This window comes from Myotis lucifugus, unplaced genomic scaffold (assembly GCF_000147115.1).
Source record: "Myotis lucifugus unplaced genomic scaffold, Myoluc2.0 scaffold_5, whole genome shotgun sequence".
NCBI lineage: Eukaryota > Metazoa > Chordata > Mammalia > Chiroptera > Vespertilionidae > Myotis > Myotis lucifugus.
In genome coordinates this window covers 14,255,816-14,399,994 of record NW_005871053.1, presented here as the reverse complement: position 1 = coordinate 14,399,994, position 144,179 = coordinate 14,255,816, and the positions used below count along the sequence as shown (strand labels likewise).

At 35.8% G+C, this 144,179-nt stretch overlaps 1 protein-coding gene across 2 annotated transcripts; it reads right to left on the bottom strand.

The window, feature by feature from the left end:
- Window positions 1-23,350: 23,350 nt before the first annotated feature.
- On the bottom strand, window positions 23,351-93,113 carry SCN9A (sodium voltage-gated channel alpha subunit 9). 2 transcript variants are annotated; one of them, XM_014445751.2, is made up of 26 exons: window positions 92,856-93,113; window positions 90,810-90,928; window positions 90,141-90,230; window positions 89,434-89,562; window positions 87,130-87,221; window positions 85,949-86,152; window positions 84,053-84,116; window positions 82,276-82,417; window positions 80,057-80,263; window positions 78,246-78,530; window positions 75,839-76,210; window positions 73,130-73,259; window positions 71,684-71,922; window positions 69,469-69,642; window positions 68,292-68,648; window positions 66,728-67,204; window positions 51,491-51,605; window positions 45,114-45,268; window positions 41,362-41,535; window positions 38,228-38,350; window positions 34,070-34,351; window positions 33,356-33,409; window positions 31,925-32,062; window positions 30,582-30,686; window positions 29,358-29,628; window positions 23,351-27,852 (listed from the first exon to the last, which is right to left on the bottom strand). In XM_014445751.2, the coding sequence occupies exons 1-26, from the start codon at window positions 93,111-93,113 to the stop codon at window positions 26,660-26,662; spliced, it is 5,949 nt and encodes a 1,982-aa protein (XP_014301237.1). In that variant the 3' UTR covers window positions 23,351-26,659. The 2 variants fall into 2 exon arrangements, with proteins under 2 accessions (XP_014301237.1, XP_023601085.1); XM_023745317.1 differs by having other exon boundaries at window positions 26,660-27,852; window positions 75,872-76,210.
- Between the last annotated feature and the right edge of the window lie 51,066 nt (window positions 93,114-144,179).

Sequence of the window (144,179 nt, the reverse complement as noted above, 5' to 3'; positions counted from 1 at the left end):
GGTGCTGGCAGCGTCTGCAGAGTGTGCGAGTCGTCGTGGGGTGGCAGACATGGCCCTGGTGGCAGGCTAGGCCTAGGGGACCCTACACGCGCATGATTTAATTGTGCGCTGGGCCTCTAGTATATATATAAAAGCCTAAGCGACCATTATGACTGAACAACCGGAATGACCGGAACGACCAGTTGACCAGTCACTATGACACTCACTGACCACCAGGGGGCAGGTGCTCAATGCAGGAGCATCTGCCATTTGGTCTATTGCATATTAGCATTTTATATATATAGAGAGCATTGTGACTTCTGGAAGTTGCTTAATTTCCTTAGCCTTTGCTGTCATCTGTTAAATGGGGATGATAATTTGAAATTATAAGATAATGAGATAATGTGTTTGAAACATCAAAGTTATTTTAAAACTATCACTCTTCTTCTCTCCTTCTTAATCCAGTTCAAAGTTAAGGGTAGGAATATAATTAATGAGTCATGAAAAAGAAAAATCAAGACCTCATGGTTTTATCCTAGGCCTTCTGCTTTTCTCACTTTCTACACCTTGCTGAGCAACCTTGATCTCTCTTGGCCACAGTACCATGTTTATATTGATGGCCCACTTATTTTTATTTTTGTTCAAATCACTTTCGTGTGATCTAGACCCTTATATGCTTTTTAGTAATTCCCACATACATGCCACTGTAACTCACTTTAACTCTACATTTCCAAAACTGAATTTAGCCTCTCCCTCCTACTACTAAAAACAATACAATAACAATCAAATAATTGGTTTATCTTGCTTTGTTCCCTGTCAAGTGTGTCTAAGCTAGAAATTTGGGTTACAACTTACACTCTTCTCTCTCTAACTTTTTCAAACCCAAACACCAAGTCCTGTTCCTTCTACTTCCTAAGTATCTTTTAGATCCATCTACAACTCTCCATTCTTACTGTCACTATCCTACTTCAGGCTACCATCCTCTGGTGCCTGAAATGTTTTAACCAACTTTCAACTGGTCTCGCTGCTTCTAGTCATGTTTCTCTCAAATCCGTTCCTCATATTGCAGGATCTTTCTAAACATATATATCAGATTGTGTCTCACCCATGCTTAAAATCCATGATTACTATTATTCTAAGATGATTTACATGACATATCCTTAACATGCTTTATTTATAATGGGGGTACACCCCCTGAACCCACTGAGGACTCAAGCATTGGTTGTAGTGTTGCAGCCAACAGCTCTCAATTATGTCCCTCTGTGGGACATTCTCTCAGCTGAAGAGAATCTATTACACAAGGTCACATCCTTCCCAAGGCTGTCTGCATCCAATGACAGCTCCATTCAGAGGTATGAAATTCCAGCCTCCTTAGTCCAAAGTAAAAGTTGGCTTCAAACTCAAGTTTAGAAAGGATTTTTTGTTTGTTAATCCTCTCCTGAGGATATTTTTTCCATTGATTTTTAGAGAGAATGGAAGGGAAAGGGCAGGGGAGAGAGAAACATCAATATGAGGGAGACACATGGATTGGTTGCCTCCCACACATGGGATCAAACCTGCAACCCAGGTATGCACCCTTGGGCGGGAATTGAACCCTCGACCCTTTGTTGTGAGGGCCTACACTCTAACCACTGAGCATACCAGCCAGGGCTAGAAAGAATTTTAAATGAGATTATGAAGATCAAAGTAAAAACATGCAAATCACTAGTTAAATACTGACCATGAAACTTAGCATGTGAATGGTAAACTAGAAAGTAATTAGGCAATTCTTTGCTCTCTGGGGAGCATGTAAACTTCCATGCTGGATGCCTGGCTACTTTCAGGCTGGCTGGACACTTGCTGTTGTTATTGGAAACTTATCAAGTGGCTCAGGTTTAGCTCTGGCAGGTGGGATCTGGGGGAAAAGATAACATGGCTAAAATTTTCAATCTCAAAGGGCTTCTCTAACCTTTGCCATGACACAGTGTATCCTTGTCCCTAAAAGGAAAAGGAAATTGTTTTAAGAATCATTTATTGGAGAAAACAGATTGTTTACAGATTTTTAAGAATACATATGCGTATGTTTATGCATATATTTCAAATTTTAAAGCAATTTTATGCTTAGAGATTAAACATCTCTTAAAATTCCTTTCATACATGGCTAGTTGTAGAAAGGAAAGGGAAGATATGAACCCATCTTCCTACTGAATCATTGGAATGCCATAAAAGTAAAACTTCCTCATTTTATTTTATAGTTCCTTTAACCCAAGCAGTAAAATAAACTCACATGTATTAGAACACTCCTCAGTAAGAGAGTAACAGGTATAAATATAATTTTAGAAATCAAGCTCAAATATTTAACCATGGGTTAAAGAATTCTCATCAGTTTAGCAATGCCTGTTCTCTCACTGAAATTCCATATTTGCCCATGAAATCAGACCATGGGACTGATGGTCTTCTTGTTCCTCGTGTTTATCAAAAATAATCAAGCAGCTACTCACTGGTTCTTGACTCTCTTCTACATACTAAAAAAATAAGATGTTGATTTTTCTTGTCTCCACTTCTTTATGTTCAGTCAACCTCTTTTTTTCTGTCTAGTTTTATTATATTCACTAGTAACATAAAGTATCTTGTTCAGTGCTGAACAGCCTGTGTAACCAGAATCATTCTTTAAAGTGCGTTCATACTGAGATTAGCTCTCTTCACTCAAAAAGAATCTTATTTTCTCAATAATTTTTTTCTGTTTTAGGGAAGACATGAGAGTTTGGGGTCCACTGCTGAGAATACAGAAATTAGAGTCTTCTTACAGAGTAAGCTGTGCAATTACTATTCTTTAAGATAATAGAAGCAGTCAAAAGTAACACAAAGACTAGAAATACATACTGTAGATAAATTATTAGTTTTTAAACTCCATACATTCAATTATAGTTTATTTGCTTTCAGGCTTAAGGTATTATTCTTTATCCAAAGTAAAATTGGTTAATAAATGTTGTGTAGACTTATGAGTATATTCAGATACTGAATGAATAAAAAAGCATTTCTAAGACCTTTGTGTTTGTTTGGTGATGCCTGAGGAGTAAGTGGGCAGCTTACCTCACCCACTGCAGGTGTTCTTGAATACAATTCTATGCAGCCTAGATTCTACTTGGGTACTAGGGATCCATGTCAGGTATAGCATCGCTCTATTTTGTTAATTTGTCCCTTTTCCCTTTCACTGTGCAATAATTATCTTTCACACACAGAGCTTCAATTCAGCGTTAACCAGTTGGAATCTTTGCAAACATGACCTGAAGGGGGTATCTGAGTAGACAGTGGTTCTCAACCTTGGCTGCACATTAGAATCACCTGGGAATCTTTTTAAAATCCTGATTTCTGGGCCTCATCCAATCAGGATTTAAAAGATTCCCAGGTGATTCTAATGTGTAGCCAAGGTTGAGAACCACTGGAGTAGAAAGTGAGATCTGAATCCTGTACGTATCCTCACCTGGAACTCCGCCCACTCCCTGCCCCTAATTGACCTCATTGTGCTTCCTGTCCCAAAGCTTGTACTCATGCTCCCGGGCCAAGTCTGCCCAAGGTTAAAGCCTCTGGTCGGTATTCCAATTTTAAATAACCTCTTTGCCCCATGCTCATTCCACCTGCTTTATTTTCTAAACTGATTTAAAAATTCATTTACCAGAATGAACCTTGATCTATGAAGCCTCACGGTTACATTTATTGGACTATAATGTACATCAGTCCTCCCAGCTGTTCTTTATTTGGGAGTCTACTTTCCATTATTCTTTTGGTAAGAAAACCAGGATTCACTTTGGGCAGGATTTATAGACCTAATTTTTGTGCATTAAGGTGTCTTGGTCTCAGCTGGTCGAGAGAAAGAACAAATGCCTCAGGTCAAGTCAACTGGATTCTCTCTCGCTCTCTCTCTCTCTCTCTCTCTCCCTCCCTCCCTCCCTCTCTCTAAGAATGTCCTCAGGTGAGAATTAAAAAAATAAAATAAAGGGAGATATAATAAAGCTGCATATCTTCATACTGAAGGAAGATATGATTTCATAACTTAATAAGGTTATATTAGACACAACCACAGAAAATCAAGCAAATGTAAGTCTTAAATAAAAATAAAACCACAATACCAAAGAGGTCCTGAGGCAATCACAGGAGTCATTGCCAAATGAGGAACAGAGACAAGTGCTGTGACGTCAGAGGAAGCTGGGACTCATATGTTGATGTGACTTAAGGAAGCTTCACAGAGGCCTAGAATGGATTGTATTGACCTGGGCCATGAGGAATGTGTCCAGTAGAGCAATATTGTTCATTCAAGGATATCCCCCAAATCTGCAAAGCATGCCTGCAAGACAGAACAGCTGTGGAGCAAACATAATGATAATATTCTTGAACCGATCTCTGGCACACTGTTACCTACTCCTTTTCCATCTTCCTATTCAACTCTCACATTAGCTTTCTGACTTTCTGTTTGCTCAGATGGTCTGACTTGGAAACTCACTTGATCAAATCTCAGAGCTCTTGATTCTCCCACTTTACTTGCAGGTTGAAAATTGCTTTCTTCTTCCAGTATTGATTCTGGAGCGTCCTCTTGGTAATGCCCTTCTTCCAGTTGGCTCCTCTCCTGATGTAAACGGCCCTTTGAGCATCACCTCCTGGGCACACGCCAAGCTTCTCTCCTTTAGTCCCCAAGGTTGTACTCAAGTAACGGGTGGCGGCAGGGGGGCGGGGGGGGGGGGGGAGACTTGGAGAGACTGAGGGAAAGAGATTCCAGAGTGATAAAGTGCAGGCAAAATAGCACGAGGCCAAGGGCAGATGCAGAAAAGTGTCTGATATCTTCAGGGGAGCAGCTCTGCTCAATTGGGGTGACAGGATTAAATGGGGGAACAGTGAAGGATTAAAATGATAAAGCAAGTTGGAGTTGCTAAGAGGGATAGCACCAGAATAATCAGTGTGGATTTTATCCTGTAGGTACTGGGAGCACAGTGATTGTTTTTAAGCAGCACCATCTATATCAGGGGTCCTCAAACTTTTTAAACAGGGGGCCAGTTCACTGTCCCTCAGACCGTTGGAGGGCCGGACTATAGTTAAAAACAAACAAACTATGAACAAATTCCTATGCACACTGAACATATCTTATTTTGAAGTAAAGAAACAAAACGGGAACAAATACAATATTTGTATTTGTACTGGGAACACACTGATTGTTTTTAAGCAGCACCATCTATATGAACATTGACTGGATTTTAGAAAGATGAATTTGTGAAGGTTCTGACTAATGGATTGAAAACAGGAAACTCTTGCTACAACCTAGCTATGAAAAGATGGTGTCCTTGGCTAGATAGTGACAGCAGATATGAAAACAAGGGACTGATGAAAAAAACATAATATTTTCCTCTGACCCCAAGTGGTTTTATTATGCTGGGCTTATGCATACTAAATTACCAATAATTATTCTGTAGATTTCAGAGCAAGCCATAATAAGAAAAAAATTATTCTTACTATTTTATTCAAATTAGGGTTATCAAAAACAGTCTGATCTTCAAAAATGTTCTACTTGTGATGTGCTGACATAGAGTAATTAGTACTGTCACCAAATTGGTGGCAGTAGGAGACCCCAGCCTTCATCCACCCACAAAGAGAAACAATTAGACAGTCATTCGCAAACAAACACAGCTCTGGGAGAGCTCAGGATTCCACTTAAGAAACTTGAGTAATACTATGGAAGAACAAAATCTGAGAAAACAAAAAGGGAAGGCAGAATAGCTTAGTTTGGTCTGTGTGTTCCCACCCATCAGGCTGTCACAGCCCAGCATCTGAGAGGTAACTCTCAGTTAGAAAGAGTTCTCCTCCCCAGGAAAGGAGAGTGGCAGGAGATACCAGCTTCTCCAGCCTTTTGGGCCACTGCAGGGAGGACCTGCTTTGGTTTAACAGAGGAGACCAGAGAAGCTGAGACATAGAGATGCTAGAAACAAGGAAGAGGAATGGGAGCTCCCAACATCAGCTCCCAACAGGAGCCACACCTCACACCAGTGAGAATGACTGTTATCAAAGAGAGAAGAAAAGCCCTGGCTGGTATGACTCAGCTGAGCGTCATCCTCTGCAGGGAAAGGTCGCTGGTTCTATTCCCAATCAGGGCACATATCCGGGTTGCAGGTTCGATCCCTGGTTGCGATGCGTATGGAAAGCAACCAATAGCAATGTTTATTGACTATCTATTGAATTAACTACTCTACCAAAAAGTCATTGGTGATCATTACTTTTCCTGGTACACTTCATATCAGAGAACGTAAGAGTTTGTGAAAATACTGTGTCCACTGGAAGTTCAAAAAGGCTCAGTGATTATTTTAATATTTGGAGCAATCCATATCCTATTTCTATATATTTTTTAGTTCTTTACCATACTTTTGGGGTAATTTTATTGTCCTTTCATCTTAATAAACTATTTAAAATATCTTCATATGTAAGAGATTAAGTTTTTCCACTGCCATTTTTATAGCAAAAAATATTAGTAAAGGTTTCATACTTCTTGAAAATATGTTGCAGAGAACAAAGTATGGTATTTCTTTCTAACATTTTTTCCCCAGCTAACTGCTCAATCCCAAGAGACATATAGACTCAACATGCCTTGGTGTAATATTCTTTTAGACTCATTATGTCTTGGTTTGAATACTATCTTTTATTGTGGCCCAGAACCCTTGAATGCATACGAAAGTAAATCACAATTTCTATAAATAAACATAAAGAGTAAAATTGAAATTTCTATTTAAGTATGTCATTGTCTCCCTATTTCAAGAAAAGGTTTCTTTCCTGTTAATAAAAAGCAAAACAATAAAACTCAAACTGGATTTATAAAGTACTAAACTAGCTGAATATATCAATATTCAGTTATATTACACCAGTAAGTTATATTTGCTAAGGTTCAAATAGACATTGCAATGTAGTTTTAAAATTTCACTGTATGGCATGAACTAGAGAATAAGGGCAAATTGTGGTATGTTTGCCAGAGGAACATCAAATAGACTAGGGACAAGAGAATAAAATGTTTTCATGAGATTTATATCCAAACAGTAAGTGGGTTCACAGTCATTTTTTTCATTAAATACACATCTTTCCAATTCATTTAAAATAAATGTTTTCCAATAGGTCTTCACTCCTACTAAGCTGAGCCCACAAACCCCAAAGAGCTCATATACGTATTGGATCCAGATCTGCTATTGAGAATCTGTCTTTCTGCTAGACATTCCATCGGTAGGAACCAAACTTTGTTCACGGGTCATACCATAATTTATTTAAAGGGCCTGTATTTAAAGGGCCAGAAGGCATAGGGATAAAATCTCATTGTGATTATGGCCATAATTTCTCTTTGTGATTATAGCCTGAATTTCTTCCAAATTAGAATGGAAAGTTAGGTACCGAGGATGACACATCAAGTCTGCATGAAGTCTCAGGGGGAGCAGCAGGGATCTGAGTGCCAGGGAAGATCTACCCAGAGAAAGAATGGGGAGCAATGACAAAGGAAACTAGAGGGAACGTGACAAATACAGCCACATTTGCCTCTTCATGGCAGCATTACAGAGATAGGGGTCAATTCAAAATAAAAAAGTAAAATTCTCAGGGAAAAAATCAGTCAAATTTGTGGAACTATTGTGAATAAAAATTCACTTTAATTTTTTTCTGACTCAGACAAGATTATTTGTGGACTGAATTTTGGAGCCTGAAAAACTCGTTCTTTCATTGACCAGAAGATGGAGCCATTAGATAAGGAATTTTTAAAACTTGCAGGCCAAAAGGAACTATGATTTCTTGCTTTACTATATTATCATTTAAAAACATTTATGGAATGAGCAGTCTGAGTGTCATCTTGTTTTTAACAGTAGAAAGTAGGTAATGTGTTTTAACCTCACATATGCGCAGAAGTAATATGTTAGGCAATTAGCACTTAGTTAAGCAAGTGTATACATAGAAAATGCATAGCTTCTGTCCTCAATATGTGGATTCTATAAGGATACACATCTGAAAGGTAGAACAAGATGTTACATATTTATACTGCAGAATTATAAGCCATTGGTTACCTTGGACCAAGGGAAATTTCAATAAGCAGGTAGCATTTGAGCTGCTACTCTTTAACATTCCTATTTGGGATTTTTATATAGCAGATTTTTCTGGGAGAATATATTTAAACTAGGACTGAACTAATTTTTTGATCCATTATATACCATCTATGAGCACCACTGTCATCATATACATTAATAATAATTCTTCTCAGGAGAACTAAGATGGTGCCGTAGGTAAACACCTGTACTCACCGCCTCCCACAACCACATCAAAATTACAACTAAAATACAGAACAACCATCATCCAGAACCACCGGAAAGCTGGCTGAATGGAAGTCCTACAACTAGAGAAGTAAAGAAGAAAGCACACTGAGACTGGTAGGAGGTACAGAGGTGCGGAATGGGCTGGTCTGGCACCCACATGTGCTGCTTTTTTAATCAGGAGGGAGTTCATCTCTGCGGAGGCCACATGAAGGAGCAAGGGGGCCCAGCCCCACACCAGCCCCCGAGCCCAGGGCCCCGGAGCTGGGAAAAGAAGTCCCTATGGCAGTGGTTCTCAACCTTCTGGCCCTTTAAATACAGTTCCTCATGTTGTGACCCAACCATAAAATTATTTTCGTTGCTACTTCATAACTGTAATGTTGCTACTGTTATGAATTGTAATGTAAATATCTGATATGTAGGATGGTCTTAGGCGACCCCTGTGAAAGGGTCATTCGACCACCAAAGGGGTCGCGACCCACAGGTTGAGAACCACTGCCCTATGGGCAGTAAGAACTACAGGCTGTAAAAACCAGTGCGGATTGGAACTCAGTGACACACAGGCTACTGGAGACCCTGCTGTTCTTCTTAAAAGGCCAGCACCATGAACTGAACTTACAAGGTCCTGCTTCCTCTGAGCTCCAGCACCAGAGCGAGGCTCTGGGGGACATTATTTGTCTGGCATTAGGGTAGGAACTTGGGGTGGCTTTCTCCCAGACAGAGGGATCATTGTTCCTGTGCTGGGACCTCCCTGGTTGCAGGGCTGACTGGCAGCCATTTCTGTCTGCTCCGCCCTGGTGATTCCCTAAGACCCTGCCTCATCCAATTTACAACCCCACCCAAGCTTCCAGCAGCAGCTTTTGCATATGAATGGACTGTCCTTGAAAATCTCAAACAAGCTGCAACTGGGTCAGAGAGCTCCAAACCTATTAATAAAAGGCCCAAGACCCAGCACCAGCACCAGCCTGCCTTGCTTCATAGCTGGGCCTCCTCTGAGCACTTCCAAACCTGATACAAAGAGGAGGAATCTGAAGATCTCTCTGTAGCTCCTGCTGGGTGGCCCCAGACAGTGGCTGATTTTGCACCTCCCTGGAGACCCAAGAGCCAGTGTACCCAGTGGTCAGTGTCAGACCATACCAGATTACAACTCTTCACATCCATAAGCGACACACTCAAGGGGCAGACTCAGTGAGCACCAAAGCCCCACTGAAGCAAGTCCTGCTCCATAGGGGTGTCTCCTGCATAGCAGCTCTCCCACTGTAAGCACAGCTGGTCCTCACAGCAAAGTGGCCTGGAGATCAATTCTTCCTAGTGACACTAACAGCAATCAAGTCTCCACTACAACAAGACTGTGCTCACAGACAACAATGGGGTCCACCTAGAGTTCCCAGCTCAGGTGACTGGGGAGGCTGCGCCACTGGGCCCTATAGGACACCTACTATACAAGGTCACTCTACCAACTCAAGGAGACATAACAGATCTACCCAATACATAGAAACAAATAGTAACAGCCAAAATGCAGAGACAAAGAAGAATTTCACAAATGAAAGAAATGGAAGAAAGCAAACTACTGGATATAGAGTTCAAAACCACAGTTATAAGGTTACTCAAGAATCTTCTAGAAACCTCCAAGGAACTTAGTGAGACTTTTAAGGATCTTAGTGAGAATGCCAAAAAAAATGAAAAAGGACCAGTCAGAAATTAAGCATACACTGACTGAAATAAAGAATAATATATAGGGATTAAACAGTAGAGTAGAGGATTCTGAGGATCAAATCAATGATTTAAAATATGAGGAAGCAAAAAACACCCAACCAGAAGAGCAAAAAGAAATAAGAATCCAAAAAATATGAAGATAGTGTAAGGAGCCTCTGAGACAACTTCAAGCATACCAACATTTGAATTATGGGGGTTCCAGAAGAAAAGAGAGAGCAAGATATTGAAAACCTATTTGAAGAAATAATGATAGAAAACTTCCCCTACCTGGTGAAAGAAATAGACTTACAAGTCCAGGAAGTACAGAGAACCCCAAGCAAGAGGAACCCAAAGAGGACCACACCACACATCATAATTAAAATGCCAAGGGATAAAGACAAAGAGATAATCTTCAAAGCAGTAAGAGAAAAGCAGTTAGTTACCTATAAAGGAATGCCCATACAACTGTCAGCTGATTTCTCAATAGAAACTATGTAGGCCAGAAGGGAGTGGCAAGAGATATTCAAAGTGATGAATAGCAAGGACCTACAACCAAGATTACTCCACCCAGCAAAGCTATCATTCAGAATTGAAGGTCAGATAAAGAGCTTCACAGACAAGAAAAAGAGCTAAAAGAGTTCATCACCACCAAACTAGAATTATATGAAATGTTGAAGGGTATTCTTTAAGAAGAGAAAGAAGAAGAAAAAGATAAAAAAAAAAAACATGAACAACAGAATGGCAACAAATACATACCTATCAACAATTGAATCTAAAAATCAAAATAAACAAATAAGAAATCTAATGAACAGAATAAACTGGTGAATAAAATAGAATCAGAGGCATGGAAATAGAACAGACTGATGATCCTCAGAGAGAAGGGGATTGTGGGGCGGGGGGGAGGGTGAGAAGAGATTAAACAAAGATCTTATATGCATATATGCATGACCTATGGACACAGACAAGAGGGTGGCAAAGGCCTGGGGCAGGGCGGGAACTGGGTGGAGGAAGGCAATGGGGGGAAAACAGAGGGATAGTTATAATCTCAACAATAAAGATAAAAGAAAAAAATAATTCTTCTCTATAGCTCTTTAAACTTTTCCAAAAATTTTCCAAATTCTTTTACATACTGTTCACTATTATCTATACTTGCCCAGAACAGGGGACAGAGAAGTTACTGTCATATTCAACTAAGTAAGATCACACCTCAGTGAGTAGCAGAGACTGAGGCACACAGGAAAGCTTCCTGATTCACAGCTTAGGCACAGTCCATAGGCTCTCAGCTGGGACTCCAATTCCTACCATCAACACACACTTGAAACAAACTAGGAAAATGAGGGAATGAATGCTTTTCTGATGCATCAGTTTTGGGAGGGGTCACCAAGAATTGTGTGTAAAATATATAGCACCTGTAGATTCAAGTACAAAGCAATTTCCATTCGTTTTCAAACTTAGCTGCACCTTAGAATCACCTGGGGAGTTTCTAACACCCCACTAACCAGCCTGCACCCCAGACCAATTAAAGCAGAATCTCTAGGTTGAGACCCAGGCATTGATATTAAGGTGCCCACGTGACTGCAATGTGCAATCCAGTTTGAGAAGCAGGGGTCTGGGCCAGTGCTCTTCCAGCTGTGATATACATACAAACGGCTGGGCACCTGGAGCAGCCCTGCTCCAACTGTGGTCCCTGAATGAAGAGGCTCGGCGCCACGGGGGGACTTGCTGGAACTGCAGGTTTGGGCCCCACCCGCGCTACTAAACCAGAAACTGGGCGTGCAGCCCAGCCATCTGCGGTGATTCTGCTGCGTCCTAATACCTGGCATCACTGGGCTAGGTCGGGACCAGTCTCCCACTCCTTTTATCCCTGGCAGGTGGTGACTATCTAACAAAGGGATAAAACGTCACCACCTTATGAACAGTTTAATCCTGGGAACTGATCCTTTTTTTTTTTTTTTTTTTTTTTTTCTACAATTCAAAACAAATAGAGACATCCTATTTGACAGTGGCTCGCTTTTTTTCTTCAGTGCCTGTGTTTCTTGGTGTTTAGGATGTTCATGTTTAGAGGGAAGGGATTTTTAAAAGGCATGGCTCAGTGGTTGAGCATCAACCTATGAACCAGGAGGTTACTGTTTGATTCCCAATCAAGGCACATGCGCCTTGATTGTAGGCATGGTCCTCATCGGGGAGTGTGCAGGAGGCAGCCAATCAGTGATTGATGTTTCTCTCTCTCTCTTCTTCTCTGAAATCAATTAAAAAATATATATATATATAAATTTTTAAAAAGAGCTAGCAAAAACAACAACAAAGAAAACAACAAGAAAGAGTAGAGAAAGGTGTCCCAAGATTTGCTGGTGCACTACATTCTGATTAATATTCTTTTAGGATTCTCACTCCACCTGATTATACACTCCACATACACTGATGCTAGCAATACAATTCACATCATCTGCCACACATTCAGGATAGTCAGAAAACAGTCATGACCTTAAGAAGCAGCTTGACATTTAACCCAAGTTTTGTTATTTTGTTTGTTCCTGAGTTTGTGTGTGGTTTTTTTTTTGACTACCACTCCCTAAAGTAAACGAAAAATGTGGTCCCTGGAGTCAGAAGGATCTGGATTTGAACTCTGGTTTCACCCTTTTCATGGTGTGTGTCCTTGGGCAAGTTACCTAAGATTATTTCTTTATGGCTGACATATGTCTAATAAATCCATTTTATGGGCTGCTCTAAGATAGGAGAGACCGAGTAGAAAATGCTTCACACTGTTCTTGGCACACAATAGACATCAGGGGCACGCTGAAGCCAGCTTGGGCCAGCCGGAGAGGGCTGGCGGTGCCCACCTCCTGGCTACCCCACCTTCAGGGACCTCAGGTTGTGTGCTTGAAACTCGCTGTGGTGAGAGTATTTACACCACGGAAACTGACAAAAGGTACACACAAATAAGAGCGTTTTTCTACAGGAGAACCAGTTATTAAATATTTGCCAGCACACCGCTAATAGGTATTCCTTTGTGGTTATTTGTATCCTGACAGGTGTATTTTGGAGTAGTTTGCTTTTCTCTTATGAAGCAAACAACAATCGCCAAACAGTCCAAAGATAGGATATGAATGGAAAGATTCCCTTCCCTGCCTCCTCTCCCACTATATAGTCCCACAGCCTCTCTGTTAAAGTCACCCACCCGTGGGAAAGGTAACACTAAACTCAGCAGACACTGACCTTTTCGTGACATTGGTTCACCAGAGCTTTTCCTTTTCTAGCCCAGCTAGAAGTTCAGGGCTCCGAAGTCATCTATTTAACTAATACTGAGCATCTGTTGGAGGTCACGCCTTCTAGGGATAAAGATAGCTGAAATAAATGAGGTTGTACCTCATGGGGTTACATTGGTTAATTGAGAGGAGATAAGTAAACAAATAGATATAATCATAATGATATTAGATGGTAGTAAATGGTGAGATGAAAATAAAAGTTCAACATAGAGAATAACTAGAGCAGTGGGGTTGCTTTCAGAAGGCTGATTAGGGACGGCTTCTCCAAGGAGGAAACATTTGAGCTGAAATTTAAGAGGATGCAGCTGTATTCAGAATGAGGTGAAAAAGAGCTGAGTGAAGGCCCTGAGGCAAGGCTCTGAAGAACAGAGAGGAAGTCAGGGGAGCCCAAGTGCTGATTTTAGAAGGTGGTGTGACAGGGCATAGTAGAGTGAAGCAGGGGCCAGACTTTGTAAGACCCTTTGGAATGCTAACAAGTCTGCCTTTCAGGCTATGAGCAATGGAAAGTTCTGAAGAACCTCAAGAGGAATTGGGACAACAGGGAGAATGGCTTGATATGAATTAGTGTTTCCAAGAATCACTTTGCTCTGTGGAGAACAGACTGTAAGGAATCAAAAGTGGAGCTAAAATACCAGTTCAGTGGCCACTGCAACAATCTAGGCAAAAGACAATAGTAGTAAGGACTAGGGTGAAGGTGGTAGAGATGAAGAGAAATGGGCAGATTTGGGATAGATTTGATAGGTGGAAGCAATAGCACTTGTTGATGGATTATGTAAGGGAAGAAAACAAGAATGCTCTGAGATTTTTTTTTTTAATTTGAGAAACGGTAGATAGTATGTTTATCAGCTAATTTCTAGTCTGAGGTAAGTTGTGAAGAAAGAGTCTAAATAATGAGGAAGAGAAAAACTTTTAGATTTACTGCAGGTTGAAGAAAGGAGAGCTGTTCATATTGCATCCTTTATTTCAAGTCCTTCCTCCACAGTTAAAAGATTAATGCATTTATGATACATCCAAGATCTCAGAGAGCTCTGTGTTGTTAAGCAAAATGCAATTACAATGCAGTAGGATAATGACCCTTCAATTAGATCAAATAATTACTCTTGTAGAAGAGAATTAAAACATTATCTAAATTTATAAATTTAAGTCTCAGGCTTAATGAGTCTCTTTGAATAAATTTTTATTTTTTTCCATTTCCCTACAACTTTTAAAAAAGCTATTTCTATGTTTGCTCCATGGAGTTTTAGAAATGGATAAAGACATTATTTTGGAAGCCCAAATTTCATTAGAATAGCCTTAGTTTTCATGACTGTCAGACAAAGGTGCTGGACATTTCTGAACAGAAAATCATTTGTTGTCCATTTGGTACCTAGCAATGAGATGACCAGTTGCCCTGAAAAAAATCCTGATATAAAATGTCTGTTGGGTAAAATTTAATAAATATCTTTTTTAATGCAAGGCAGCAAACTAAAGGACATTCCCAAGAACCAAAAGCAGAGAAGCAGTGGGACAGAGTAATAAAGTGACTGCCACTGAACTATCTGAGCTCCCTGACTGTAGCCGTTCTGATGGTGGTCTGGTGGTGTTTCATTGCTGCTGTCTTCATTTGCAGTACTCTGATTAATCACTCAAAAAAAGGAAAAAGAGTGATATTCCAATGCATTGATAAAGTAGCATTTCTGTTTGCCATTTTATTGTTTCCTACAGGTCTTATGTCTCTCCCCTCCCCCCCATCCCTCCCTTACTTTTTTTGTGTAAAATAAATATTTTCTATTGTTCTATTTTAATTTCATTTCTCTTATTATATTTTTTAGTTATTTTCTTAGTGGTTGCCCTGGGGTTTCTTAGTGGTTGCAATCAACATTGCAACTTATAACAACCTAGTTTACTGAGGTATGATACATGTACAGTGCAGTGAGAAAATTATACAGCTCAAATATGCGTATTTGTACTCCCATAGAAATACCACCTCGGTTAAGATATAAAACATATCTGGTATCCTAAAAGTCTTCTTTATGCCCTCTAATTCAATAACACCCCACCCCAATGTTTCCATTCTTTGCATTTCTATTATCAGAAAAAAGATTTGCCTGTTATTAAGCTTCATAAATTAATTCATACAATATATAATATTTGGTGTTTAGTTTCTTTAGCTCATCATTATGTTGGTGAGATTCTCCATTATTTTGCATGTAACAGTAAGTTGTCTTGCTGTTCATAGTATTTTGTTGTATATCTGTACCACAATATTCATCCTTTCTAATTTTTATGGATTTTTGTGTTGTTTCCTATTTGAGGCTATTATAAATAAAGCATCTCTGAACACTCTTATAAATGTCTTTTGATGGCCATAAAACTCATTTTTGCAGATATATGCCTAGTATAGGATTTCTGGTTATAGAATATATATATATATATAAAAATATATATATATATATATATATATATGTGTGTGTACATATATGTGTATATAATATATGTTTTTAGCAGTAATAGATACTGACAAACATATTTACAATGTAATTGTACAAATTTATATTCTTACTAGCAATGTATGAGAAACTTTTTGCTCCATATCTTTGACAGCACTTGTTATTGTCAGTCTTCCTCAAATGCAGCCATTCTGATGGTGCTCAGATATTTCATTGCTGTTTTAATTTTCATTTCTTCTGATTAATAACAAAAAAGAGAAAAAGACTAACATTCCAAAACATTAATAAGGTAGTATTTGTTTGCCATTTTGTTTTTATTTTCTACCTCTTATGTCTTTTTTTCTCCCTCTATACTGCATTCTTTTGTATTAAATGGATATTTTCTAGTGTTCTATTTTAATTACCTTGTCATTTCTTTTCTTTTTCTTTTTTAGTGTTATTTTTTAGTGGTTGCCCTGCAGATTACAGTCAACATTTTAACTTTAAGAATCTAGTTTGGGTTAATACCAATTTAATTTCAATAGTACACAAAGCCTTTGCTCTTACACATCTCCTTTCTCTCCCTGTTCCTGTGCTCTTTTGTCATGCAAATTATATCCTTACACATTATGTGCCCATCAACACCGATGCAAAATTATTGATCTATGCAGTTGTTTTTCAAAACACATCAAAGAGCACTAGCTGGTTTGGCTCAGTGGATAGAGCGTCCTGGCATGTGCCCAGGTTCGATTCTGGTCAAGGGCACATGCCAGGAGTTGTGGGCTTGATCCCCAGTAGGGGGCATGCAGGAGGCTAGATCCTCAGTAGAGCGCCTGCAGGAGGCAGCCAATCGGTGATTGATGTTTCTATCTCTCACTCCCTCTCACTTCCTCTCTGAAATCAATAAAAAATATATTTTAAAAAAAACACATCAAAGAAAAAGAGAAATTACAAACAAAAATAATACATTTATATTGTCTCATTTACTGATTTGGTTTATTTATTGGTACTTTTTATTTCTTCATGTGAATTTGTGTTAGTGTCCTTCCATTTCAGCCTAAGAACTCTCTTTAGTAATTCTCGTAGGGCAGATATGCTCACAACAAATTCTTTTAGCTTTGTTTTTATAAGGATGTCCTAATTTCTCCTTCATTTTGAAGGTTAGTTTTCCTATAGAATTCTTGGTTCAATGTTTCAATACTTGGACTATGTTATCCCACTGCCTCTGTCCTTCATGGTTTCTAATAAGAAATCACTTATTAATCTTACTGAGGTCAGATTCGCCTTCTTCCCCAGGTTTGTCATTGTTGCTTTTGCTCGTGGCGGTGACTGCTGCTGCTTGTTTATTTGGTGACTTTCCTGGACTAAATCAGTAAAGTCTGTATACTTTGTTATGTGTGGACACTGAAGTCTCTAGGTTAATGGTCAGCTGACTGGAAAGGAATTTCTTTAGATGCCTCAGACCAGCGGTTCTCAACCTGTGGGTCACGACCCCTTTGGGGGTCCAATGACCCTTTCACAGGGGTCGCCTAAGACCATCGGAAAACACATATTGAATATATAATTACATATTGTTTTTGTGATTAATCACTATGCTTTAATTATGCTCAATTTGTAACAATGAAAATACATCCTGCATATCAGATATTTACATTACGATTCATAACAGTAGCAAAATTACAGTTATGAAGTAGCAACGAAAATAATTTTATGGTTGGGGGTCACCACAACATGAGAACTGTATTAAAGGGTCACGGCATTAGGAAGGTTGAGAACCACTGCCTTAGACCATTAAATCTCCCAGCCTTTGCTGAGCGCCTCTGTTGGCTTGAAGGGACATACCTTTAAGATGCAGGCAGTCAGTTTACAACTCTACCTTAGCTTTTACTCCTTGCATATGCAAGCCTCAAGGTCAGCCAGAGGTGAGAGCTCAGAACATATGCACAGCCCTGGGATGCTCATGGCTTGCAATGCTCACAGCCTTGTAAATGCATGTGGTTTGTAGATCCCCAGAAATATGTTGTATCTTTACAAAGTCCATTATGAACATTTCCGTCTCCAGCTTTTCCTTTAAAAGTATTTGATAATCTTGTTTACCCAGTATTGTCTCAGGCAGCTGCAATGTTAAATAATTGCAAACAACCCCAGGGAAAAAGCTGTTTGTACTGGCTGTGCTCTGAGTCAGGCCAGATAAAGACAGCTTTGCAAGCCGGTTGTCCAGGGAATTGACAAACAATTTTCTAGACACAGGAAGGTCTGAACCATTCTGACCCCTCTAGCGGCTTTGAGGCTGCAGGTTTTCACCGTTATTGCCGGACAGTTGATTTTCAAAGCTACTTTAAAGCTTACTGTTCTTGCTGAGATTCAGCCACTGGCTTTCTTGAACATATGTTCTTTTAGCTAATTTCCAGAGCTCTGAAAAAGTTGATTGTGACAATTTTGCCAGTGTTCTTATTCTTTTTGAGAAATAGATTATCAGAAGTTCTTACTCTGATATTTCCACTGATATCCTGAAAGCCTAATTTAAAACATAGGTTGAAAAAGCAAGCACATATTCCACAACAGGATATTCAATTTGAGTTGTTAAATTTCCATTCTTATAATATTTATCCTGCTAGGTACTGGAAAGGTAAGTTTTATGAGATGTGGTTAATAGTCCTATTAAGGCTTAACATACTTCTCATTGACTCATACAATGTGGCTTGTATTAAACAATTGACATTTCAGTGTTTAATTGTGTGACTACTCTGTAGCAATTTGTAATGCTGACCCTTTTCTCTTTCTTTTTAAAATTTTAAATTGATTTTGGAGAAAGGCAGAGAGAGAGAGAGAGAGAGAGAGAGAGAGAGAGAGAGAGAGAAAGAAACATCAATTTGTTGTTCCATTTATTTGTGCATTCATTGGTTGATTCTTGTTGTGCCCTGACCAGGGATCAAACCCACAACCTTGGCGTATTGGGGAGGACACTCTAAACCAGTGGTTCTCAACCTTCTGGCCCTTTAAATACAGTTCCTCATGTTGTGATCCAACCATAAAATTATTTTCGTTTTTACTTCATAACTGTAATGTTGCTACTGTTATGAATCGTAATGTAAATATCTGATATGCAGGATGGTCTTAGGCGACCCCTGTGAAAAGGTCGTTCGACCGTCAAAGGGGTTCCCACAGGTTGAGAACTGCTGCCCAACTGGGCTATAGCCAGCCCTTCTCTTTCTTAATATTCTGTCTACTCTCCCTCAAGCTCTGTTTCATGCTTCTACTTGCATGCATGCATGCATACACTGTGGTTGACTTAATCTGCGTTTGGATTCAACCACTCCTGGATATGTGTCTCTAACCCTGATGTCTTCATTGAACTTCAGACCTAATGCCAGTGGTCTTGATCCAGCATCTAGAAGGGTTCAGAAGTCTGGAGAAGGCGCTGTGCGTAAATTAAATAAGAGTCCAGAGACGAAACATAATTTTGGAAGGCATATTGGGGTGTCAGAGAAGACTTAGCTAAAGGAACTAAGTTCTCCTCTCTGAACCCCTTGCTTTTTATTAACACAATTTGTCCTAAGGCGAGGTAGATATACACTTCAAAGGCCAGAGTTTGTATACGAAGCATCGTCAGATTAGGGAATTGCCTACGGCTGTTCAGGTGTTTGGCCAGTAGGAGGCAATACCATGTAGATTGAAATGCCTTTAGCTGTCTGGCAGCAAGCAATCATTTATGCATCCTTTTCAGGTTGGGGGAAATGCCCTCCCTCAGCCATTCCCAGATGATTCAGCCCTGCTGACATGCTGGAACTGGCTTCCAGCACAGACCCTTTTTATTCCATTGCTTTAGGACTTCTTTACTTTGGCCCAGAGTACTTCATACTCAACCCATTTAAAAGGAACTCTTCCTCAGTGTTTATACTCATGTCCTGATAGGTTAGGCTCTTCTCCCTGATGTGTCCATGATAAATTATGGGAATATAGCATGATACTGTTATTCTTCCAGGAAACAGTAAATGCTCCATATCATTTTATTGAATTTATGACTGAATCCTTGATTGAGAGGTACTTCAGAAAATACATAATAAATTATTGCCCTTTAAAGTTCTTACCTTGTACTTATATACTTTGGAACTACTATAAGGAACTTCAGTCTCTTATAAAGACACTGAAGCTCAAGTTCACAGTCACATTTTGTCAGTAACAGAAAGATGAAAACTCATGATATTACCTAATATGATGCTACCGTGTATATGTTTGTATATTTACATTTATTGACAATTCTTAAAGGCATAAGATGATACTGCACTCTGAAAAACATTTAAGTGCTTTCAATGTCATGTCTAATTTGCCTTATTGATTCTATAAAGTGTAAGAGATTCATTTTGAAGGTTTTAGCTCCCAAGATGACAGAAACAGGGGAGAAAAAAAAAAGAGTTTTCTTACTCTCGGAGGAAATATCTGGACAGAAAGAAACGCTAGTATAGAAAAAAATGCCAAAGGCTGCCATTTTCAGCTGCCATATGATTCCTCAGCTTTGTCCAGATCAAACAGCTGTGCTTTTCTATACAAGCACGGGCTTCTTTAGACTAAGCCAGTGGTTCTCAACCTTCTGGCCCTTTAAATACAGTTCCTCATGTTGTGACCCAACCATAAAATTATTTTCGTTGCTTCTTCATAACTGTAATGTTGGTACTGTTATTAATCGTAATGTAAATATCTGATATGCAGGATGGTCTTGGGCGACCCCTGTGTAAAGGTCGTTTGACAGCCAAAGGGGTCTCGACCCACAGGTTGAGAACTGCTGGTCATGCCCTTCTAGCTCTAGGCACGAGACTTAGTGAATTTTAAATTTTTTGTCAAAGGAAAGTATTAAAATATGCTTGCCAGCAAACATGTGCTTCTGGCTTGTGGTCCTTCTTCAGGTTTCTGCTTAGAGTCACAAAGCTAAAGGAGATTGCTTCTCTTGTTCTCCCTGGCTCCCTTCCAGATCCCTTTCTGCCCACAGCCTGGCTCTAAGTGGTATTCTGGCTGTGGCTTGTAGGAGGCGGACCCATTTGTATCTAAAATAAATGAACGGTGTGTCCTTCCTTCGAGGTAAACATTTCTTTTCATTGCAAGAGTCAGGACAAAATTAGACGACTCTAAACCAGTTAGCAATCTTTGTTCTAAATTCAGGGTCAAAAATGAGATGATTAGAGTAAGATGAATATGTAAAGGGAAATAAATTAGGCAGGAAAATGAAGCAAGAAGTAATTCTTTTCCCACTTGTTTTCTGTCCATCCTCTCTTATCAGAGCTGATTCTATTGAGGGCACCAACATCAAGATGTGCTGAGTTTAGGGAGATTACAAGACAATTCTATCTTTACTAGTTTCTTAAAGGGAGTCAAATTGAATTTTGATATTTAAAAGTTTGGTAGTTGTGAGCTTCATGTTTTTAAAGAAAAAATATTTTCTGTAGAGCTTTAGTATATTTCGCATCCATAAAATTGTATTAAAATTACTTCTTAATTTCCATACTGAGTACATCAAGGATAATGATAATGTCCTAGATTCAAGCAGAAGGACAAGTTTTTACTTATTTATTTTTTAATTCTCACCAGAGGATATGTTTTTTAAAATTGATTTTAGAGAGAGAGAAAGGGAGAGAGAGCAAGAGAGAGAAAAACATGGATGAGAGAAATATCATTTGGTTGGCTCTTGTATGCGCCCTGACCAAGGATAAAACCCTCAACCTAGGTATGTGCCCTGATCAAGAATGAAACCCGCAACCTTTTGGTATATGGTACAACACTTAAACCAACTGAGCCACCCAGCCAGGGCACAAATTTTTATTTTAATTACCAATTTTAATATTTTCTCTTTAAATCTTTGGCCTGAACTGCCAAAGTGAAATGACTACTTTGAATCTGTCTTATGTAAAAAAAAAAATCAATCATTTATAGGCATGAGAAATAAAATAACTACTAAGAATAAAAAGTTAGCTTCTGTATGATTTTTTTTGCAAAACAGCTAATAAATTATTAAATTGAATGACTAGAGTACTTCCAGAACCATAAAAATGTGCAGTAAAATGATATGCACAAACTCGTCCTAAGTTATGACCAAAATTGTGAAGCTTTTAAGAGTGAAGCATCCTGATACTATCTTTCTATCATAAAATACAATAGTATAAAACATAGGTAATAGAACATATAATGAACATAATCTAATACATATAACATATGCATGACTCATAATGTATGAAGAATCAATATATTACTCTTTGATATTTATAATCATTCATATATTGTCATTTTTGTCTTCTCAAATAAGAGATATTTGGATTATTTAGCTAAATATGGAAAATACCGCCCCCCAATTTTTCATAGAATAAGCTAAACCTTTGTAAATATACATGTTTCTCAATTTTAACATGTTAAATTCACAAATATCAAAATTTATAAATTTTGAAATAGTTTGGTCTATATGTCACATCACTAAATGTTCATTATGTATCCAAAGGATGCATGAGACTCTTTGGGGCACCATATTTACACAAAGTCATATACAATAGAGCAGGGGTCCTCAAACTTTTTAAACAGGGGGCCAGTTCACTGTCCCTCAGACCGTTGGAGGGCTGGACTATAGTTTTTAAAAAAAACTATGAACAAATTCCTATGCACACTGCACATATCTTATTTTGAAGTAAAAAAACAAAACGGGAATAAATACAATATTTGTATTTGCATGTGGCCCGCGGGCCGTAGTCTGAGGACCCCTGCAAAAGAGGGAATGCTGTTATTATGTAACATTTAGGGAGACTGCATTGTGCTCCTACATGATAGAGAGGCAGCCTGAGCTCTTATATTTTTAGTGGCAAACTGACAGCCACACTAAGTGCCACTACTAATATAAACTCTTGACTCTGTGCTGTCAGATATTGTTCTAATGGCTTCTTGGGGATTTCTCCCTCTATACTTACGACCATATTATGACGTAGAACTATTACCCTCGTTTTATAGATGAGAAAGCTGAGGCATATGTTGGTTAAATAATGTATTCAGAAAACTCAGAGAGGCATGGCTTAACTGGGATCCAAATACAGTTCTGGTTCTGGGACTCAAGCCTTTCGCCATTATGTATGCCTTACTACCTCTCTGCCATTACACACACACACACACAAAATGCATACTCTCATTGTGTGGCTAAGTGTTTGTATATTTCACTTCCTGTCTCAATTTTTTTTCCTGTTGGCACAAACTCTGTTGTGGATTTTAGTGAATTGCTTTGGAACTCTATATTCTCTCTCTCTCTCTCTTGGTTAATCCTCACTGGAGGATATTTTTCCATTGATTTTTTTAAGAGAGAGTGAAAGGGAGGGGGAGACAGAGAGAAATATCAATATGAGAGAGACACATCGATTGGTTGCCACTTGCACACACCCTGACAAGGGCCTGGGACCCAGCCTGCAACAGAGGTACATGCCCTTGAGTGGAATCAAACCCGGGACCTTTCACTCCACAGGTTGAAGCTCTATCCACTGAGCCAAATGGCTAGGGTAGAGTTCTATATTCTTTATCCCCATCTTTCTTATCCTGGTAGACTTCTTATAGAGGACATCTGAAACTGTTCTTCTTTCATTTTTTTTAAAAAAACAATCGCTGCAACTTACTTAGAGATGCACTGAACTTATCTCCTTAAACGTTGTTCTCACAGAAACAGAAAATACATACAAACATTTTATTTTTCTGATGCCTTTTATTTATAGATTCTGTTACAGTGTGTCTCAAATATAACTACAATTTAATTGATGACAAACTCAAACTCAAATATGAGCATTCATAGATGTATAAAATTTGTAAAGACTTCTATGTAAACAGCATATTATATTCATGGCTATTCATTTATTTTTGTGAAGCAATTCTTGTTTTCTTCAAAAACATAACATAATAAACCAGAGCTATTTAAATAAATTGGTGGCCTCTATACATAGGTCCTAAACCCAGGCCAGTTACTTGGCCATACTAACTTAGCTGGCCCTCGTTTCATTACGTACTTTCATGAACATTTCTCCAAAATTTCTATTTAGAACTGCTTTATTTACATAAGCATTTTATTTTAACTCTTTGTAATAAAGCTATTAAAAATTCTATAAAATCGTGATGGACATTTTGGGTTGAGATTTAATAACCAGCATTTAAGAATCAGCCCACAAGTCACTTACGTCTTTTGTAAACGATGTAACAATCAAAAAGGTAAAATGAGATTCTCCCACTTTCATCCAAATTTATATGTATAGATTTGTGTTCAAATATGTTTGCTTCCATTTTATTCTCACTTAAATTTTACAGTATAACTGCCATTCTACATCATTAGGTGAAATGAGTTCAGTGATTGTGTAATTTTAATATTAGTATGACAATGCCTTGGGGGAGTGATATTTCATAATCAGAGCCAAACAGTAACCTACATGAAAAGTGTACTTTTTCTTCAAGTTTACACTGTACTGAATGATATCTTACTTTCAAATATTGTTGTTAATTGATAAAAAGTCAAAACTAGACATTCCTGGGAAAACATATATATGTATAAAAAAACAAGTATTTTATATTTTTAAAAAATTATAGTTCAGCATGAAATAGGAGAAAGAGCAACTTTATCATTTTTTGAAATGCTCAGAAGAAACTGTTGAGGAATCAGTTGCCAATATTTTTTCTTTTACATAAAAATCAAGACATGTAAAAACATTGAGAATAAATCCCACATAAACCTGCCCACCACACATCTTTTTATACTATAGTCTATAAATATGCAAAATGCAGTTACATTTATACGTGTTTAAAATAATAAGGGTAGACTTACTTCACATTTAAGGTGATATTAATTTATTAATTTAATGTATTACAAATCTTACAAATATAACATATTTTGTATGGTTCCCTAATTAAATTGTCAAAATGTATTTTTAATAGGCTTAGCAGGTATGTGATGCAATGCTCTACAGAATCTAGGAAAACACTGCATGGTATCTTTCATATTAAATTGAAAAGTGGCTCAAATTATCCAAGATGAATGATTGAACATAGATGTAAAGAATCTTTGGCCCTAGATTTAATTTCATATGTACCTTATGACAAATGTCTACAAGTGATAATCTCCATCATGGGCATTATAAAATACATCACAATTAAAAAATTTTCTAGATAGGAAGTTCTGTGGAAATGTCTGTTTCTATCTGACTTTCCCATATCTATGTTTCTTAGTCTTTCCTTTCTGTCTCTCATTCTCTACCCATACCTCTTCATCTCTATAGGTATGTTTAAAAATCCTTTATTTTTAACTAGCCATAACAACAAAATATATGTTTAAGTACTGATTACAGAAATATAATTCATGTTCCCTTTTAATTTAAGAAAGCATTAAGTATCTTCTAGAATGAAACTCGCACAAAATCTAAAAAAACTACTTTCTCCTTACATAACTCAATTTTTAAAACTGTAAAACTCGGTAGGAGAAAGACCTCATATTCCTGAAATGAAATGATGAAAAACTTCATCATGGCCATTGTTTTCAAGCCACTATTAACAAGAATTTCTTAAAAGCTAGATTTATAACCCTTGGTAAGAAGACACCAGCTAAAGTAAAATGAATTATGTGCTCAGTAAGTTATAAACTCAGGGTACTTTATTGATTGATGCATAATATACCTCATAGTCATGGAATTTTAAGTGCACAGTGACATCCTCCTCATTTTCAGATGAAAGATTAGCCGTCTAAAAGGATTGCTTGTACAAATTAGGAAAGTAAATTAAGTGACAAGAAAGCAAGTTGGCAAGAATCCCAGTCAAATGCTTTTTTGTTCATTCTAAAGACAATTTGGGGTTGAAAATTTGTCTTATATTATGACTTCAAAGTTTGCCACACACATTTAGGATGGTATAGAGGTGATGGAGTAAATACTGTGCTCCAGTCATGTACAATGGTATTAAATAGAGATCTGCATATCAGGAAGCACTTCACTGAAGGGAAATAACAATTTTGCTTAGTGCTAAAGAATGACTAAACAATAGTGCATGAGACAGCAGAAAAAAATGTGACAAGAGAGATGAAAAGTTGTGTCATTATTGGTATTTTTGGGCAGCACAGTGTAGTGTGAGATTATTATATAAGTAATAGTAAATAAAGCTTTCTTCCATTGCCTCTTTTTTCAATTATCTTCATTTTTTTCTTTCGAGGGATGTGATATGTAGTACTTGGAATAATTTTTCATGTTCTTTGGTTGTATGAACTAAGAAGGATGTAAAAAAGACAGGCTATAAAGCACAATACTCTAAAGGTAAATCTTAATTCTGGTTGTTACATGAGTCAAGATAAATGAAAAGTATTTGTTGAAATGAGTAGCCTACACATGTTTTTAATTCCATAGCATTTTATAGGTACATATAAATTGGTTCTGATGCAATATAGAATAAATTTAAGCACCTCAAAATATAGAATGACCTCTGTACATGGATAAAAGTGTTTTGTTCCCTAACACCAACATGTTTTAACTAAACACTCATTACTAATGTCCATTCCTTCTATCAGGGTATTTCATGGCAGAGCCAAGACAAAATACTTTTGTAGATGTCCAAATATAGATATGTGCGTGTGCTTGTGTGTGTGTGTGTGTGTGTGTGTGTGTGTGTGTGTGTGTGTATTTGCGTGGGAAATATGAATGTTTACAATCTTGTGAAAAGATGACAAGACAGGTGTGAACATTTCCTACATGGTCTTGTGATTTATTAAAAGCAAATAAAATTAAATTACCTTTGCCTGCTGTAATCAATAATCCCTATAGAGTTACCCTACAATTCTTACAGAATCATTTACCAGTGCAAAAATAGCCATTTGCTAATGCTGCCCACCTATCTTAAGGAATCAGAGCTAGTGACTGCACTGACTTTGAGAATATTTTGGTAAAAAGTTTTGGCATAGACCTCCTTAAAAGAGTCTTATTGACACAAATAAATCACCTTCACAGGCTGTAAACAGTGTATTAAATGTGAAGCTCTATTTTTTGCTTTCCTTGCCATCTTTTCCTTTGTCTTCCTTTTCTGTTTTGTCTTTTTCATATTTCTCTTTGTCTGGTTTTGTTACACTGTCATAGGGAGGTGGAGAGACGGTAGATGGGGTTGCATCTGGTTTTTCTGGACTTGAGTTCTCATTAACTTTATCAAAAACCGTATCTTCTTTACGGGGCAAATCATCATCTCTGTCTCCATCTTTTATGTATATACTTGATATATTTTTGACATTTTGCCTTAAGCGGTGACGTCTGTAAGCACGCTGAATGACAGTAGCAGACACATCCTCTTGTTTTCGTTTTAGTGTAGTTGTGATGGGTTCATAGGACACTTTAGAAGGATTTGCTGACATGAACCTTTCTTCCATCTGTGAACGAAGAGAGTCCATCCCTCCACCTTCACCCAAAACACGTTTTGTAAAAGCAAATAAGATGTCAAGACAATGAATCCGGTCACCATTGACCATGGGCAGATCCATGGCAATGAGCTGGACGTTGTTTGGTTTTGCTATGAGCAGAGGAGGATCCAGGGCAGCTGCAAAGTCAGAGAGTTTTCTATATTCTATAAACTGGGTAGCATCAGGATCAAACTTCTCCCAAACCTTGTAGAACATCTCAAAGTCATCTTCACTAAGAGGTTCAGTACTTTCTTCAGTAGCAACACTGAAGTTCTCCAGGATGACAGCGATGTACATGTTCACCACAACCAGAAAGGATATGATGATGTAGCTAACAAAATAGAATATCCCGACAGATGGGCTGCCACAGTCTCCCTTAACTGAGCTTCCAGGGTGATCTTTTTCAGGGTCACAGTCTGGGGGTCCACTATTAAGAATAGGTGCCAGCAACCCGTCCCAGCCAGCAGAGGTGGTGATCTGGAACAGGCAGATCATGCTGTTGCCAAAGGTTTCAAAGTTGAACATGTCATTAATTCCAGCTTCCTTTTTAACATAGGCAAAGCTGGACATTCCAAAGATGGCGTAGATGAACATGACCAGGAAGAGCAGGAGGCCGATGTTAAACAACGCAGGGAGGGACATCATCAGAGCAAAGAGCAGTGTGCGGATCCCCTTCGCCCCTTTGATCAGACGTAGGATTCGTCCAATCCTGGCAAGACGGATTACTCGGAACAGGGTAGGGGACACAAAATATTTTTCTATCAGGTCAGCCAGAAACATGCCTGATGAGGGGGGAAAGAATAAAAAGAAAATATTTACATTTCCATGCTATAGAAAATCTAGACTCTAAATAGCTTTATCTCCTAGCGTATCTCTTACAATTTCAGGACTGTCATTTTATTGAAAAAAATTTCATAGCAATTAGAATATTGAGCAATACCATATAAAGATGATTAGACTTACTACAGTAACATTTTCCCTCCTTCACTAAGTTTATGGGCATTGAAATTTTCCCCTCCACAATAATTTTCTTAATTATAAGAATAATGCCTACTATGTAGAAAATTCAAGCAATACAGTAAATGCTAAAAAGGAAATGTAAATCACCTGAAACATCACCAACCATAACTATTGTTAATATTTTGTTGAGTATCACTCCACAGTTTTCTATGCAAGCACACAAACATACATACACACATGAATGTAATCATGTTTCACATAAGCATTTTTTTTGGTAATCTATTTTAGTCACTTCATGTCATGAAAATATTTCCATACACATGACAAATAAGTAATTTCTTTTTCTTATTGTTTAAAGCATTACATATGTCTCCTTTTACTTCCATCGACCACTCCTCGGCCACTCCCACCCCCAGGACATGCCCCCACCTCCCCAGTGTCCATGACCATTGGTTATGCTTATATGCATCATACAAGTCCTTTGGTTGATCTCTTACCACCCCACCCCCTCTGCCTTCCCTCTGAGGTTTGACAGTCTGTTCGATGCTTCTCTTAAGTAATTTGTTATAGTTGTAAAATTCTTTGTCAAAATAACCACATAGTGAAGAATTTTATGTTGTTTCCAATTTATGATATCCTCAATCCGTTCCTAGAATTTATAATTCGAAAATAAATGCAATCCTAAAATACTGGGCAGGGCATGTACAGGTAATGAATGAGCAGAAGAATATAAAAATAGTGATGATAATGAAAAGGGAAGGAAGTATAAAATCATGTACTGACATTCATAGACATGACTGGGGTTGGCTGAGAAATGATCATGTTTTGTAGACTTGCCAAATATAAAGCCATAAGAAATGAAGATGATATTTCTTGAGACCTTAACTTTACTTTGACTTCAGGAAGGATTTTCATGAAGAGTCACCAATAATCTGGCTATTAACATTATCATTCATCGAAGGGCAGCTCTCATATATGCTAAAACTGGAAATGATTTCAGACTGCATTGGTCTTCTCAGATATACCTACATATAGAAGCAATTGCTACCATTGTGAAGGGTAATCTTGGAAATCAAATACTGGATCAAGTGGTATTATGTGCTCCCAAAAAATAGAAAACTTGAGGCTTTGAGGCCTGCAGTGAGAACTCAGAAATTCTGACACGAAGGCGTTGCTTTGTAAAGTTTTGTTTTTTTTTTAAGATTCCTTCATTCTTTCATTTAACTTACTCAAAAGTAAATTTATATTCAAGAATTCAGGACCTGTTCTGAGCATGTGTGAGTTTAGTTTCATTCAATATAAAAATTTGGTTAATAAATGGACTTACCTACAATGGAGATAATCACAATCACAAAATCAAAAATGTTCCATCCTACGGTGAAGTAGTAGTGTCTGAGGGAGATCAGTTTCAGCACACATTCTCCAGTGAAGAGGATAATGAAAACCACATTTATCCAATAGAGGACATTAGTCATGTATGGGCTTTGTCCCTCTTTTTCTACCATCATGGTTACCATGTTGAGGCAGATAAGAACCATAATGCTGATATCAAAAGCTTGGTTTGTTACTAGGTCAAATATACATCCTTGGAATTTGTTCTGCAAATAAACAAGAATAAAATGGAATATAGAGTAAACTTAGCAAGTAGTATCCACTAATCATTACATTAGTAAAAAATTTTAAAAAAATATATCAGTCTTCAAAACTTGCATAAATTATCCCTGGTCATAGGTTTGTGCTTTCTACAGGAAATATTATTAATGGGTTAAATCAAAGTCAGAGTAAATGAAACATTTTGTTGTTGTCTTTCAATATATCAGACTGGTAATTCAGTTAGCCTTGTATACTTACATTGACTGTTAAGTGTATCCACCCTAGTATGCTATATTCAATCTAAAGTACATTCATTTTCATATTCTATAGGCCACTGCAGGAATAAGTTGTGTAGCTATGATAAAGTAAATGCACATTTAATTATTTTCCATTTTTATAGAAAAAATAAAAAATAAGAAGGAATATAAAGATACAGTGCTTAACCCATTCAAATCTCAGCTCAGCCTCTAGAAACCGACTACCTAGGTTCAATTCTCAAACTCTAGCCCTCCCTAATTGTTTGGCCTCCTCTGAGCCTGTTTTGGACTCCATAAAATGAGATAATAATAATTTCTACCTCATAAGAGTTATTGTAAGAATTAAATGAGTTAAAATATGTAGAGTTCTTAGAACAGTGCCTAGCTCATAGTAAGAGCTACAGAATTATTACTGCTATTTGGAAACTAAAATATGGACTGGGAGATGTGGAGCTGGCTAACATAATAATAATAATAATAATAATATATTTGTTAAGCACTCAAAAAAAGATACAGTGCTTAAAATACATACTATATTAAATTTTATAAGGACTTTTGTTCCAAATAGCAATTTTGTTCCAATTTTTTTCAAAATTAATGCTAAAAATTTATGCTTAAGACAAAGTTGTATATTAAAGTTGAATTGAAAATAATTTGAAAATTTACATGCTAAAGATATATATATATAGTCTTTTTTTTACCCCTGGCCGAGGTATTGGCTTTTGTGGTTTCTTAGATCCCAACTTTTTCATTGCATTATAATATTTCTTCTGTTCTTCTGTCATAAAGATGTCTTGACCTCCAAGGTAAAAAAAAAAAAAAGAAATCTAGTTAAAATCAGAATCATTGTCTAAATTTTTCCTCAGATTATTAAGACAGGTTGAAAAATGTATTAATATAGAAATGAAATGCAGTTTATTATGTGCAATGTAGCTATACATAAAACCTGTCTTAAAGGATTACCTATGTGTAGACACATGACTCTCCATACTTAATATAATGTGCATATATAAAGTATATGTATTACATGTAATAATTATTTAGTTCTGAAATCCTTACTTAACTTGTAGGATCCTGGAGTTAAAGATGATCTGGTTATGGTTTCTCTTTAGTTTTTTGGGGTTAGGGAATATTCAGCTTTCTATTATATTGTATCTTAAAAGATTTATCAAATGCCTATATAATAACCAGACTCCCCTTTCTGTCTTAGAGTGTTCTAATTCACCTTTCCCCTCTAGTTGATATGCAGTCTTTATGTAATTTTAGTATTCATCTGATCTATTGACAGTAGGCATGAGAGAGAGCCTTCATACCAATGTCAAGAGAAGCCTAGATCCTTTATTGCATACTGATGGGGGCTGATTACCATAGCATATCAAGAATTTACCAAGAAAAGCTATGAAAACACTGGGAAGAGAATTTTGACTTAGAAGAAAAAGTCAAAGTGCAGATTTTATCTTTTTTTGATGATTCATACCCTAGTTGGCAACATAAGGAAGGATGGGAGAAAACTAAGGGGAGATTATAAAATGTTCCAATAGTTAAAACAGAAATCTCCCGCGGTGCCTCACTAGCCATATTCAATACATCTTCACTTCTAATACATGTATCACATCTTCTGCTATAATATAAACTTGAGCTCAGGAGCATATCTTATGTTGTTTTTCCTCAAGCACCAGCCCTAGACATACCACACAGAACAGTGGCTCAGAACGGAAGAAAGTAACATTTGTGAAATGCGTTTTCAATAAATAATTAGTGCATTACTTTTTCTTAATTATTCAATCCTCTACAGGGAACATCGAAAAAAACAGAATAGTTGTCATATTGTTTAAAAATAGTTCTGACTTAGAAGATTACTTTCTGTGCAGAGATAAATGAGATTAAATATATCTATAACTATACACTGGCCAATTGTTTAAAAAAAATGAAGTTCTAATGAAGATAATTACTAATTGATATAAAATTAAATTTCACACTATATTTTTTAGAAAAATAATTGTTCCTATTTTTCAGTGTAATGAAAGAAACTTAAAATACTTATCTTTTTTTTCTGTTGGTTGAAATTATCTATGATGACACCAATGAACAAGTTCAAAGTGAAGAATGACCCAAAGATGATAAAGATGACAAAATAAATATACATGTAGAGGTTGGATTCATATATGGGTTGCTTGTCAACCTACAAAATTAGAAGTAATTAACAAAAGTTAGTATGTTGACAATACATTCATCACTTTCCTTTTTCACATGGTTTCATAAGGTAATCCAAACAATGCTATTCTAGTGAATTAGCTTTTTCAGAAGCCATATTAGTGAGGTTCAACAAAATCATTCTTAAAAAATTTTCCAACATTAAGTATTTATTACATGCTCACTAAATACATGAATATAACCTTCAAATAATTACAAAGGGCTTAATCATATAGAGTACTTGTTCTCACATTGGTAGGACAATTTAGTAACAAAATGACCTAAAGTATGTTTTTTTATTTCCAGAAAAAAACTGTAGAAGAGATGATAGCATATTTACATAAATTTTGTTTTATTTTTGTTTTCATTTAACTACAGAAATGTCTTCACTGGATTTAGCTTTCTTAGTGTGGAAGTTATTTCATATAAACCAGCGGTTCTCAACGTGTGGGTCATGACCCCTTTGGCAGTCGAACGACCCTTTCACAGGGGTAGCCTAAGACCATCCTGTATATCAGATATTTATATTATGATTCATAACAGTAGCAACATTCAGTTATGAAGTAGCAACAAAAATAATTTTATGGTTGGGTCACAACATGAGGAACTGTATTTAAAGGGCCAGAAGGTTGAGAACCACTGAAAACGCTTCCATGGCACTTTAAAATACAAAATTGTCTTGGCTGGTGTTGCTCAATGGTTGGCACCATTTGCTTCTGGTCAGGGCACATGCCTGGGTTGCAGCTTGATCCCCAGTAGGGGACATGCAGGAGACACTGATCAATGATTCTCTGTCATCATTGATGTTTCTATCTCTCTCCCCTTCTCCTTTCCTCTCTCTGAAATGAATTAAAAAATTTTAAAAATATAAAAATAAAAACTATTCATAAAATACGTTATTTCATTTTTATTTTGATAAACTTTATTTACTGAGCACTTATTATTTCCAGGCTGTGCTAAGTGCTCTACTTGCATTTTCATGTTGGATCCTCATGAAGTAGGCACTGAATTATTTTTCTGTATATAATCAATAAACACACTCAGAGAGGGAATTTGTTCAGATTCAGTTGCACAGCTTGCATGATATGATAGAGCCAGAACTGGAGTCAAGGTCTGTCTCCAAATGCTGCATACCTAGTCACTAGGCTACTGTTAGGTGGAAGTTTTTTGGTTTGTGTGTACATACCAAGGACTCCTTGTTGCTACTGTTTGAAAATGGCTAAACTAAACTAAGGAGCTTTTTAAAATTGTAGATTTTATTTTAATGTTGACCAATACTTACATTAACAGAATCAACAGCTGCATACATAATATCCATCCATCCCTTAAATGTTGCCTGCAAATATAACATTTATAGAATCTGAATTTGAAGCTCATACTTTAAAGCAGCAACACATGAGTTTAGTCCATTTAATGTTACATGCATTAAGTCATATCAAATCACTAAGTTTTGTTGTATTTCAAAATACCAATTTAATATAAAGGTACTATGTCAAGAAAAAAAGGGACACATTCTGGGGTCATGTTCTAAATCTTAGTCCTACTCAGTTATTTCCAGGCTATTACAATTCCTGAAAATTTTGCACATGATTTCTATTTTTCTAGAGGTAGGGGAGAATTTTATAAAAAAGGCAGGAAACAATTTATCTCCATTTCTTAAAGATGCTCTGTGCTAATGAGAAGTCTTTCTCATTCCCATGTAGTCCAAAACTGTCAGTTCAGAAAAATGACTATTCATTTTGAAGCAATATTCAGATGGTGCAATGGCGAGGGGCCAAATGACACCAACAAGTCAATTATGGAGCAATAACTCTCAAGTACAAAAGAACTTATGATTTTTACTCATTTTTATAGGCAATTGTTCTAGTTGACACCAAGTCTCTTTTTAAAGTCACAAAGTACTTTATCTTTAACTTCTAGTTAGCAGATTATTTAAAATAATGACGTCTGTCAGGGTCCCTTACAATATCAAGCATTCATGAAAGGGGTCACTTACAACTTGAAGCAAAGACAGGTAACCAAGTCCAACATTATCAAAGTTCACCTTCAGGTTTTTCCATCGCACATTTTGACTAACATTCATCAGTGCTAAACACTCGGTTTTATTTTGGACTTTGCTTGTAGGAAACCGTAACCCATCTGTGGTGTTGACACACTCATAAAACTTGCCCGCAAACAAATTTACTCCCATGATGCTAAATATCAGCCAGAATATCAGACACACAAGTAGCACATTCATGATGGAAGGGATTGCACCTATGAGCGCATTCACGACCACCTGGTATTCAAAGAAAGAAAAGAATGATTAGGATTCATAAAACTGTTAAACGGGCAACATTAGTGAAACAAAATGCAGAATTAGAGAAATTAGAAAAGCCACCCTTAAATGTTTAAGACATCAAATCAAAGCAATCAACATATGTTAATTGAATGCCTACTATATGCTCAGCAGTATGCTAAGCAAGACAAAACAAGACAAGACGCCTGTGATAAACATCTTTACAAAAATACATGATGAACACACAGTGAAACTATCAGTAACAATACAAAACAAAATAACTAAGATGCCATGAAAGCTTAAATAAATGAAACGAGTAAATAAAAAATAATAAACCAAAACCTGATACATGTAAGATGAAGTCGTAAAATCTGCATACTCTAGAAAAAAAGAAATTTATAAACATAAATCATAAAAAAATAAATAAAATGTACAGTTAAACGTTTATAGTCCTAGAATTACCAGTGCTAAAATTCTCCCATATAGAAAAATTGCTGGTATGTATTAGCTGGAGTTAAGATTAAGAATCCTTGAGGGGTATGAACCCTCTAGATTTAATTGATTGTGCTAGTTGTGTGATATGTGAATTCAGTTAAGACCTTGGGACCTCTGTTTCCTTGTCTGCAAAACGAGAGCAATCTTTTCAAATTTATTATTCCGACTCTAAAAATACTTTCTGTAGGTCCTTGGCTAAATATAGATAGTGCTGGGCCTCAGTTAAAACAGAAAAGAAGTGTAATTTATCTTTAATACTTTTTTTTCCCTGCTTTTAAGCATTTCCATTGCTATTGATCACCAGTGCCTCTTGCCACTCCAATTTTCCTGCACGGCGACCATTGCAGCATTTATCACTCTCAGATTTTCTTAATTACCCGGTCCTTCAAAACCTACCTGTCTTCTGATACCTCAGCTCTAGTCCAAATTTGGGTGCAAATGTGTAAAAGACTAATTTGTTAAGCATTGTGTTCCCATTGTTTTTTTTTTTTTTTGCAATATATCAAGCAAGCTTTTAAGTCATCTTTAACTGGTGAAACATTAAGGGTCTCTGATTACCTTTGAGATTGTCTAGAGCAGGGGTTGGCAAACATTTTCTTAAGTAGTTTTAGGCTTTGAGGGTGATATGATCTTTATTGCCACTATTCAATTCTGCCACTGTAGTAAGAGTATACACAAATGAGCATGGCTGAAATCCAGTAACACTCCCTTTACAACTGTGGCTTTGGTATGTTGACCCCTGGTCCAGAACAATAGTTATTATCCTGGGGTCAATGGACCCATAGAGATTCTATGTGGGCATAAAATCCTATTAAAAACATTATGGGTTTGCTTTCTTTACGGAGAGATGATTCATAGTTTCATGAGATTCATACAGTATACAAAAGTTAGGAGGAACAGGCTAAGAGAATAAAGTTCAAAGTGGCCAACTCTTTTTCAAGCCTACTTTTTCATCCTCATTTCTTGCTAGCCTCCCCTCTGTGCTTATCAGCTAGGCCCGTGGTCGGCAAACTGCGGCTCCTTGGCCCCTTGAGTGTGGCTCTTCCTAAGCCTTAGGAGTACCCTAATTAAGTTAATAACAATGTACCTACCTATATAGTTTAAGTTTAAAAAATTTGGCTCTCAAAAAGAAATTTCAGTCGTTGTACTGTTGATATTTGGCTCTGTTGACTAATGAGTTTGCCGACCACTGAGCTAGGCACACTGATCCTTCTAGATGTTGCTCACATGTGCCTTGCACACGGGACTTCGTGCTTCTCTGCCATGTAGCATCTCTGCCTGGAATGCTGACCTGCTTGTGTCTTGCGGCCCCCTCTCTCAGTCATGGCCCAAGGTCACCTCCTGGCAAAGCTTTCCCAGATGTCCTCGGGCAGCTACACCCACCTCTATGTTCCTGTGGCACTGTATGATTACTATTTCATGGCAGATACCAAAGAAGAAATACTGTTCCCCTATCTGTCTCTCCATGACCATTGTCCCTACTCAGTCAAACCTCAAGATTATAAAATGCTGCAAATCATTATTTACTTTCTTTTTCAAAATGACACAGCATGAAGAAACATCTCCTTTTTAACATGCCTAATAAATGTGATGAAATAGACATGTTTTCCCTTCCAAATATATTAAACTATTCACTTGTATTATAGATTAGAGGCCCAATGCACGAAATTTGTGCAAGGGGCTTGGCCCCCGCCGCCGCTGCAGCCGCCTCTGCCTCGGCCCCTGCCCCTGTGACTTCATCCGGAAGGTTGTCCAAGAGGACGTCTGGAAGGACAATTGGTCTAATAGCATATTATGCTTTTATTATCATAGATAAAGAACAAAGCAAACAGGGTAAAATAATGGGCTGGGTTAATCACTGAGGGAAGTAAGTTTGTAGGGGAAAGTATGTTATTTGTTCATAAAACTCAGTATAACGTCTGCTCAAGTTCAGGGATTCATCTTAAGTTCTTGATAAATTGTAGCATTCTGCTAATGCTCAAAAAGGGAGGTAATGTCAATAAATTCAAAACCATATTTCAGTATAAAATGTAACTTGTAATTTTTCAATTCTCATGAGAAAAAGTACTTCGATTTTATTTATGAAATTTATTTTATAGAATCAGGACCTCTCATATACATGGATCCATCATACACTGGGTGCATTAAGCAGCAGAGGTGACAGTCATAGGGTAGCAGGAATAATAACGAAGATTTGCTAGGCTAAACCATCACTAATATTCACCAGAGGCTTCAGATTTCCGAGCCCTATCCCAGAGTTTCTGAACCAGTTGGGTCTGGGGTGGAGCCTGGGAATTTGTATTTCTAATCAGTTCTGATGACGCTGATAGCTGATCAGTAGAGCACATTTAGGGAAGCAGTGAGCTAGTCTGATCTGCATGTTAAATTGTTCAGAGACTATAGGAAGAGAGGAAGTCTGATACATAAGTATAACATAATAAGGATTATATGTATCTGAACTTAGGGAAAGGATGCCTAATTATGCCTGGTGGTGGGCAGACATGGCATATTTTTAATTGAGGCTTAAAGAATGGGTAGGTATTTATCTGCTACACTGATGAATGAGGGTTGATTCCCAGCCAAGAGAACAGAGGCATGAGGAAACAGGTATAAATCTAGAAAAGAAGAAAATGAGGAGAGCAACAACAGTATGGATATAGACTAAGTAGAGAAACTAAGGTCATTGTCCTCCATGTATTGTAGAAAGAACTTGCTGGTTTGTACAGCCCTTAAATTAGGTTGCTGGTAGTCATCATTTATCTCACCTTGTTTGCCTTTGCAAAATGAATTTCTTTTCTGGTGCTATGCAGCCTAGTGTAAATTATGGAAACTCTCAGAGCTTTACTTTTCTCAGATATAGTTTGGAGACAATTCTACTTTTATTGAAATATTTATTTTTAAGGATGTAATTAAAAGTATGGCCGATGCTACTTCACTTCCTTTTTTTTCTTATGCCCCCATACCTAAGGTAGTTCTTTACAAAATATTATTTGAGCACCTGATACAGGCAAGTCCTTGATGACTTATATATGAGAGATGTTTTCAGGACTAACAGTGTCCCCTTCACTTGATCTTCTAGCATAGGGAAGATTTCTATTTTAGAAGGGAAAGCTACTTATTTGGATCATTGCCTAATAATATTTGATTTATTCTTTGTTAAACATATGCACTAAACAATTGAGTGTATATGCACATGCACACACACTTATATACATAAGTAGTTCATATATATACATATACTTATATGCATGTGTAAATAGAAACAGCCTATAATTATTAATTTTAAAACATTAATTTTTTCACATTTTATACTCCATTTATAAAATAAGAATATTATAAAAGTGTAAACAAATTATGTTAGAAAGTTTAGTATTTTCTTACCCTCATTCCTTCAAATCTAGATAAAGCTCTTAGAGGTCTTAAAGCTCTAAGTGTCCGAAGGGATTTAATGGGGGTGAGGTCTGAGTAGTCAAGAGCATTTGCAACTAAAGTAACCAAAGAAACCTGCAAAACAAATTTTTATTAATTATTTAAATGAAATAATCATGAAAGATCACTAAGAGCAGCTCAACAAGAACAATATGATTTTATATATCAAGTTATCTAGTCATTGCCTAAAACAATGGGTAAGAGGAATGCTTTGCAGGGAAATAGGTAGAAAGGAAGGTTAACCAAAATAAAATGCAACAATAGAAAGAAAGTAAGTTATTTCTTATATCTGAAAAAAATCACATGTACCTTTCACACTTTGATAGTCCATGGTTATGTACTTTTGCATATTAATTTTGAACATTTAATGAGAGCAGCTATAAAAATTTCAATTGAAATAAAACCCAGGACATAACAAAGTGTATGATTCTAAAGCTAATTCATAAGAGCATATGGAATTAACTCAACTACATCTAAACTTTAATATAAACCTTATATAAAAGCAATATAACAGCTGAAAATTATTGAGAAAACTACAGTATAGTCTATAACTGAGAATATACTAGTATATATGCATTAACATCCATTTACCTAACTATGCATATATATATATATATATATATATATATATATATATATATATAGTGTATGTATATATATATACACACACTATATATGTTCATACTTATGAATAATGTTCAATTAAGTTTCAAATAATAAAAAAGCCTGCAGAAATCAAACAAGTCCATTCTCTGAATATCAAATCAGATCAGTGGTTCAGGAACCTGAATATGCACCAGAATCATCTGGAGGGCTCGTTACAACAGTATGCTGGGTCCCAACACCAGAGTGTCTGATTCAGTAGATATTAGGTGGGTTCTGAGAATTGTATCCCTAATAAGTTCCCACCTATATGTGCAATGATGTTGGTTCAAGAATCACACTTTGAGAAAAACTAGACTAGATAAGTTGCTCCATCTTTGAGAAATTAAAAAAAATCTCAGCTCCTCCCTCAAATCTACATCCCTAGTTTTCATCTCTACCAGCAAGAATATTGTGTGCAACTTTGCTCTCCGTGTTACATTATAGAAACATTCCATATCAAATATATGTGTAATATGTTATATAATTATAGATAAATGCTTATTTACTGTTTTTTCAAAATATTAAATAGTATTTCAAATCGAAGCTACATACCTCCCCAAGGTCTGCTTATTACATTACCCTTCATATCACCACTTCATATTTTCAAATACAAAAAGTAATTTGTCATTATAGATATATTTCTTTCTTAATTTAAAAGAAACTCAATTCTACTTGTAAACTTTTATTTCCTAAGTGGAGTGATAAAATAACATGTTTATAGTAACATTTTAAAGGTTTTTGAATATCTTAAATATTTTAAAATAACTTTTAAAAGAACCATCATAGTTACAGGTTAAGAGAAAAGAAATAACCTAAATTTCTTTTATCATTTTTTCTTATTTTGGTTAGCCTTTCTTTAAAACTATTATATTACAAAAGCATCCTAAGCAGTAACTAGGTAACATATACATAAAAGGCGAATATAAAAACAAACAATATGAAGTCATTAATATAAGGCATCAAAAACTAGAAAGCCCAAGAGCGCATATGAAGTGCTATGTATACCTTGGGAAAAAATTTTTTTGCATATCACCTATATAGAAAATAAAAAAGTTGTTATCACTTTAATATTTAATACATTGAGCTGTTAGAGTTTAACAGTTGAGAAACTGAACTTTAGAGTAGATATAATTAGTTTTGGCTTAATTTTGCAGTCAGATTTTGTTGTTTATAGTCATGCTTACATATAATTTTGATATCTATGAATAATGTTGCAATGATTTACCCTTTCTGAAAAGTTTCATAATGCGAACTCTTAGTTAAATGTTAGAGTACTTGTTGGTACTCTAAAAATTTACATGTTGTCTTCTAATTCCAGACATCAGATGGGAAAAAAATCTCTAAAAACTATGACTTATTATAGAATCTTTCTTTCCTAACAACAAAGACTAGATTTTGGAAAATCTAGGAGAATTAATATAAGAATGAAGAAATAATTCATTCTGAGAAAAATAAAATTAGGAGTTTGAAGTCATAGCTTAATTTAAGGAAGCCTTTTAAAAATAATATAGAATATCATATAACAATTACATTATTTTATATAATTAAATTATATCAAGAAAATATAAACTAAAATAATTAGAGTACACTAAATAAGAATGACTTGACAATAATGGGTTGTACCATTTAATTTCTATGTGAGATGCTTTGATCTCACAAGCTGTTTTAGGATCTGTTTCCTGACTATTTCAAGATGATGACTAAAAAATATTTTTGCTTTGTTAAAAATAATACCTAAACTGAAGCATTTTGATGTATTTTCTTTCATCCAAGTACTCAACAGTTCTCTGAATTTGTTATTTGAAATTACTAACGCCAATTTCTCTGCTCCACCACCACTCTAGAGATGAATGGTAAGTTGGGTGTTTGAACGGGGATAAGAGCTGTGACTAATTTTGGTTTTCCCAATCATTGTCATTAAGATACATACTTTGAAATTCCACACCCTCTTCGCTCTAACATGGAGTTATTTGCTTTAGTACTAACTACCGTTTTTATATAACTTTTAGCTAACAAAGACAACTTGATGCACCCATCACCTTATCTTCTAACTTTATATAGTAAAAAAATCAGTATTTTATCTTTTTAACCTGTGTTTCTGCCCTTTTCCATTCCCACCCCTTACTTTCCAATTGTTCATTCTGTTCATATTACCAACAGGAATGATATCCAAATCACATCTTCTCTGATTGCAAAAAACACATGCAAGAGGAAATTATGTTATAATGGTAGAGAAAAGAATTTACATTTGTTGAAAAGTTTCTCTTCTATTATTCCTCACAGATATCTACTGGCTATATTAATATTTCTAAAAGCATAAACCTATAGACAGAAAATACAAAAAGCTAACCAAAATTATAATATACAACATTAGTGAAGGCTTAGCAGAACACTTAATCATCACACAAAATCCTCTTTGAAATTTCATTCAAAGTACCTACATCGACAATTAAGAAATCCAGCCAACACCAGGCATTGGTGAAATACGTTTTATAACCATATGCTACCCATTTTAGAAGCATTTCCAGAATGAAGACATAAGTGAATATCTTGTCAGCATAGTCCAGGATAGTCTTAATGGTCTTTTTCTTTTCAATATATATATCTTCAAAAGCCTGTGGAAATAATATTCAAATTTCTATTCATTTCCAACTAAAAGCTTATGATTCATAATAAAAACGGGAAATAAAAATTTTGATGAAGAAAACTACTGAAATATAATACTATTATGAGCCAACTGAGTTTCTTCTGGTTTACAGCTACGGTGTGACACCAGTTCTAGACTTCTCACCATCAGTGCATGCCACTAGTCACCAGAGGTCATGAGAAGAGAAAGGGGTCACAAAGGAATGAAATTATTTCGAATATTCTGAAAAGAACCAGATCTCTGGCACTTGCAAGGACTTCCACTTTATCTGATTCCTCTTTTATCCCTCTTCAAATTGGATAAGACATGATAATTTCAGACCTGTTTCCAGGGTCAGCCACTCTGCTATATCTTTCTCACCCTGCACTCTCCTACACCAGTAGGATTTGGAGCCCCTCCTTCAGGTCTTACATGCTTATGCATCCCCAGGAACACAGCAGGAAGTGCAGAAGGGCTTGCTAAATGACCATGTGCAGGAGCTTAGGATGACTAAAGAACATAGAGGTTGATTTATTCTTTGAATTTTGCACAATATTTTATCATTCATTAAAAGCTTCAGTTCTATGAATCACTCCTATATTCATTCCCTGAATGTGGCACCCTTAACACTCTCCCAGTAACAAACCACAGCCACAAGTTCCTTGGGAAATAATTTGAATAAACTTAAAGAGCTGAGCTCACTGAAGACATTGAAAATGATTGCTGACCCAAACAGGTCTGTAGTAAGAATTTTCTATTTCAAGTTTAAACAATATTTACCATGGTGAAGAAAATTAAAGCAAAAGGGCCTGTACCCTTAGTGATTAACATAATGCTATCTGTCTATAAGCCTGGCCTTGTGCCATTCTTATTCTTCTTATTCCAAATTCCCCTATCAATAGCCTAAAAATGATCCCAAGCACTTTGTGCAAACTGTTGGTATGAATATTGAAGGAAACAGAGAAGTTGGGACAGAGAGAATGGGCAGATTACTAAGATGCTAAAAGAAGGTTCCAGCAGCTGGCAGAGGTTCATGAAAGTCAGTGGAATTAAAGTGCAGGGGAGACTTCCAGCCCTCGGGACTTCAAGTTCTGGAGGAATCAGGCCAGCTACTCAGACAGAAACTATGGCGGAAGATAGGGAAGGGGCTTGGTCACGAAGAAGAGTGGTGTTCCTGGGCCTGGGGTGCAGAGCAGGACCAGTAGATGCTGAAAGCCAAATACTCTGCCTGAGCACACCTTGCTTGGCAAGTCCCAGAGCCTGAAATGGGGCTCCTAGCTTCTAGGACTAATTTTGTGGATGTGAGAGCAAGGGGACAAGCAGGGCATTATATGAGCTCTATCTGTCTTGGGGTGTGGGCTTTACTATTACTCATTTCAGTTACCACTTACTCACCTATCTGGTATGCACCCCCCTTCCCGAGGAGCCACAGCATAGTAAAATGTAGAGTGGCTTTGACTTTGACCTTAGTTAAGTTATGACTCTGTCATTTACTAGCTCTGAGACATTAAGCAACTGTTAACACTATGTAACTAGCTTCTTCATTGGTAAAATAAGCAAAATCCGCTGAAACCGGTTTGGCTCAGTGGATAGAGCATCAGCCTGCAAACTGAGGGGTCCCAGGTTCAATTCCGGTCGGGGGCATGTACCTTGGTTGCGGGCATATCCCCAGTAGGAGATGTGCAGGAGGCAGCTGATCGATGTTCCTCTCTCATCGATGTTTCTAGCTCTCTGTCTCTCTCCTTTCCTCTCTGTAAAAAAATCAATAAAATATATTTAAAAAAAAAGCAAAATCCATAATCTCACAGGATTGCTGAAAATTAAAGGAGAACACCTATATAAAGTTCTTGAAATACAACAAATATGTACTAAATTAGAGCTATTACTTTTTATTTATTTTATAGACAAGTATTTTTAAAATCTAGCTCAATTGGCAAATTCCCTGAGCACATACACCAGCTTCTTGAAATACCTTTTCCTTCTCTTCTTCCTATGATTCATTTGAATTTTAGTTTTGAGAGTGTCCCCCCACCCCCCCAAAATGGTATCTTCCTTTTTAGACATTTTGAACAAGGCATTACTCTAAGCTTTTCTATAATTTTTTGGTAATCTCCTTTCTGAGTCTAGTTATATTATGTGACTCAGCATGGGATAAACTTCCTTAGTCATTAGGAATACAAGATAATGTAGACACTGTCAAGACTCCTACTTGCATTTCACCTGGTAAGTGAAGTAGCAATTTCGTACTCATCTCCTGTTTTTGAGAGAGGAGAATTGTTAGGAGAGGCACTTTACTGTCCCCCCTGAACGTCCCTGCGTGTTTTTGTTGGGTGTGCCAAGAATGCAAGGCTGGATTACTCTTGATCTAGGCCATTTCTCAGGATTGTTTTTACAACAAGCAAACTTGAGAGATGAGATGGTGTTACCCTCGAGGACAAAGAGCCAGGTTGCTTACTGCTTGTTATAAGAGGATGGGTTCCCTAAGCCCAGTGCTTGTCAGCTGTGATGCTAACCCACTGTGTGTGCCATGTACACTTAGCTCCATGCTATGGCCCCATGGGAGTTGGGGACAATGGGGACCAACACAAACATGTTGAAGTTCGTGATGCCTTTTATGCCGTGAGTAATCAAGTCCTTTGTCTCTGACTCGGAAGTCTCACATCTTCCGCCAGCACACACAAAATAGTAACAGGTTAACTTCTTGTAAGAGTAAAATCAAATCCCAGATCCATGAAGACTGTCTATGAGGCAATTTATAAAGTTCTTGCAAATTCTGCTTTCAGTACAATGGAATTTCCAGTGGAATCTCCAGCTGGAACTATGCTTCTAACGGCTCATGTCTGTTAGTCAGCAGGGAAGAAAAACAAATTAAGAAAAGGCTCAGGGAGCTCTTAACTCCCAGATTCCCTTCAACTCTCACTGAAGGTGCTTGGTATACGTAAAAGACTGAGAAACTTGTCCATTGTCACCCTAAAACTGCAGTTTATTTTCCCTTAGAATAGTACCCAGGATGCTTCATAAGCTGACACTGCCTATCTTTGTCACAGCATTGCTGGCCACCACTTCCATCTCTGTATTTGCCCTTCTTCCCTTAACACTTCCTAAGTATGCCAACTTTTAATTTCCTGTATATCTGATGCTGTTTTATGCTTCCTTCCAATTTACTATATTCCCCCACTGGAAAATTACTATTAATCTTTCTAGCTAGATCTTGCAAAACATCATCTACTTTTCTGAAATCCCAAACAGACAATGGTTCTTGCTACAGGCTTTATCAGTACATTCTTCACTTATAAACTTTCATTACTGGTACCCCTTTCTTCCCCAATTGCTCTCCAAGTTCCTTATCTTACCTGGGTCTTACCCATTTTTGCATTCAGGGCAGCAACAATAATGTCCTGCATGTAGAAGTGCTCAGTGAGTATTTACTGACCTGAACTAAAATTCTACCCTTGTACTAATCATAGGGATTAATGGTTAGGTAAAACAACTTGCTCCGGTATTTTTATCTTCCAATTCATTAAGTACTGACAATCAGTTTATTGCTTTGGGTGTCAGATTACTTACCAGAGCGCCACTGCTGAGCAGGATCATGAGAACAATAAAGCTTTCAAACCAGTTGTGTTCAACTATCCTAAAGCATGTTTTCCTGATATTCCACCAGATTTTTCCTTTTCCTGAGTCTATGCTAACGTCACAGCATGGGAACCTCCGTATGCAACCTGGTAAGAAAGATATGCATTAAAATGGCTAAAATACATGATTTAATGCAAATGTTTCCTTAAGAGAGTCCCTCAACCAAATAATTTCTAACACATACCCGCAGCTTCAAATAGATTCAACCTTCTCTCATCTCCTAATTCTCATGGTGTTTTCTTAATACTTGTCAGTTATTTCTAACTTGGGATATATTCCTGTCTTCTGTATTTCCCTGAATGCAGCCATTATAAAAAATTAAAATGTATAGCACTGGCAAGTTTTCTCAGTGGTTAGAGCATTGGTCCATGGGCCAAAGGGTCACAGGTTCCAATCCTGGTCAAGGGCACATACTTGGGTTGGGGGTTCTCTCTTGGCCTTGGTTGGGGCTTGTAATCAATAGATTTTTCTCTTTCACATCTCTCTCTCTCTCTCTCTCTCTCTCTCTCTCTCTCTCTCTCTCTCTCCCTCTCTGCCCCTCACACTTTACTAGTAATTTCCAGCTTTATAGAAATGTAGCAAGCAATGTTTCCCCCCCAAGTCTCTGGTATTTTTGCCATCATGTATATTTTATGTGTTTCTGCCCTTTCTCTCCGGAAGTTTCTAAGTTCCAATAAGGCTAAACCTGTGTCTGTTTTGCCCTTTCTTTCTGCTTACAATACTTACTCTAGTCCAGTGATGGCGCACCTTTTAAGCTTGGCATGTCAGCATTTTGAAAAACCCTAACTTAACTCTGGTGCCATGTCACATATAGAAATTTTTTGATATTTGCAACCATAGTAAAACAAAGACTTATATTTTTAATATTTATTTTATATATTTAAATGCCATTTAACAAAGAAAAACCAACAAAAAAATGAGTTCGCGTGTCACCTCTGACACACGTGTCATAGGTTTGCCATCACTGCGTCCTATACATAGCTTAATATGCTGTGCATAGTTGCCTGAAAAGACACAGTCCCTCCAAAAGAGTTCTAAAATCACCTAAGAATTTCATGATCTAAAGGTCATATCTCTGTGAATTCTAGAATTTACACAAAAACTGGATTTAAAAAACAATAGGGTAAATGGAAAATATACACCTGACTTCACTTATCCAATGTTAATTACAGTTAACATGACCTCAGATCTGAAAGAATTTACCTTTATTGTATTTAAAATAATTACCTTATATCTCAAATACATTAGTAAAGAGAAATTAGTAGGACCAAAAATTGACTCCCAGATATCTTTTTCAGGGCAAAAGAAAACACTAGAAAGATTGGAAAACTTTAGGATGAAATTTGTTTTTATATTAACTTAATGCTTGAGACTTTAGAAATTATCTTATACTTAAAAAAAAGTTCTCATTCAGAACAGAATCTTCTTAACCAAAGGGTTAAGAAGCTTTTACCAACTGGGATTTATTTTGGCAGTCTTAAAGTTGAAGAAAAATATTTTTCTTGATTGAGGCAAGAAAAGGTACTATGCATTCTAACTAGACAGGTAAGACAATTTTTTATCTGGGATGAAGCTTCATAAATATTGTCCTCAGGATTTATCACATCTCAGAGCGTTTCTCTAATTTTGAGGCAGGAGTGATCGACTACTTGTCTGGCTTTTATGGAAAGGCATTTCCCAAGAGATTTCCAACCTAGATGGTGAGCAACATTATCACACCTTCTTTTTTTAAGGACTATTAATTAAATGTGAAGATAACAGAGAACCTCTCAAACATTTTAATAGATCCCTGTGGGCAAACAATATTTCTTTTGGGTGGTTTCATTAATTTGCTGTTGTGATCCATTACATAAAGTTTAAACTTGTTTCATCATGTTAAAGCAATGCTCTCAAATGATAAAGAAACCATTGACCTCTTCCAAGACAGATTACCCATTAATAAAAACATAGTAGCATGCACCTCTTAAAAATGTCTAAATCCTCTAAAATAAGTGTTTTGTCCACATTTTCTTTATAATAAAAGGTACAAAGGTATTGGTTACTGTGTCACTAAAGTCAGAAGTAGTTATTTGTTATTTTATAGAGAGTTGGTATGCAAAGAACATTTTGGGGGGGAAATTGAATTGGTTCCTCCTACCAAATTAACAGGAAATACATTATTTTAAGAACTAATGTGTATCTATCTCACATGCTGGTACAATTTACTAAATGTATAATCCAATTAAAGTATAATATAAAAGCAAGCAAAATCAAAGAGTCATGCCAGGTTCATAATTATAGTTTGGCAAGACAAGTAGAATTAAGGATAGTGAGGAGCAGATCTAGGGAAGGAGCCTGAAGTCTTGAATTACAGAGCTAATGAAACAGAATAAAGAAGGTGAAGAAGAGGAACAAGATGTGAAATAATAAAATGATAGTCATTAAGTTGGAAAGGATCAATGGATGTGAGACAATGAACAAAAAAATCAATTTAGTATTCATTTTCACTGATTTAACTCTCACATTTTCTTCGATTTTTCTGCTACCTTTCAGGTAACAAAAATCTCTGGAGGCCAAATGCTGCTCTAAATGGGCACTGGTTCTGGCTCAGCTTCTGTAGACTAACCATGAACTGGTTAAGAGTCATTTCCAACGTAAGTGAACGAGTTCCTGATTTCCCATCCTGACAAGCCCACTCATTTTGAAGTCATTATTTCCATTTTCTGCGGCCCCAAACTTTGACTCATTTTTGACTCTTCTCTTTATTTCACAGCCTACATCAGCCTATCAGCAAAGTCCTTTAGCTTTAACTTCAAAATATTGTCAGAATCTCATACTCTCACCACCTCCAATCCTAACACACTAGTGTAAACTCCCATCAACTCTCATCTGCATTACTGCAGGAACATCCAAGAAGTTGTCCAACTTCTGCCTTTACTATCCACTCATTCACTCTCATGGTGGCGTGTTGTGGGACTTTGAAATGAGATGCTTACAATGTACTTCACAGCGCTTATGATCTGGCCTCTACTACTGACTTCAACTGATCTGGTCCCCTGACTTCAACTTTTCCATTCTTCACATCTCTCAATTTGTTTTATTAATATACACTAGCCCTTTTATTTCCTCAAATGTCATGCCTATTCTCATTTCAGGGCATGTGCCTTCATTACTCTGCCTAAAATATTCTTCCTTCATATATTTGCATGGCCCAATTCAATTTTTTCCAGGTCTCTGATCAAATGTTACCTTTTTAAAAGACCTTCTCTGACCACTTTATTTATATCATAGTTGGTCCCTACCCTTCCCCTTTTCTTTTTACTTCTCTGTAGTATAGCAAGTCCAATGAGTTTAAAGTCTCTAGTTGAGAGAGCATAGCTGCTCACAGTGATGCAACTGAGAGATCTGAGCCCCTCAGTAAATTTCTTGTCTTTAAATATATATCTATTCATTTGTTTGAATTTTTATTCAGGTAGAGCATACATATAGTATAGTACACAAACTTTAAATATATATAGATATACTCAACTAGGAGTCACCTAGGTCACAATGTAATATTTCCAGTGCCCACAAAGGGCTCTCATGCCCTTTCAAAATCTGTACCCCATAAAGGTAACCACTAATCCGAGTTCTATCTCTGTGTATTGATTGTGCCTATTCTTCTCTCCCCCCCAGCTTTATCCTATATAATAAAAGCCTAAAATGCTAAGTGTCCAACTGTTTGACCATTTGACCAGTCGCTATGATGCTCACTGACCATCAGGAGGCAGATGCTTTGACCAGTAGGTGAGCCTGCTGCTGGGGTCCAGCTGATCAGGACTGAGCAGGAAGGGCCAGACATGCCCTGGAGCCCTTGGGAGGTCCCTCCCCTGCCCTGATCGATCGTGCACCACTGGGGTCCCTCGGCTGGTCAGCACCTTCTCGCAATCCGGGACCCCTCAGGGGATGTCGGAGAACCGGTTTCAGCCTGATCCCTGCAGGCCAGGCCAAGGGACCCCACCGGTGCACAAATCTGTGCACTGGGCCTCTAGTTGAAGTATAATTGACAATTAAAAACTGTACATGTTTAAAGTGTACAACTTAATGATTTAAGTATACATTGTAAAATAATCACCACAATCAAGCCAATTAACATACTCATCACCTCATATAGTTACCAATTTCTTCTTTTTTTCTGTGATAAGATCCTTTAAGATCTACCTTCTTATCAAATCTCAAGTATAAGATACAGTATTGTTATTGTTAACTATAATCACATTGTCATACATTAGCATGTATTCATATTGCATAACTCAAACTTTAGCCCTTAGCAAATTTTCAATGGTCAAGGCCAGAGTTCATTTGAAAATATCTGTTATATACTAGACTCAAATTAGCAGTTATGAATACTTTTAAAGTAATCACATAAGTATTCTCATTGGTGATTTGTGGGATTAAAATAACCTTTGTAAAATTTGATTTCAGTAAGACTGCACCTACAGTTTGAAATAACTCAGCATTAAACACTTTCTGTAGAGGGTTTGAATTTTTCTAAGACTTTTTTTTTCTAATTTGAAGCCTTAATTTAGTTGACAAGCCCACTTCTTTCTAGTAATCCTAAAATTTTAAATCAGTCATTCATATAATGGGTGAAAATAATCTTGGTAGCATCCGTACAAATTTAACTTTACATGGTGCTAAATCAATTTATTAAAAAGCAAGCAATCTATGTTAAAATTCTTAAAAAGAAAGCTCTACTTTCTTTTTAAGAAGTGTTTTACTTATAGTATAACAAAAACACAAAATTTCTATTAATTGGATGCCATCATTTGCTTTTCTCATGAAATGAGATTTGGCTTATATTCAAATAAAATTCATGCACCCATGGTAGTTAAAAACAAAAGGAAAGGAGGAGAAGGAAGATAGGTACTATGCTAATTAATTTAGGTGTTATCTCATGTAATTTCCTTAACATCCCTATGATGTGGATGTAGTTGTTCTACCCACTTTACAGATGAGGTATCTGAGGCATAAGATTTTAAAATGTGCTCCTGTTTTCACAGGGAGTTAGCAGTAGGCCAATTAGAACTCATATTTATTAGGCTTCAAATCTTGTGCTCTACTACAATCCTACTCTAAGTTTGTGTGTTTATTTAGATGACACAATATCGACTTAGAAAATACCACATACTTTTCTAGGTCAAGCTCAAATTTATTACTTTGAATAAAATCCCTGAAAAATTGCAGGAGTAGTAAGAAATGCAGTTAGGCAAAAAAAGTGAAAAGGGTTGAAAGGGGATACTGTTAGAACAGAATAGATGGAGGCCAAAAAGGGGCTTCACATGCCAGGTTAAGGACTTCAGGTTTTACCTTATAAACCAATAGTTCTCAAATTTTAGTGTGCATCAATCGGAATACACCAGAGAACCGGGTACTATCCTTAGAATTTCCGATCAACTTGTGGCAAGAAAGAAAGAGATCAAGACTGACTCAAAGTCTTTAGCTTGAGAGGCAGGATAGACTATGATGTCGCTGAATGAGATGAAGACCGAAGAAAATAGATTATATGTGGAGAACCCACTAAAGTTTGTTTAAATGTATTAAACCTGAGATGTTTAAAGGCAACACAGGTAATGGGCAGGTGTAGGCAGACCAGAATTCAAGAGTCAGGGCAGGAGTAAAAATAATGAAAGAAGAGTATACAACACAGAAATGGCTGTTCAAGCTATAACCATGGATGAAACCCACAGGGCTAGAGAATAACAAGATAACAAAGCAACAAAATGTGGAGACATTATTATTTAAGGCACGTGCATTAAACCAGTTACTAAAAAAAATGAGGGAAGAAACTCGGAACTCTTGGAAATATAAAAGAAGAATACAGGTACAGTGTGGCCTCTGAAACAAAAGGAAGGAAGAATGTGAAGACAGACTGGTTAGCAGCACCAAACGGTTTACAGAGTTATGAGTAGCTTTAACTTTTGATGAAGTTTTTCCCACCCAGAACAATAGTACCATCTATCCCATTAAATTGTATTCTAGTGGTTCCATGGAGCTGGGAACATGAATTAAGGATCTAAAATTAAAAAGTATAAACATCCCACTGTAAGGAGAGTGCTTTACAGTATAACACACTGTCACTGTAAATTATTGTTAGTAGAGTATCATAAGGATGCAAAAAGAAGCTCAGAAAGCTCCAATGACTTGTCCTTGATCGTAGAGCCATGACTGACTCAGCATGGAATTGAATAGTCTGCCTTTTAATAACAACCCCAGGTCAATTTAGGATTAAAATAAAACCCAAAACACTAATAAATGAATGCTAGCCAAGGTCTTGATTTTCCTCTTACCATCTGTAAAACATGCCTCTGGCTCATCTGATTTCACAGGCTCAGCCTCGGCCTCTTCTTCTGGTAGAGGGTTATCAATTGTGCTGCACTCAGAGGAACTTGACCGGTTCAGTTTCTAGAAAGAAATTTACCACCCACCAGAGAATTCATTTAGAGTTCATTCAAATCTTGCACTTAAGCCATATTTACTAATCAGAGCCATGCAAACTGCTATGAAAAAAATATTAATAATATGATGGCCATAAAAAAAACAAACACACAGAATTCAAGTAACCTTACAATGCATTTATGTTTGATCTATCTACACATCCTGTGAAAAATAATTTTTATTATTTTTATTATGCTAACAAGTATTTAGACATAATTAGCATAAGGTAATATCTTCATGGAAACTATAGCATTTGAAAAGTATTGGCCACATTTTTATTGTGTTTAATGGGAATTTTTTTATACTAATAATTATTATTTTAGGACAATCAAGATCCTAATACAATATCATACAAGTGCCAAATTGCTGACACCTGATAATTGAAAGGTCAGATCTGACAGTTGGCAGAAAAAAATTGATATTTAAAATTGATAAAAGGAAAGAAGTTAATGTAAAATAAAATTCAAACATATTTCCTCAGATTAGAATATGTATCAGGATGATATAGATAGAAGCCTTTCATCGAGACAAGAAAAGTCAAATATTATATTGGAATCAAGACACTAACGACGACCATAGTAATTATCTCATCCAACACCACACATTTTAGTATAAAATTTCAGAGTGTAGTGCTGAAATTTTATAGTATAATATAGTAGAAAAGATCATAAAGTATCATTTAAAATGTCAAGAGGTAGTGGCTACTAAAGTGAGCACCACATGCAAACTCTGAAACAAAGATTTAATGAAATTAAACATGGCAGACTAACACATGAGAGGAATGGATTCATTGTCATTATGATCATATAACTGATCATAACACAAGCAAGTTTTTCCCACCCAGAACTTTATGATCAGACATGATGTTTACACATATACACATACACAGAAATTTTAGAAAAAAAATACATACAGCAATTGTTGCAAAACTCTGTCAATTTTTCCTAATACTGTTTTATAAGGGGTAGAGCAGCACATCAATGGAAGAGTTCATTTTCATTCTCATTTGCTAAATAACATGTGAATATTGAAAAACTACTCATTATTATAGCATATATGTCTCATATTAAGATTACGGCTTTACTTTGTTTAGACTCATTAAAAAATTCAAGTGCTAAAAATGAGGAGATATTCATTTCAGTTGATTAATTCTTTAATCTATTAATTTGCATTAATATCACAGGTCCAATCTAAAATATTAATTTTTAGAGATTGACTTGGAAGCTAAGTGTTCTTTATGGGTACCACATTAAATTCTCAGTGCTATTATTATCATCATTCAGTATTCAACATCAGTGAAAAAGGCATTGATAAAGTATTGTATATAATGAATGATGTAAGCAAAGTTCTTTTTATAATGGGAGTAAAGAATTGTGAATACTCTGTTAAATTAATACTTGAAATCTATGTTGGAATAGAGGCATTATTTCTATCAGGCCAAAAAGTTATAATAATATCAGTTATGAAGAGTATCAGAATAAAATTTCACTTAAAAGCAGGTTCTTTAAACTGATTGAATTCGTCTAAAATTACTGTAAAATAAAGGACATAGAAATTAATTATGACTAAATATTCTGTAAGACTTAAGGTTATAAAACATACACTACCCCAGGAAACAATGGGAAAACTTATAATTACTAATATGTCCTATTGTGCCAATTATCACAAAAACACACACCATTTTTACTATATCTAAAAGACTACTAGTACAGTTATTTGATGTCCTCAGTTCTTGACCTCTCAGCTGCATGTGACAAAGTCCTTCAACCCTGAAAAAGAATTAGTATCTTGGATTTTGAGGCAAAGCTGTGGGAGGAATTGATGATGGGAAGAATACAAAGCCCCTCCCTGCTATTAGCCAAAATATTGATAACTAGGAAATCATTATAATGTTTTTTTTTTCTCAGCTGGTAACAACTTTTTATTTATTATTATTTTTTTAATTTCTATTTATTGTTGAAAGCAATACATATGTCCCCTTTTTTACCCATTGACCCCTCCATCCTATGTCCCTCCTCCCAGACCCTCACCACACTGTCTTTTCCCATGAGTTATGCATACATGCATATAAGTTGTTTGGTTAACGACTTTTAAATAAAAAAATGATTCTAATTTGCAGAATTCTGACTTAGACTAAATCAATGAAAACATTTTCAACTTCAATATTTTATTTTCTCACTGTTTAAAAGATCATCAACAAAGAAGACTTATGCCAAGTTAATTTATAAGCAAAAGTAACGGTTAAGATGATTTTATGGGGTGTATATTGTCATTGAAACCTTTTTCCCCCATAGTTTTTATGGCAATTTTCTTGTAAATTAAATTCAGAGTTTAGCTCATATTTTATATCATAAATGACAGTTATTCAATGTTATTCCTCACTGGAACAGAAATTATCAAAATATTGAATATGAGCTACAAATAATTTATATGACAAGGCAAATTATCATGGCTTTTTGAACTTATTTTAGAATGTTTTTAAAAAGTCAGTGTTTTTCTGGGAATGCATTAAGTATTTACACAGTAATTATGCACATATATATATGTATATATATATATATAATACTTGTGTACATGCCCTAGCAATATAGGACAGTTTAGTTCTAATCTTTTCAGCCTTTAAATTCAATACTTATGAAAGCACAAGTTTCTTTAAAGTGTCCAAAAAGGATGACTTTAAATAGGCTAACATGTATAATAGTTTTCTCTTGAAGGAAAGTTCATTTAATTCTCATAGCATGCATTGTTAGATTAATTATTGAATCTTCTTTTATTCTTGTTTAGTGCACAGAGAAGATCATGTCAATAATTTGTATAATTTTATGTAATTAATTAAATAATTATGTTCATACCTATAAACTCAATCATTGGTTATTTAGCTCCCTTTCTTATAATTTTGGAATGGAAGAATGATTATACTATATTAAAAGCAGTGAAATAAATATAGTATGAAATGTTCCACTTTGATATTATAAATAGGCCATTTTGAAATCTTTATGTATATTTTATTTATTTTTTTGCTAATTCTCACCTGAGTATATTTTTTCCATTGACTTTTTTAGAGAAAGAATGGAAAGGAGGAGAGACAGAGAGAGAAACATTGATGCAAAAGAGACACATTGACTGGCTGCCTTCTGCACACACCCTAACCAGGGTGGGGGATCCAGCCTACAACTGAGGTACGTGCCCTTAACTGGAATTGAACACATGACCCTTCAGTCTGAAGGCCGACGCTCTAACCATTGAGCACTGGCTAGGGTTATATATTTTATTTTTAATAAAAAGTGAAATATACTTTTTTATTACTTCTTTGCTTGTAAACAAAAATATTTTTTTATCTTTCTTAGTCTCCATATAAATCAAAGTATGTGTAAACATAGGACCACAGAGGCAGACACTAGCATAAGGAATAGGAAGTATGCCATAGTAGTATTCTTGCCTTTTTACTGAATAATGATAATGAATGAAGGTACTTTCTAAAATGTCATTCTCCACATTTAACCTATATACTTGAATTAAAAATTTTAAATGTATGACAGTATATAGTAAAAAATACCTCCCACAGACACACACTTGCCTGATTCTATTCCCTTGAGGTGAACTACTATACATTGTGTGTGTGGAGGGGGTAGGGGGGAAGTAGGTTTACAGTTGTTACTATGGAAAATAATACAACAATAAATAATAATACAAGATTAAACTCTTTCACATACTCATAACTGTAAACCTACTTTGCCCCACCCTGGGGCACATCTTTTCATATTCTTCAATGTGCATCCATCAGACAATGAAGTAGTTTGGAAACGTTCCTAATCTTCATTATACACTTAAGTAGCTATCCAAGCAGCCCCTTTCAATGTCTGAAAATATGATCAAGTTAAAAACTTTATTATTTTTCATGATTCTCCTTTTGACTGCCTTGCAGGTGTATTTTCTACAACACTGCATATGAGTGGAGACTGTTAAATATAGGTGTCATAGGAGAAATTTCCCTAAACTGGTCACTAGAAATTTATTATTCACACTTCCTGAGAGAGGCAATCACATTGGAAGACTATTTCTTGTTAGTCTGGATATAATGCTAGTTGGTTATTTCTTGTTTTGAGAGGTATGAAGTAGAATTCGCTAATAAACTGATAATCTGGCCCTTAAAAGCAGAAAACCATCAAACTTATAGCAGCACTGAAGAAAACAAAACTCAACAACCGCCTATTCAAAGAGAATGGCTGGCAAAAATCCCAAAGAAGTTACATTTAAAGTATATACTATATGACTGAAAATAAAAACAAACAGGCAAACACAGCAAAGTTTGCTCATATGAGAAGGTTGAACTGGTTATAGATCTCTCAGCCAGATCATACAGTACTGTCTTGAAGCTTCTTTCTGGTGGAAAGGAAAGCAGCATTCACCAATGAGGTCTTGCAATTTAAAGCAACAACAACAGTATTCAAGAGCCCTGTGCACTAACACAGAAATTTGCAGAGAATAGATATCTAAGTAGCTGGAATACAGTGGATCAAATCAGAAAGAATGTCTTAAAAACTTCAGAAGCAAACCTTTAAACAGTTCTACTGAGGCCTGCTAGAAAATTGCAACAAATGGGTAAATAAGGACTGGAACAGAGGCAAGCACGATGGCAAACACGAAGTAAAGACTCACCTCATTAAATATTATTTATACTTCTAAAAAGACCAGAATGACAAACAAAAAAAAACTACCTATACATTTGAATGACTAATGCTATCTCTACAACTACTCAGAATGAGGAAGGACAAGGAAAGAAAAATTCCAATAAATGAAACAATTACCAGTTTTTCAAATATGTGAATTTCTAATATTGAAAGTACAATATAAAGTGAAAACTGGCACCGATAAAACATATCTTTCCTAACCTTTATATAGGCAGCTTCTTCCAAAAGAAAAGTAATATATTTTAAGTCATTCTCTATAACTGAAATATCCAGAGAATGACCATTTGCTGGCATGTACCTCATGTTTTCTAAGAGTACTTTGGTAAAAAGAAAATAGTAATACTAATTTAGGAATTAAACACACCCATTTATTTTTGGAAACAGTTTTCTCAAAAACTGTGTTTTACCTGTATGTGTATGTATGTGTGTATATATATATAGTATTCTCTATGTGTGCATATGTTTTAGGTTCCAGGGAGGAGGTTTACTATATTATGAAATAAAATTGTTTTCTAAGAGACTATTGCCTCTAAATCCAATCAATTTGAAATAGAAAAATATGTATTTTACTTAGGGGCACCTTTAAAATTAACTTCAAGTAAACTTGAACAATAATATATATATTTTTTAAATTAGAAACTGGTAGCATTATTATCCCTAGAGAGTATCCATTTCAGGATAAAATTCTGCTTTCATCATTGCCAATGGAAAATAATAATACAAAGATCCCAACAATAACAGAGGAATTCAAAATATGAAGTGGATTATAAAAAAAGGGCAAAGATCCCCCTTTTAACATAGATTCCCGCCCCCCAACCAAAGGAACTATTAGAGTTCTGTAATCCAAGAATATACACTAAAAGTAAAAGAAAAGATTATATTTTATTTTATACTTGTTAAAATATTAGATAAGACAATTCATCATAATCTGTTTCTAATTTTAGGAAAAAATGTTTTATATCTTATTGACAGATTTAGTGTTCACTTCATAATATGCTCTAGTTAAACCTCTTCTTGAGGTTACTCTGCACATCTCCTTATGCAATAAATACATAATCAGAAACTTATTCCCATCAATGGTTAGTATTGCTTCTGGAATCAAATTAAGCATTTCAAGCACTTATCACTCATTTGTTCATATGCAGGGCCGAGTAAATTATTGATGCATTTTGCATATGATCAAATAATAACCAAATGTTAATTACTGAATGGATTAAAGAAATAGAAATCTAGTTACCACTGTGCTTAAGATCATTTCAAATACACTGAGTTTGGCCTGGAGGCTGGTACTTTGGCTCTGCCCCAGCTTTTAGATGTGTATTTAGAAAGCAGCTCATCTGAATGATGAGACATTTCCTCGTCTGTAAATACAGGTCTAGCATTAGAATGCTCCTTTCCTGTTCTGAGATTTTATGTTTATGTCTAAAATATTTCTCCCACAAAAACAGTTTCTTCATAGAGTTTTAATTTACTGAATTTAAATGTGACATTTTTTCCAGCTTTACAGAGTTATACTTGACATATACCATGGTGTAAGTTTAAGGTGTATATGTGATGATTTGTCACTTGTATATATTGTGAAATGATTATCACAATAATGTTAGTTAACACATCCTTCACCTCAGTTACCATTTTGCTGTTGTTGTTACGGTGAGCACAGTACAACTTTCCTCTCACACAATAATGTGACAATTTCATGTGATGTATATCTATACTAGTCCATGTATAGTTTAAATTAGCAGGGGAAATTGATGAGGCTTTCAGATGAAATGTTGCTTCAATGGCCTCTGTTACATTCTATATCTTCCAACTTTTATAATCCATCCAATAGACATCTATAGATCATGCACTTGAAATTACCTAAGGACATGAGAGATCAAGAAAGTCATCAAGAGCATAACAAAAAGATGATGGAATTGCCCCAATGACATGCTGTGATGTCAATTCCTCCAAGAGTACGTATATGTTTCTACTTTCTTGCAATGAGTCAGGCAGAACATTTTGTAGCTGAAGAGCATGCATGACACTGAAAAAAATATCATATGTGTATGATTTTTTTTTAGGTAACCTGTGGAAAAGTGGCCACATATGTCTCTGCCTGGTTAACAGCACAGAGCTGCTTCCTTGATTGGTCCAGTTTGGTTCTACCCCTGTGAGAAGTAAGAAGGTTAGGTACTGAAGTTTAGAAATGCAACATGATGGAACAGTTTAGTCAACTGATTTAAAATGGCTAAGGTCACACGCCTGTAAATAGAAATCTGTTATGTTTCACAATACATACACTATGCCCAATACGAAGCAATATATTTGAAACCCAGGAATAAGATTAAATATCTTTTAACACAGATTTAAAAATAATGAACTGAACAGTTACGTAATTCTGTCATTTAGAAGAATTGAAATACTATAATGAGCTAAGAAAAATCTTTTGTATTCTCTCTGCTCTTCATAAAAACATCTTAATATAAGTGAGTCTCAATACTGGAGTAGGGTAAGAGTAAGAGTTTGTAGTTTTAAAAGACTATTCTAAAAGCAGCATTTTTAGTTACTGTTAGTTATCATATTTATTTCATTTTTATATTTCAAACAGCATTGCAGGAGAAGGTATTTTCAAATTAATCGAAATCAACACGTAAGAAACATTAATTTAAATATATCAGACCAAAATTTCATTGTTTTTAGACACATGGACAAATTCAATTAAGACAAAAGATTTTAAAAATGGTTTGGAACCAATTTTCAAAAAAGAATGTTCTAAGTAAAATTCTATAGAAGTGTTTTGTTTTTGTAAGAATCTATACATAAAAGACAGGATCAAATGTTAACTTCCCCCAAAGGTATGAATGTAACGAATCCCTAAGTCAAAAGCATTTCTGAAAAAAAAATATTTTCTTGTGAAATGCAATAATGAGAATAATCTAAACTGCCTTCAACTGCCTTTTTGAGGAAAAACCTTTATAAAATATCTAAAGAGGTAGACATAATAGCAACATAATTAAAACATTATATAGTAAAAGGATATAATATATTTAACTGTGATGACTACAACTATTTATAAAATCAATAAAATAAATGCCTTTAATAACAAGTAAGCACATTTAAGTTTCTCCAAAGTTGATATCTTTCAAAATGAATACTGAATAGATGAATGGGTGGGTGGATAAATGAATGAGTAAATCAAGTGAACACTATGAATGTTTGTTTCTCTCCCTCAGATTTCCTTCTTCACCCTATTTACCCAGTGAGTTCTTCTCCATCCTTCAGGGTCTGGCTCAAGTGCCACCTCTGACTCAATGCATCCTTAATGGACTGGTTTATTACTCTGATGTGGAATGTGCCTTGTTCTGCGCTATGGGCTATTATCATGGTAGACTATAACCTAACAAATTAGCATTAAAGAGGATTAGAAGCTGAACATGAATCAGCAAATGCACAACACCATTATAACAAAAAATGTGATCCTGAATTCCAAAATTACAGGGATATAATAGTAAATAATTAAATTCCCATTCACTCTCTTGCCTTTCTAAGATGGTTAAAGCTTGCCACACAAATTCAAAAAGACCCCAGAAACACTGGTGACTAACCACCTTCATATCTTGTCATCTTTTAGTGTTTAAACCATCAGTAAATACAGATTAATAATATCTACTTTCCAGGGTTGTCATAGGAGGAGATTATATAATGTAGGTGAAAGTGGCTAAAGTATACATTTTTCCTTGGTTTCCTTGGTGCTTTCTTCTTTTGTGTCCACTTATCAAGCGTTGAGCTGGTCACTTGACCTCTTGCCTCCTATAGTCCCTGTAGTGCAGTGGAGGCTGTGTGCATTGCCCAGATCTTTCTTTCGGGCAAGCCAATCACTCCTCTGGTGCCAGGGATGTTGGCAGTTACAGGCTCACGGCTGAGTTCCTCACTGGGAATGATCATACAGAAGGGAGCTGCCTCATCCAAGTTTACACCACTTTCCCTAGAACAGGGGAGGGGAGTCTGCACCCAGAACCTCCTTGCTTCAGGAGGATGAGGCCCAGAAATCAGGATTTCAAAAAGATTCCCAGGTGATTCTAATGTGCAGCCAAGGTTGAGAACCACTGTTCTAGTGTCTAGTAGGTATACGTAACAAGCAGGTGCTCGGTAAATGTGAGCTGAAAAGGGAGTAGTGATGATGTACAGACATTGTACTTAGATGTACTCCTTTATAATTTCCTCTCTCACAGTGATCAAGTGAAGGAAGGGCTTATATGGACCTTGCTTCCTTTTAGAAAATGAAGTTTTGCATTAATATGTTTGCAGTGTTTTGAGTGACACTCTTGATTATACGAAACTTTGATTATATAAAATTTGGAAGCTTTCATTGACTTCCTTTCTCAGCTAGCTCCTTCACAACTTCCATACAATATTTCAAAACATTAAAGAATTATCAAGTAAAGTATCTGCATTTGTCTTGAGAAGGAATGAATGGGGATCTTTCTGTGAGGAAATTTTTACACAGGATGTTTTCCTGTCTGCTGAGCACACAAGATGAGCAAATTCACTTAAGCCGGGCTTGAGAAGTGATTGCATTTGTCAAAAGAGCAGTAAGGACGAGTTGGGGTGTATGAGTCACAGCGAGTAAAGGAGCTCTGAGAGCTGCAAGAGTCTACTTTATGCACTTTAACATCATGTGAGGCTGTTATATGTTGGAGAAATAAGCTGGACAGAAATCTAAAAATCTAAAGATTTTAGAGAGAAATCTTTTCTCTCTAAAATTTACATATACTTCTAAAATCAATGTTACAACTCGGTAAAATGGCTCTTTTGTTTTCATCTTTAAAGCAGAGAAGGAAGCAATCTATAATAGCTACAAACAAAGGGAATGTCTCTCTGACCCTCTAAGAATGAGCTCTCCATTTTAAAAAATTAATTTTTAATTTAGTTTTTTAGAGCTTTCAGTTTGAGGCATGGTACAATAAAAAACAAAAAACAAAAACAAAAAAACAACAAAAACAACAACACACACTTCTTAAGAACTTAGTTAAGCCAGATGCCAATTACATTCAATTACTGCAGCTGGGTGAAAGACTTTTTTTCTAAGCAACTATTAGCAAAATGCCTGGAGCATGGTAGATCTCAATAAATATTTAATGAATGAATGGGTGCATTTCATGCTTCATTTAAGGCTCATACTGATGAAGGGATTCACTGCCAATGGTAAAAATCAGTGCACTGTGTTGCTAACATTTGCTGGTGCTGAGAGGACTGCACGGGCCTCTGGAGGGGCTGATTCTTAGAGGGGCTGTGGTTCTGGGTCTGTGTTCTAGGAAGCAGAGGCAGAAATCTTACTCTCATGGGTTCAAGGGGATGACAGTGTATCTATCTCAATTCTGAGACAAACTTCATCTTCAGAAAAATGCGAATGTTCTATTGACAATACTTTCCTCACAACTGTTTAAGATATTTTACTTGGCACTTTATTTGAACTCATACTTGGGGGCATTTTCTGGTAAGGTGTTTTATTATAAAACTAGTGGCCCAGTGCATGAATTTGTGCACATTGAAAGGAAAATAGTTAGAAGAAATATTTTAATATCGCTATTCACACTTTCTCTATAATCGAAGTGTCAACCAAATTCATGATCAACAATGACAGATCAAAACACATATGTGCTATTGGCGCCAGCAAGAGCTTTATATGTATTGTGCATGTGCAAGTCAACTTAGCCTTTTATAGATATAGAATAAACTTTCTTAATTAGACCTGCTTTCTGATTTAGCTAAACTTTTTCTAGCCCAGTGAAGCACCCTAACTTCTCTTTCAGGTAACTGTCAACAACACAGCAATAAATATGAACACGAAGCAGATTATTATTGTAGAGCACACAGGGAGAACAAAGGGTAAAATATTTAACTGCAGCAGTGTTTGACTATATTCTGCACAGTGAGAAAACCTGAAGTCATTTTCAAGGTCCACCATTTCTTACTTCTTTTCAGTTGGGTCAAGTTTCTAAGCTTTCTAAATCTCCGTTTTCCAGCTAATGAAAAGAAAATAGGATTCCACCAAGTCTCCTATCTACCTACTCCAGGACTTCTGTGAGGATCAACTCAGATGAGGCAGGGGAAAACATTTCACAGCCATTTGGTTAAAGTGTAAATGTTTCCACCTGGCTATAAAGCAAGTTGTGTTCCTGGGCTGAAGAAACTGCAAGGAGGCTAGTCGCTAGGGAGAGGAAGCCGGATGTTGCTATGTCACATCATTACCTGGCACCCACAGCAACCATTTCTAGGTTGGGCTAGGCTGTGGGCCAAATTTTGCGCTATGGGTCTGGGCAGCGTTGGCTGTGATTTGGTGGGCTGTCACTCCGGAGTGGTGGCAGGGTTTGTGTCCCACTTGGGGGAAGCCCAGTGCTGCTTTGTGGGTGCCAGGTCCGCAGTGCCGTTTTTCTGTAAATGGCCAGTGTGCATCAGGGAAGCTCCTGCATTGAGCATCTGCCCCCTGGTGGTCAGTGTGCATCATAACAACCAGTCAGAAGGTGGGAGGGACACTTAGCATATTAGCCTTTCATATATATAGCTATTTTACCTCATTCTGGAGTGTACATTTAACTGTCTGTCGGGACAAGGGAACCTGCCTATCTGAGAGCTGATACTAGAAGAGGATGGAAAATTCTTCATACAATACATTGGGAAAATAGGGTACTTGGTCATAAAAGACAGGGTTTTGTTTGTTTTGTTTTGTTTTTTAATGTGGAGGGGGAAAGAGAGAAAGTTACCAAAGGTCAAAAATGTTCTTTCCCCCTGTTCAAAATGTTCAAAATGCAGATTCTTTTAAAAAATATGTTTTTATTGATTTCAGAGAAAGGAAGGGAGAAGGAGACAGATAGAAACATCAATGATGAGAGAGAATCATTGACTGGCTGCTCCTGCATGACCCCTACCAACCATGGAGCTAGAAATCGGGGCATGTGCCCTAATAGGGAATCCAACCATGACCTCCTGGTTCATGGGGTGTCACTCAGCCACTGAATCATACCGTCTCGGCTAAAATGCAGATTCTTTTTTTAAAAATATATTTTTATTAATTTCAGAGAGGAAGGAAGAGGAAGAGAGAGATAAAAACATCAATGATTAGAGAGAATCATTGATTGGCTGCCTCCTGCACATCCCCTACTGGAGATCGAGCCACAACCTGGGCATGTGCCCTTAACTGGAATTGAACCTCGGACTCTTCAGTCCTCAGGCTGACGCTCTATCCACTGAGCCAAAATGGCAAGGGCAAAAAATGCAGATTCTTAAGCAGTCACTGAATAAAGATAATGATATCTCAAAAGCCTGGATCAAAAGAAGCCAGGGGTGAATTTAGGTTCATTTCCTGTGGCAATTCAATCCAGCACAGCGGCCACTGGGAACACTGCCGATAAGGATAAGGTGCTGAGGTGGCATCCCAACTTACGGCGGGGAGAATTTAAAGGATGTGGCTGATAATGGCGGAAATGAAATGGAGTTAAGCACTGCTAAGAAAGTCACTTAAAATAGAGTTGGGTAGTCACTGAGGAAGTGGGGCCTATGCATATCTCATGTGTCAGTTCTTAGAACTGCTATTGAGTTGCTAAACTCAGCTCAAGGCCAAGCCATAACCGCCTGGAAAAGCAACTGCTGCCTGGACTTAACTTCCTCTTGGTAGTTTCTGCCAACCTCATTTGCATATCGGAACTAACCAATCCCGATTAACCTGGCCAGCAATCCTTCATTTAGATGGGGGACCTAAATGGAAGCTGCACTTATTTTTTTTCTTTAAGAACCCCGCCTTTCTTTGTTCTCTTCTGAGTGCAATTTGTATGGCTACCTGAATCTGTGCCTACAGGATTGCATTCCTTTTTGCTCAAATTAATGCTTATTGTAAACTTCTTCTTTAGTTAACATGTCCCAGGACAGGCATTTGTAACAAGCTCCCTGTGTGTCTTTACACACTAAAATTGTGAACCACAGATCTATATCATGCTACCTCTCTTAAATTTAATTAGTAGCAAATAGCTCCTTATAGTGTGTACATGCCTATTCAATTTCATACCTATAATAATTATTAATTGGGCACTTACTCTCCAACAGTACCTTCATAATTATTAACATACATTCCTTAATCTTCATTACAATTTTAATTTGTATATGAAGAAACAAAAAAAGGGAGAGGTTTGAAATTCTCAAGATCATAGAGTTAGTAAATATCAAAGCTAGGACTTAGGGCAAGTATTCTAACCATACCTCAAGGTAGTGCTTAAGACTTAAATAACCTACTTATATAGAATTAGGCATTAATTTTTGCTGGGTAATCAAGATTTGTTTCTTGGGCAAGGCTCATCAAGAAAATGGCAATCACTATTTCCAAGATATCTCAGACATGAAAATATAAAAAAGTTATACAGAGGGAATAAGCAGTTAAAACATCTGGCAACTCAGGTGGGAGTTGAAGATTAGGGGAATTAGAGCAGAGGAGTTAACAAGGAAGGGTAAGAGAAACACTTTAGATAAAGGAAATCAGCATTGTTTAGTGGTTCAAATTGAGAAAGGAAACCAAAACCAAGTGGTACATAGAAACATTTAAATCTCAAGCAATTGGAGAGACACTCTAGACATAGGGTTTCACAGTTGATGACCACTTAATATTATATCTAAGCTATTTCCTATAAATCTTGAACTTTCATTATTCCTCAAGTCCAGCGTATAGTCAAGTAGGTTTGAATGTACACAAGATGACACACTTTGAGAAATGTCATAGAAAATGTTTCATCAAGACCAAACTTCAAAGTCAATCATTTTAAATGAACTTCTTTTAGATGATAATGAATTCAATAATAAACACAAAAATCCACACCTTTTGAACTTTGGAGATATCACTTCTCCTATGGAAGGTTTTAAAAATAAAATATTGGGGGATGAGGACACATATGTAATACCTTAATCAATAAAGAAATTTAAAAAATTAAAAAATTTAAAAAAAGAAAAAGAAAATATTTTATTTCTTACTTTGACACCCTGGAAATAATTTATTTGACTACTTAGAAACATATATTCCTAATTTATTTAATTATCTATTCACTCAATAAGTATCAAGCATTTACTATGCACCTAGTACTGGTCATATGGCCACACACACACACACACACACACACACGTATCTTTATTGCAAAATCCACTATAAATTTATGGAGGTCAAGTTTAATATAGGGTTAAGCAGATAGAAGGCACTTGGTAAATAGCTGTTAAATAATTTCAAATGTGATATAAAGAAAGGAAAAATATTAAAATGATATTTTAAAAGTTTAAACAGATGCCATTAAATGTCATAAAATCACTTATGATTATATTTCATATTAATAAAAGTAGCTCAATAATATTTTGAATATATGCAACCAGATGTAGGGAAGGATGATGCAAAAAGTTTTAACTAGAGATTCCTGTTCTCAATAAGTTTATAGTAGTCTTTGATGCATGCAATCATTTCTCAAAAAAATTAAAATACAAGAGTAAATAATAAAAAGAGAAAGAAGCATAATATTGTGTGGGGTTCAAAATGAGGAGAGATCACAGCTTCTTGGGGAGAAATCAGAAATATGTAATTCTGAATACTTTCTAAGTATTTTATATGCATTAATTCATTTAACCCTCATCATCCCTACAATGTAAGGACTAATACTTTTACTGATGGAGAAGCTGAAGGCTATGTCTTTAAAGATGTGTGCAGGAGACTGGGGACTAAGGATACTTCACCGGAGTGACATGATTAGGACTGAACCTCAGTAAAACTAACCAAATCATTAGACTAGGAAAAATGGGAGGCAGAGACACCAGTAGGAACTCTACTTGGAATGGTTTTGGCAAGAAATAGTGAGTTCAAAGGCAAAGGTGATGGAGAGGAGCAGTGATTCAAGGGACACTGTGGAACAGGGGTCCTCAAACTTTTTAAACAGGGGGCCAGTTCACTGTCCCTCAGACCGTTGGAGGGCCGGACTATAGTTTTAAAAAAAACTACGAACAAATTCCTATGCACATTGCACATATCTTATTTTGAAGTAAAAAAACAAAACGGGAACAAATGCAATATTTGTATTTGTATGTGGCCCGCGGGCCGTAGTTTGAGGACCCCTGCTGTGGAAGAAAACTCTATGACTTTATAACTGATAGTGAACTAGGTTTGAAGGAAGGTAAGATTTAAACATACCTGGTACTTTCAAATCAATAATTATGAACCACTAAGCAAAACCTTACCAGATACACCTTCAGGAAGCTGCTTTGTAAACTCGCACACACAAAAACTACCCTTCAGTATGAAATATGAGGAAGAATTTATAACACAAAAATCTGAAATTTTGATTCATTTAACACGAATTAATAATATGAAACATAATGTGTATAAAACAATCTTACCCCTTTGCTGTATTCACTATCTGAATCACTGCTAAGTTCCTCAGTGTTCATAATTTCCAAATCAGATTCTCCAGTTGCAATCGGCACAGTCACTGTGAGGCTGGGATTATCAATAAATGAATGAAAATCACTTTCTCCCATCAAGTATTTGTCCATGTTCCTTCCAATACCACTTATTTTATCTTTTTCCTTGTGGAAATCGTGATCTTTGTTCATTTCAGCAAGTGTACGGTTAGAGATATCGTTTTCCTTCTTGCTATTTAGATCTCCTGCTTGTCGTGTGTCTTTGGAAATCTTTGGCCTTTTGGAAAATGTCATTAGAATAAACTCACGTAAGCTCTGTTTCATGTAATTTATTCCCTTCTTAATCCTGGCCACTGCTATCTGGAGGTTGTTGACATCAGTTTCCTCGTCACTTGCTGTAAGATTGTCTGAACTAAATGAGCTCAATAATAAAGCCAGAAATAGGTTGAGGACCTATATCAGGGTGGGGGTGGAAAAAGCGGGAGACAGGAAAAAAAGAATATTAAGTACACTTTTCTGAAATAAAGGTAAAAATCCATCCCAGCAATGAAGAACCCTGCACTTCTCCACTCATAGACAAGAACATGAGAGAGGGGGAGATGAGAGGTGAGACTCCTCAATAATCTCTCCTTAGACCAGCTCCTGTGAACTCTGGGAGCTCAGCCATACTCTTGAAGGACTAGACTAGCCTAAGGCGCAAAGAGCACTCCCTTTATCAATATCGTTTTCACTCTGAAGTTCATTCCTGCAGCAGGAAGCCCTTGGTCAAATTTCCTTTTATGGACCTAATAAGCCCCGTTAATGTTTTTCTGTAATTAATATAAGTTACCAGTGAGAAACAAGTAGAACAAGAAAACTGTGACTACTGACTATTGTGCCGAAGTAACTTAGGCCAACTCACTTTTCCCAGAAGATAAATGTTACTTGTTGCAACAAATGGAACATGCCATACTTGCAGACCTCCTGTAATAAAATATTCTGTCCAAGAATTGTGCCAGCTTGCAACTTAATGAAGCTTTTAAAGCAGAGAAAAAGGTTTGCCCATTGAACCCAATTCAAATGAGATAATGGCATTAGGATCTGGGTGGCTTCAATGCCAATCATTTTGGCCCTAGGAGATGATCTAAAAGAGGTCGGTACAATTATCCCTGAAGAAAAATCCTGTTTGTGTGCAAAACCATTTCTGTTGTTCTTCCCTGAGGTAGGGTCTAGGTGAACTCAACATTGTAAAAAATAAGGATTCTCACAGAGGGCTGAAAATGTGTATATTATATTGGTTAGTAATCAACTTTGTAAATTATGCTTCTGTCATCTTTCATTAGCAAAATCTTGTAACCAAAAATAAGTATGATTAGCTGGCAGGAAAATTAAGACAATATTTTATTGTCTTTCCTGTTATTCCTATATTGAAATAATCAACATTCTATTACAATTAATAGTTTTAGTTCTACTTAATTCTAAATTATAAAATAACTTGTCATATCCTCATATAACAATTTTCTATGGAGAATTTTAAATGTGTGAACTTCTGAGTACATACCACTAGGTTTCCAATGACCATGACCATCATGTAAACAATAAGGCACATGGCTTGACCAGCGACCTCCATGCAGTCCCACATGGTCTCTATCCACTCTCCACACAGCACGCGGAACACAATCAGGAAGGAGTGGAAGAAGTCATTCATGTGCCAACGTGGGAGTGTACAGTCTTCATTGATTTTGCAGACACATTCTTTATAGTTTTTACCAAAGAGCTGCATGCCGACCACAGCAAAAATGAAGACAATGATGGCCAACACCAAGGTGAGGTTTCCCAGGGCCCCCACTGAATTACCAATGATCTTTATCAGCATGTTCAGTGTTGGCCAAGATTTTGCCAATTTGAAAACTCGGAGCTAAAAGCAAACATAAAGCATAATATTAATTATTATGCCAAGTTTTAATGTTTCCAAGCTTGAATTTTATTCCAGATATTAAGTTCTAAAATATTGTCATTACCTAGCAAAAAATTAATTATTTGTATTTTTAATTTTCATCTATTTACAGTATTTCTGTTATTTTGTTATACTTGCTCCAATATAATGACCATATGCTTTTAAGGAAGTGTGTAATTTTAGTTCAAGATTGCTATGGATGTCTCTTTACATGGTTTCAGATATAGAGTTAATAATTTATTAATCTTTAATTCTATTTTCTGATACTTTTCATAAAATTTTAATGCAGACATAGGGATAAAGTCTAAACTGTTAGAGAAAAAAGCTTTAAAAAGTCTTTACTTTATTTTTTGTATTCTTGTTATTAGACAACAATTGTTTGGGGAACAATTACTTAATTTTTAATTATAAAATCCACAAAGTATTGAATATATTATAATGGCTGAAATTCTTTAAACCAGAAGCTTTTTACCAGGAAATAAATACTGTCCTACAGGATAAAGATATATTTTCTATTATACTAGTATAATATAACTGAAAATATTTTTTATTATATTAGTATATACAACTGAATATATCTTCAAGATCCTAAAATTAAATATCCATGTGGCTTTGAGCTCCTAAAGTGCATTAGTTACTGAATGAATTTTATTTTATTAGATATCAGGACTTAATCTTTTCTTTTGAGTCAAACTTCCAAAGTTTTTAAATAATATTAATCCAGAAACAAAGAAACATCTTTTTAAATATAGAATATAAGGTAAGGTTGGTCTATATTTACCAGTCTGAATGATCGAAGAACTGACAAGCCATCCACATCTGATAGAAAAAGCTCTACTAAACTTAAAGTCACAATAATGCTGTCAAAAATATTCCATCCTACTTGGAAATACTCATATGGATCCATAGCGATTAGTTTTAAAACCATTTCAGCTGCAAAAATCCCAGTAAAGACCTAAGTGAAAAAATATAATGTTTTTATGGTATTATTAGAAGGTATGGAATCAACATAATGATGATACTTTCTTTAGCATTTACTGTGCTTTGTCAGTGTGCTACTTTACAAATGTATGTTATTATCTCATTTAATCCTATTAATGAGGTATGATTCCTCCAGTTCTAATGCAAGCATTGAAGGGGTAAAAAGTGCTAACTCTCCTGTCAGCTCTCATTATCCTTAGATAGCACTTTAGAAAAGCATGTTAAAATTCCAGATAAATAAAACTTTCTACAACTAACAGGCACTCCTTGCAAAAAATTTATATGGTCAACAAGTTATTCTGGAAGAAAATAAAAAGAAAACATGGATACTGAGATTTTGAACCAGTCTTTTTTGCTGGTCTGACTACTCTTAGAGTAATAAAAAATATGTTGACTCACTCTTTAAAGATTTATTGATAGAAGAGGAAAAAGTGTTTAATTGACACAGTGGCAGCTAAAGCAAGACTTTCAAAGCTTTGACACAAAAGTGCATCACAAAACATCATTAATTCATGACACTGGTATCAAAGGACTCACTTAAAAAGGCAATAGTGAAAGACTTGTTCATGCATCATTCATAAACAAGGCATAATTTGACTCAAAGAAACTGACCAAAGAAATTTCAAAGGGAAATGGTTAGGTCTATAACTACATGAGTCAATCCCAAAATAATGCAGCATCAAGAAGAAAGTCAGGGGCACTCAGACTTGGGACTGTGCTAATAGATAAGAAACATAGTAAATGCTTTTTGTGTTCACAGTGGTGCAGTCAACTCAATAAGAAGGTATTGATTTTCATGATGTGAACCTCCAACAATTAGAAACTAGGTAATCCTGTCTTTTTCTAAAGGGTAATTAAAGGGAAGAAGAATGCTAACTCAGAGAGCAAATGGGGTACAAACATTCTGACTACAAAAATCTGTAAGCAATTTGGAAGAGAAGACTGAAACACTCGTTGGCTTTAAAGATCAACGGGTTTAGAACCAAGGCAAAAGCGAAATTCCCTGATACAGATATTCACAAAGGCATCCAGAATGATTCATATTAATGAAGAATCATAAATTGGGACCCTTTGGCCGTGAAATAGGGTCAATCTGCTTCATGCAGATTGTCAGGAAGTAGTTTTTTTTGTTGTTGTTTGTTTGTTTGCAATAAGGCGTTAATTAAGCTAGAGTAAAACCAACACTGCACATTTAAAAGATCATTTAGCATTGATTTTCCCAATCGGATCCTATACCTTCCTGAAACCTACAGGTCACCCTCTCGCTTGTCTCCTGTGTCCAGTTCAACCATTTTGGTTCCGCGTATTCTTGCACCTAAGGCTTGTTTCTGCTGATTGATTTAAAACATAATGATGATAATGATGATGATAGTAACCACAGGTTTAATTTGCTGATACTTACTGTATGCCAGGCTAATAAATTAAGTAGAAAGTTTAATCCTAACCCAACAATGTGATAAATGAAGTATTATCATCATTACATTATAAATGAAGAAATAGTATTATTTTATAAATGAGGTGTTATATTCTACAAATGAGAAAATAAAAGATTATAGAGATTAACATATTTGTACAAGGTCATGTAACCAATAAGAGGCAAAATCAGCATTCAATCCAATATTTTGGGATTCTAAAGGCCCAGACACTTCACCTATTATATCAAAACAAAGCATCCATAGTTTTTTCTGAAAATATGTGGGGTATGTACTTTCAAGGAAGTTGTAATGTTATTATGAAATGGGTAAGAAAGTATCAAATTTTCAAAGTATTAATTCCAAGACACATACTGACAGAAAAAACAACCCACTAACAACTCCAAAAATGGTGACTCTTTATGAAAATAGTGTTATTTTTAGACCGCAACACTACTGCAAAATTATTTAAAAATAATATCTCTCACCAGAAACTTGACTCTGTGCAATGCTTCATATTGTGAATTCTGAATTTGCATAATTACCTAGCTGTGTATCCTTCTAACTTAGAGAATAAAAAAGAAATGATTTCAAGCGACTCACCAAATTTCCCACAGTGAGCACATTTTTGAATTCTTCAGTCATTGGGTGATGCTCCATCGCCATGAACAACGTGTTTAAAACTATGCAAATGGTAATAGTAAGATCTACAAATGGATCCATTACAATAACATACATAAGCTTTTTAAATTTTATCCAGAATGGAGAGCAATTCCAGATCAGGAATGTGTATGCAAATCTGTACCACCAAGGTGGACATTTTTGTCTGGACTCTTCAAGTTCTGGGAGGAACAAAACAAGAGAGCATGAAGTCAATCATTTGTATGTTTTATTCCTAAATAAATCAGCAGTACTCTTCCACACTGAAACAAGTCTTCTGGTGTAGACTTTGAAAATTTAACAGTACTGATTCCATGAAATCATAATATTATTACATAAAATGTAACATTACATAGCGATGTAATAATGTAATATTATTTTAGAAAAATGTAATAACCCCATCAGATGTTCATTTACTAGACCAAGCCTAAGTGAGGGGAAGGCAGTGAATTTAGTGACTGAAAACCGATACAGCATCTCTCAGAGAAACATGTATCTAATATGTGATGATAAACAAGGCAACCAATGTTTTTTTAAGGGAAAATATATATTTTCCACCGATATACCTACTTCCCCCTGTATCCTTAATCCCACGAAAACAATAGGATGATTATACTGTCTCCAGGAAAAGCTCCTGCTAGTTCACAGGTGAAAACAATCCCAGAACAAGGAGACTGGAAATAATTTATGGAGTGACTCATATAATTGATATTTCATACCATTTAGTCCACTGGCTTCTCACCTTAAATTTAGGAGGTGGGTGGAAGCTTTGTCAGTGAGGTTGTAACCTTTGGAAAAGGTAGGATCTGGAGCATATTTTGGGGCGAGAAAATGGGAGCCAGCACATTATAAAAATTGTCACCCTTTGACTCCCTTCGAATGCATATGAGGGTTTAACCACTATTATTGACATTATATTCTCTAACCTGCTTTTTCTAGAGCCTTTTCACCCTAATTTTAAGAGATCTCATGGCACATGTTAACATTTTACAATTTTATAGAATATGCTCAGAGGCAGAATTTATCTACATTTTGAAGTATGTATCATTTTTTTTTAGAGGGATGATAAACCAGAGAGAGTAGGTCAAGTTTCTAAGATTACATAATGGGAGAACCACACAGCTCTAGGTTAACCTAGATTCTTCATTAATTACCATTAAGCTATTTATCTTTGAAAGCTTGTATCATTCAATGCCTGTCTTTAATCACAAATAATTGTTTCCATTTTAAGCACATAAAAATGATCCCATTAGTGACCATTGGTTATTTTTCCATTGCTTATAACCACTTTAAATTCTTTGAATTCTTCCTAAGAACTTCATGTATTGACCAGGATGTATTTGAATTTCATTTGAAAATCTGTATACTAAAGAGAATATTATTACCTACCTTCCACAGTGTTTGTCAGTATGCTTGCTCTACTCATAGCTCTTTGTCTGAGATGGGGATCATTCATCATCTCTTCAGAAAGGAGATAAGAACTGGAACGTCGTTTTTTGTGTATTTGGTTGGTTGTACCCTAAAATATGATTAATTAAAGTTTAAAATATAGAATTCTAATAAATTATAGGCATGAAATAAAATCTTGCTTACGTAGCTGTAATGAATGATTAAAAGTAGACACAAGATTGCTCTGCTAAATCCTGGCTCTGCTACTTACTGGCTGCATCACAGGAGAATGATTTGACCTTTCTCTGTCTCAGTTTCATCATTAGTAAAATGGGGATAATCATAGTACTTGCCTTACATTCTTGCTTGAGGAATAAAGAAATTAACTTAGAAAATTAAAAAATTAAATAAGCTGCTTTTATTGTTATATTACTATTACCATCTCTATCTCTCTGGTCTCCAATGAAGTCAGGTAGTTTTACCATGTAAGAAGAGTCTTACATGAAAACAGCCCAAAACAAGTGTTCTTGGGGGGGGGGGAATGTAAAGGGGTAGAATCTCAGTATTCTCTGATAAATCTCTTTAACTATTCTTTGTTGAGGTAACAGCATTAATGGAAGCGACTGTGATGATTGTTTCTTATTGCCAAGGAAGAGCTCATCTGAGTATATGATGATAAATTACTCAGTGTGAGGAGGACAATTAAGACTGATGGGAACTGTAGCAAAATAGAGAATGTAAGCTCCATCTAAAAGTGGTGACCACTGTTTAGTTCAAAGGATTGCTGCCATGCAGGAATATGAGCTCAGTTTTACCAGGTATACTCATCTTTATGTGAAATACCTTATTTCTCAATTTCGGCAACTAATTCAAAGTTAAAACACTATGCCAGTTCAGAGCAGGATAACAATACAAACACACATGCTCACACACATACATATATACAAACAGCTATACAACTCTCCATTTATCATCACTCAATTCCTCTATCAATCTATCTGCTTGTGTGTTATGTATATATGTGTATATACACACACACACACCCCATTTACAAACATCTATGTATAGTTCTAGTATTGTTAATTTGTAGAGTTGTTTAGATACATATATATGTATATCAAAATATAGACACACAGGCATAAATATGCCCATGTGTGTATGTATGTATGTATAAGTATATGCATGTTCACAGACATATACATATTTACAGGTGGCTTTTCATAGAGATCTCTCCATCACCATGTTTTCTCTGATAGTCTCCACCTTCTGACTTTCCAGAAGCAGAGACTTCCTTTTCCCCAAGTCAGGACAAGAATTTGTTTCATCAACAATTGAAATGAACAATTTCAATTGTTTAATCAACAATTCAAATGAAATGAAAACATTTCATTTAAAAACATGAAAAGATCTCTGAAACAGATCAAATCTTTTACAGATAATATACATCAAAAAGCAAAACTCAACAAGACTCTGCTTCCACAGAAATTGAACATGCCCATTTGATAAGGAAAACTGCCCTGACAGAGGGCCTGAAGCTGTGTCATGCAGCACAGAGGTCACATGTGACCTAAAAGCACATGCATTCATTCAAACTGAAATGTGTGTGGCCATGGCTTTGATGGAACTAGATTCTCACTTGCAATGCTACCTTGTCTGCAAATAGGAATACATGAATAAGTAACATGAGTTCAAAGTTTGTTAGGTTAGTCAAAGACCTTGCTGATATAAGTAAGGCAGTGAGTGGCATAGAGAGGTAACCTGGAAACTTCAGAAACTAGAGAGAGCTCACTTTCAAACCTAATCAGACCCTTTAACTACTCAGTGATTCCTAAATTCCAGAAATTTTTGCTTGGTTTTCTTTTTATGTGTGTGTTTGTATTAATGTGTGTTCTGATGTCATATTTTTATTCTTCTGATCAAGGAGTTGTTTTTTTAATTGAAAACAGTAAATTTCATTTATGTGTGGGAAAAAAGCATAGCTGTTCTAAATCATTTCTATGTTACACACACGGTGGTGGTTTAGAGCACAAGCTCTGAAACAGAGGGTCTCTGTTTGAACTTCTCGACTACCATTTATTAGCTTCATTTCTCTGTGCCTCAGTTCCCCTTTGTCAAACAGGGACAACACCATCACCTCATAGGGCTGTTGTGAATACTAAGCACATGCTTGCTATTCTTATTACTATTATTAACAACTCAAATAAGATCCCCTGCATTAAGGTATAATACATATTAAGTAGTAACTTGAAAAAGATAGCAGAAGGTAGCAAATAATCCAAATTTCCTTACAAAAATGAGACTTATCAACTAATATGATCAGCATTATCATTGCATTTTCTATGCTGACATATATCGTTTATAAATTGTTTTATAGAGGGATGATTTATAATCTTCAAGTGTAATAGTAATAGGTAAGCACCTTTTTCAAAAATGGGGGTTTTATAGTCAGTCAATCATTATGCACCTGAAACTAATGTTAATAAATATCAATTTTACCTCAACTTTTAAAAATGGGGTTTTAAATATCTTTGAGTTATATGCCCATAGCACATAGTAAAAGGATTAAGTTAATGAGTGAAAGGTGTGTTTCTACAAAGTATTGCAAAATGCAGAGCCATTCACAGGACAGAGAAGGCCCCTCCAGCAGAAAAGACTGACTGATGCAAGACCAGGGCCGAGCCATGCCTGAGCTATTTAAAACGTCCTTACGCTGTCATCAGAAGTTGCCTTATCTATTATCACCTCTGGCAGAAGCTGTCCATTGGGGAGCATGAGGGCTGAGGGTCCATCAACCAGGGAGACCACACCGTTGCAGTCCACCGCACTGTTCATCTTCCCGTTCACCGGCAGCATTGGGGGGGACCTACTGGCTTGACTGATGCTGCTGCTGCGCCGCTCCCGAGGCGGGTGGGGCACGAACAAGGAGTCCCTTCTGCTCTCATTGCCTTCGAAAATGCTGTGCTCATCATCGGCAAATTCATTCTCAGATGGAATATCTTTTCCTCGACCCCTGATACTAAAAAGACTTGTTCTGCTGCTGCGCCTTTGAAAAAACAAGGAGCCATGGTAGCTCAGCGGTGACTGCAGAAAAAAGAAAAGAAGACATGTATCTACGGAAGCACCTAAAACAGAAGTGCATTTCACATAATTACCATCGAGACCACTGACCTGAGGGCCAGTGGCTCGACCTTGTTGGAAAAGAGACATATTTCAAAACAAAGCGATTAAGCAAGAAGACAACTTCTTCCAACCAAGGGACAGAAAGGCTGGAAGAATCCATCCTTTCAGAACCAGGAAAATTACCTGCTGCTGCACAGCTCTCTCCTATTCTGGCCTGGAGTGGCCTGGAGTGACCTGGGGCAGACAATCTCTTTTCTCTAAGCCATTCATTTTGTTCTAAAGGACAGATTACTTCAAAAAATAATTTGATATTGATACCTGCTATTTAGATTGTCATCTATCACTCCTAAAGCTCTTAAGTATTAAACTCTCCTGATTTATTTATAAGCTGTATGCTTCTTTGCATTGCATTGCTTGGAACTCTACCTTACATATTGACAGCTCAGTTAAGGCATTTTAAGAAAAACCTTTTAATACTAGTAAGTTCACAAAATCCTAAAATATTAGATCTTGGAAAAGAAGTTGCCCGATACCAAAGAGGGAAAAGTCACATTTATATGACTCGTGTCCAGGATAAACATTCAGTTTTATGTGTCTGTAAACCAAACTGAATGCATATTCTTTGGAAGTATCTAATTCAATAAACGTCAGTTTTTACTATGTAAAGGACAAAGCGGCAGGCATAATGAGTAATAGAAAAAATGCATATAACAAGGTCTGAAGGCTGGGACTGTATCTTTTGTTCCTATGCATATCTGACAGGGTCTTGCGGACTTAACTCTTAGAAGCTAGGAAACTGAAGTGAAGACATAGAAGAGAAGAATAGTCAGTGTGAGTGGGGCACTGAAAAACTGGTTGAGGGCAGTGGGGAGGACAAAGGGAAACTTGGGGGATGGGTGGCACCTAACTAATGGGTGGAGAACAGGTAGCACTATGCCAGAGGGAAAACATGGAAGAAAATTATCCCACTTAGAGAAACTACGTGTGCTAAGTTACAAAGGCATAAAGTACAGGGCATGTAGTGAGAGTGGACAATCATGGTGAACTCAGTGTACCTGCAGGCACAGCACAGAAAGGTAGGAGATGAGGCTGAACAACATGTGGGTGTTGTTCGCTAGGCAGTAGTTACTCAACAGAGTCTTTTATTTGAAAAGGGACAGCTTTGATTTAGAAAAATTATTTGGAGACATTGTACAATGGAAAATAAAAATGTCAAAGAGAATTGATGCAATGGTTTATCTTGAAGATTTGCAGGCAGAGAGACCTGAAATATGGAGGTTGCAGCGGAAAAAGAAAAAAGGGAAAGATAAATTCCACAGGAGCAGAAATAACAGCCTATGGGACTAGAATCAGGGGTGGGCAAACTTTTTGACTCGAGGGCCACAATGGGTTCTTAAACTGGACCGGAGGGCTGGAACAAAAGCATGGATGGAGTGTTTGTGTGAACTAATATAAATTCAAAGTAAACATCATTACATAAAAGGGTACAGTCTTTTTTTTTTTTTTAGTTTTATTCATTTCAAACGGGCCAGATCCGGGCCGCGGGCAGTAGTTTGCCCACGGCTGGACTAGATGTTAGTGTCTTTCCAGCTTAGGTGACTAATATTTGGGTGATATGTTACCTACAGTGGGGAAGAAATGAGCAAATACTAGTCTGAGGTTAGTTTATAAGCAATATAGGCATTACAGACCGAAAAAAAATGTAAAAGTTAATCTATAGTGTACTTTTTTCACTTCTACAACCGTTCTCACTAATATATTGTGTTGAACATGTGTTTATTGGTGAAGATATGACCATTCCAAAACTATAAGCTCCTTACAGACTAACTGGAAAACTATGTACATCCATATTCTTCCCATAAATGCCCAGCAACCACTTAAAAACATACCAATGAGGTCACTCACTCTCCTCTCCTGAGGTCCCTTCCCTCAGAATAGAGCTTTCTGCTCCATGATCCTAACTCTGGTGACATGCATTTGATAACGTCAGTGGTACCTGATTAGGGGTAGACAATCTCTTTTCTCGGGCTCGCCTGTGGCCTTCAACACCAAGGTGGGAATTTCTTCTCCTGATACTCTCTTCTGAATCCGAGTTGGACAATTTCTCATCATCTCCCTTTTCTTCCCCACTGGAGAGCTTTTGATTTTTTTTCTTTCTTCTGTTTCTTCTTTCTTTTGCGCTTTTAGAACTCAGTTTAGATGTTTCAGAAGAACTCTCAGAGAGGCCCATAATCCTGCTTCTCCTTCTACTTGTATATCCAGCTACTGCCTCCGCTATTGCCTGTTGGATCCAGATGTCACACATACAGTGAGTCACTTCCAAAGTTGGGGAAACCTGATGATGGGAGACCTCTCTACCACGAATTTAATTATATTGTGCATTAATCATGTCCCTTGTATGAGAAGAAATGTTATTTTCTTTACACTATGGTCAGAGAGCTTACAAAGTATGTATTTATTGCTTCTCCTGTACTATAACAAAGCGCAGTTCTGTTCTGGAATTAAACTATTACATACTATTACTATATTTAAGTAAAGCAATTTTAAATAATACATGTGAAAGTTTTACTAGGCAATTCTGGGACATAAAGCATAAACCATGTGATAAGATGATCTGCATATCTTGTTCAGATAATTAATGCAATATTATCAAAAGAATCAGGCCCTTTATAGCTTAGTGAAGAATAAGTTATCTGAAAATTAAAATTAATTATCACAGAATAATATCCCAAGAAAATGAAAGAAACTCCTAGGAGTGCCCTAGGAAATTCCTGACATAACCTTTATAGAAAAAACTCCTTGTAAAATTTTGGAAGATATATTGTGAATAAAAATCACTCATAATCCTACATCCCCAAAATAACTGGTATTACTATTTCTTCCAGTCTTTATATAAATAATTTTTAAAATTTTATGTCTTATACTCAATTTTATATTCTACTACTAATACATTGTTATAACAACACCTTTTCCTGTCATAATATTCTCAAAACATATAATTCTACGGTTCAAAAATACTCTAAGGTACAAAAGTATCATAATCCTCTTAACCATTTTCTAATTTTTAAAAATGTAAATGCTTTCTGATGGTTACTATTATTAAAATACTGCATGGAATATTTTTCTGCATCAAGTTTCTCTGCATTATAGGTTACTACTCTCTCTCCAATAGGTTAGATTCCTTGAAGAGATTTAACTAGGCAAACCATCAAATGAGTGTTAAGACTTGCAGAATATCTGAAATTTTAGTTCTTAATATAAACCTTCTCAAACTTTCCCACTAAATTACCCCTTTGGAGGGAGGATTAGGGAGAAATCCTTAAAAATTTGTGACTTAGCCCAAAGTGGCCACAACCATAAGTATAATTTTTTAATAGCTCACGTTTTTATCTTAAAAATCTTTACAACATTAACAAAAATTGGTGCCCATTTTTCTTTCTACCCATAGAGTATCTGTTAACATTAACATTAAAATAATTTCTCCTAAACCTTTCTGTACAATTTTTCTGGGGAAATACATCATGTTTTAGGACTTTGCATAATGCCACAGGCACTGAGGAAACACAGGGTTTAGGAGAAACAGAACATTCTCTGTGCTGATTACGGGGGAAAGTGGACTGGGTCAGACGTCAATTGTAACTCAGTCTGGAATTGGTTCCTTCGACCACACTAGAATGAAGATTTCAGTTTATATAGAGGAATCTATTACAGAAAATCACCCTGGGGAAGGTGGAGCAGACCACAAGGCCTCTGTTGTTCCCTCTGCACTTCTACTTCTAGGAAGAATTTTAAACCAAATAACCATACCTCCGCTTCTTCTTGTTCTTTTTTAAGTCGATCTAACATCTGTTGAAATTCTAACTCTTTCTGCCTGGCTTCTTCGATATTTGCCTGGTTCTGTTCTTCGTAGGCCATGGCAACCACAGCCAGGATCAAGTTTATTAGATAAAAGGAGCCCAGGAAAATCACCACAACAAAGAAGATCATGTATGTTTTCCCAGCAGCACGCAGTGTCTAGGGGAAAATGGAAATCATTATTTTAATAACAAAAAAGTATTTTTGGTAAATGATTTCAACTTGAATGGCATATTAAGCATGGGCAAATTGGGCAGTTCTGCATAATCTCATGTTATCACACTATAAAGGGATAAAATTATATCTTCATGGAAAACAATCAGTATTAAAATATATACTTTTTACTATAAAGTATATAACAATCAAACTTGTACTAAACTTAGATATAATTCTTGATTATTATTAAATAGAATAATCCTGAAAAAATTTCTCCAGTCTAAAAATTACTCAAAAAACTAGCTGCTTTGCTCATTTTTAAATTATAGGACTAGATAAATAGTGCCTTTTAGTTTTAAAATTTTTTCTTTAACAAGAAATATTAGCAATGATGCATTTTGTTCATAAAAGATAATCCTATCATATGAACTTATTATTCATCTTATACTTATTTTTAATTAACATTAACTAAAAATTTAATAATAAAATAAATGGTAAAAATAATTCCAATGGTACAGATATTAAATGAAAAATAAGTCTCTCCTATCTCTGATTCCTAGTTACTCAAATCTTTTTCTATCAGTTACTGTTGTATTGTTTTGGGTAAATTCTTAGTATGTAGTATAGTTGTTAGCTCAATAGGTATATTCACTTAAATTTTCATAGAAATTTCCATGTTACTCTCCAGTGGTTCCCAGGAATGTCTTCCTCTACATATCTCAGCCAGACAGTATTTCTCTTTGGATCTACGTTTTGATCTTTGTCATTCTGACAGATAAAAAAAATTTATGCCACATTTAACTTGCAGAAAAGGTGAATATCTTTTTGCATACTTAAAAGTCATTTATATTCCTTTTTTCCTGTATGTTTGCATTTCCTTTCTATATTCATTTATAATATTCGCAGAAATTAAATAAACATGAAACAGGCCAAAAGAAGAATCTGTGGCAAATTGAGAAAAGTGTTGGTTATTATTTATAATACGGAATCATCATTTTTGGTCTCCTTCCTCTTGGGGGATAAGATAGAGCCCACAGGCCCAAGAGGATCACGTTGAAGTTAGGGGAGATGACCATGTGAATTAACAATTACAGTACAAGAGGTGGATGCTTTAAACTGAAGAATGTGCAGAGGGCATGCAGGTCTAGAGCAAGGAGCAACTGAATTGGAAGAGGAGAATTTAGAGAAGTGAACTGAGTCTTTCACTCTTGTGTTAATTTTCTAGGGCTGCCATAACAAAATGCTGCAGACTGGGTAGCTTAAACAACAGAAATGTGTTTCTCACAGTCTGAAGGCTGGAAGTTCGATATGAAAGTGTTGGCATGTACGTATCTCCTGAGGCCTCTTTCCTTGCCTTGCAGGTGGCCACCTCCTCACTGCATTCTCACATGGCATGTTCTCTCCGTGTGTGTGTATCTCTTGTGTCTCTCTTGCTCATGTCTGAATCTTCTTTTCTCATGAGACCACCAGTCAGATTGGATTATGATGCACCCTAATAGACTAATTTTAACTCAGTTACCTCTTTATAGGCTCTAGCTCCAAATATAATCATTCTAAGGTACTGGTAGTTAGGATTTCAACATATGGATTTGGAGGCATGCAATTCAGTCCATAACAATTGTATATGGGAGTTCAAAAAATAAAGCATGGTGAGCATAGGACAGCCTGCTTTTAGGGCACTCAAAGCAGAAAGGCACATGAGGAACGCATAGTTTGTTCAAGAGATGTAGGAGAGAATATTACAATATATTTCTTGCTATTTACTTAGAATATTATGGGATTCTACATTTGCAAAGGGGGGAAAAGATTTAGAGATCAAATAAGTCCAGGGAAGATAATGAAGTAATTTTTCATTCAAGAACTATCCATTTACTAGTGCTGGAAGCAGAAATGTTTAATTTTAATAATAAGACAATAGAGTTTTCTCCACTCTAAATTGAATAAGACATCACATATTTAAAGCAGGCAAGAGCCATACATCAGATTATGCAATGAATGTTTCTCTTGGCACTCACCTGTTGGTAAAGGTTTTCCCAGTAATCCTGGGTCATTAGCCTAAACAAGGCTAAGAAGGCCCAACCGAAAGTGTCAAAGCTCGTGTAGCCATAGTCTGGGTTTCTGCCTCCTTTCACACATATGTACCCTTCTGGACACTGACTACATGAGAAAAGGAATAACAAGTCAGAGTGGCTTCAGGATACAAGCTAAACAATCCTACAGAAAAGTGGGAAACTCAAGGTTCCTTTATGGGGGAGGGGGTGGTGGTGGTCAATATTGAATAATGATTAAGAACAGATTTTTTGGAGTTAGGAGGAACTGGGTTAGAATCCTACCCCTATTATTTACTAGTTGGTAAATTTGTCAAATTACTTAATTTTTTTAAGGCCAGTGCCCTCTTTCTGTGAAAACAAGATAACACCTATCTCAAATGGTTAAGATTGTTAAATTTAAAGAAGATAATGTATGCAAATTACCTAGCTTAGTTCCTGCACATAAACAGTAGCTGCTATTATATCATCATCATCACCATTAAAACTTGGAAACATACACCAGACGTCATATAGTAGTTATTGTATCTATAAAGATTGACATAGGCCTCTAACAAAACTGTGTCTCCCCTCACCCCCACCTTTATTATTCTTGGAGTGAATCACAATCAAGAATAGTCAAAGCAGCTTGGCAGGTGTAGCTGGGTGGTTGAGCATCGATCCATGAACCAGGAGGTCACTATTCAATTCCAGGTCAGGGCACATGCCCAGGTTGCAGGCTTGAACCCCAATAGGGAGCATGCAGGAGGCAGCCAATCAATGATTCTCTCTCTACATTGATGTTTCTATCCTTCTCTCCCTCTCCCTTCCTCTCTCTGAAAACAATAATATATATTATATATAATATATATACTGTATATATATATATAATATTATCTATATTATAAAGGGCCTGTGGCCCTAACGCTGTAATGACCAAAGACCAGCACCGGTGGACAGGGCCACGCAATTTAGTGCACTGGGCTTCTAATATATATATATTATTGTATATATGTATATATATGCAAAGAATAGTCAAAGCATAGCAATTGTGTAAGATTTGTAGCCTTAAGACTCTTTTCCTTCCTCAAATTGGTGGATTGGTATGCATGATGCCAAATAAACAGTGTTCTGAGGTGTCTTTGGGAGCTGCCACCTTATCATCTTTATTTTTATGTTTCCAGTGCACACGTGGCCTGGTGAAGAGATATCTATCTGAGCAGAAGGAGAGCAAGTACAAAATGCTGCAGCAGAGATAAAGTTGGTGTGCAGGAGAAACAGCAAGGTGGATATTTGCATTAATATGAGATTCTTAAAATGTCTTTACCCAAGTCCACGAGATCCCTTTTTTTAGAGTGCCCCAAATGTCACTGCATTCAGTCACCTATCAGTCACACTTGATTGGAGAATGAGTAGAATTTGAGGGTGGAAAGAACATTTGATTTTCTTCAGAAAGAAGCAAAGCTGAAAAGTAACCCACCAACGTTTGGTGGGGTTTATGGAAATCTTTTTTTCTACTGTCTTAAGGCTTATATGATGTATATCTTGTTTTCATTTAAACACTACCTCCAAGTCTTACATTCAAAGGTACGCAGTAACTATGAACCTCATAAAGTCTGAACTCACTGTGGGGGCAGAAGGAATTAAATGATGCCATGAAATACGTAAAAACAATATGAATCAAAGGTTCTTATCAGCAATCCGAATGAGTATGTTTTTCCTTTTCTTTTTTTAAGTCTTTACACTAAAAACAAATACTACGTACCCTGAGTCTGTGCTGTTACCACAGAGGAGAGCATCTTTAGATCCCTCCAAGAAATAAAAATAATCTGTGTGGGAAGAAATTGAACAGTAGAAGGTTATGGAGTGTAAGCTGCAGCAGGTAAATTAGTTAATATAGACATTCACACACATTCAGGCAACATGCATTTATTTATTTATTTATTTCTTATATAGTCTCCCTCAAATATTTATTGATAAGCTCTTATGGGCCAGGCAATGAACGGTAATAAACATGATAATAAACATCTCTCTAAGCCAATATTTCAGAAGAAAAACAAGAATAATGTACAGAACTGAGGCAAATGATTATGGAATAATATTTTATTGTTGGCTTAGTTGTCCCTCATGTGTAAAGGCAATATAAAGTCACACTACAAAATTCAAGGGCTTTTTCTACATTTTTTAAAAACAAAAGCAAACAAAAAAAGAATTGCTTGAGACCATTTCAGAAGGTTTTAAAAAAATCATTCAAATTCCAAACTCAGTAATGGAACCAAGAATAAGAGTAAAAGGACTAGTAAAAAAAAAAAAAGGTGTTTCAATAAAAGTTGTACACTGATTCACAAAAGAGAAGGTAAATGCAAATAATTTACCATAAGATATATTACTTTTATGGCATATGAATTGAGGAATAAAATTCTTTGGAAATTGGAAATAAAATGTAAGATCATATTAACAAAAATTAGAAATTGAAAAAATAAAGATAAAAAGAAAAATATGCTAAATTCTTCATCAAAAGCCAGTAAAAAATGTACATTTTATTTGAAAACCTTCAGGTTTCTTGTTTTAGATTATATCTTTTTTGTTTTATTTACAGTATTTAAATATATTAGCTAGGTTTTATTTGCTTTTATCTTCCCCAGTGAGTGGACAAGTAAAGTAAAAAAATGATGCATAGAATTCTTTATTATCCAAGGAGAATCTTGACCTTACTCCCTGATCTCCTTCCATCACAGGCACACACATTTGAAAGGTTTCTTGACTTTCAGCCCACTCTGGGTCTAATGACCTTTAAGGCTTATGCGTTCCTGCAGGCCACATCATACAGACACACTGCAAGTGTTAGAAAGCACAACCTTGCTAGATCACATTCTCACCCAAACTTATCAACAGTTCCGGTGAAAAAAACTGTTAGGGATTAATTGTTTAGAAGACATACAGTTCGTGCTTTCTGTAACATACTCTAAAATATACTTGTTCATTTAGCAGACTTCTGAGATCATGTGTATAGATCATCTGATATGGTACCTTTAGAACTAGCTCTAATAAATTAAACTTTGATGTGATGCATTAATGAGATTGAAGAAGCCATTAGAAAGAACTGTAAAACCCATCATTGGTTATAAAACTGTTTTGCTGTATGGGACTCTTTAGAAATATATCAAGACACTAATTTTAATATGTAGTAATTGATGTATCATTATATTATAACTAATATAAGTATATCATGCTATTATAGTTATATACATGTAAAACATAATTATATTTTCATATAATAAATTACACTATAAAATAAACATAGGTAAAGATTATACAATAAAATTAAATACATAAAAATATATCTTATGGATGAAATGTAATAATTCATAGTATTAATTCATAGCTAAATTGATTTCTCTAGAGCAAATTTATTCTTTTTTATCTTACAGAAATTGAGAATTATGAAAGTATCTCATGCTTCCAATACCAGGACTGCTAGAAAGCTTTGAACCAGGGAGAGTTATTAAAAATATAATATGATCCAAATTCACACTGTAGCAACTTTCTACATATTTGAATAATTTTGAAATAATTAAAATAAAAGCAACATTTAACCTTCAAAGAAATCAATGCTTTTAGCTTTATTTCAACCTCTGAACCACTGTAGGGACTGCCGTACCTCTGTAGAGCTCTTCATCAAGGTTGTCCAACGTGCTTGATTCATTACTTTCAAGGGAAGCCCGCAGACACTTGTGCTTCAGGCTGCCCATGAAGAGCTGCAGGCCGATCAGCGCAAACACGCTCAGACAGAACACCGTCAGGATCATGACGTCTGAGAGCTTCTTCACAGACTGGATCAGGGCCCCCACGATGGTCTTCAGGCCTGAATGCAGAGGGCGTAAAAAGAAAGGTATTCACAATGAAATAAAGTTTTTGAATGAGAAACAAACACAGCTTTCCTGGAAACGCATGCATTTTGTCAGGTCAGTGACCTTAAATAGCCTAACTCAAAAAAAGCCCACGAGGTCAAAAAGGTGGATTTGCTGGTTTTTATATATTGTTTCCATATATTATTGCAAATGATTAAAAACTGTAAAATATTTCCAATGAATAACCAAATTGTCAAAGTAAAAGATTTGGTTGCTCAAACCATATCCACACTCACTTGTAAAAAATAATTTTTTAAAAGTGTCAATTCAGTAAATTCTTGTCACACAAACCATTTCTCTATATACTGGTACTAAAACAAAGAGGCTGACTTGCAATGCATAGTGACAACTTACTAATTTTCAGTTAAGAAATGGTTTGTTGAGGAAAGATAAAAGAAATATGTCATGCAATACCTTCATGCTGATATTCTCTCTCTTTTCTTAACTCTATGAAAAGCAATGTAAACAAATTGAAATTTTCATTCCTGAATCAGTCAAATGGAAAATGAACTGATAGACAGGAGGGAAAATTTCAAGTTGAGATGTGAGCCAAATGGCCATCTTCATCCTCTAAGACCCATGCAATTGATTAAACACAAAGGCTGACTTTTAATAAGGATTCTGAAAAACATAAAAAATTAGATTCATTAAATTTTCATAAGAGAAAGTCTTTCTTGTATTTTCTCCAAAAAATCAAAGTCAGCCCCGGTGTTTAACTCTCACCTGGAATGACTGAAATTGTTTTCAATGCTCGGAGAACTCTGAATGTTCTCAACGCTGAGACATTGCCCAGGTCCACAAACTCTGTCACATATCTGCAATAGGGAGTTTATACACAAACACAGTGACAACACACGCACAAACACAAAGAACAACTCCCAAATAGTTGGAGTTATGAGTGGCCTAATGCTTCACACCAATCACTTCTTACCTGGGATTACAGAAATAGTTTTCAAAGCTCTCAACACTCTGAAAGTTCGAAGAGCTGAAACATTGCCTAGGTTTACAAATTCTGTTAAATACCTGTAGAATTAAATCAGAGTTATTCAGAATTTAGATAGAGTCTATGATACTTACCTGTGCCTTTAGTCAAGGTATTTCCTACATTTGGAAAGTCTTAAAGATATACTTCTGCAACCCTTTTCTTTCCTATCATATCTAATTGAATTTAAATAGATTTTAATTGACATATTTGATGTGAGCAAAATATAAGTATATTATTAAAATGGTTTCATACACTTAAGTGCCTAAGTAAACAATTACATGCTTCAGTTATTAGATCTCAACATTATGGTACTATAGATATTTAATAATCTTATAAAATATCAGTGGCAAACCTGGGAAACTGTATGCTAAGTGAAAGAAGCCAGACACAAAAGGCCACATACTATATGGTTCCATTCATGTGAAAAGACTACAGTAGACAAATCCATAGAGATGAAACATAGATGAGTGCCTTCCAGTAGCTGGGGGAGGAGGGTGAATGGAAGTGACTGCTTTTGGGGGGTGATGAAAATATTCTGAAATTAGAGAGTGGTAGTGGTTGCACAACTCTCTGAACATACTAAGAACACTGAATTTTATACTTTAAAGGAGTAAATTTTATGGTCTGTATAGTCTATTTCTATAGTAAAGGAGACTCCCCTGAGAAGTGGCAGCCTTGTGTGACACAATGTTGTCTCATCAGCAAGTGGTAGGTACAACTGCAGTCATGTGTGATCATGAAAGGAGGGAACCTGATGGACATGGAAGTGGGACTGGGGTGAGGGAACCGGAGACCAGAAATCTAAAAAGACCCTTCGGTTTTGTCTAAGTTCTTTCAATGAACATCCACTACTTTTACATCAAAATGATAGAGCCAAATATATTCTATCTAGGTTTGAGATTTAAAAAATTCTTTTTAAATGTTTCTGACATATTTTGGAAGAAAGTAACCATGTGAATAAATTACAATTATATGTTAATATTTTTCCCCTTGAAAATAAACTGGGGATGCATGTGTAATACAAAAACAATGCATTAATGTTAGGTTTAATATGCAGTGACAGTCCTTATAAAATATACTAGTGGCCTGGTGCATGAATTCATGCACATTGAAAGGAAATTAATTAGAAGAAATATTTTAATATCGCTATTTTCCCTTTCTCTATAATAGAAGTGTCAATTAAATTCACGATAGATAATGACAGATCGAAACACATGTATGCGATTGGTGCCAGTGAGAGCTTTATATGTATCGTGCATGCGCGAGTCAACTTAGCCTTTTATAGATATAGAACAAACCTGCTTAATTAGACCTGTTTTCTGATTTAGCTAAACTTTCTCCAGCCCAGTGAAGCACCCCAACTTCTCTTTCAGGTAATTGTCAGCAACACAGCAGTAAATATCAACATGAAGCAGATTATTATTATAGATCATGCAGGGAGAATAAAGGGCAAAATATTTAACTGCAGCAGTGTTTGACTATATTCTGTGCAGTAAGAAAACCTGAAGTCATTTTTAAGGTCCACCATTTCTTATTTCTTTTCAGTAGGGTCAAGTTTCTTAGCTTTCTAAATCTCCATTTTCTGGCTAATGAAAAGAAAGTAGGATTCCACCGAGTCTCCTATCTACCTACTCCAGGACTTCTGTGAGGATCAAATGAGATGAGTAATGGAAAATGCTTCACAGACATTTGGTTAAAGTATAAAGTGTTTCAACCTGGCTATAAAGCAAGTCATGCTCCTGGGCTGAAGAAACTGCAAGGAGGCTAGTCGTTGCTAGGGAGAGGAAGCTGGACGTTGCTATGGGATGTCATTATCAGGATGGAGGGAAGGACACTTAGCATATTAGCTTTTTATATAGAGAGAGACTTCTATATTTTAATATATTTATTAGCACTTGAACAGTTTATATTAATAAAAAGGGCACCATACTTACAATTAAAGACCTATTTTTTTTCTGTGATTAAAACAAGTTTTATTTGTGTTTAAGTAAGAACTTGGAAAATGTGTGAACCTAACTGGCACCACATAAACTGTCCATCCAAATGCTGGGTGCAGAGGGAGATGATCAATCTTAATGATGTCATACACATTCGAGTGAGAAATGATCTTCCTATAAAAGTTAGTATTTGCCAACAAATGACTAGCTTTTATACAGTTTTATTTAAATGTAAGCATTGTTCTTACTGAAATACTGTGCTGTCTGTGATTTTCACAAATTTTCCATTTGAAAAACTGAATGTAGTACTTACGCAAAAACAATGACGATAAAATCAAGCCAGTTCCATGGGTCACGAAGGAAAGTGAATTCTCCTATACAGAAGCCTCTTGCAAGGATTTTTATAAGTGATTCAAAAGTATATATTCCAGTAAAAGTGTACCTAGACACAAGAATCCATTGGGATATTAAATATGAAAAGAATACAGCACTAGGTGAATCTTTATAATTTATTTTTTCCTGATTAACCAAAGGAAGGCATCTACTGCAGTGTGGCTGTTGGCTTATGGACCCACTCTAACTATTAAAATAAACTAATAGTCAAGGTCTTAAAAAAACACTTTAAAATGTCTATATCAGAAACTCTCCTAGAAAGTAGAAGTACTGAAAATTACTAAGAACATAGGTTTAGATATGCCTTGAAAGTTCCTATGTTGATCCTATCAGAAATACAGCCAAGGATAAGAAATATATAACATGTCTAACAACAGGCAGGGTGTCTCATACATTCATTCTTCTGGAAAAGACTCTATCATCTAATTATTCTTTTCTAAATATTCTATTCTACTGCTGTCAGGTTAACACCATAGGAAAAATAATAATAATAGAAAGAAAAGAAACTATATAACATGGGAAGATAAACACCACAATTTTTATAGATGCAATAACTTCTAGTAGGAAAAGAAAAGGATAACAATGATATTACTAAGACCATATTAAAATGTACATATACCCACTTACTCTACGTTCTTGGCCCAGTCTGGAGGGTTACTCATGGTCATAAATATGCAGTTTGTCAGAATAGTGCACATGATAAGCATGCCGAACAAGGTAGCTTAGAGTCAAGGAATATGACGAACGACCATGGCAGGAATCTTGAATATTTAATAATAACACCTGTTGAAATCTTTTTCTTAGAAAATAATCTATGCATATAAAAGCCTAAGCAACCGGCTGACTGGCTGACTGGCTGGCAGTTATGATGTGCACTGACCACCAGAGGGCAGACACTCAACGCAGGAGCTGCCAAGCAACAGCAACTTTGCAGAGTGCCCTCTCACACTTTGGGACCCCTTGGGGGATGTCGGACTTCCGGTCTCGGCCCAATCCCCCAGGCCAGGCCGGAAGACCCCACCGATGCATGAATCCATGCACTGGGCCACTAGTTATTAATAAATTATAGACTTTGTAAAATCTCTTTGAACATGAGAGTAATAGGTCAGAGTAATATATCCTAAATTTTAAAACTGACATTCTTCCAATCTTCCCAGAGACCTACACCAAATTATATTGAAATGATAAACTAAAAACAGTCTTTTTGGGTACGAAAGGACTAAAAATCTATATTAAATAAGATGCAAAAAGTACATTTTAAAGAATCATTGCAAGTAAGCATTTTTAAAAGGATATGAATGTACTAAAATCTTAATAGATATTCTTCTCAGAGGACTGAAAGGAGAGATCATGTACAAAGCAGGTGTGGCATTGAAACGGAAGATTGCTTTCCCTCTGTTCAATACTATGAAAGTCTGCAGAATCAAAAAGAAAACAGGATGAAATTGAGAATCCAAAATTTAGTACATTAATCTCAGCAATTTTCCTCTCTATGTGGTAGTGTCATATTAAAGAAACACTGCCATCAGACTCAAGCAATGCGGTTCCACTACCATTGAAACAACTATGTATATCATGCTGGCCAATGAATTCCAAGTCCATTACTTCTCAGCAGGTTATGAACTGAAGTATTTATGAGCATGTGTTACTTAGAGCACCCAAAATACAGTGTCTTTTCTTTTTTATATCCCTTCAATGCCCACATCAGTGACAATAAGTTGTGGCCATTGGAATTAGTTTAAAATACAACTTCCTTCATTCATTACACTGCATTGTAAGGAAACCAATTAAAAACTATATATCCCTGATTTTTACCATAACACCTTGACACTTTTAATCCTTGTTGGCCATTGTTATGGTTAGTAGAAAGTGCTCCAAAATAGAAATTCCTTCAAAAAATATTTTCACAAATATTAGAGTTGGAATAATCCTAGTACCCAGATCAATTTTCCTATTTTAGATATAATGCGAATAACAACTAAAATAAAAGGACACAAGTTAAAGTGCTTGCTACTACCCATGGTAATTTTTTAAAATGATACAAATAGAACTAAACATTCTTAAAACATTTAAAATCCAAACAAGTAAATAGCAACAATACCAAAACACTAAAACAATCTACTGTTTTTGGATTGAAAATCAGAAAGTCCAAGTTCAAATCCTTGTCTTATATTTCTGCACTGGCAGGCAAATTGTGTTCACTAGAACACGTTGATTGGGTCTTTTTATTGTTGTTACTTAATCTGCATTTTATACGAGTTTATGAGTGGGCTTCTGGTAGTCAATATTTTTCTACATTGGGGACATAAGTCTGAATATCTTGCTTTTTAATAGCATGTGACACTCTTCTCAAGAAAATGAATCTGAATCTATTAATTTTGGATGCCCTTTTATATGCCTGGTCTCTTTCACTGTACTACTTTTATGTCTAAACATAATTTAACATAAAGTTCACTTTTACATTGAAAATTAGTTTAAAATTAATATCTAGTGCTTGAGTAGGAGTACTGCTTTCTTAAATTTCAATATACCATGCTTAAAATTCACTCAACCATTATTTTCTACAATTATGTAGTGAGCAACTATAGTATAAGAGGCAATGAAAAGAGTTTAAACGTAAGTGAGGCATGAGTTTTGCATTCAAGGAGCTTTCTAGAAAGGCAACAGGAACATGATAACTCTAATATAGTAAAGACAAGATGTGACAAGAATCATACAGAGAAATACAAATGGAGGAGTATGAGAGCAAAGAGGGAAAAGGGTCCTATGTCTGTCAGAATTATCCGGGAGACTTCTCGTCCTTCCTCATTGCAATAGCCTTTCTCTCCTCAACTTTCTGGGTAATTTTACAAGATGCTCTTTTGCCTTCTTCTTGGAACAATGGAAACTTTTCTGATTTATGCCTTCCCTCCCTGACCATCTCAGACTCCTCCTTCTCTCCAACACTGTAAAGGAAGCAGCTCTCCAAACTTCATTATTAATTGAGCAATCTTATATCTTCCCAGGGAGTCAGCTGTCACCTCCACAACATGCACTCTGGACAGATCCCCATGACTTGTCAGTTGACACTTGCTTTGTTCCTACTGGTATGCGTTTAAGACATGTCCAAAAAGGAAGAACAATATACTGAACACTTTCAAAAGATTAAGGAAATCAAAATGGCATGACAGAACCAGTTTCAATAAAGAATTAGAAAAAGTAGATATTCTGAATATCCTACAAATGTATTTACTTGAATATTTTAGTCATGATGTGGATCTTCCTTAAATTCCACTCCAATTTAAACTAACTTTCCGTACAGAACGAGGCAGAGACCGCACCCTGCAGTCCCAGAAAACTCACCTTTTTGTCTGCATAGTAGGGGTCCAGGTCCTCCAGCGGCTCCGACACCATGCCTGGAGGGATGTCCCCATAGATGAAGGGCAGCTGCTTGCCAGCTTCCAAGTCAGTGCTTGGCTTTGGGCCTTCTTCATGATCGTCTTTCTTTTCTTCTTTGTGTTCCTTTGTTTTATTTTCAGCAATACGTTGTTCAATGAGGGCAAGAGACTGTTTTGTGAAGTAGACAAAGCTCTGAGGTCCTGGGGGAGGCAACATTGCCATCTTTTCATCCTGTATATTTTATTTCCCCTCCAGCTCCTTCATAAGAGGCCTAAGTGGAAATTGAAAAATAAAGCCTTAAGTGTTTACCAACCAAGGATGGCACATCAAAATAATAATAATAATAGCAAGCAATATTATTATTAATAAACCGCTTTTCGGTTTCAACTATAAAACACGATGTTCACAGAATTATTAGCAATGTTAAGTCAGCATTTATTAAGTGACTACTATGTGTAACACATTTTCCATGCTTTCTAGCCACCTTTATTTTAAAATTTGAACTTAACACTTCACTGCTTTTCAAGTAAAAAAGTGACAACTTAATGAAAAACAATGAATTTCCTTTATTTTTTCATATGTTTTCACTTTTAGTGCATTTCAACTCAACTCTCCTCATTTAAAAGACTTTATAGAATGCTTCCCAGAGCACCACTCCCAGGTTCTCCTCTTGCCTCTCTGACCCTCTTCTCATAACATGCTCACAACCCCTGCTTCTCTCTTGGGGAATGAGGTGGTGAAGACTGTTTTATTCTATTTTACACATTGATTTCTTTTAAAATATATACATATCCCTTCACAAATAAAAAAAATACATTTCTGTTTTGAATTAAAAACAATTTGGGGAAATGTTTTGGAAAGTACAAAGAAGAGAAACTTGGGAAACGTTTGTGATTCAATCAAAAAAGTAAAAATGCCACTAGGATATACATTCAAACCATGACTTCCTTAATTAACCTATATATGAATACAAAACATTACAAAAACTACAGAAAAAATATAGAATATTCACTTTTCTATATATTATTATTTTGAAATTTTCCAAATAAATAGCATAAAATAAGTTATTTAAAAAATAACAAACTCATTATTTCAATGAGTCAAGATACCTTCATAACTCCTGCATTAGAAAGTGAACATTCTTACTTTCTTTTTGGCAGTAGGGCTGCCTGAGAGTTGGGACACACTAACTTCCAGCATGCCAACCGCTGTGAACAGCTTGAAAGGTTGTACATTAAGTGACATCTCACACTCAGAGGGAGGGTGAATGAAGGGGAGCCATAGTCTGTTTTTTCATTTTCCGATATTAATATAAAAAGTAGGGGGATCACAGTAGTTACAACATTACAAAAGATTTTGTAAAATAGGTTTTAGAAGCAGAAATGAATTACTATTTTCAAAGTTTCTCCTGTTCCAATAACAAGCAAAATAGATTTCACTTACATTTAGGAAAAAATAGGTTATTTTTCTCTTAATTACTTGAGCACAATATATCAATGTAAGTCCTTTACCAGAAATGTATGCATTTTAAAAAGATGTGGTAAATCAATTTAAAAATAACCAGTTTAAAAAGTAATCATTTTAGCCAAAACCGGTTTGGCTCAGTGGATAGAGCGTCGGCCTGCGGACTGAAAGGTCCCAGGTTCGATTCCGGTCAAGGGCATGTACCTGGGTTGCGGGCACATCCCCAGCGGGAGATGTGCAGGAGGCAGCTGATCGATGTTTCTCTCTCATCGATATTTCTAACTCTCTATCTCTCTCCCTTCCTCTCTGTAAAAAATCAATAAAATATATTTAAAAAAAAAATAAAATAAAATAAAAAGTAATCATTTTGTAATGTAATGATCTACTTTAAACTTTATAAAGCTGATTTGCCTTTCTGGAAAAAAAAAAAGCCCTTTTTATGGTTTATCACACTATTGAGTCTGCCTCTTGCCTTGGTATGTATCATCACATTTCTTTTTATTTTTATTTTTTTAAAATATATTTTATTGATTTTTTTACAGAGAGGAAGGGAGAGGGATAGAAAGTTAGAAACATCGATGAGACAGAAACATCAATCAGCTGCCTCCTGCACACTTCGTACTGGGGATGTGCCCGCAACCAAGGTACATGCCCTTGACCGGAATCGAACCTGGGACCCTTGAGTCCGCAGGCTGACGCTCTATCCACTGAGCCAAACCGGTCAGGGCATCACATTTCTTTTTAAATTTTCTAACCCACCTTCAGTTGCAATGTTTTTACCAAATACTTAATCTGGGCATGTTATCATATAAGATATTTAGAACTGTGAGAGTAAAGAGAAAACACAGTTTTTGTCTTGAAGGAGCTTAGGTTCTAAAAAGGGACACCAATGACACCAAATCATACAGCAAAGACAAACCTGGTTTCTCTGTGGTAAAGGAAAATATAGCCAAAATAACTCCCACTTTTTTATATACTATACAGTATATCCTGGTGCAGAAACAGACAGAGATACAGGCATGTGTCAAGAAAGAGTGGTAACAGGAAGAGGAGAGTTCCTCTGATTTAAGTATGTGCTCAAGAGAACTGAAAACATATGGCTTCACAAAAAACTTGTACATGAATGTTCATAAAAGCATTATTCACAATGGCCAAAAGACTGGAAACAACTCAAGTGTCCATCAACTGATAAATGGGTAAAGAAAATGTGGTGTATCCACACAATGGATACAGGCTTGTCAGTTGTGTTATTATTATTTGATAATAAAAAGAAAGGAAGTATGGATACATATTAAAACATGAATGAACCCTGAAAACCCTGTGAGAGAAGCCAGAACCAAGAAGCCACATACTGTATGATTCCATTTGTTTGAAATGTCCAGGATAGGAATAGCCTCTGAGACAAAAAGTAGATTATTTGCCAGAGGCTGGTTGGTGGGGGTGATGGAGAGTAACTGTTAATAGTTATAAGGTTAGTGGTTAATGGGAATAGGGTTTCTTTTGGGAGGTGATAAAAATGTTCTAAAATTAGATAACGACAGTGGCTGCACAAGTCTGTAAATATACTAAAAACCACTGAATGTACACTTTAAAGGGTGCTTTTTATGGTATGGACACCACCTCAATAAAACTTACAAAAACATGCTAAAAGTGAAATCATAAAATATGTGAAAATTTTCCTGAGAAGAGGAAAAAAGTTTATTAAAATGGAAACAAATGCACATACTCAGTATCAACCACCTGAGTCTACAGACTCAACATAATATGGAATTGCTTTTGGTTTAGTATTAATTCAAGAGAAGCTAAAGTTTAGTTCTAGCACTCAAAGGCTAAGCTTGGTACGGTTTATAAAACTTTGGTCGCAAACCAGGTAACTTGACTCCAGAAGTCAGCAGCCTTTTAGAAATTGCACATCAACCTGAGAAATAAGGCAGTGAGTGCAGTTGCCACTTGGGCTTAGAAGATTTCCAACACTTTGGAAATCATAAAGGAGAGTAGGAGAGATTACTCGCCTCAACAGACCTTCAGTGTTCGCAGGCTTAATCTCCTGGAGAAAAGATGGATAAAGAATTGGTATTTATATATATATACCCTACATTCAAGTGGAGAGTGTCACTTCTTTCAAAAATTATTTGACAGAAAGTCAGGTAAGTAGACGTCATAAACTCAAAGGTCCAAACACCAGTCCCACGCTTCAGTGTTCCTATTATCTTTCCCCCTTCTTTTCTTCCCCTCACTCTCTGTTCACTCACACCCTCAATATACAGTTTTTGAATCACTGAAGTAGGTTCAAACAGTGGGGGTTGGGGTGATGGATGTCGGTGGTACTATGCATGGGAGATCTTTTCCTGATCGGGCTAACCTAAAGGAAGACCCTAAGCACTTGCTTAATATTAGGGCCTTTGGAAAGGAAGTTGAAGAGACCCTGAACAGATTCTGTCATCATTCTCTAGTTTGGAGGGTATAGGAAAAATCACTGACCCCTATCTGGATGATGGGAATAAATAATGTGTACAAACTATTTTAGTGTAATTTCATAATACTTATAAAAAACCTTAGCTATGTTGATTCATTTATATTGCCAAATAATTTCCCTTCTAGGAATTTATTCAAAAGCAATAATATCAGATGTCCTTCAACATTTGTGAGATGTTTACTACAATGTTTTTAAAATATTGAAAAATTGTAATCAATCCAAAAGTCTAATATTTGGGGTTTCATTAAATTAAAAATGAGCATAAAATGAAAAACTGAGCAACTCAGTAGCCTCTAAAGAGTGCTTTCAATGACTATTAAGTGAATTCTAAAAAAAGTTATAATGGATAATTAATGGAATGCAGGTTACACGCACACAAACATACTTGTATATTAATTTCAATTTTTAAAATGTATATAAAGTAAATCTGAAATTAAATGTATAATATGTGTAATGAAGCTTATTCCTATCTGAGGGATGATGGATTAATTCTATTAATTTTTATTAATATTTTTCTTTATTTTTTAAATTTTTACAAGGAAAATGTCATGCTCTTTTTATCCAACAAGTATATTTGAAAAGCACTTAAACTGATTTGACCTAATTTTAATATACTGAATAAATAAATATTTATTTATGTTTAATTTGTGATTTTGAAAAACATATTATTACATTTCCACTCCTTATTAATAGTATTATGATGGCATCTTCTTTAGAGTGAGATCACAATATTGCACACACAAAAAACCCACTTTTTTGTTCTCATAATTATTTCACCCACCTAATCTCATCCTAAGAGATACTTAGACAACTAGTTCCTAATACTACAACTCCAAACTGCAGCTCCAAATTAATTTATTAGTGTCAGAGTGTCAACTCTGTTATGGTTCAAGTAGGATATGTGTGTATTATGTCCATATAATTTTATAATAAGAACTGTGCTTTTGTAATGATTATTATCAGCATACTTTGTATTACATATGAAATTTATATTTTCAAAAATTGAATTATTCTCTTAAAATATTTTTTCATAAAATGTCTTTGAGGAAGCTTTCATTTGACAATTTTCAACATTTCTTGTAAAAAGCAAGAAATCTTCGAATTTCTTGTTTTTTCAACTGTGATTAAAAGGATTAAGATATAATATTTCATTATTTCAAGAAGCAGGAGAGTAATTATTTGTTCATAACTCTATAATAATCTATGGCTCTGTTTTATATTTCACCATCAAGTCCCTTACCTGTAGCTAACTTAAATTCTATTTTTGCAAAATTAAAATTGGTCCAATAAGTCATTTTGAATGTCTGCCAAAATCTGAATCAAATTAGGTCAGATCTAAATTACTTAAGATAGTGGACAAATGTAAAAATAAGTACAATAGAACATTTTATTGGTGCTCACTGTTGAAAATTGAAAAATTGCTTTGAAAATGTCACTGCTCTGGAAACAGATAATGCTATTTTCCACAGATACTGGTTTTGGCTGGAACACCATTCATTTTTAAAGCATTCTCAAGCCACAATGGAATCAATACATGAGCATTTAAAAAAAGCATTTTAAAATAATTTATACCTAGCATCATCAGTGATAACTCATGTTATTAATATATCCCCTTGATATGATATGATATGATATGATATGATATGATATGATATGATATGATGAGAATGGTACTTGTACATATAGTTTTCCTCTCCCAAATTCACAACTGAGATCTAATAATGAGAAAAACATCAAAAAAATCCCAAGACAGGGACTTTCTACAAAAACCTGACCAGTATACCTTCAAATGGTTAAGATCATCAAAAACAAGAAAAATCTGAGAAACTACCAGAGCCTAGAGATGCCCAAGGAGAGAGGATAGTGAAATATAATATGGTATTTTGGATGGAATCTAGGAAAAGAAAAAGGACAGTAGGGAAAAACTAAGAAAAGGTGACTAAAGACAATAATTAATAATAATATTTATCAGTATGGTTTCACTAATTGGGGAAAATGCATCATATTAATGTAAATTGTTAATAATAGGGGAACCTGAGTATGGAGTACATGGGAACTCTGTCCCATCTGCATAAATTTCCCATAAATCTAAAACTATTCCAAGATGAAAAATATTATTTAAAGAAATAAATCACAGATGTAGAAGTACACTGTTATATAAAATTAACAATGTCTCAGTAAATTTGACTTTATCAAATAAATACATTGCCATTATCTATAATGTACTACTAGTAAGTGATAATAGACCTATAATTCTAACTACTTTTTTAAAAATATATTTTTATTGATTTCAGAGAGAAAGGAAGAGGGAGAGAGAGATAGAAACATCAATGATGAGAGAGAATCATTGATTGGCTGCCTCTTGCATGATCCCCCCCACCCCCACTGGGGATCAAGCCCGCAACCCAGGCATGTGCCCCTCACCGGAATCGAACCTAGGACCCTTCAGTCCGCAGGCCAATGCTCTATCCACTGAGCCAAACCGGCTAGGGCACTACTTTTAATTAAAATGGGTCATAATTAATACATAAAATAATATTTTACAAAGTACAAAATAGCATAAGTTTGATCAATAAAAGATCCATTAGAAATGCTGATCAATTTTTTAAGACATTATGTTTGGGATGATAACTTTCTACAAATGTGCTTTCTTGGGTAAGGAATGAGCTTACAACTTATAAACATAGCACTAGACTGGAGTCACAATGTCTGAGCCCTAATTATACGTGAGAGTCATTATGATTAAGTAGGCTAGAAAATATGTCTGTAAGGGATTATATGTATTTTGTTTTAGAATAAGGGTAATTTAACTCAGTTGGTAGTGTTACACATACTAAATATATTTTAAGTTGTTAAATTAAGGCTTCATTTTATATGTCTGAATGATGGTGTTACGCTACAAAAATCTCTCTTTTGGTTTCTGTGTTACTTTAGGAACTGTGGGGTAATAATGAGATGAAAGAAACCTATTTGCCTCAGCAATTCTCATTTTGCTGACATCTGAACACCTGATAATATCGACAAACTAAGGCAACAGACAGCCCCACGGGAAACACTTAACCATTGCTTAACACTACAAAGACCTCTTTTTGCCACCATGGCATTTTAAAATCTTCTCCTATGATCAGTGGCATCTCCTTCATCCCCTTCCTATTCATAAAATCTAAAATCCCATGATAAAAGAGAAATACATCATCATGAAAGATGAGAGGCAATGTTTATTTCCGGTATGAACTGTGATGATATAAGCTTTCTTCCATGAGGCCTAAAATACTTGTATATGAGTCGGGAAGTTCTGCTCTACATCTTGGCATCAAAGGGAGTGTGTGAGCCCTTCCGACACTACACCCAGCCTCAGTATGTTAGGGGAATATCAAGATCATATAAATCCTGTATGTCAACAGCAAGGTGATAAAGCTGAAACATTCAAAGACAAGAGGCAGTGCACAGTATCATCCGGTACCTCTACTTACTATTTAGATAAGAAAGTGAAAACTGCTTGAAAATGGAGTCTGGTGAATATAGGAAAATATAATTATTAAACCAGATTTGAGTCCAGTCTTATCTGCTCTCTGAATTGTGGTTAAAAGGACTCTCAATAGATTTCCATTTTACTGATATCTGAACACCTAAGAACATCCCTGGAGGAAAGCAACTGGATCTTCCCTGAATGTAAGGAATATACTTGCACATTTGGTTCCATACTTGGCAGAATGACCACAGCGATCATGTTATGAACCAAGAGTTTTATGTAAAATAAATGTTACATCACATTGGACATCAAGACAACAGACATAAAGTGGGGCTGTTCTGGGCAAGCTTAGATATTTGCTCATCTGACTTTTGAGAGCTCCTTGGAGAAATTACCAAATAGGACCCGCCTGGTACGATTTTTGGGGGGAGGGGCGTGGGGGGAGCATAGGAGACTGATTGTCTTGATCATTATCCTTTATCAAGGTAACCACAGTTACCATGTGCTTTTCTGGAAGACAGATTTCATGGCTGCACAGCAGTACTAAATTAAACATGAGGAGATCTTAAGTCTTAAGTTATTAAGATTTAATCATACTGACATTTGCTACTGTTTGGAAATCCTGCACCTTCTTAAATGGCATCCTGGTGAGTCTTAGAGCTGGGAACCTCAGATAACAGAGGATTCCCAACTTCAGTTATCCAAATTCTGCTTGGCATTGCATTTAATATGCAATAAAAAGTCTTTAAAACCCCCGACCAATGTTTTAATTTGCTGTCTTGGTATTTGTCCTATTTTGATCAAAATAAAATACATATTGCTAGCTCTGACACTTCCTGAGGATCATCAGTTTATTACACTTGGAGACTGCACAAATTTTCAAATAGCCAATTGTTCTACTTCTGATGCTTTATCTTCCCCTTTACCATTCACTAAAAGCAATGGTAATAATCCATTATATTGAGATATTTAGTTCATGCCCATATAATATTTGTTACCTGAAATTTAAAAGTTAACCAAAACTTTTACACTTAAGTAGGCAGAAAGAAGCTTTTATAAATCTACAACCCTCTTTTTTCTCAATTTGCTTTTAACTTTATATAGTTTCTTAAAATGGCATCAGAAGTAAACAGTCAAAGATTAACAGCCAAAGGTTATTTATAAAATAATTGCCTATCTTCCTTACGGCTTTATCTAGTCCCTTTCACTAGAAAGCTAGTTTGAAGCAGGATAATTTTCCCCAACCCCCCCAAGCCTGGTAACTCCTAGTGGTTCCTCATGCCTCATCAGTATGAAGTGTTATGCCCAGATTTCAAGATTCCCAAGAAACCACATCAGGGAGCCATCCAATCTGATGCAAAAGCATAAGAATCTGTATTTCAGGCTAGCTTGAGCTCTCCATCCACCAGACTCACCGACACATCGGCTAGCCAAGTGGCCAAGAGAGAGCCAACCCCGCCCAGAGACCGGTTATATGGGGGGGGGGGGGTCTGAGTAAGGGGAGGAGAAAGGACTGTGCTCTGCTGATTGGCCAGGCGCAAGCCGGGTCCTGTTACACAGGATGTGGTCATATCTATGGCGCGCACTTCCCTTGATTGTCATTGGTTAGTTTAAAATCCCGGGCGTGGCCAGAAGAGGCCTGGGCTTCCGGGAAGAAGGCCGCACGTGGCCCCAACATGGAGGATACAGGCAAGATGGAGGGCATAGCCCTCGCCCTTTCATGAAGCTTTCCCTGACAAGGTGGGGTGGTACATTTATCCCTGTCCCTTTAAACTACAGTCCATAAATCCATAGCTTCACTTAACTGACTGCTAGAATTAGATTATGAAATCCTAGAGAGCAGTGCATTCTTAGCTTGTAATTTTGTGGGAACAAAGTAGACCTGCTGCTGCTTGATTTCATAGTTACTGGTCCCTGACATCCAGAATATTACAGGAAGTAAAAATATTCTTCTAGAGTGAGGGAGTTCTTTGTTTTTATTCCAGCCCTGGTTGCATGGTTTGTATAATTTGGAAGAATTCATTGGACTTTATTTTATATATATATATATAATTTTGCCGGGGCTGACCAGCAACCCCTGAATGACAGATGAACAGATTACTCCAACACTGTTTCACTGTGAAAGAGAGGGCTAAGGGACAACCTGGCTGATAGCAGCCAGGCAGCGTCGATTGCCTGCCTGGTTAGGCCTTTATTGTACTCTAGGCAAGGGCATCTAGGGATTAAGTGTAAGGATTCCAGTAAACACCTGGGGGTCTGCATATGCACAGACTTGTTTAGAAAGGTCAAGGATTAATTAGGGGCGCTGCCTTGGACACTCCCTTAAGTCTCCCCTAAGTTGGAATTCTGATAAACAGGGCAGGGGGCCTTCCACACATCTCTCTTTTATCGGAATGTCTTCCTTACAAACTTTCCAACCAAGTCTCATGCTTCCCAACATTTTTTTCTATAAGAATATTGTACTTCTTGAAAGATAAAAAAGGGCAAATGTGGAATTTAAAAAGAAGACAAATGAAGAGAAATCACCATTCTACTAAACTATATATTAAAAGAAGTTTTTAGACAGAAGGAAAAAATCCTAAGGCAGAAAAATGGAAATGGAGAAAGAATTGAAGAACATCAGAATTTGTATGTATCTGTGTCATATCAGGTAAAATGGATTCTAGTAAATAATAGGAAATATAGTCAATAATATTGAGATAACTATGTGTGGTGCCAGTTGGGGTACTGGCAATATCAAGGGGAACGATATATAAAACATATGATTGTCTAGCAACAAAGGTGTATGCCTAAAACCAATGCAAAATGAAATTGGGGGAGAGGGGAGATTATACTTTCCTAAGGGCCTATTTTTGATTCCCATTTTTTATGGAAATAAGCAATGACCATGTCTTATGGATTTTAAGACCGTGTGGAATAAAATGCATGAAAGAATTCCAATTTGTATCTTTTATTAAATCCTTCCATTAGTATATTCAAACTAGATTTCCGTTCATCTTATTTGACTTTCAATGATTTCAGCCTACAACCTTTTTTTTTTTTTTTCAAAATATGTTTTTTATTGATTTTTTTAAGAGAGCAAGGAAGGGAAAGAGATAGAGAAATAGAAACATCGATGAGAGAGGCTACCTCCTTCAGGGCCCCTACCGGAGAGCCCACAACCTGGGCATGTGCTCTCACCAGCTGGGCTCAGTCTACAAACTTTGAATGGTTTTATTATTAAGGCAATTGTTCTCAGTTTTAAAAAAAGTAGATGGAATTTTCCACTCTTGTGTAGGAAACACTATCCAAGAATTCCCTTAGAGCAGTGGTCGGCAAACTCATTAGTCAACAAAGCCAAATATCAACAGTACAACGATTAAAATTTCTTTTTAGAGCCAAATTTTTTATACTTAAACTATATAGGTAGGTACATTGTTATTAACTTAATTAGGGTACTCCTAAGGCTTAGGAAGAGCTACACTCAAGGAGCCAAAGAGTCGCATGTGGCTCTCGAGCCGCAGTTTGCTGACCACGGCCTTAGAGTATACTATTGTATAAAAATTACTATTTTTCAAAGTAGCCTTATTTTGAAAGACCCTATAATAACTTAAAAATAATTAGAAAATGAATCTTGAGTGACCAGTCCTCAGTTAAATTATTTGCAATATTATTTGTATTAAAACTTATTTATTTATTTTAAAAATATATTTTTATTGATTTCAAAGAGAAAGAAACAGAAAAATCAATGATGAGAAAGAATCATTGACTGGCTGCTTCCTGCCCACCCTATACTGGGGATTGAGCCCACAACCTGAGCTTGTGCCCTGACCTCCCGGTCACGGGTTGATGCTCAACCACTGGGCCACACCAGCTGGGCTAAAATTTATTTTTTTGTTTATCCTCACCCGAGTATTATTTTTTCATTGATTTTTAGAGAGAGTGGAAGGGACCAAGAGAGAGAATCAAGGCCGGGAATTCAGCGTGCAACCGAGGTACATGCCCTTAACTGTAATTGAACTTGGGATCCCTCTCTCTATAGGCTGACTCTCTATCCACTGAGCCAAACCTGCTAGGGCTAAACTTATATATTTTTTAAATGCCATCACAATAACCTATTAGCAAAATTAACAAAATATGCTTTTAATTTTTCTTTATTAAGCTACAAAAGATTAAAGCAAGAAGATCTAAATGTTTTAGTAATTTATTCAAATTACTAAAACAAAATGAAAGTAATCTTGATTCTAAGATAATCTCACTACAGGTTATACAAACAATGATTGTTATATGTGTGAAATCATGTGATGCTAATATACCTTTCATATGTTCATTCAGTGTTATCTACTCTTCAACCATTTTTTTAAAAGTGACTACTAAGTGCTAGATACGATGCCAGGTGCTGGGTACACAAATACAAACAAGGCATCCTTGGTCCTTGTCCTTTGAGACTTACAGTCTATTGAGGAATATGGGCAGGTAAACAATTGCACTTCAGCTATCATGAAAGCAATGAGAACATACCACCTGACCTGGATTCAGGAAGGGGGTTTTAGTCAAGAAGGAAAGTTGAGTAGAAGTTTGCTATTCTTTATCAGGACTATAATCCTAGTAAGTCCTCTCTCTCGAACCTCTTCATTCAGAAGATTATTTATTAAGTGTTTCTATGGTCCAGGAACTGTCTTTCTCATTTGTTAGATTTCCCCCCAGTCTGATCATCTTCACTACTCTCAGCTCTTCCAAACAACAAAAAAATCATATTTAGCTTGTCCTTCCGTGGGATTTGACATGTATAACTTAATAAACTCTTTACATTCAATTTCCAATTTTATATACACTCAGGGTAGGCTAATTTAAAATTAAAAGTTTGCACAAAGCTTGTAAGATTGAATAATAATTTAGCTATATTGTGGATAATATAAATCAAAGGTCCTGTATTCTATAGATTTTTTTTAAATCTCGTGTTTAGAGAGTTAAAACTCCCCAGTTCATGGCCCATGTCGTCATTGGCCATGCAAACCTCTCTATGATTATTTTTTCTTTGTCAGCCCCATATTCCATTCCTCACCACTCCATCCTCTTTCCATTCCCATCCTTAGGCAACCATCCAAATGTGCTTACTATGCATCTCCGTGTTATGTTTTCTTGAAAACTAAATATTATCTTGGATTTATATGTCTTTAATTTACATAAATTGAGTTATATACTTCATTCGGTTACTTGTACGTTATCAGACTTTTTTTTTACCTATTTGCTCCCTTAGTTGGAACACCTGGGTGCTATCTAGCCCCCTACAATCCAGAGACAAACCCAGGTTTTATAGGCCTGTAGCTTATATAACTGGGGAGAGGGGGTGGTGAGACAATAATGCAAAAATACAAATGAAAATTAGATACAAAAGTAATAATATTAAAAGTGACCTCAAAAATTAAATGGATTGTTCATTTTCCATGAACTAACCAATACCACAAGCACCACAAATTCCAAAATTTAATTAATGAACTTCCTAGCACACCTTTTTAATGCTTTCCCTTCATTTTTGCCTTCCTTCTCTTTGATTATCTCTTTACAGGGCAACAATTTTGAAATGAAGGGAACAGAAGTAATTTAGTCCTTCCTTTAGCATCACTGTGTGTGTGTGTGTGTGTGTGTGTGTGTGTGTGTGTGTTGTTTTTATTACTGATAATTGAGAAAATTATTTCAAATATTTTTTTTTCTCCTTGTATTTCTTTTTCTTCTCTTGGAGCACCAATCAGAAGTGTGAGTAACCACTTAGTGTCAGATACTGGGTGAGATCTGGGAATTCAATGATAAGACAAAATGCATTTCCCCTCAATTTTAACTGCTTCTTTTTAATATAATCTATGTTTAGTGCATTACCTCTTGCACTCATATTATCTCTTCATAATATACTACTTTGTAGTTCCCTTATCAAAATCGACAATAGGCATAGTTGAGTCTAAATCACTTGGGACTTGTCTGAACTGTAGAATTACAATTTCACAAGTTAGAAAAACTACCATTTATTATCTATCACCTTGGTGGGGAGGGGTTAACCATTGCCATTCAATGGCACTTAAAATCAAATGTAAAATGACGCTATTTGAAAGTTATATTTGAGGTAAAATACCTTCTTTTGCTCCAAGTATATAAGGTGTATACATTTTAACTATTCAGTCACTCCACATCTGATTGCAAATACCTGACCAATCTTATTTACTTCCTTTTTAATCCAAAAGCAAATTATAGATATGTGTATGCATATGTGTATGCATATTATGTGTATGTATATATGTATATATCTCTATACATATATTTATTTATATGTAATTATTAGTATTACATTTATGCACCACCCAATATTTTTCATTTGGAATGTAGGTGGATCTCCCATGCTGAGTAGTGGCGAGGAAACTGGAGACCTACCTCTTACTGTGGGAATCTAAGGTGAACTATCCTTCCTTCCACCCTTCTAAGTTTGAGGCCAAACTTACTCCTAAGATCATCCAAATGGATTCACTTGTCCTCTACTTTGATCCTTGAATGAGTGAGGCCAGGATGCAGGAAGGTCTGGCTGGAATTCCTCAGTGTTGGAGCCTTTGGGCAGCTATGGCAGAATCGTCCAGCAATCTTGTTCTGGCCAGATGAGTCTGCCAACAGCCTCTGCTCCTCTCTTTAGTCTGCTCATTTCACCTCCAGCTCATCCAGCTTCTCAAATCCTTCCAATAACTCTGTGAGAGCCCAGCACCTTCCAATAAATCTCGCTTTGGCTTGGGTCAACCAGTGTTTGTTTCTCTTGTTTTCAACAAATATTCTTGTTCAACATGGAGAAATTACTGTTGACTCATGGTGTGGAAACTAGACAGAGCTGTTTTGCTAAGTGATTAGAACATTTCTCCTGAATCATCTGAAAAATAATTATTTAATCTCAAAAGTAATGTTTAAAAAATGATGTAGTTTATAAATATAGAATCCATTTCATATGACTTAGTTTATAAAGCAGGTATAATTACTTTGCCTATAATTACTATAGTATTTTATAGAAAAAAGGCTTTCTGTAAAATAAGTAGTCGAAAACTTCTATTATGGACTAAATTCAATCTTTTACCCTCACTTTAAATACACTACTCTTCTATTTCTCCCACTATTACTCTCAGCCTTTAAAGGAATCATGGACATCGATATGCAATAAACGCAAGCCCATTCTCTAACCTCACAGGACCATAATCCTTCAACGTGACCTTCTGGCTGGAAGTAAGAAGCACCAGAGCAGGAAAGCAGAAGGACCCAGGTATTTGGTGACTTTGCACCAGTTTTAGGCATCTACCTTGGGCTTCTAATAAGTGAAAGCATAAAACCTGGGCCTTTGAGCTACTGTGTCCAGGTCTCTATTATTAGCAGTTGAATATAATTTCAAATAGCAATAAAGCTTTATTAAAAACTATCAAATTAAATGACATTAATCTTATTCATAGTATATTTAACTGCTTAACTCTGAATAAAGTTATTCTTAGTAACACCATATACAACATTGAAACACATTGTACATGTTTCTGTTTTTTCATACTTATCAAACTTTATTTCATTTTTCACAATTATTTCTAATTTTAAGAAATTACCGTAGTGTTTGACATTTTACCATGAGGTTGGTTCCTTCAAGCAAATACTTTATAACTTTTCAAGGGCTATAAAAACAATCCCATAATTGAACAATTTTAATACAATATTTATTTTTTTCCAAAGAGAAAAATAGAGCATAGGGCAACTATACCTTAGCACTCAAAAGGAAGTTCAAAGCACAGGAAATTATCAGTTTACTTAGAGTATCCCATGAATCCAGAGGTAATCTATAATAATAAAAGTGTAATATGCTAATTAGACCGGACAACCTTCCGGACAAAGCTGGGGCTGCAGCCACAGGATCAAGGAAATTGCCGGCTGTGAGAGATCCAGGCATCCGCTGCGGCTGCGAGGGGGGGACCCAGGCAGCCGCTGCGATTGCGAAGGCCTACTCTTACACGAATTTCATCATCAGGCCTCTAGTAGTTTAATAAGACTCCAGCAATTACAGTGTATATAGACCTTAGTCCAAATGGTCTGTGTATAAATGGCTAATTAAAACAATTCTTCCTAACTGAAGTTTTCCAACACCAATAGTGACAATATCTATTTTATAGCCTAGAAATAAAAAGAAAATTTGAATATTTAAGAAGACTACAATAATTACTATCTACCAAGGCTCAAAACAATTATTAACCATCTTGACTTAATAGCAATTATCAGACTCACTGTCCTGAAAGGAGCAGGGTGCAGCAAAGCTAACATTAAAATTTAATTATCAATTGACTTTTAGGATGCAGCAAATATTTTAAAATGCACTTCACCCTAATAGGGCACAATATAGTGCTTTAAACACATTTTCCTTTCCATGACAAAATTTAGGGTAGTTAATAAAAACAAAACCTTTGTCATATATATTCCAGGCATAAATTATCCTTGTTTGTGTTGGCTTCATCTTGGGGTTTATTTGGGGGAATGATTTTTTTTTTAATTTTTAGTGAGAAGAAGGGAGAGAGGGTGAGAGAGAAAAACATCCATGTGAGAGAAAAACACCAATTGGTTACCTCCCCCATGCGCCCAACTGGGGATCCAACCAGCAACCTGGGTGTGTGCCCTGCCAGGGAATCGAACCCGCCACATTTTGGTGTAGGGGACAATGCTCCAACCAGTTGAGCAACACCAGCCAGGGTTGGCATGGCATTTTTAAGGCTGTGACAATTAAACTTCTGTATTGGGAACAAATGTTATTTGCTAAGTTTCTCATTTTCAACCATTAGAAATAGAGTGGGAATGCTGGTTAGGATTCTAGAGAAGTTCTTTGCACAATTTTGGACCATGGCCCACAGTACAAACTATATTTTACACTGTGTGTCTGAGCATACATATTCACTTATATCTAAAACAAAGCTTCACAAACAATATTTATTCTTACTATGTAATGCTCACTGATGTTCTCTCTTTCAGTCTACCCCCATTCCATTTGTGTGTGTGTGGTATGTCAAATCTATACCCTACAACTCACTCATCCTGTTTAACAATACTATTCTAGAGTGATTAGAGCTTAGAGGAAATCAGACCTCTCAATTAACAAATCAGGAAGCTGAAATGTCACCTAGAGCAAGCATGTCAAACTCACTGCCCACAACGAATACTTTTGCAGCCCAGCCAATATATCGGTATGTAAGAAACGTTTTAATAAAAATTTCATAACTTAATTTTTACAATATTCTGTTATACATCATTATTAATAACTAACTACAAGTTTGCTAATGACTGATTACTATAATTATGTTGCATTCATTTCCCTTACTCGCCTTAGCGCAGGCGCACCATTTCTCTCCACTAATACTAGGAGCAAATATTTTAGCAGCCCATGGCCACGTCAGTAGTCTTGGACTGACTTATTTGGTGTGCACAACAGGAAATATTTCGCTTTTAGAGAACAAGAAAAATAGTTTTTTTGCGTTATGCTTATTAATTTGTGCAGTTATTCAGTATATGGTAAGTTAATGTTCAAGAAAAAATATTATATTTTATTAAAATGTTCTATTATTTTATGTTAACGACTAGAGGCCTGGTGCATGAAATTCGTGCAAGAGTAGGCCTTCCTTCCCCTGGCTGCTGGCACCGGCTTACCTCTGGCATCTGGGACCCGGGCTGCCCTCACAGCCCCGGCTTCATCCAGAAGGTTGTCCAGAAGGACATCCGGTCTAATTAGCATATTACGCTTTTATTATTATAGATTACTCATTTATCTCATCCCTTTCTATTCAGCATGTCTCTATTGAAATAAACCTATGTTTTTATGAAAATTGAAGCTTTTGTTTTTTTTTGTGGCCCACATACACTTAAACCTTGTTTATTTGGCCCATGTTAGCCTTTGAGTTTGACATGCTTGACCTAGAGGGTTACTTTGTTAAAGGTGACAGAGCTGGGTAGAGAAAAGCCAGGGCTAGGAAAAACAAAACCAAAAAAAGAAAGAAAAAAAAAACATTAGGTGAGGGATGTTTATGTTCTTAAAAATTCAAAATATGGAAGTATATGGCTTAGGGTACGAGTATGTACCTGTCAAAGAAGTCTGGGCATCAGAATCACTGAAGTTTTTAACTGATGACTTATTTGGCTTTTGTCAGCAGGCCTGAGTTTAGAAATTCAATCAGTGAGTAGTTTATCTGCTTAACTGCCCTTGTAATTAAATAAAACAATCCCCAGGAACTTAATTGAGGAATGCCTACCCATCGGTAACACCTAGAAGCTACACTGCTTCTGACACACTGCTCTTTGAAAATCAAATTTAAAATGACAGCCAGGTTGCTCTTAACTTCCTTAAAGGCATGAACAGGTAATTGCAAACTCTGATATTTAATGTGCCACAGAAAAGTCTCATTTGGCAGGCAGTAATCTTTTATTAACAGCAACATAATTTGGGAATTTCTAAATTCATAATTAATTATGAATAAGTGTGTAAAAATGGATGAAGAGAAGGGAAAATTAAAGAAATGCCTTGAGAATGGAACAAATTTTCTTAGCATTTTGTTGAAGATCTATAGGTCCATGTATTTTTATAGGCCCCCCTGCCCCCTAAGAATAATAAATGTCAAAGGTGATGGAGAAGCTTCTTAAATCTATTACCTTTCATTCCAATAGCTGATATCAAGTCTATTTAGGTAAAAAAAAAATACATAAACAACAACAAATTTGATTCCCTTGCATCTAAGTTTCTGCTCAACAACTATTTGTTAATTGCAAATTCACCACTGAAAAGAGAAAAGTTAATGCTAGTATAAAAATCATCTTAAGTTGCATCAGCTCTTTTATTTTCATAACCTCTATATAATAAAATGGTAAAAAATGAAGTAAATGGGAATCTTAGTGCAGAATATATGTATATATAACATTCTTATGATATCTCTTTGAAATAAGTCTACTGACTACAGAGGCAGCATATTATACTTGGAAAATCATAAGTTCCATTGTCACAAAAGAGGTCTGAATGCTGGCTTTACCACTGCTGTGTGAGAAGCAAGTGACATGTTCCTTACTTCCTCAGGAACTATATTGGTGAAGAACTTACCTGGCTAATCTGTTGGGGAAAAGATCATGAAAGAAGGCATGTCAAGTAACTGACTAGTTTTATTCTACAGCATTACAGAGAGAGAGAGAGAGAGAGAGAGAGAAAGAGAGAGAGAGAGAGAGAGAGAGAGAGAGAAGAAAATGGGAAACCTGAAAACAAAATCCCCAAATAATAGAAACTGGGAAGAATGTACTTTGAAAATTTTATAATTAATCAAACTGCTTTTGACATGGAGTTTCTTCCAAGCTATATAATTTTAACATCAATATATATTATTAAAGGAAATATCCATGTGTATTTTTATCAAATATTGTTTCTACATCAATTCTACCACTACTTCTCACTCAGTTTTACTTTCCCTCTTTCAACTAGTACTTGGTTTTCTATTTTTATTTGATCAAGTTTCTAATGTTTTATTTTTTTTATTTTTTTTTATTTAAGCCTATATATTTGTTTTTTTCATTTTTATTTTTTTCATCTAAGCCTATATATTTGTTTTTTTAGTTTTTTTAATTGTTTTATTGCTTAAAGTATTACAAAGAGTATTATATATGTCTTCTTTTTTTTCCTCCCCTTGACCTTCCCCTAGCTTCCCATACCCCCCAGTGTCTTATGTCCATTGGTTATACTTATATGCATGCATACAAGTCCTTCGGTTGATCTCTTACCCGCCCCCAACCCTCTCCGGCCTTCCCGCTGTAGTTTGACAGTCTGTTCAATGTTGCTCTGCCTCTGTATCTATTTTTGCTCATCAGTTTATAATGGTCTTAATTATCCATAATTGAGTGAAATCATGTGGTATTTTTCTTTCATTGAGTGGCTTATTTCACTTAGCATAATGCTCTCCAGTTCCATCCATGCTGTTGCAAATGGTAAGAATTCCTTCTTTTTTACAGCAGCTCAGTATTCTAATATCATAAAGTTTATTTCTTGATGTACAAATATTACCAAAAATATGGTATTGTGTAGTCCTGCTACCATATTCTTGGTATACAATTATACTTGCTCTTACCAAAAAAAATGTACCAGGTTAGAGAATATGCCTAAATATGAACATGGGTCTCTTTTTTCTAAGACTATCATAAGAAGACACTGACAAGAGTTCATAGAATAAACTATGCTTATATGTGAATAAATCTTTAGTTCCCAGGTGCTGTGGGAAAAATGAAAGATCCAGTTACAAAGTCTGAAAGGTTTCCTATAATTAGTGGCTATTAGGTTACTTTTGCTTATGACACAATACAGAGGAAAGGAAAAATGGAAGAGGAATTGCTGTTTCATTTCTTATGTGCCTAATTGCTTTTCTTGACTAACAGCTTATATTTCAAGGAAGCCAAGCCATAATCATTTCATCAATAACATTAACTTGTCACTTCATTCAGGAAATATGAGGTAAGTTTTGGTCTTAACTTTAAGAATACTAGGAGATTCTGGTTTTATTTAAATAGTCTTGAAAGCATACTTGCAGAATAATGTGGTCGATTTATAGGAAACGTCTCAGACTTATATTTCTGTGTGTGTGTGTCATAAATATCTATCAAAATAATAATTAATTAAGGGACGTTTATACTTTCCAAAAATCTTTTCATAATGATACTATCCTGTCTATGACATTTGGGAAATTATGATGTCTTACAAATAGAAAAAAAGGAAAGCAAATAAATGTATATGAACACCTATGTATAGAATATATAATATTAATAATACAAAGTATTTGCTTTCAGATAACTTAGACTATAGTGTTATTTCAAGATTGTGTAGGAAACACAAATGATCGAAATCAGTGGCAGGACCAATCTATTCAGTCAATTCCATAGAGCAATGTTTGTGCTTGGTCACTTCCTGGGCCAATCATGACCCCTGTATCATGCTAACAGTCAATCTCTGCAGTTAATTTTCCTGCCTTTTCTTAAGATGGTGATAATTATAAAATAAGGTTTTCCACCCTTATTATTAAGAAAATATCCTAGACTAATTTTTACTAGCATGTAATAATAATAATAGCAGTAATAATAAAAAATTAAGCACATCCCACTACATGAATTTATACTATTGCTAAATTTTTAAAAATCTACATGTGCAACTGTAAAACATTTTCTGCATAAAATGTATGAAAATTTGAAAATGTAAATATAAGGATTAACAGCAACAACAAAACCCACAAATTCTTCCAGCGTCCTTAGGGGTGTATGTTCCACTTGGAGACCACATATTGTGCCGTCTACATGTTCAAATCTTAACCTATTTGACAGGCACAGCTCAGGTCTCACATCCACCACCAAAACTTCCTTGGAGAACTCTGGCAAACATGTCCCCTCTATTCCTACCTTTATACTGCAAAAATAGTTTTAGCACATTGAGTACAATTGGTTTTAAAACTAACATTTTTTTCACCCTGGCTGGTGTGGCTCATTTGGTTAGAGTGTCCTCCTATACACCAGAAGGTGGTGGGTTCAATTCCCGGTCAGGATGGGTGTGTGAGGTGACCGATTTATGTTTCTCTCTCAGATCAATGTTTTTCTCTTTCTCTCTCCCTTTCTTTCTCTGAAATAAATAAAAAATAAAATAAAAAATGAACTAGCATTCTTTCCACACCAAGATTAATTGTAACATCTTTGGTATAATATATTTCTAGGTGTTATAAATTAACTACATAATTTAGCACAGGTTAAAAAGTCTAACTCATATGATATAATTGTAAGATTGATTTTTCTTGGGGTGAAAAAGAAAGCACACAAAAATCTTGTCATATATTTTGCTAGTTTATAGGATAAATTATATGTTTGGGATAATTTGTATACAATTTTAACTGATGTTTTATTTTGAAAGAAATAAAGTTTTTATATATAGTAACCACAAGCTTTCAGGAGACTATATATGTCACTGGAAATGTCTGTGTTTCATAAAAGAAGTTCCCTATTAATGCAAAATAGATGGCAGGTGACTTTTCTGGGAAAGAAAATTATTGTTTTTTTTCAGGAATTATTCTATACATTTCAAAATCAGGCCAGAGGGAGCCTTTGGTTTGAGGAACAAAGCATAATATTAGGGATTATGAGTCAGACAAACTTGAGTTTGAATTCCACCTCTATCATTTTCTGGTTGTGAGTGATAGACAAGTGTCCGTTACTTCTCTAAGCCTTGGTTTTTCTCATCTAAGAAGTGCCCATCCTCATTATGTTACTTTTGATAATGCATATAAAGCCATACTTTATAACATAAAGTGAGTGAGGGGTGCTACACAGAAGAACAATGCATTAAATCTCAAAATGCTATGAGTCAATTCCATGTTTGTGTGAGATATAGTAACTAGCTCAGGTCAAATAGGACTGCGTAAGAAAATGTTTTTCCATGGAGAAATGCAAAGTATTCCTACAGGGACCCAATCCATTCCATTAGCTTCAGTAGCATCATTTTCCAATCAACCAGACTAAACTGGCACAGAAGGATACTTAATTGAAAAATTATGAACCACATCACATTACTTAGAAAAAATAAAGCATCATGAAAACCATATTTTGATGTATTTTTAACTTTATACAGCTTTTTAGTGTCTATTATTTCATTTGACTCTGACAGCACTGCACTGCTGAAAAGATACCATTAACCATCACCCAGGAGTTAACAAAAATGTGAAACAGGAGAAACCACAAAGTAAAGCCTCTTGGTGAGAAGCCATTTGGTGAAACTAAGAATTTGTAATGTTTTACAATTGGCATTGAAAGGGGTCCTTTTAGTCATCTGTCATAAGAATCGTTCAACCTCTCGAGAGTACTGGGCTTGGTCAAAAGAAACAGAATGAATGTTAAGATGTACCTGAGCTGTATAAATAATTGTCATACGAGCTGTTCATCAGTATGCGTTAGATCTTGTTGTGCAAAAGACAAAAGGAAATTTCCTGCTGCTTGGATTTTTTTTTCTCCACTGCAAATAATATTGGATTTATTTTGAAGTGCCATTCATCTATGTCTTATGGAAAGCCACCTAAATCCTTTATGCAAACAGAGAAAAATATTCACGATAACAAACCAAGGTGGAAATTTCCACCACTGATGTCACAGCTGTGCTTTGAGACGAGCAAATCCAAACTATGTGAAAGGAGAAGGTCACCAAACATAAAATTCCCTGCCTCTGATGTGAAGCAGGCGCGCAAGTCAGAAAGCAGTTGAGTCATGCCCTTTGTTATCTGGACAAGCAGCTTTTTCTCAAGGCACTGAAAGGGAGCTTTGACCATGGTTCAGACATCATAAAACTGATAAATTAGATTTGAGCTGATTGCATTGCAAATACACCCCAATTACTTCAGAAGTTTAAATATCACAGCTGCCATGTACAATGGGCATCAAGTGGCCTAAATAGACTTCAGCTATCATCTGCAGGGAAGAGCATCAAGCGAATCCCTGCTTTATAATACACGCCGTGATTTAGTGGCACCCAAAGTTCGCTCCCAAATCTCTGTTCTTAGGCTATCTCTAGGACATTTCACAACAAAATTGGCACTGAGTGTGAAGTGCAAAGCTTAGAAAATTGGCCAGTGATAACAGAGTTCTTACAAAGCAGTAAAGGCCATCAGGAGAGAATACGATTTCTGACAATAGGTGGAGTTCAGTTGTGCAATAGAAGAATAATATGTATAAAGCAGCTATATAGAAAGTATTAGAGCGCTATACATAAAGTGTTCTAGTGTGTTAGAAATGAAATTTTTCAGCAAGACTAAGCCTGTGTTATTATCATCATTTCAATCCATGGAGACTTACACAGGACATTTGATACAGGTAGGACGGGGGCAGAGGCAGGGTTTAAACTCAGTTCTGCTGCCAAAACCGGTTTGGCTCAGTGGATAGAGCGTCAGCCTGCGGACTGAAGGGTCCCAGGTTCGATTCCGGTCAAGGGCATGTACCTTGGTTGTGGGCACATCCCCAGTGGGAGATGTGCAGGAGGCAGCTGATCGATGTTTCTAGCTCTCTATCTCTCTCCCTTCCTCTCTGTGAAAAATCAATAAAATATATTTAAAAAAAATAAAAAATAAACTCAGTTCTGCTGTTTTGAAAGCTTTTACCTTGTGAGGTCAGTAGGCTCTTGAAAAAGTAGGAAGAAAGAAAAAAACTAGGGAAAAGGGGATTATTGACTGCCATAAAGATGCAAGTTACAAGAAAACACAAGAGAAATAGGTATTTCAAATCAATCGAGGAATAAAAAACAAAAAAGCCAAACAGGTAATTCATCCAGAAGATCCTGCTGAAGGTGAAGGTATTTGTTGCTTTTCTTCCCTGTGGGTTCCCAGAGCTCTATGCTGCCATGACGCAGAATGAGGATGAGAGCCTTGGCTGTGTTTTCACCTATTATAACCTCCTCCCCAAATAAAACGAACAGTGTCTAGCCTGTATCTTTTTTTCTCACCCCAACTGAGCATCCAATTGTAGAAGTTATAACCTGTTATTTAAAAAGACTTTTAACAATAAAGATACATTTAAAAATATTATTCTAAAAATATAAAAATAAATAAGCCTGCTTAAACATAGTCATTATAAATTACACTTTCCAATAGCCTGACTGAAAAGCAATTAGACCTAGCATCCTCTCTGAGTCTTGGGAATATCCTACACTTACAACAGCCACCGGGGACCACGTGATGAGTTCTACGTCATCAGGTCTGCTAACTGGGATCTCCAGGCTGAGGAGGTTTTGCCTTGAAACCACCACGATGGAAGAGACTTCAGTACTGAAATATCAATGAGGGGTGTCTCATCCTCTTGCTCCGAGCCTCCTGATGAACCTGCTGCTGTGGGAGGTAACTTTCTTGCCACTTGTAAACAAACAAGGGGAGAGGATCAGTGATGTCCTAACATTTGCCACCTCTCTCCTGCTTTAGTCACTTTCTCTGATGCCATGGGCTTGGTCAAGGGATATCAAAATGGAACAGATCATCATGAAAATCTTCTTATTATTTAGGTCTAACCTTAATTCTAAAAATCAAATATCAAAGACCATGAACCTTTTCTCTTTTTTTTTCCTCTAATGAATCTAACATGACTTGGCATTTTTCATAGACTGTTTCAGTGCTGCTTCAGGAAGGACAAACACCTTTGATTTATCTCAACAAAATAAGAGGGTTTACTAAAATTGCTAATATTTTAAAACAATCCAATACTGTACAATAGAGAACATAGTAAAGATTTTAAAGTGTACGATGTTCGAACAATGCCAAGAGATGAGCCTCTAGGGGCATTTTCCCTAATAAATGGGAGGTGTGCTGCCCAAGCTGGAAAAAAAAAATGCATCACATGCTTGTGAAAGATGTAGTTCAGCTGCTACCTTGACAACAAAACCGAGCACATTAGCAACCTAAGGGACTGCAGCGATACCTGCTATTGTTTGACACAGAAATGAATTGGGAACTTACTAAACATGGAGCAGGTGCAGAAAAACCCAGCTTTGTCCTCTCTAAAGCGTGGGTTCAGGTGGGAACTGAGCTCATTGAAAAGGGCGTATAACATATAAGAGCACATAATAAAGTATATGCTATCTAACAGTAGGTAGAAAAGCCAGGAGAGGGAAAACACAGACAAAAAATATAGAAAAACAGACATCTGCACATTAGCTTTGAGGTAAACATGCAAATCACTTAAGCTTCTGAACAGAACTCAGTGTGTTTGAAGAAATATATTTTATATATATTTTATATTTCAAATGAAAAATAAAATGATGAATTGGGTCTGAGTCACCCATGTGTCTGTCACATTTCTCCACATCAATTTGCTAACATCTGTCTGGTATATATTTTTTAATGTTTTTATGTAGTATGGTGACCCTAAAAAAGAATGGTATTTAAAGAACACAAACAAGAGGTATTAGTATTGAAAGTTTGTCTAAAATTTCTGGGCACTGGTCTGTCACTCTCTCCCTGTTCCTAGCCACTGCCTTCTCCCCCTTATTAGTCTCCCCTGGGATTTTATGTTGCTGGAATATTCTATTGTATTCACTTCCCCTTAACTCCTAGATCAAAATCTAAAATATTTTACTCATGTCAACTAAGAATACTGATGAAAATAACTTCACAACATCATCCTAAATCAAGAAGGCTCATGAATCACTACCCTTAGAAAGACCTGGACACCCAGGGGATATTTTTATGCAAGCAGTCACACTGGGGGATCAGCATTCCTAGTGAGTGTTGTTCCTCCTGTAAAAGTTGTGTTTGCTTTTCCTGGCTTAGTAAAGTGCTATTTAAGTGGACCCCCAATTGAGGTGAAAAGCCTTGAGTTTTATGCTATTTAGAATGCCTCTAACTGTTTCATAATTAACTAATTATTGCTCAAAGCATTATATCAACTTGCAGCTCTTTAGGTACTATTCCATCATTATTTCTGTTTTAAATACATTGGGTTTTCTGTGAAGTAATCAATAAATAACAACACTGAAAATAAATCCAGAAATTAGTGTCTGAAGTACCTGGAATTGACTAGTAGACTATCCTCCCCAAACCCTATCTTTCACATGCATTAGAAATTCATGTTCAAGAATTTAAGGGGTCTCGTACATTCAGATCTAGAGCTTATGTAAGGGGTCTTGAAGAGACAGAAAAACATAGGATAGGGTTGCAGATAAAGTACATGTTGCCCAGATGAATCTGAACTTCAGATAAACCCAGACTCTACATAGAAATTGGCAACTGTTCATGAGCATATTCCAGAAGGACTAAGCCTTATTCCTATAGCAGGATGGCTGGGTACTCAAACTAGGTGCATATTCAGGGAGAACATGTGGGGAGACACTGCCCACTTCCCAGCTGATAACCTGTGACTCTCCCAGAGGATGCCGGCAGCAATCAACTTGTGAGCCAATGAAAATGAACTAATATACCACCTTTGCACATGTGCAATTGTTTGTTGATTATCACATAAATTGTTTCCTACAAACTAAGAATGGAAAGGTTTTCCAAGGTAAAAATATGAAAAACAACTATGTTCTAGTCTAGATATGCCCTTCATGTTCAACAAATTCATATCTAATTGTGCATCTACTATTGCATCTCCCTGCTCATTTAAATAATGCTACTAATCAGTAGCCAGTACTAGAAATGACAGATATCATTCACTAACTGGGGACTCAGAATAGACTCTTAACATCTAATCAAGTCCTATTGATTATTCTTTCTAAGTCATCTCTAAATTCATTCCTTTTTACATCCCCACAGCTTTTCTCTTTATCTCCTTACCTCTTATTTGCATTATCTCAAGTCTAATTTCTAGGTTTTCGGTCTCTTCCTCTTATCTATAGGCTACACATTACTATGAGAATAATAAATAAAACGATAAATAAAAACTAATCACATCACTCTTTAAATGCTGTCAATGTTTCCCCCAAGACGTATGAGATTAACCCAGCGGTTCTCAACCTGTGGGTCGCGACTCCTTTGGCGGTCGAACGACCCTTTCACAGGGGTCGCCTAAGACCATCCTGCATATCAGATATTTACATTACGATTCATAACAGTAGCAACATTACAGTTATGAAGTAGCAACGAAAATAATTTTATGGTTGGGTCACAACATGAGGAACTGAATTTAAAGGGCCAGAAGGTTGAGAACCACTGGATTAACCCATCAGGGCCTTTTCTAAGTGACCCCAGCCTCATTCCCTGCAATGCTCTGGATAGGTGTTTATAGTCCAATGGACATTCCTATTCAACCTTCAAGAGCCAGAACAAGGGTTATTTCACCCAGGACCACTGTCCTCAAATCTCCAAAGTGGTTACTCTCATCATGATTTGATATCTTATTCATCTTTCTACTCTCAATGTTTAGCCCAATGGGGCACATAGATATTGGAGGCAGTATATCATAGGAGGCTAGAGAAACCATCTACGTACAAATGTTTCAGGTGTAGAAGATCTGCCTAATACATAGTCACAAACCCAAACAGACAACCAAAATGAGGAGACAAAGAAACAACCCCCAAATGAAAAAACTAGAGAACTCTCCAGAAAAAGAGATAAATGAAGCAGAGATAAGAAGTTTATCTGAAACAGAGTTCAGAGTAATGATGATAAAGATGCTCAACAGCATGAAAAAAGATATAGTAACTATGAAAAAAGAACAGTCTGAGATAAAGAATGACATACACAAATAAAGAACACATTGGAAGGAATACACAATAGATTAGGGGAAGCTGATACTCGAATCAGTGAATTAGAAGACAGAGTTGAAAATATCACTCAATCAGAGAATAAAAAAGAAAAAACAATTAAAAAACAGGGGGATAGCTTAAGGGAGCTGTGGAACAAAGTGAAATGTAACAATATTAGAATAGCAGGTGTGCCAGAAGAGGCAGAAAGGGAGAAAGGAATAGAGAATGTGTTTGAAGAAATAATGACAGAAGTCACACAAGTTTAGGAGGCACAGAGAACCCCAAGCAAGAAAAACCCAAACAGGCCCATGCCCAAACACATCATAATTAAAATGCCAAAAATTAAAGACAAAGAGAATCTTAAAGGCAGCAAGAAAAAAGAAAACTGTTACTTACAAAGGAGTTCCCATAAGGCTGACACTTGATTTCTCATCAGAAACTCTACAGGCCAGAAGGGAATGGCATTAAGTACTCAAGGTAATGGAAAGCAAGGATCTGAGACTAAGATTACTATATCCAGCAAGGCTATCATTCAAAATAGACAAATAAAGAGCTTCTCAGACAAAAAAAAAATTAAAAAAAAGGCTAAAGGAGTACATCACCACCAAGCCAGCATTACAAGAAATGTTAAAGGAACTGCTGTAATGAGAAGAAGAAACAGAGAGAGAAACCTAGCCATACAGAATTAAAATGGCAATAAATAAGTACCTATCAATAATAACCCTAAATGTAAATGGATTAAATGCTCTAATCAAAAGGCGTAAGGTAGCTGAATGGATACAAAAACATGACCCAACTATATGCTGTCTACAAGAGACCCACCTCAAAACAAAAGACACACACAAGATGAGTGAAGGGATGAAAAAAATTTTCCATGCAAATAGAAAAGAAAAAAAAACTGGAGTAGCAATACTCATATCCAACAAAATAGACTTTAAAATGAAGACCATCATAAGAGACAACAAAGGTCACTAGGTAATACTAATGGGATAGATCCAACAAGAGGATGTAACCCTGGTAAACATATATGCACCCAATATAGGAGCACCTAAATATATTAAAAAAAACTTCTAGAGGACTTTAATGGAGAGATCGACAACAATACAACCATAGCAGGAGACTTTAACACCCCTCTGACTTCCCTGGACAGATCTTCTAGACAAAAACTGAACAAGGAAATAGATACTCTAAAGGACATACTGGATCAAATGAATTTTTTTTATCTTTAATTTCTTTATTGGTTAAGGTATTACAAATGTGTCCTCATCCCCCCATTAACCCCTAACCTGCCCCCCGCCACTCATGCTCTCATTCCCCTGTTGTCCGTGTCCGTTGGTTTGGCTTATATGCATACATACAAGTCCTTTGGTTGATTTAATTGACATCTATAGAACATATCACCCCAGTGCAGCAGAATATACATTCTTCTCAAGTGCACATGGATCATTCACAAAGATAGACCACATGTTAGGACACAAAACAAGTCTCTACAAGTTCAAGAAGATTTAAATCATATCAAGCATCTTCTCAGATCACAGTGGAATGAAATTAGAAACCAACTACAGTAAAAACACCCCAAAACATTCAAACCCACGTAGGTTAAATAGCATGTTATTAAACAATGAATGGGTTACCAATAAGATCAAGAAATTAATTTTTAAAAAAACTTCCTAGAAACAAATGAAAATGAACATACAACAACCCCAAATCTCTGGGACACAGCAAAAGCAGTCGTGAGAAGGAAATTCATAGCACTACAGGCATACCTCAAAAAACAAGAAAAATCAACAATAAGCTATTCAACCCTACAACTTAAAGAACTAGAAAGAGAACAACAAGAAAAGCCCAGAGTAAGTAGAAGGAAGGAAATAATAAAGATTAAAGCAGAAATAAATAACAGAGCCTAAATAAAATACAAAAAATCAATGAAACCAAGAGCTGGTTCTTTGAAAGGATAAACAAAATTGGTAAACTGTTAGCCAGACTCATCAAGAAACGAAGAGAGAGAACACAAATAAATAAAATCAGAAATGAAAGTGGAGGAGTAACCACTGACACCACAGAAATACAAAGGAGTGTAAGAAAATACTATGAACAACTATATGCCAACAAGCTGGACAATGTGGATGATATAGACAAATTCCTAGAAAAATATAATCTCCCAAGACTGAATCAGGAGGAATCAGAAAACCTGAATAGGCCAATAACAACTGATGAAATAGAGGCAGTAATTAAAAAAAAAAAAAAACTCTCACCAAACAAAAGCTCAGGTCCCAAAGGCTTCACAGGGGAGTTTTACCAAACATTCAAAGAAGAACTAACACCTATACTCCTCAAACTATTTCAGAAAACCCAAGAGGAAGGAACACTTCCAAACTCTTTTAATGAGGTTAGTATTGTCCTAATTCCAAAACCAGGTAAAGACACTACAAAGAAAGAGAATTACAGGCCAATATCCCTGATGAACATAGATGCTAAAATCCTCAATAAAATAGCAAATTGCATCCAGCAATATATTAAAAAGATCATACACCATGATCAAGTGGGATTTATTCCAAGGATGCAAGACTGGTACAATATTTTTTTAAAAAATATATACTTTATTGATTTTTTTACAGAGAGAAAGGGAGAGGAAAGATAGTTAGAAACATTGATGAGAGAGAAACATCAATTCAGCTGCCTCCTGCACACACCCTACTGAGGATGTGCCCGCAACCATGGTATATGCCCTTGACCGGAATCGAACCCGGGACCCCCCCCACCCCGCCCCAGTCCACAGGCCGACGCTCTATCCACTGAGCCAAACCAGTTAGGGCTGGTACAATATTTTTTTAAAAAAATGTTTCAAATTAACTTGCTAGGTCTGCTATATTTTCAGTTGAAAGCCTTTCTACTATTGGTTCATGAACTTAACTCTAACTTGGTGTGCTATAGCTAAACTATCTCTGGGCATCAAGAACATTTATAAAAAGAAGTTTTGACTAGGACATCAATAAGGCTTGAAAACTGTATGATTCTATTTTTCCTGCATGTATAAATTAATTTGAGTATTGTACACACCACAGAGATTATCAAGCAGGCTAGTGATGATTCCCCTCCAGGCACTTCCTATTCATTCTTGTCCCGGCTTGCTTGCATATAACAGCCCCACCACTTGGTGTTCTGAAAGTCGGCATCCCTATATGTGCCTCACCAGCAGAAAACCCAGTAGAATCAGAGCTCCCTTCCCTCATCTGTGCTGACTTGGAGTATTATCAGGAATTCACTAATAAATTTGTTAAATGACCATTACTACTTTTGATAATTTCTTTAATTGTGCTTCCTATTACTCTGGACAAATGGAATTGAGCTCTAAGAAACTTGCTTGTAAAACAAGGAGATAGACTACAATTTTTGAGGGCACTTTTATCTATGATTCCATGATTGTAAACACATTCTGTCAGTCATCTTGCAGTGGCCTACTGATGGTAACAGGGGAAAAGTGAAAGGAATTCATAGTTATTAATATATGATGAGCAGCATGTCATTAATCAAAAGATGGCTAGGAGTGAGAAACAAATTTCTAGAACTATGGATGACATTCCTTTATGACTAAATTTCTTTCAACATCATTTTAATTTAAAAAAAATATTTGGAAAGCTAAGATAAATTTTCATAAATACCTGTACACATATTTTTTCTAATTAGATATTTATGATACATTTATATAAGTGAATATAATCTAATTTGGGACACAAAGGCTTCTGTTGAAAGAATTTAAAAAAATAATGAAGTATAAAATGCCTAAAACATGAAGAAAGAACAATAATATAAATAAAACAAAGAAGTGTGTGTGTGTGAGGGGCGGTGAGCAATTCAGAAATATTTCCTTTGTAATGTTTTATTAACTACACAATTACTTTCTATTTCACTAAAAACAAAACAAAACAGGAAGTGAATAAATCTCGTCATGAAAAAATGTCTTCCTTTGACTGAGCTGAGGAATTCAGAAATGATACATGTCAACGGTCAAAACATGTTTGTTTGTTTGTTTGTTTTCGAGCAAGAGAGATTGGTCACATCCTGATGTTCTGTTGCAATATCTTCATGGCTCCCTTGCCAAAGGACTGATGTATATTTAATCACTTTATCTAATGGATGTGATTTCTCAAGTCATAGTTACCCATTAGGAAAGCTCTTGCTCTGGGTTCAGCTGAGCACTCTGATTGCATTTCCTGACTTTGTGGTTTCAGAAAGGCCAAGCTAGCGGAGAATTCCCTGGCTGATCCATCTGCCTTTGCTAGAGACAAGTGAATACAACATGGCCATCCACATCAGTAGGCTTGGGGGTTGGGTGCAAAAATCACGTGGATTCAGTGTGTCCAAACCTTTTGAACCAGGTGCCCATATGGTTAACTTTAATTACTAGAAAATAAATATTTTATTTATTTTTTCCCAAATGCCTTTTCCTTCTTGATTGGAATGGAAACAGATCTCATTTTGAAGTTTTAAGGGATTACTACGAAGCACCTGATATTACTACCTAAGAATATGCTTACCAGTACATGCCAAATAATACAGTGACACTTGAAACGTGTTTTTTCATTCCAGTATATGATATGTTTTTGTTACTATTGTAAGACAGGGGGAAAAAATGAGGACTGGACTCTATTACAAATACTCTTCCCCACTCTCCTTTCTCAGCATGATGTTAAGGGACATGTACAATGTGGAAACTATACTTGACATTGCTAGCAAATAAACCTTATACCTGTAAGATTGAAGAAAAGCTGCTAACCTGGAATATTGGTAAGTTTTCCTATCATAATGTGAACATAGTATCAGTATTACACAGCCTTGCTTATGATAGCTTAATAGAACATTTAAAACAGTTGAACCCATACTGATTTAGATCCCTTCTGCCTAAAAAAAAAATCCTCTATAGCTGACCACTAACTGTCATGTCTCTGTATGGCATAAAAACGTTCCTACTCTGGTGCTGACAGCTTTTCTTCCCCTCTTCAGTCTACATTCCAGATACATCACCCTACATTTCATTTCCCCAAAGGGCAGCCAGATATTTCTATGATTCTTGCCTTCTCATGATGTTCCCTCTGTTCAGTTTCAACGATCCTGATCACCCAATTACTTATCTTTTAATATGCAGCTCAACATCTCTTCTATTAAGAGACCTGACCTTATATTCCTCCTCCTTCCTTCACATATAAATTAAACTGTTCATCAGCTTCTTCTCATCTCCTGCTGCTTTGGGTGCCCATCTGCTCCCTAACCGAGGTTTTTTACCACAGTTCCAATAATGCCTCATTTCTTCCAACAGTCTCCATCCCTTTTTCAAATAAACTCCTTAGATAGGAAATTTATCTCAGCTATCATTTATATCCAGTATATACCTGATATCTGGACATCCCAGAAACCTGTTAAACACTTGAGGAATGACGACTTCTCCTAACCCAATCACCTGAACAAGTAAGCATCTTGTCCTTAAGATAACATGTCATGTATGTCCCACTGATTTGTAAGCAAACTTTATTACTTAACAAAATTAATTAAGATTTTTCAATATTTTGAAGCACCTTCAAATACTTATAATACACAATAGCCATCATTGACTTTACATCAGAAACATTTTTTTAAATTTATGGCACTATCAATTTTTCTTTTTCTCCTCATTTAAAAAATTAAAACATGTTCAGAAAACAACAATTCCTAAAACTTACAGGTAGGCAGATGTGTACAAGAAATATAAAAGTTTTGCTATTATTATCTGTTTCTCATTTTAATTACACCAAAATAAAGACTACTATCCATTTGCTTAAGTTTCATTAAAGCAGCTTTCTCCCCACCATAAAGAGTAAAGTCAAAAGCTTGATCAGATGGATGAGAAGGAAGACCAATATGGTGGGACACCAACTAATTAAGCTTTAAAATTCCCTAACTGTGAATTATACTTGTCACAGCAGTAGTCACAGTAGAAGTTAAAAAATCCATTAGGAATATTTTTCCATTTTCACCAATACTCATGCACCCCAAAACTGAAAATATTTCATTTGAAATATATATTTGTTTAAGGACAAATCACCAAATGTCTGGATATCTAACAAAGTGATAAATTACAGTTATTTTAGAGACACGTGTAGAAACACCAGACCTGATTAATCCTAACTTAATTTTTGCCATTAAACAACAAAGTTTATTTAATAGTTTGTAGGTAAATAACAGGGTCAAGTTAGAGAGGAAACATTTTATTACCATTAAATTCAAGATACAATCCTTTGCAGAAAGTTGAGCATATAACAAATTTGGGGTTATTAATATAGTTGAATATACATATAGCAAATTTTCATTGGCAGAACATTTAGAAAGTGTTAAAAAGGATACAGCATAAAATAAAATTAATCTACTCAGAGAAAATTACTGATATTTTAAGCTATTTACTTTGTCTTTTTATGTACAAACCGAAAGCCAAATGTTTTCCAAAAAGGCTATAATAATTTATGTTCCCTCTTGTATGGAAATATATTTTTCCACACCAGAACAATATTAACTTCAGTAAATTTTAAAATGCTTCCCAAATTGATGGGGAAAAGGTTTCTTTTAAAATGTGCAATACATGGGACATTTCTGTTTCTTATTTGATGAATCTGTTTCTTCTCTTGGTCCTTTTCCTATTGGGGAACTCATCATTTCCTTCTTTGCTATGCTAAGATATTGATCCCTTTTCACAAAAGTTTCCATTTATTTATTTGTCAGTTTGCCATTTTTCAAGTTTTTATCTTTGGTAAACCTGTTTTTTAATTAAAAAATCTATAATTACTACTTAACAGAACTATGCAGTTATTTTATGATTAAAATATTCACACTTTTGTGCATATATATATTTTTTTCCTATTGTGAGAATAGAGTTTTATCTTCAAGATATATTTCTGGGAAGCATAGACCTGGGAATGAAATATTCATACAGTCCCTGGAGCCTTGTCTGTTGCAGAGAGAGTTTGCCTATTTTATCTCAAATGGAACCATCCAACTGAGAGAAAATTTTTGCTCTGTTCTGTTCTTTTCTTAGTAGTTGGATCTTGCACCTCCTCAGATCTTCTGCACAACCTTTTCTGCACTTCGAGTTTTGTATAATGCAGTTTCTTTAATTCAAATGACTATCCCCAAAGGCTAATAATGACATTATATATTTTTATATACATTAATAGAGGCCCGATGCACGAAATTGGTGCATGGGTAGGGTCCCTAGGCCTGGCCAGCAATCAGGGCTGATCTGTGGGACAACTGGCAGGGCAATTGTGGGGCCCCCCCGCTGGCACCTGCCTTGGCCGGCCTGGTGCTGCCCGCTCACCAGCCCCACTCCCCCACACCACCACTGCCACCAGTCACCTCCCTCTACAGGGCAACCAGCAGGGCAATCTGGGGCCCCCCGCTGGCACCCGCCTTGGCTGGCCTAGAGCCTGTGGGCAGCTCCTGCATTGAGCGTCTGCACCCTGGTAGTCAATGCACGTCATAGTCGTTCCACTGGTCTTCCACTGTTAGGTCTATTTGCATATTAGGCTTTTATTATATAGGACTAGAGGCCCGATGTATAAAATTTGTGCAAGAGTAGGCCTTTGCAGCCATGGCGGCTGCCCGGATCCCTCCCTCGCAGCTGCAATGGCTTCCTCAATCCCGCAGCTGCAGCCCCAGCTTCGTCTGGAAGGTCATCCAGAAGGACGTCCGGAAGGATGTCCGGTCTAATTAGCATATTATGCTTTTATTATTATAGATGGTTTTTAAGACACTTAGATACACCATTCATCACTCATTCACATGCATCATTTCATTCATTTCAGACAAATTTTGAGAACCCTTTACTTGATTATAATCCTAAACTTCAGAGAAGTTATTAACTCCAAGAACAGGACACTTTTAAGTTGAGTAATTGGGCCAAAGCTGCATGTTTGACTCTTGTTTCTTCCCTAAGTAGTATTTTTATATTTATTTTTATAGAATAAATATAGCCACAAAACTCAAAAGTATGTATAATGAAAATTAATTCTCCCTCTCTCCTTTTCCCCCCCAGGCACCTAGATTCCTATCCTAGAGGCAACCACTGATACCAATCCTTTGTGTATCCATCTACATGTTTGCATAAACACATATATACCTATATAATTTTCTTTTTACACAAATAATACCATATATACACACTGCTTTACATTTGTGCATTTGTCACTTAAAATTATAACCTGGAAATACTTCCACATTAGTATGTTTCAGAGTCACCACTTCTCTTTACAGCAGCTTCAAAAATTCCTATTGCACAGATGCACCAAAATTATTTAGCCATTCACTCAAAGAGTTTTATAATATTTTATGTTTTTTGAATAACTGCTATGCAAAAACAAACAAACAAACAAAAACACCACACCTTAAAGGTGTATCTGACACCTTTATATTTAGAGTGGCAGATGAATAGCAGGAATTTATTTCTAGTTCTTTGGTGAGAAAAAAATATCAAAAGAAAGAAGTTGTCTCCATGCCTGGGGATACAAAATATAGAACTCAAATTTACAAAAATAAAAATAAAGTTAAAAATCTCAAGAAGTGTATTCCTTTGGGGAAAAGGAAGGTTATTGTCAATGACTGCTGGCATATCTGAAAAGTTTAATAGAAAAATTCATGTATTCTTATCTATGCATGATATATGAAAGAAAAAGAGAAAATATATCTTAGCTAACAATAATTTTATATTGTCAGAATTAACCCTTACTTGAGATCACAAAATCATCACAGACTTTGGTGACCTCTAGAGTCACTGAAGTGTGGCTGCAAAAGAGATCCTACTCCTTTTCATAGAGTCTTGTGTAAAGAGTGCATTTCCACTCTTTGATTACGCAAATAGCCACTTTCTCCAAAACATCAACATGGTTTAGGAAAAAGGGTCTAATAACTTTGGTGTCAGGCAGACTTAGGTTTTAATTCTTGATTAAAACACATAACTAGCTCTGTGGCATTATACAAATTCTTCATAAATGAAATGGAGAAAGTATGTCTTCAAAGATTATTAGATAAAATAGAAAGTTTCTGTAAAATGCCTACCATAGTGCCTAAGCTAAATAAATCTTATATATATAGCAATTTTACCAACTGCAATTTTAAATGATAAACTGTGAGCTGGTCATTAAAAATAAAAACTTATTAACACTTAAGTGGAGAATATTTGTTACTTATATGTTATTTCATGTGCATAACATGTTTAAGACTTTATTCTAAAATAGGTCTGCAATAAAATAGGAAGAAAACATAGCATAGTTGTTAGGTTTGTGGCTCCAGAGTGAGAGAGACCTGGGTTCAAATTCCATCTCTACTGCTTACTAGCTTGTGTGCTGGGGCATATTAATTAATCTCTCTAAAGCTTAGTTTCTGCTTCATAAGACATGGCTGAAAATGATTATCGCATAAGGTCATTCCAAGGGAAAAAATGCGACACTGCATTTTAAGCACATTTCTTAGTGCACTTTAAGTGCACAATACATCCTAAACCATTCACTTAGCACATTTCCTGATACATTTTAAGTGCAAAAAATCACTATTATTATGAGTGATTTTCATCAACTTCCCTATAAATTGACTTTGCACACCTAATGTTCTGAAGGAAGGAGAATAAATTTGGTTATCCATAATAGATAGATGTTTATATTGCATGTACAGAACCATTTCTCCTTAAGGAGATTTCAACTTTAAATATTTTAAAGATTAAAGCAAAGCTATTATCATTGCAAAACCAAGACCACGCTTCTTTCTACCAACATATGGTGATATATATCACACACAGACATTTATAAAGACCCTGCCAACATAGGCTCATTAGTCCATGCAGTACATGCAGAATGTGCACATTGTTTTTAAGTGGTGATGAAGACTAAGCCCATCAGGCTTGTTAAGTGCAAATATAATGAGAGTGCTGAAAGATTTAAAAACCAAGGAATTGGAATGTTATGGAAATCAAAGCAGAAATAAGAAAATAATTTAAAGTGTAAAGGAATGTGGCAAGTGCATAAAGGATTAATCATCCAATAGTAGCCATGATTCTTTAGGACTGAGCAGGGTTATACAATAGATTAAAAATGCTGAACCTAGGCAAAAGCTAGAAAAACACAAAGAAAAAAAAAATTTTAAGGGAAACATTTTAGCACAGATCAGATAGTGTCTCTTCATTAGTAATGAATGCTCCAGAACCTAACATTAAAATAAGAGAAGGCTAGGTAGTTGCTCAAGAAGGTAAAATCCAAGCATAGAACAGTTTCTGAAGAAACACCCCCAACAGGCCAGCAATAGTTCAATACACTCAAGGTTCTTGAATTTAATATTGGGACAAGTAAATGAAGTAGTATGCATGCCAAGGAATTCCTTGGAATATTTGTGGATATTATCAAGAAAAGTGGTTGTCTGCCCTAGACGGTTTGGCTCACTGGATAGAGCGTAGGCCTGGGGACTGAAGAGTCCCGGGTTCGATTCCGGTCAAGGGCATGTACCTTGGTTGGAGGCACATCCCCAGTAGGGGGTGTGCAGGAGGCAGCTGATCGATGCTTCTCTCTCATCGATGTTTCTAACTCTCTATCCCTCTCCCTTCCTCTCTGTAAAAAACCAATAAAATATATTTTTAAAAAAACACCTATGTTTAAAAAAGAAAAGTGGTTGTCTACTTATAAGATTTTTGCTTTAGACATTCTTTTAGAATGTACTATTGGCAGAAGAAAGAGGTACCCAGTTTTATGATTCTAAAGAAACAGCTTATATAGTAGAAATTCATCTAAGGATGCTAAAGTACTATGGGATAAATCACAGGAACTTACAAACAATTTACAAAATTAACATGTTCATAAACAGAAACATCCTGTGTTTCATATTTCTCTACTCTCTCATGGAACTACAGGCTATGATTGCGGCAAGGCATTTCGTAGCCTTAACCTTAATCTGGGAATAAGATGAAACCCATATAATATTGTTTAAAATGTATTCTCTTTGGAGGTTATTGTTGTGTAAAGGGTATTCAGAAGATTTAGGGCATCGATTGTTTTAATGGGTGAATTATATGAGAGCATTCCTTATTTTCTACTGTTTTTAAGACAGGATTTGCAGAATCTCCTAGTAGATGTAAACAGGCTTACAATCATGGAGAAAATTCCAGATTAGACAGTTGCTACAGAGTAATAATTAAATGGGAATAAAATAATTCCCATCCTTCCTCAAATTTATATTCCAGTATATATCTGACCAGGAGACTGGGATTCTGAATAAGGTAAGTGTTTAGGCAAAAAGAGTATCCAACAATTCAATGGCAAAGGTGCTTAACTTTTATTTACAGGCTTTAACTCTTTTAACTATTATTATTATGAATGTATTGAACTGTTCATAAGCAAAATATATTTATATGTGTTATTTTCATGACAATGTATACTATACCATACTCAGTGTAAACTATCACCGTTTTCATTTGCCAGTAGCTACACAAGGGAAAAACTGCTGCCTATGGGACTGAACCTCCACAAGGACTGTCTAATGGAACAAGAAATATTTGTGGTACAATCTCTAACCTTCAAACTTTAGACCTCATTAGCAAACTTCTAAAAACACTTCTAAAACAATTGAATGAAAAATTAGTGTCTTCACTAATTTTCACTATGGAGAAAGGAGATTTCTGAACTTGTTTTATTAAAATAAACCTAAGGTTTAAATAGTAGAAGTCTAAATGCTTAAGAAAACAAGATAGTCTTTCTTTTGCATTCATTTATTCATTTGTCTACTCACTCCAGTATTATGAGTACCACTCTGTGCAAAACATTGTGCTGGGGTCAGAGGGTATCATGATTATAGCAGATAGAATCATTTTTCCCCCTAAAATATGTTTGTATTGATTTCAGAGAGAGGAAGGAAGAGGGAGAGAGAGAAAAACATCAATGATGAGAGAGAATCATCAATAGGCTGCCTCCTGCACACCCACTACTGGGGATCGAGCTTGCAACTGGGCATGTACTCTGACCAAGAATAGAAATGTGACCTCCTGGTTTATGGGTTGATGTTCAACCACTGAGTCACACCAGCCGGCGAGGTAGAATTTCACTTAATTATATCATCTAATTCTTAGGATAAGAACATAAAGAGTTCCTGAATCTATTAACTAGTTAGCAAGGAATTAGACTTCCTAGACTATACAGGAAGGGACCAAACCCAAACTTTTCCAATAACAAGATTGGTCAAAAAATGAATGAACCCCATCAGAAAGTAGAAAAATATGAATATATAATATTCTTTCCACATCAGGAATCCCCTAAAGTTGCTAGTATATTCTTCCAACAATTCAAGAATTTTAATCCTTCATGTAAGAAAAATATTAGATGGGGTTATTGAAATGGAAGGTAAATGCTCAGAGTAAGAAATATTTGAGCTAAAAACCAGACCTCTTGGGGTTATTAGTGAAGGGAAGTTGGAAACTATTAGACTCTGTAATGTCTAAAGTAATTGTGCAGAAAATATGTAAGAGCTAAAACTATAATAAGAAAACATAGGGGGAAAATTAAGTTTAATAATATTTTCTCAGATATGGCCTCAAAAGCACAGGCAACATAAAATAAAAACCCAGATAAAGCAGATTTCATCAAAATTACAAACTTTTGTATATCAAAGGAAACTATTAGAGAATTAGAAGGAAAGTCAGAGAACTTAAAAAATATGTGTAAATCATATCTGATAAGGGATTAATATCCACACTATGTAAAGGACTCCTGCAACTCAATAACAAAAACATACCCATTCAAAAGCGCACAAAGCCTGGAATAGACATTTCTTCAAAGAGAATATACAAATGGTCAATAAGTTTATAAAAATATATTCCACCTCACTAATCATTACAGAAATGCAAATCAAAACCACAATGAGATACCACTTTATTCCCACTATGATGGGTATTATTAAAAAAGAGAAAAAATGTAAGCAAGAGTGTTGCTTACAATTTCCTGATGTGGAAATTTGAGCCCTTGTGCATTGCTAGTGGGAATATAAAATAATTTATTCACTGTGGAAAATGGTACAGCAGTTCTTCACAAAAATTAAACATAGAATTAATATATGATCCAGCAATTCCAATTATGGGTATATACCCAAAAGTATTAGAAGCTGTTTGTATACCAATGTCATCAATGTCCGAATGGATAAACAAAATATGGCATATATATACAATGGAATATTATACAACCTTAAAAATGAAGAATATTACCATACATGCCATGAATCTTTAAAATATGCTAGATGAAATAAGTCAAACACAAAAAAAAAACAAATATTGTATGATTCCGTGGTACTGGGAATAGTTAAATTCATAGAGAAAGTAGAATGTTAACTATTACCAGGCACTGGGAGGGGGACAAAGGAAATGAGGAGTTATTTTTTAATGAGTACAGAGTTTCAGTGTGGAATGATGAACAAGTTCTAGAGATGAATGGTGATTATGGTTGCACAACAATGTAAATGCACTTAATGCCCCTGTATTATACATTTAAAATGGTTAAAATGGTAAATATCTTACACATATTTTACCACAATTAAATTTTTCTTAACTCATATTTTCCTTAAAACTGTAATAGAGAATCAGTAGGATACCAAAGTCAAAGTAGTAGCAGTGGGTCAATCTTGACAGGGTACACATGTGCTCCCATGGTATGTAGCATGCAAAATAGTACTGTACTTGCACCATGTCTTCATTTCCAGATGTAAACATTTAATGATACTCTCAATTGCAACCTCTGGTCAAATGAGCCTTTTTCTCTCAAATGGTAATAATAAAGGATCTAAGCCATTGCACATGGGAAGAGAATATAAAACAATCACATATAAGTTATCCATATAAAAGACAAAAAGATATTGTATGGAAATTAGAAGTTTCCCAATCATTTACTTGCCCAGAATGGGATGGGGAGTGGGGGGGGGGATCACACTTCATCCCTTTCCTGGTTCTCCTGTCCCATCACTGTTGGATTGGCTTATCATACAGATCTCTAGGCAGACTTAGCAATTTTTTCTAAATTAAGAAAAGGCCCTCATCTTACACTAATTTCCACCTTGCTCTCTGCATTTCAGCCACACTGATTTCCTGCTGTTCCATAAACACATCAGATATGTTGCAACTGAAGCTCTTTGTGACTGGAATGATTTTCCCCTTACATAGCTAGCTCCCTCACTTCCGGACCTCCTTCTAGTCTCTGCTCAAACATCACCTCTAAAAGAATTTTTTTGTTGCTTTCAGTTTTATATCCCACGTATGAGTAAAATCATATGGTTCTTGACTTTTTCTGTCTGATTTATTTCGCTTAACAGGATATTCTCAAAATCAATCCATGCTGTCACAAATGACAGTATTTTATATTTTCTTATGGCTGAGCAGAATTTCATTGTACAGTGGGGCCTTGACTTACGAATTTAATTCGTTCCGAGACCGAGCTCGTTAAGGAGCTCGTTAACTCAAATTACTCTATCAACTCAATGCAAAAAATCGGCCGAGAGACAGCTGGTATCTCAAAAAACTCGTTAGTCAGGACACTCGAAAGTCAAGGCCCCACTGTATATGTGTACCACATCATTTTTATCCAATCATCTACCAAAGAACATTTCAGTTGTTTCCATGTCTTGACCACTGTGAATAATGCTGCAATGAACATAGGGGTGCATATATCTTTATAAATATGTAAATGTTTTCCAATTTTGGGGAGTAGATACCCAAAAGAGGGGTTGCTGGGTCATAAGGTAAGTCTATTCTTAAATTTTTGAGGATCCTCAAAAATGGAAAGCAATAAATGAGCAAACAAGACAAACAAAAATGCATAGACATAGATAACATTATGGTGGTACCAGAGGGAAGGGGTATTGGAAGGTAGTGAAGGGTCAAGGGAGTTGAGTGTCTGGTAAAAGATTTTGGGTAGAGGGCACAATGTAATATAGAGATGATGTATCATAGAAATGTACACATGAAACCTATATAATTTTTTAAACATATTTTATTGATTATTTACAGAGAGGAAGAGAGAGGGATAGAGAGTTAGAAACATCGATGAGAGAGAGACATCGATCAGCTGCCTCCTGCACACCTCCCACTGAGAATGTGCCCGCAACCAAGGTACATGCCCTTAACCGGAATCGAACCCGGGACCTTTCAGTCCGCAGGCCGACACTCCATCCACTGAGCCAAACTGGCAAGGGCGAAACCTATATAATTTTATTAAGCAATGTAACTCCCTCAAATTTAATAAAAATAAATTTTAAAGAAAGAGAAAAAAAATTAAAAGCTTTCTATCCACCCTTACTAAATAATGCCTCTCTCCCTCAATTTTCCCTGTCCTGCTGCATGTTTCTTGACAGCATATGTTATAATACAAGGATAGATGATGAGTAAATATTTGTTTATTTACTCATTATCTGTCCCCAAACTTGCATAAAGTTTCATGTTTTGCTCACTGCTGTATCTACAGTGTCTATAATAGTGCTTGAGTAGCTGCTCAATAAATACTTGCTGAAGGAAGGCAGTGAATAAAGGAAGAGGAAGGGGAAAAAGGAATTATTGCTAAATTTCAGAAAACATACGAGTGCTGAGAATAGTGATGCTAAGAGTTCTGGGAACTGACCTGGAGCAACTCAGCATCCCTTTACCACCACTCCTGGGATCTCTGCCAGGTTCTCCCTTCCCACAAACCTCAATGGCATCGATACCAACTTGGATTCCAATTCCTGACCTACACATGTTGGAAGGCAACCAGATAGGGTTTAATGACTGATCACCAGGCCAGCTGGATATTTTAGCTCTCACTCTTTTTTTTTATGTGACTGCAGTCCACCTCTTAAGCAAATCTTTTAATCGATAGCTCTCAGGAAAAAATTTGGGCTTCAGTCTTTGTAATGTATCAACCTGAGTACATGTTAAAATAGTTTGGGTATTTTATGCAAAGAAAACTAAATATTGTCATCTAGGATTAGCGAACCCAAACTGTGGCAGAAAATAAGCAGGAGTGCTGTTCCCTTTCTAAGAAATAAGATATCTGACACTTTCATCAGGACCTAGTAATGATAGAAAGCTAGGTTTGGGAAGCATAAATTAGTAAATCCTTAAGTTATTCCTTCCACATGCTTAGAAAGTTTCCGTGAAAAAGAACTATTTTTAATAAAAGTTGAGCATATATAGTTGTGCAATAAATGATTCATTTAATTGGCAGCTATGGATTAAGAATGACTGCATGTAAGACACCATGCAGGGATGTCAATATGAACAAGCAATTTTCTCTTCTCTTAAATAGTCTAGTACAGCAATTTTCAACCTTTTCAACTCATGGCACACATATAGTAATTACTAAAATTCTGTGGCATGGCAAAAAAATGTATTTTTTGCCAATTTGACAAAAAAGTATAATTTTGATTTATTCACACTGTGCAGGTATTGTTGTGTTAGCTGTTGTCATTTTTTTTTAATTTGACAATTTAAGGGAAAAGAGGTCAGTGCCCTTGACTGAATAATCAGGTATTGTATGTTTTAAAAATTCTTGTGGCACACAGTTGCCAATCCACAAACATTAGAACAGATTGAGATATATCATAGAACTCAGGGGCCCAATTTCCTATGGTTTTTATAACCCAAGCAAAATATACAGTATAATAAATATTTTAAAAATTACATGTATTAGAAATTACTATAAGTATAATATAAATTAAATTTAATTTTCCAAAACTGTTTTAAAACCCTTAAGAGTGAACACCTTGAATCATAATGTTAAAGAAACACTTTAATTGACATATATCATTGTCTTTGTGACAATAAGTACTATGATTTAGGTTACATTTGAGTGTATCAATTTTTGGTACTAAGAATACTAGTATTTGTACTCTTCTAATATATTCTTAATTTCTAGGACATAAGGACTTTAGAGGAATACCATCTTCTTCCTTCCTTACACTGCAGAAGGTCACTTTACTTTCTCTACTTCTCCACCCTTTAACACCACGATCTCATTATGCAACTTTATTCCATTTTATCCATTACATCACTCAAGGATGCGTAAACTTCATCCACTACATTTCATATACATACCCCTTTTAATTACAATACTCCTCTTTTTTTCAAGTCCTGTCTACCTTAGGAAAGTCACTTTTCCTGTTTTGACTCCCTCATAATAAAACAAAAACATTCATGACCAAGTCAAATCAGAGTAGTACAATGACAACCTTAGACCAGGAAAGTAAAGTCTCTTAATCTCTAAAACAACCTCAATAACACTTTAAATGTATAGATGCATTTTATAATATCTTCAAACATCCGCCTAAATCTCAATTGCAGTTTCACACAAATGCACTCCCCAAGAATCAGCATTCCAGATGAACATTTAAACAATCTTTCTTTTTCTTGTTCTCTAGTATTGTAACTACATAGTTTGCTATGTTCAATTACAAATGTAGAATATTTCAGTACCATTAGGGGTAAAAAGGCTTTTGTGGGAATCTGGTAACATAACCATAGGGTATAGCTGTGTGGGATATGTGAAAGTATATTGGGATAAATAAGATTTTCTCTCCTTTAAAAAAGATGAGTGTTACTCAGGTTTAGTAATCACTGTGAGTCTTTGGGAAGGTAATGTAACTTCTGAGCCTTAGGGTTCTCACCTCAAAGGGTGGTTGTGGGGATTTAAAAGAAGCATTTGCAAATCCCTTAATGTATTGCTTGGCAAAAATGAGACCACCGTATTCAAGGCTGTTAAATTAATGTTATTATCAGTAATATTAACAAGATGTAAACTGTGATATTTATATGGCAGTGTACCTGTTATATATTTATTTTCTATCTTCATGATATTTCCCTGGTCTACCTCTTGCAATACATAGTCCATTATTCTTTGTAACTGGGGAAGAATTGTAGATTGATAAAGAAAACAAATAAAATATTCAATTATTACCCTTAATTTGATGGTTTGCTGTATAAGATTCTATTTTTTGTAAATGTATCACCGATGAAATAAAGCAAGTGACTGGACATATTGAAAAATATTTCCCTCAGGCTCAGACATCGTATTTGCTGGTTTAAACATTAAGAGTTACATTCCTGATGACTGAATTATTAGAGTAAGTTTGATTTCATATTTAAGTAAAAAATTCTATAATATACTCTTTTTAAAAATGTCCTATAAAATTAGATATTAGTTGTACGATGTACTAATTAATAGGATATCTGGCAGGTCACCTCCCCTGTACTGTTCTCCATTAATAAAGAATTCTGATAGATCAGGTTCAAAACATAAAAAATAATGTAATTGAATAGTTAACAAATTCTTGGTTTTTAAGCATCTCTCCCATATTTTCCTACTGACAAGTTTTTAGATACTTCATATAAACTATCTATAATAGCCCTATAACTGACAACTTTAGCAAGAGAGTGATATACGGAATTCAAAATAGAACCATCCTATATTAGAGATGTCAATAAAAATAGAGAAACTGCATTATTAGTATTCATTGAAATAGGATTAAAAGTAAAAGTAACAACAATGAACTTTAGATGCTGTATCATTGTATTTAAGATATAATCAAAACTCATTTTGATTATAATCTAGTGTTCACAATTGTCTACCTACCATTATTGAATACCTACTCATCATGTGAGGCACAAAATTGCCCTTCTTAGTGTGTATGTGTATATATTTAACTTAATTTGTATAGATAACCTTAGAATTAGACACTACTTATTTTACAATGAAGTTACATTTTAGAAATTAAAGCATTTGACTAAGACCACTATACTAATATGATTATAATTTTATTTTTCTGTGCTTTTAACACTTTGTAAAAAATATTTACAAAAATTCTGAAGTACAGTAGGGACATAATATGAATTTTCAAAAAAGCTTCTCTGCATAACCATTCTCCAAACATTCATTCCTAAAAGCCTGGTGGATGATCTCATGGGACGGTAAGAACCTTGCTCCCAGCTGGCCCCTGAGGATGCCATTTGTCTTCTCCCTACCTAATCACCATGAGCCAAGTTTGTCCAGGGTAACAAGAATATATATTATATTAAGAAGACAAACCCTTCACTTAAACTTTGTATTATTTTATACCATGTAGGAATCATCTTTAAAGATTGGTCCCATAATATTTCCTGAGACTTTATATCATCAGCCAGATAAAGAAAGGATATAATTTACCAGTAAAATATTCTATTTATCCTACTCAAAATATACATTCAGTTAATAAATTATCTTTCCCAAGCCCCAAAAGAAGCACTGTCCACTGGACTTGAAAAAAATCATTTATGGAGTTTAAATCAATACATAAGGGGTGAGTTGGCCAGTGTTTCTCAGTGGTTAGGGCATTGGCCTGTGCACTGAAGGGTTGCAGGTTTGATTCCTAGTCAAAGGCAAGTACCTGGGTTATGTATTTGCTCCCTGACCCCAGTTGAGGTGGGCAAGTGCAGGAGGCAACCAGTTCATGTGTCTCTCTCACATCCATGTTTGTTTTTCTTTCTCTCTCTCTCCCCCTTCCTCCTTCCCTCCTGCCCTCTTTCTCTCCCTCCCTCCCATCCACTCTTTCTAAAAATCAATAGATAAAAATCCTGTGCAGATTAACAACAACAACAATATATATATATGGGTATCTCATTATCATGTAACATTTCTTTTACGTTCCCCTGTTTAACTTTCCTGCATGTATTTGAACATCTACATTTACTTCTTTTTTGAATCTCTAAATTATAGACCTTTAAGAAGATGATGATGACATATTTTAAACAATTACATTATATTCTAAGGTACATAGTTTATGAATAAGTAGAACAGTTGAAAGACACTATGTCTAGTGAAATCATCCCTACTTTTTAAAAACAACCAGACACAGGAAGTCAAGTTTGGCATATAGTACATAGAAAATTTCACTAAAAATCTCCACAGAAATGTCTTTGTGCTTATATTTTAATTCATCTATCTAATCTTATTCATCTTCTTTGAAGCTCAATTTTCCAATTCTTTGTATTAACAGTTTGACCTAATAATCAAGCAAAGTTTATATTAATGGCTTGTCTATCAAATGTTCAGAAGATGAGATGAAGAAGAGAAGACTGGGAAAGAAAAAAGCATTCACAGCAGAGCAGAGCTGGTCAGTTAATGACATTGTAAATGTACTTCTCCCTCTACATTTCCAAATGGACAATCGTAGGTGCAATTAGACTTTTATCTTATTTTGATAAGTTATTCAGAAAGCTTTGTAAAAGATCCAGGAGTCATTTTAAAGAAATTCATGATCAATAATAGCAATCTCTCAAACACTTGACACAACAAAAGGAAATAATAAAATGAACAGCAATGAAATTACAATTAAAGTAATGGTGTATTTTAATAATAATATATGGCATATTTGGCTCCCAGTTACCTCATTTTAAAAATCTAAAGGTATTCCATTTCCTCTATAAAGAAAGCAATAATAGCATAGTTTTACTTAAAATGCAATTATTATTTTAAAGAGGGAACTCTTTTGTCAGTGAGGTAAAAAATATAAAGTTCAGTTCTGTATATAATGTCAACTGCAATTTGTCTGTGGCTATTGTTTATTGGCACTGTTCAAGGGTTCCCTTCTCCTTTCCTTCTTCACCATGGCCTGGCATTTTTCCTCAGCATCCAAGTTTCATTCCTCCAAACTTCATTCCAACTTTAGCTGCCAAAAGCTGAGGCTTTCCCTGTTGCCTAAAGCCATTTCCTTCCAGATACACAGAGAAGTAAGTTAAACCTTCAATGAAGAAATTTCTTTTTGCAGGACGGAGAGACACCAAAACCGTTCTTTCATATCCCACAAAAGTAGTCTACTCACATTCTGTGAATGCTCTTCCATAAATCCTCATATGAAAATTATTTTTATACAGTCTTGTAGTGTCCTTTATTATGACCTTGCCATCTTAAGTGGCAATCTGATTTTCATAGTTCTGAAGAAGGAAGCTATAATACCCCGTGTAATAATAAATTAGCTGACTGTGGTATGTAAAACAGAGGGCCATCTTCAATTAGTACACAGATGCGCTCCAAGACATTGCAACAACCACAGTGTGCCATCTTAATAGAACATTTAACGAAATCCCTGGTGACAATTCATAAAATACTTTTAGTCCTTCGGAAGAGACATGATTGCCAAATTCTTGACCCAGAACTCCCCAAAATGAAAACAATATCACGAATCAATGCCGGTCACCTATTTGCAAGCAAAATTTTTAACCAAATATTAGTAGCAAAACTACTTGTTTGGTTTATCCTTAGGTGTAGTCTCAAAAAAATAATTGAGGTTTTATTGCCACACAAAGTGTGTGTGTGTGTGTGTGTGTGTGTGTGTATAAATATGATGCTATCATTAGCCAGCATGCAGTTTGAAGTCCCTCCTCTGGCACCAAATAATAGTGATGGATCTTCCTGGATTAGCCCACAGTGTCTCTCTGAGCCTTTCTTAGTGAACATTTTGGATTTGAGAGATAATTTGCCCCTTGAGCCTGGAGTAAACACCAACTTGGATCATGTGAGCAGCAGATCTTAAGCCTGAGCCTCACTTGACCATATTTACATCAGCGGAGCCTATTCAAATGCTCATTTTTATTACAAAACAATATTTTAAATTTAGTAATTACCAATTTACCCTAAATTCTTGGTAAAATATACAGATTTAAACCAAATACAGTCATCACTGTATATCAGGAGTCATTCATACTAAAGTCATATTGGCTTATACTCCAATTTTTCTTTAAAATACATTTTAATTCAGTTATGGTCACTGCTTTCCTAAGAATACATTATAATCTACTTACCTTTGAACACATTATTGCCTAATAATTGCTAAAAGATAGGAATACATCTCAGGATATTTTAATTTTACCTATTCAAAATCATAGTACAAGGCTGTGAACGTATCAGATGCTCAACGACAACAACAGGAAATGCATATATTTACTGGATTGATGTGCTCTATGATGAAATAAGTCATATCTTTGTACTGAAATATCTGGGGACACCCTCCCCCACTACTTCATGCCAGGCACTGTACTGGAAGCTGACTCAACAATAGCATGCATTGTACAAATCCACAAAATATCTGCATGCTGTATAATAAGCACTGTGCAGGAAACAAACAAGGTACCAAGATAGAAGCTAACAGATGACAACCTACTTTTGACAAGGTGATCCAGAATGATCTGAGGAAGAGGCCTTTGAGCTGAGGCTTAAAGTTTAAGAAGGAGAAAAAGGAAGAGTCCAGGCTCTAAGAACAGCTTTGAAAACGCCTTAGGAAATTTCTCCACATGGTCCAGGTAGCAAAAGACCAGTGTGGCTGGAGCATATAAGTGAGAGGGAGATGGGTTCAGTGAGGTTGTAGAGAAAAGGGCCAGATCACAGGGTGATCTTTTCTGATATTAACAGAAAGAATTTGCTGTTGACCTGTTTCTGTGTTTCTGCATTTATTCATATTTTTCTATGCAGTTATGAGTCAATGAATATTTTTAAGAAGAGGCATCATTGCTTATTATTAAGAGTCACCTGCAGGAGGAAAAATCTATGGAAGCAGAACAAACTATACAGGCTGTAGCAGGTACCCAAGTAAATTATGACGATGGCCAAAACTGATTTGGTGGCATTAGAGATATAGATAACAGGGTGGAAGAGATACATCTGAGAAGGATAACTGAATAGAAGTGTGACTGGATAATAAGATTGATAGATCTAAATATGGTCTGGTTAGGGATGAAATGCCATCATGAGGAAGAGGGAGCAATCAACACTTGGTGGAGGGTTGAGCCATGTATTCAAATGATGGAGGTGGTAAAGAATCTAAGGACAGAGTTTTAGGAAAAATCATGCTGCTACTATCATGACATTTAGAGTGGCCCATTCACATTTGTAAACATTTAGCTCCTTTACAAGGTTAGAAAAATAGCGTATAAATCCCTTCAACACTTCACACTTTTTTCCACATATCTAAGAGGAATACATAGTAGATAAATATTAGTATTGATTATTCATGCAAAAATGTAAGACTCTCTTGTTTTGTCCTTGCCACAGAGAAAATGGGTTGGTCTGAATAAAAAGTTGAATACGACCCCTCTGATTCCTCCTCTGAATTTCTTACTTTTTCTTTGCTGCCAAAACACATCTCAGCCACAGGTAGCAAAAACACAAGCACTGAGACAGGAGGGCTCCCAGGATTCTCTCTGGGCCCCAGGAGACACAAGGAGGCACCAGAATGCCCTTGGGAGAGAGCCAGACCTAGTCATCTTTCTTCCGTAGAAGCACCAGGTACCGGTGAGCCCTCCCCTGCACCATAAGAATCATGGCATCTTGTGTACCCACCCTCTGTAAAAATATGTCACTGTGTCCCATGACTGCACAATGGTTCACTTCCAAAAGGCAACCTCTAGTAGACAGGTATTTAAACACCTACAAGATACAAAAAATTGACCTTAAGTAAAACTATTATCAGTTTCCTAAATAGAGGGCACATCCTCCATGACATCTAATGCCATATTTTGTCTAGCACTTTGTTGTAAGCAGTATTCTAACAATCATGATAATTCCATACACAGGGATCAAATTAGACTAGCTTTCA

Coding starts and splice junctions, on each gene's coding strand:
- SCN9A (XM_014445751.2), bottom strand. CDS start 93,113: ATGGCAATGTTGCCTCCCCCAGGACCTCAGAGCTTTGTCTACTTCACA. Junction 67,205..68,291: donor TGGTCATTGGAAACCTAGTG/GTATGTACTCAG, acceptor ACCCTGATATAG/GTCCTCAACCTATTTCTGGC. Junction 32,063..33,355: donor CAGCTGTTGATTCTGTTAAT/GTAAGTATTGGT, acceptor CTAATTTTGTAG/GTTGACAAGCAACCCATATA.